Genomic DNA, 144,179 nt, shown 5'->3' with positions numbered 1-144,179 from the left:
TCCATTGCATCATTTCTCTTTTGCCTTTTGTGTCTCAGTAAATCAGAATCAGAATCAGAATCAGAATCAGAATCAGAATCATCTTTATTGCCAAGTATGTAGGACACACAAGGAATTTGTTTCCGGTAGAACACGCTGCACTAGTATCGTTGTCAAAAAAACTGCTAAGTGGCACTGTAAAGACTCTTATTGAATCCCTGTCTCCACCGTGTATTTCGGATCCGACGCTTACTACTTCCCCTCGTCCCTCGAGTACTGTCACCACTCCTCGAGCGGACGTGAACACGAAACAGACTTCTTAGGCAACATAGGCTTAGTTATGCTGTTGAGGTGATACCAGAGCAAATGGGGCAATCAGGCCGGTCGTATACCCCATACTCATGCAGGACAATAGAAGTAATCAGTCAGGACAATAGAAGTGATCAATGTAGCCTCAGGAAATAGTCCTCTGCTCCCCCCCAACCTGAGAGCAGGGACCTATCATAGCAGAGTCTGGCACCGCCACCTCTGGACAATAGGGATATATACACACACACACATCTATATATATATATATATATATATATATATTTATATATATATATATATATATATATATATATATACACACACACAGAGAGATAGATGGATGGATGGATAGACCATCCATCTATCCATTCATCTATCCATCTGTGTGTGTGTATGTGTATATATATCCCGATAGATAGATAGATAGATAGATAGATAGATAGATAGATAGATAGATAGATAGATAGATAGATAGATAGATAGATAGATAGATAGATAGATAGATAGATAGATAGATAGATAGATAGATAGATAGACCTTCAAAGAAGTACAGATGACGCCTGAAGAAACCTCATCAATGGACCACTCCTGTACGACTGAGAGCTTACACAGACAGAAATACAACAAAACTCTGATTGCAAGCTGAAAAATTGAGACATCTGAATACTAACTTCCAGTGATGGAGGTCAAGAGCCACAGGAGGTTAAAGGTGACCTGCTTCTTTGTTGCGACAAAGACTTTTTGTAAAAATGAGACTGATGGGATTCTAGGGGTGCAATGTACACAAACAGATAAAATATTTGCAGTTCAGAATCTTCAGATTTACCCGTTCCGAGATTAGGCAATATTATTTTACATACATTTTAAATAATAATAATAATAATAATAATAGTAATAATAATAATAATGGCTTATGATGACTTGTATGCTAGGCTAGACTGCAAGGAAGGTGAGACTGATCTTCACAGGCTGGCGAGACAGAGAGACAAAGATGGTCAGGACTTGCAGCAGGTTCTGGTAATTAAGGATAGAGATGGCAATGTATTAACAGGTGCCAGTAGTGTGATGGCAAGATGGAAAGAGTACTTTGAAGAATTGATGAATGAGGAAAATGAGAAGGAACAAAGAGTCGAAGACGGGACTGTTGTGGACCAAGCCGTAGCAAACATTAGCAAGGATGAAGTGAGGAGGGCGCTGAAGAGGATGAAGGGGGGAAAGGCACTCGGGCCTGATGATTTACCAATCGAGGTATGGAAGTGTCTTGGAGAGGTGGCAGCGGTGTTCCTGACTGGGTTATTCAACAAGATCTTACATAGTGAACAGATGCCTGAAGAATGGAGACAAAGTGTGCTCGTGCCCATTTTTAAGAACAAGGGAGATGTGCAGAGTTTTAATAACTACAGAGGAATAAAGTTGATGAACCATACAATGAAACTATACGGGAAAGAGTAGTTGAAGCTAGTCTAAGAGCAGAAGTGAACATTTGTGAGCAGCAGTATGGCTTCATGCCAAAAAAAGAGTACGACAGATGCAGTGTTTGCTTTAAGAATGCTGATAGAGAAGTACAGAGAAGTTCAGAAGGAATTGCATTGTGTCTTTGATCTGGAGAAAGCGTACGACAGGATGCCCAGAGAAGAGCTGTAGTATTGCATGAGGAAGTCTGGAGTGACAGAAAAGTATGTCAGAGCGGAGCAAGACATTTATCATGACTGTAAGACAGTTGTGAGGTGTGCTGTCGGTGTGTCCTTGGACCATGATGTTTGCAGATGACGTTGTGATCTGCACTGAGAATAGGGAACAGGTGGCGGAGAAACTAGAGATGTGGAGGTATGCGCTGAAAAGGAGAGGAATGAAGATTAATAAATTGTAAGGTGTCCTTGGGTGTTTTGAAAGGTGCTTGAAATAAAAAGTATTATTATTATTAGCCGCAGCAAGACGGAATATATGCGTGTGAATGAGAGGGATCCAAATGCAAGAGTGATGCTACAGGGAGAATAGCTAGCTAGCTTTCTATCTCTTAAAGTTACTTCCGGGTTGTTCGGGTTTAGTGATTATTAGCTAACTCTTAGCTAGGTAGCTAGCGTTTTATCTATTAATGTTACTTCCAGGTTGAGTGATTTTTAGTGAACTCTTAGTTAGCTAGTTAGCTTTCTATCAATTAAAGTTACTTCCGTGTTGAGTGATTATTAGCTAACTCTGAGCTAGCTAGCTTTCTCGCTATTTGAGTTACTTCCGCGTTGAGTGATTATTAGCTAACTCTTAGCTAGATAGCTAGGTTTCTATCTATTTGAGTTACTTCCGGGTTGTTTGGGTTAGTGATTATTCGCTAACTCTTAGCTAGCTAGCTTTCTATGTAATTTAGTTACTTCCCGGTTGAGTGATTATTAACTAACTCTTAGCTAGCTTTCTATCTTTTAAAGTTACTTCCGGGTTGAGTGATTATTAGCCAACTCTTAGCTAGCTAGCTCTCTATCTATTTGAGTTACTTCCGTGTTGTTCGGGTTTAGTGATTATTAGCTAACCCTTAGCTAGCTAGCTTTCTATCTATTTGAGTTACTTCCGGGTTGTTTCGCTTTAGCGATTATTAGCTAACCCTTAGCTAGCTAGCTTACTATCTATTTGCGTTACTCCCAGGTTGAGTGATTATTAGCTAACTCTGAGCTAGCTAGCTTTCTCGCTATTTGAGTTACTTCCGCGTTGAGTGATTATTAGCTAACTCTTAGCTAGATAGCTTTCTATCTATTTGAGTTACTTCCGGGTTGTTTCGCTTTAGCGATTATTAGCTAACCCTTAGCTAGCTAGCTTACTATCTATTTGCGTTACTCCCAGGTTGAGTGATTATTAGCTAACTCTGAGCTAGTTTCATATTTAAGCATTTAAGCAATCACATTTAAGCCATCATTTGTTGTTACCGAGGTCAGACGTGTACCTATACGCCTCTGCAATCAGTTCTGCTGGTCCTGGAGCATATAAACCAATGTTGATGAAACTGTTGCTTTAACCAATCAGAGTTCGAGTTGGCAACCCAATGCCTGCTGGAAGGCGCTGGAAACGTCAGAATTTTCGCAAACAACGATTGGCTAGTCACATGAATGGCTACTCATTAGCCAATCAGAGAATCACTAGCCACTAGTGATAATAGCATACTGGGCAGAGCTAGCACGCTATATCTGTAGCGAGCTGCATAAGCAAATGTATTGATTTAATAGCGGTTTTGTCAACCCGCAATGGCTGAAGGAGAAGAAATTGATTTGGTTGGAGATATACTCTTAAAGCCATATTCAAGACAGACTTTTCAAGAATAGATGGACATCTCTGAAGCTAGCAAGAATAGCAAATAATATTGCAATTTTATGAGGTTATCACGAATCTCCATGTTCATTGTAAAAATGCAAGCAGTTTAATGAATATTTCTTCATGGTCTTCAAGTCACAAGTTATTTAATGGCCAATGGCCCCCTCTAGTGGACGAGTACTAATAACACACCACACTCGCAGCTGATTGATTCAGATGTCGCACTACTGATGGCATAAGAGCTGACCGGAAAAACAACCTCTGAATGAAAAAAATAAAACTAACAATACAACGAAAAAGAAAAAAGATGGTTTGAAAGGGGAGTAAAAGATGCTATTTTCATAAAACAACAAAACCCTTCACTAAATCGCCATGGTGGGGTGAGGTTTAATTTGGATTGTTCTTACAACTGTAACATCCTCGTCTGCTCCAGGAGTGTGCCCCTCCCCTCCTGTCTCATCCTCCTCTGTGCCTTGAGCAGACCCCTCCCCTCCCTACTCTCCAGACTCACTCACCTGTTTCTCATTCCGTTAATTGTGCCTTCTGGCTATAAAAGCCACCCATACCGTTTGGTCTGTGCTGGTGTATTTCCTGATGCCCTCCGTCACCCAGCCGCACGCAGGTCTGTCTCATTTGCTCACCTCCATTGCATCATTTCTCCTTTGTCTTTTGTGTCTCAGTAAAGACTCTTATTGAATCCCTGTCTCCACCGTGTATTTCGGATCCGACGCTTACTACTTCCCCTCGTCCCTCGAGGACTGTCACCACTTCTCGAGCGGACGTGAACACAAAACAGACTTCTTAGGCAACATAGGCTTAGTTATGCTGTTGAGGTGATACCAGAGCAAATGGGGCAATCAGGCCGGTCGTATACCCCATACTCATGCAGGACAATAGAAGTAATCAGTCAGGACAATAGAAGTAATCAATGTAGCCTCAGGAAATAGTCCTCTGCTCCCCCCCAACCTGAGAGCAGGGACCTATCATAGCAGAGTCTGGCACCGCCACCTCTGGACAATAGGGATATATACACACACACACATCTATATATATATATATATATATATATATATATATATATATATATATATATATATATATATATATATATATATATATATATACACACACACAGAGAGATCGATGGATGGATGGATAGACCATCCATCTATCCATTCATCTATCCATCTGTGTGTGTGTATGTGTATATATATCCCAATAGATAGATAGATAGATAGATAGATAGATAGATAGATAGATAGATAGATAGATAGATAGATAGATAGACCTTCAAAGAAGTACAGATGACGCCTGAAGAAACCTTATCAATGGACCACTCCTGTACGACTGAGAGCTTACACAGACAGAAATACAACAAAACTCTGATTGCAAGCTGAAAAATTGAGACATCTGAATACTAACTTCCAGTGATGGAGGTCAAGAGCCACAGGAGGTTAAAGGTGACCTGCTTCTTTGTTGCTACAAAGACTTTTTGTAAAAATGAGACTGATGGGATTCTAGGGGTGCAATGTACACAAACAGATAAAATATTTGCAGTTCAGAATCTTCAGATTTACCCGTTCCGAGATTAGGCAATATTATTTTACATACATTTTAAATAATAATAATAATAATAATAGTAATAATAATAATAATGGCTTATGATGACTTGTATGCTAGGCTAGACTGCAAGGAAGGTGAGACTGATCTTCACAGGCTGGCGAGACAGAGAGACAAAGATGGTCAGGACTTGCAGCAGGTTCTGGTAATTAAGGATAGAGATGGCAATGTATTAACAGGTGCCAGTAGTGTGATGGCAAGATGGAAAGAGTACTTTGAAGAATTGATGAATGAGGAAAATGAGAAGGAACAAAGAGTCGAAGACGGGACTGTTGTGGACCAAGACGTAGCAAACATTAGCAAGGATGAAGTGAGGAGGGCGCTGAAGAGGATGAAGGGGTTAAAGGCACTTGGGCCTGATGATTTACCAATCGAGTTATGGAAGTGTCTTGGAGAGGTGGCGGTGGTGTTCCTGACTGGGTTATTCAACAAGATCTTAGATGGTGAACAGCTGCCTGAAGAAGGGAGACGAAGTGTGCTCGTGCCCATTTTTAAGAACAAGGGAGATGTGCAGAGTTTTAATAACTACAGAGGAATAAAGTTGATGAACCATACAATGAAACTACGGGAAAGAGTAGTTGAAGCTAGTCTAAGAGCAGAAGTGAACATTTGTGAGCAGCAGTATGGCTTCATGCCAAAAAAAGAGTACGACAGATGCAGTGTTTGCTTTAAGAATGCTGATAGAGAAGTACAGAGAAGTTCAGAAGGAATTGCATTGTGTCTTTGATCTGGAGAAAGCGTACGACAGGATGCCCAGAGAAGAGCTGTAGTATTTCATGAGGAAGTCTGGAGTGACAGAAAAGTATGTCAGAGCGGAGCAAGACATTTATCATGACTGTAAGACAGTTGTGAGGTGTGCTGTTGGTGTGTCCTTGGACCATGATGTTTGCAGATGACGTTGTGATCTGCACTGAGAATAGGGAACAGGTGGCGGAGAAACTAGAGATGTGGAGGTATGCGCTGAAAAGGAGAGGAATGAAGATTAATAAATTGTAAGGTGTCCTTGGGTGTTTTGAAAGGTGCTTGAAATAAAAAGTATTATTATTATTAGCCGCAGCAAGACGGAATATATGCGTGTGAATGAGAGGGATCCAAATGCAAGAGTGATGCTACAGGGAGAAGAGATAAAGAAGGTGGAGGATTTTAAGTACTTGGGTTCAACTGTCCAGAGCAATGCAGAGTGTGGAAAAGAGGTGAAGAAACGTGTCCAGGCAGGTTGGAGCGGCTGGAGAAAAATGTCAGTTGTGATGTGTGATATAAAGGTTTTAGCTAGGATGAAAGGAAAAGTGTATAAAACCAGCCATGATGTTTGGACTGCACACAGTGCCACTGAAGAAAAGACAGGAAGCAGAGCTAGAGGTAGCAGAGCTGAAGATGTTGAGGTTTTCTTTGGGAGTCAGCAGGTTGGATAGGATCAGGATTAGAGGGACAACTCATATTTGAGGCTTTGGAGAGAAAGTCAGAAAGGCCAGACTGAGATGGTTTGGACATGTCCAGAGGAGAAAGAGTGACTATATTGGCAGAAGGATCCTGAGCCTTGAACTGCCAGGCAGGAGACCGAGAGGAAGACCAAAGAAGAGGTTTATGGATGTTGTCAAAGAGGAAATGAAGGTAGCTGGTTTGTGAGAAGAGGATGCACGAGACCAGGTTTGATGGAGGACATTGATTTGCTGTGGTGACCCCTGAAGGGAAACGCTGAAAGGAAAATAATAATAATAATAATAATTTGCATTCATAAGCGCCTGTAGCCCCAAAGGGACATAAGTCTTCTTGTGCTGGTCCCAAGCCCGTAAAAATACAGAGGGTTGTGCCAGGAAGGGCATCAGACGTAAAAGCTTGGCCAAAACAAACATGCGGATCAAACCTCTAAAGATGGAGGACACTGATTTGCTGTGGCGACCTCGTCAAGGGAAAAGCCGAAAGGAAAAGAATAAGATAAGCGCCTTTCAAAACTCTCAAGGACACTTTACAGGCATAGGATAAGAACATCTTTCTGTGGGTGAGCAGCGGCAGCCAGACGGGCCAGTTTACTCAACCCGGAAGTGTACACCACTAACTCAAATATAAAATGCTCATTGTCACAATAACATTCAAATAAAATAAAAGTACTCACCATTTAATGTCAATGCTCTGATCTTGCCATGAAATGGGCATCCTTTTTCTTTCATTTCTAAACGGTAGCTAGCGAGCTTTATGCGTACAAAATGGAAGTTCAAAATGGAGGTGAATACACGTGAAAACACACTTATTCAAAGCGTTTTCCCCGAGTCTGCTTGTTCTTTTTACCAGAACGTGGTTTATGGCAGAAATCCAGAAATGATGTGTCACTCGCTGCTTTGCTGCCCCCTAGTATTCACCAGAAGAACAGCTTTAGTCCCAAAAAATTCACAAGTAGTCAAATTTCCTAGCGTTTCCAACGCATCACTATTAAAACTATGCTTGAACAGAAATGAGACGATATGCCACTGAGTAAAAGGCACAATTGTCATAAAGGACAACCAACACCATTTTTTTCCCTAACGGACACCAGAAAAACGTTTGATAGCATCTAAAATACCCAAAACACGCAGGCTGATATTTTTAGTCAAATGCAAAATACCAATAGAAATGAGTTCAAGTGTCCAAAAACTACTTTAAAATGAAACTGGAAATGGCCAGTTTCAGAAGGTCCCGCCCCCTTATTCGTGACGTCACGCCAATACGTCTTGCCTTGCTCGAGAATCACAACAATGGCTTCAGATTCGGAGAAGATGCTTTCTTGTTACTCATCCAGTTATGAATATGATTCAAATAGTTGTGAAGAGGAAAGCATAAATGTTTGCAATCGATTAAAGACGTCTTTCCGTCTCAATTTGAGCTGTCAGGACTCCAATGTGGCGCCCCAGAAAATGCACAAGATGGCGCCCAAGCTCCGTTGGAAATGGGCTGATTTGTCTGCTGGGAATTTATGTCAGCTCATATCAAATAGTTGTCTTGGTGCAACACAACGATTCACCATCGCGTTATTTATGTGTTTTCCTTCTAATTTTGCCGTCAACATGGATCAACACGAAGTTTTCAGACCAAACAAAGAAATGCATTGTGTGTCACATTCTCGGTTACTGACAATACATATCGTGACGTCACGGTAGGTATCTTCACCAACTCAAAAACAAGACTTCCTGAATATTCAGCGCGAGTCTTAAAACGTAAAATATAGCTATATGCGGTGGAATATGTGTACAATACGCTCAGTAGAAGTCATTGAAGTGATTTTACAAATTATGGACACGACTTGTCCGGAGGCGTCGGTCGTCCTTTAATGCAGGGGTCTCCAACCCCCGGGCATTTGGTACCGGGCCGCGAAGAAAGAATAAATAATTTACATAATTTCCATTTTATTTATGAGTCCGACCAATGTTTTATTTTGAAAAATAAAGTCACCGCTTGCAGCGCATTTTCGTGACGAGAAATCGCTCGCAAAGCTCGCTGACTTGTGAGACATATCCAACCTGCTCAACGAACACAATCTGTCACTTCAGGGGAAAATGACAACTGTCTTCAAGTTGGCTGATAAAGTAGCGGCATTTAAAGCCAAACTGGATTTGTGGGGACGGCGCGTGAATAGCAGTGTATTTGACATGTTTCAAACATTGGCGGGGTTTTTGAAAGAGACTGAGCCGAGCCTTCATTTCCCCCAGCTGATGCACGAGCACCCGTCTTTGCTATTAAGAGTTCGAGCGCTACTTCCCAGCCACAAAAGACCCACGAAATGACAAGGAATGGATCCGCATCCAGGTGAATCCAGCATGCCTGTGAGAGATGAAGAACGACTGCTGGAGTTCGCAAATGATGGCGGATTTAAAAGTATATTTGAGACAACAACTCTGCTGGTGATCTGGATTAAAGTGATGACAGAATACCCCGAGATCGCCAATACAGCACTGAAAACCCCGTTGCCTTTTCCGACATCTTATTTGTGTGAAGCGGGGTTTTCTACAGTGACAGCAACCAAAACAAAACTACGGAGTAGACTGGACATAAGCAAGACACTTTGGGTGTCATTGTCTCCCATTTTCCCTAGATGGGACCGTCTCGTTGCAGAGAAACACGCTCAGGGGTCCCACTGATTCAGTTGTAGTGAGTTTTGCGCTTTGCACTTGTTTTTGTGGTGTATCTTATTTTGAAGATACGTTTAAACCTTACCATGGTGACCATAGAGCGTTAAGGGGCAGAGACGATGTTCCATATGTTGTTGTTGCCGCGATGTTACCAGGACTCTGCTAATAAAGTTGGATAAAAATACACAATGGATTCACATTTATTATTATATTTAAAAGAAAGAAAAAACATGCTTGTCGTATCATTTTATTTTGTTGTATTTATCCGCCAGTCCGTGAAAATATTGTCTGACATTAAACCGGTCCGTGGCGCACAAAAGGGTGGGGACCCCTGCTTTAGAGGACAACCGACATCACTTTTTTGTTTCCTAACTGACATCAGAAAAAACTTTGATAGCATCTAAAATACCCACGGGCTGATTAATTCCTTACAGAGCTTTGTCGCCATCTTCTGCTTCTTTTTGGTCCTACATGAAGTTTTCAGACCAAACAAAGTACAGCAAAATGCAGTGATGTGGTGGAAGGACTGCTATAATGTGTCCTTTTTTCGGTCAGGGGCGTTCCTTCAGTGACGTAACGTGAGGACAAGTCACCAACTCAAAAACAGGATTCCCGGAATATTCAGCGCGAGTCTAGAAAACGTAAAATATAGCTATATGCGGTGGAATCTTTGTAAAATACGCTCAGTAGAACTCATTTGAAGCGATTTTACAAATTATGGACACGACTTCTCCAGAGACGTCGGTTGTCCTTTAAGTGAACCATGTTGTAACGTCAGTTTTGAGATTAATGAGGAAAAAAAGCAATATACACAAACAATAAACAATATAGTAAATGGACATTGCGTTGTATATCCCCGAAAATGAGTCATTTTTGAGTTAGCAATCTCTGAAAAGGCAGCGCTTGTGTATTTTACTGTAAAACTATGGCTAACATTAGCGTTCAGTGACCGTTCAACATTTTGACAAGGTATTTTGAAAGAAAGTACAGCAATCCGCATAATCTAATCCAGTTTATTTCCTCATCAGAAAACGCAACACAATAAAATTAAAAAGGAGAAAATAAGGACAGAATTCTGTTTTTGTAATACATTGAAACGATGCCACTCTATGCTAGGGTGTAAGTCACTCAAACTGATATAGGGTTAAATAATTATTTGCTTTAAAAAGGTACACAGATATTTTCTTGTTCTTCTTTTTCTCATCATCACTCAAAACCAAACAAATTCCCAAAAAAAAGAGCCGCACTGTTTCCTTTCTTCTAACTTTCACGCCATTGCGCATCACACCTCCGTTTATGGAGAAAGGGCTTCAAGAAGCTCGGCTTTCCTGTCGAATCTTCATTGAGTTGCAACATTGATGAAAATGTGATCTTGTTTGCCAATCCAGAGCAAGGACACTACAAAGTTTTTACAATTTTTTTTCAAACGGTCGAGTGTCAATTTGTTATGAGGAATTCTTCACAAGAGTTCCTCAAACATTTAGAAATATTGTCTGATAGCAAATATCGATTGCATATAGTAGACGCAAAGACAACTCCAACTGTGTAAAAAAAAAGGGACATCTTGTCATTACTTTGATGTCTAGCTTTGAAAAACCTGTTTTTTTTAATGAGCAACGCCAAAATCACAATGTCAAGAAACGACAGGAAGTCAGCCTTTTTGCTTTCCAAGAGCAATTTTGTGCTCCGACTCCTTCAAGACTGTTTCACCTCGCAACATTTGGTAGAGCCGTGAATCACAACCAATGCTTGCCCGCAAAGACACAGGAAGAGGCCAGTGTTAGCTTTAGTCCATGTCACGAGCATCAATTTAGGAAGAAAAGACTCAGTTCACACTCCAAAACAAGCAAACACTCCCATAATCAAAAAAAAAAAGTACAAACCACACCCCATTGATTAATTATAACCATGAAACACAACCCCATGAATCAAATAAATTAACAGAAACCTTCGGGGGAGGTCACGTAATGACTTCAGATACTCGGCAGCCATGTTTTGATGAACAACTTCCCCTCCCAAAGGAGAAAAAAAAACCTTTTCAGTCGTACTTCCTCACTCCAAGCATCATGAGGAAGAAGAAGCTCACACATGTGCACGCACACAACTTACGACACAAATGGGGTTGCGTTCTCTTGGGAGTCCATGAGATCAGAAGTCCAATTCAAAAAGGGCGGCGAACATGGCGCTCCCCACACAAGTGAAGAAGAAAAGGAGGAGGACGAGCGGGAGGAGGAAGGCGGGTTCAACCTGAGAGAGAAGACGGAGAAAACTTCAGCGCAACTTCTTGTGGGTGAAGGAAAAACTTGTGCAAGTGGACCAAAGAGCAACAGGGGTGGCTGGGACAGGTGGGAATTATGTCTGAGCGGCATCCAGGTCCAAAAGTGTCTCTGACTCCTCCTCCTCTTTCTCCTTTTCCCTTCTTGTCTGCGTTGGTAGGCGGGTACGGCCGATCAGGAACACTCTTCGCCAATGCGCTGGCACGAGCGGCCCACCTTGCGGTCCAGCTTGACCATCTTGAGGACGGCCTCTTGCCGCCCGCGCCCTAAATGGTCGAAGAGGCAGTCGTGCTGCTCGGGGAGCCGATGTAGCATGCAGAATACGTAGCCTGCAAAACAGTGGAGTAACATTGAAATAAGAACACCATGCCCGTCATCAGTTTAGCTCCCCCCCCAAAAAAAAATCCAAAGTAGACACACCCCCAAGTCAATTTGACTGAGCAACATGAAATTTGCGACCCGGTGGCGAGTGATTAGCACGTCGACTTCAGGAGTCGTAGCTTCCCACAGTCCAAAAAACACGTATGGCAGGCTAATAGAACCATCAAAATTGTCCCATGATGTGATTGTTCACGTGAATACAGACGCTCCCCACCTTACGAACGAGATACGTTCCAAGCGGTCGTTCATAAGGTGAATTGCTTCAGTGCTATATTTTGTTTGGAATGTATGTTTAAGTCAAACACTGAATGGGGAAGTAGAAATACACAGACACTCTAAAAGTTGTCAAAGAAATTCACACCTACTGCACCACCCTGTTATTTTGGGATAAAATTGATTGTTTACATTTTTGACAACTCAAATTATAAAATATACATTTTAGTAAGAAGTCTGCCCTCCCTTGTTCTTGATCACCTCAGGGATGCGTTTTGGCATGGAATCGAACAGATTTTGACAGCTGTTGATGATGGAAGGGTCCCTCTACCAGGTCTTAATTATAGCACAAATTAGGGCTTTTTTGTTGTGCAATCTTTCTCACGCAGACGAATCTTGATTATTGACCAAAAATGTTGCAGATTTCTTGATTCGATTTGTTGGTGTGTTACTTTAGTGTTCTAATTGCAGCTCGTTTCCGTGGTCTTGTAACCATCTTGTTGAAGAACTGATTTACAAGCCAAAAACCCTTCTTTTTATACCCGACGGAAAGGGGTTTAGGACATGGTCATCAGAGGCTTGGCAAACAAGTAACTAGGAATGTGGTTGGTCAAGTACAGTAAAGTCTCGTTATATCGATATTGGTTATATTGATAGTACTGCTTATTACGATACTATTTCTATGAACGCAAGGAGAAAATTTACATGCCGCAGGATCGGATATATCGATAGTCCGGTTATATCGATATTTTTTCCGACTCCCGAGAATATCGATATAGCGAGACTTTACTGTATATCAGACAGACTCCACCCCTATCGTGGCAAACATTGTCCTGAACACTGCAAAATGAAATGTGGTAAACATACTGTATCTATTCTGAACAGACCCACGCCAAAAGACTCAAGGGACCACAAGGAGACTTTTCTGGCGCAAAAATGTTGCCGAATGTGATGTGTGCACCAACCACAGCGACAGGAGCCCAGTTCCTGCTGCACAAGCTCCAGTTTGCTTTGGCAGCTGAAGCAGCGCCGGCGGTTCTTCTGCTTGGGCGTGCCGCCCTCCGCCTTCTCTCCATCTTCTTGTTCTTCTTCTTCTTCTTTCTCCTCAGCCCGCGGCCGCTTCTCCGGCGTGGCCTCACTTTCCGAAGTGGAGTCTGTGAACGTAGCGGAGGAGAGTTTTACCATGGATTGGGCTATAGAGGGGTTAGCAGATAGTAGAACAGAGCGTACCCGACTGTCGAGGTCGCTTTGCAGCCACCCGCATTGTACCTTGCGCCGTCACACCTGAAAGCGGCAGACAAGACACATTTAATGTACAGTGATACCTTGGCTTACGAACTTCATTGGTTACCAGACAGTGTGTAAGGCGAAAAGTGTGTATTCCAAAAAATTAATTTCCCATAGGACAACATTAAAATAAGGATAAACCGTTCCCAGGTCCCCATAAAACATAATTTTCTACTTTCTAATTTTCTAAGCCTTAAAACTACACAAAATATACCTTATTTTACGTAGAATAAATGTGCTATGGTATTATAATTAAAGAAATAAACTGTACTAAAGTCCTTTTATTTACCTTTGTGATGGTCATTGATGGCTTGATGGAATGGAGTGGCCGGTTTCATCAGAGTCCAAATTTCACTTTTTTTTATCCATTTTCTCACTCTCTCATTGTCGTCTGCCTGTCTCTTTAATGTTTAAAGCCCACGTCCCTCACTGCTGCATTCTTGACCAATCATGTGGCTTTAACCGAAGACTGGGGGTGGGGAATACAGGACAAAAACAGTCGGCTGCCATTTTGTTGTTAGGAGAACGACACATCACTCATTGTGGCGCTCCGTGTGTATCCCGAAAAAAGTTTGTATGCCAAGGTAAAATTTTCATAAATTTAACGTTCGCAAACCGAAACGTTCGTAGGGCAAGGGGGTTGTAAACCGAGGTATCAGTACAGTGTACACTGTACAGTGGGGGCCTTGGCTTACGAACTTTATTGGTTCCCAGACAGAGTGTGTAAGGCGAAAAGTGTGCATCCCAAAAAATAATTTGCCATAGGAAACCATTAAAATGAGAATAATCCGTTCCCAGGTCTCCATAAAATATAATTTTCAACTAAATAAGCCTCAAAACTACACACAACATACCTTATTCTATGTATAATAAATGTGCTAATTGTATTGTAATGAAAAAACTACACTGCACAATAGTCACTTTATTTACATTTGTGATGGTCGTTGATGGCTTTTAATTGACACCTGTTGCTTTCTGACTTGTAAGGTCTTACGAAAACTGAGGCATCACATTATCTTTCACATGCCACTCAGCAGTTTTTTTGACAACGATACTAGTGCAGCGTGTTCTACCGGAAACAAATTCCTTGTGTGTCCTACATACTTGGCGATAAAAATGATTCTGATTCTGATTCTGATCATGTTGATGATTCTCATAGCCACAGTCTTTTCTGGATTGAACTGTTCAATAAAAGCCTGCATATCACAAATTCTTCCATGCTGCTTTCAAGGATCGAAGGGTAACAAATACCAAGCCAAGCCTTTTCTATCAGCTGAACACAATGATACTGTCACGTTCCGAGCGTGACAGGGATAGCTGACTCGTCGGAACGTTAATAAAAGGGGTTGGATCCTGAAGCAGGCGGCAGAGACGTAGGTGCTGGCAGAGATTTTATTCCAACAAAAGGCGCGAGTCCGATGATTCCACGTACCCAGAATGACGCGAGAAAAGAAGGTGGGCGGGGGTGATCTTTCCAGCCGATCAAGCGAGGCAAAAAAAAATAGCACGTGGGGGTGAAAAAAACTTGAGATCCCGGAAAGCAACCTACATACACGATCGCGGCTAACAATCACCTCGGGCGAAGCAAACTCTTGTGCTGGCAAGTCCAAGACACTGGCGAGGCGCGAGGCGTCGTAATCATGTCAGTGGTGAGGTGACAGCGATTCGTTGAAATGTCCCAGTATCGGTGATCAGGGGATTGGCAGCAGCTGGCGGAGGTCAGGAGTGGCGACCCCACCCCAGCTGTCAACTCGTACGTGAAAGCATCGAGTAAATAACACCTTTATATGTAGAATGGTAGTAGAAAGTTACTCTCAGCGTGGGAAATGTGTCAGGCTGAGATTCACATGAAAGCCGCGGTGCGAACCTGTGACGCCACAAACGCACAACTCGTTTGTATTTCTCAATGATCTTCTTCTTCTCCTTGACTGTAATTTTGTTTTGTGTCTTCTTCGGCTGAACACGAGCCTGTGGTGGGGTCTTTTTCGGTCCCATAATGGCAAAAGTATCGTTGAAGACGATCGACGTGTGCACTCATAGAAAGGGGGTGTGGAAAGGTAGGCCGGCTGGGTTGCTGTTCGGTCGTGTGCTTTGGTGTTCTTCTGCCGAAGATTACTCCGCCAGCCGTGGTGGGGGTGTGTATCGCGAAAAGTAGTGCTTAATCCAAGGTTCAATTTTCATAAATTTAACTTTCGTAAACCGAAAAGTTCGTAAGGCAAGGTGTTCGTAAACCGAGGCCCCACTGCAGAAAGTGTCAGATTTGCTTCGTCCTGCGCACTTACTCTCAGCGAACAACGGCGAGGCTTCTTCAGTGGCCGGCGGCGTCATGGCGGTGGGCGAGGACAAAGGTGGCGATGTTGACGATGATATTGATGAAGCCTTGGTGGCAGTGGTTGCCGCGGTCTCGCCACTACCGCTGGTGAAGACGGACGATTGGCTGTCCTCGCCCGGTTGCTTCTTCTTAATATCTGCACAGTGCAATCCAAGAAGATTGAAAGTTATTGCTGCCATTTTAACTAATTCACTGCCAGATGTGCAAAAATGTGCCCACTCCAGTGCCAGGGTTTTTGTCATTGTCACTCGAATTCCAGGGCCCACAGAATATTGAGTCTTAGGACTATCTAAACATTCAGTCCAGTGTAAGAAACCTTAGACTCTCTTCTTTCATCAGAAAAAAAGAGTTAATTCCTAAATTATATGGGCCTGGGGTTATATGAGCTTGAAATGAGGGCGTCTGTCCAAAATGCAATTCTATTCATACATTGATTTATATAGTGCTTCAACAATAGCTGAAACTGGAACAAAGCGCTAACATGGAAAAAAGGGAAATGCTGACCACCTTGGAAAGGGAAAAACATTGCCAGAGGCGATGGCTAGCGCTTTATCGGAACCCAATCAAGAAAAAAACAAAACCCGAATAAATTCGGGAATGGCGCTCTATGTCATATTTTCAATTCCCGAATACATTTGTGAATGGCAGGGAATGAGTTAGTTTCGGGAAACAAGAGTTGGTATGATGCTGCTGATCTAATATTGAAAGTTTTAAACATTTTCAAGTTACCCTTTTGTCTTCACTTAACTTGCGTTCTGAAGAACGCTGTACAAGTGGTTAGCACACCACCCAGTCCCAGTTAATAGCTTTCTATCTTTTTATGTTATTGGAGGTTGAGTGACAAAACCACAGTGTGTCCAAATTGATTCACACAATATTAGTTTCCATTTCCAGCAGTTAAGTTGGCTCATTTTTTTACCCCACCCACCCTGGTCATTGCTCTGAAGTAACTGATGCGTGTGGGAAAAGTGTGCTCGACACTTATTATTGATCTAGCTGGTTACCTAGCTAGCTAGATATTTGCTATCTATCGTCCTCTATTGCGCTTCTCTCTCTACATGAACGACTGCACCTCAACGCACCCAGCTGTCAAATTCATAAAGTTCGCAGACGACACCACGGTCATCGGTCTCATCAAAGACGGCGACGAGTCTGCGTACCGACAACAAGTGGAGAAGCTGGAGCGCTGGTGCAGCCGTCACAACCTGGAGCTGAACATGCTCAAGACAGTTGAGATGATCGTGGACTTCAGGAAACATCCATCACCACAGCTACCCCTCACACTATCCAACTGCCTTGTGTCAACCGTTGAGACCTTCAAGTTCCTGGGAATCACAGTCTCCCAGGACATGAAGTGGGAGGTCAACACCAACTCTGTCTTGAGAAAGGCCCAACAGAGAATGTACTTCCTGAGGCTGCTAAAGAAGCATGGCCTGCCACAGGAGGTGCAGCAACATTTCTACACGGCTGTCATCGAATCCATCCTCCACAGCCGCTACAAAAATGGACAAAATCCGACTTCAACGGACAGTTAGGACGGCGGAAAAAAAAATCATTGGCACCGCCCTACCCACTCTCGAGGACTTGCACACTGCAAGAATCCAAACTAGGGCGCGGAAAATCCTACTGAACCCTCCGCACCCTGCCCACCACCTTTTCCAGCTACTCCCCTCAGGCAGGCGCGACCGATCCATGCGCACCAAATCCAGCAGACATTTAAACAGCTTCTTCCCCCAAGCCATTAACTCTTTGAACTCTTTCAACAGTAGCCAAAGTGGAACTGTATAGTGCCACTTAGCAGTTTTTTTGACGACGATACTAGTGCAGCGTGTTCTACCGGAAACAAATTCCTTGTGTGTTCTACATACTTGGCAATAAAGACGATTCTGATTCTGATTAGCTATCTAGCTGGCTATCTTTTTGAATTATTATGGGTTGAGTGACAAAACCACAGCGTGTCTCCAAATGGATTCACACAATACCGTGAAACCTCGGTTTACGAACCCCTTGGCTTACAAAATTTTTACCTTGGCATACGAATTATTTTTCGGGATACACACGGAGCTGCCACAATGAGTGATGTGTTGTTCGTGAACAAGCCCGTTCTGCTAACAGGAAAATGGTGGCCACTGTTTTGTCCTCTATTCCCCGCCCCCAGTCTTCAGTTAAAGCCACATGATTGGTCAACAACGCAGCAGTGGGGGATGGGGTTACAGACAGAGAGAGAGTGAGGCCGTTCTCCAAAAAACAAACTGGCGTCTTCGGCTAAAGCCACGTGATTGGTCAAGAACCCAGCAGTGGGGGTTGGGGTGATTAAACATTAAAGAGACAGGCAGACAGAGAGAGAGAGTGAGAAAACACACACACGAAATGGAGATGAAAGAGCTTGAAACAAAAAAAAACTAAAGTGTGAGAATAGTGAGAACATTGATAGAAAACAGTTAAAATATCCCATCAATCAGGCTCCACAAATAACCCGCACAAGTCATCTGTACACTTGATGCAAAAATCTATCAACCCAGCTAAACAGAACACAATTGATGAAGAACTAGATACAATTATCACAGAGAAAGCACCTACAATTGATCATTCCTAAAGATGGTGAAAGAAGCCTATGTTCCTCATCAAGTGTTTAATTAATGCTGAGGAAACCGGGACACTCCATTCCATCAAGCCATTAACGACCATCACAAAGGTCAATAAAATGACTTTATTGTACAGTTCAGTTTATATCTTTAATCATAATACTACAGCACATTTATTATACATAAAATAAGGTATATTTTGTGCAGTTCTAAGGGTTAGAAAATTAGAAAGTAGAAAATTATGTTTTATGGGGACTTGGGAACGGATTATTCTCATTTTAATGGTTTCCTATGGGAAATTATTTTTGGGGATACACACTTTTTGCCTTATACACTCTGTATGGGAACCAATTAAGTTCGTAAGCCAAAGTCCCACTCTATTTGTTTCCATTTTCAGCAGTTAAGTGGCCCCTTTTTTCCCCACCCACCCTGGTCATTTCTGTGAAGTAACTGATGCGTGTGGGAAAAGTTTTCTCTACACTTATTATTGATCTAGTTGGCTACCTAGCTAGCTATCTATTTGCTATCTAGCTAAATAGCTATTAGCTAGCTATTTGCTATATAGTGGCTATCTAGATAGCTCGCTATTAGCTAGCTGGCCTTCTATCTTTTTGAGTTATTCCAGGTTGAGTGAACGTTGGCGCGTGTAGCTGCCGCTGCTCACCCACACAAAACCTTCTGTGACTGTAAAGTGACCTTGAGAGTTTTGAAAGGCGCTTAGACATGAAATTGATTAGAATAATTATTTTTTTTTGTTCTTTACGCGATTGAGGGGATTTCCACTGGCTTCCTCTGTCAGATTAACTCATTCGCTGTCATTCCAGAATTTATTCGGGAATTGAAAAGTGTGACGTGACGCACCATTTCCGAATTTCTTTGGGTTGTTTTTTCTTGGGGGGGGGGGGAGATAAAGCGCTGGTCAGACCTCTGCCAATGTTTTTCCCATCCATGAGTGGGCAGCATTTGCCTTTTTTTTTTTACATTTTAGGACTTTGTTACAGCTTCAGCTGTTGTTAAGGCGCGATATAAACCAATGTGTATGCATTGTATTGTATTGTATTTTGTACAGCCGCCCCCATTTTATGCTGATATAACTCCAGACCCATATAACTTAGGAATTTTTTTTCCAAAGAAAGAAGAACGTCTAAGGTTTCTTACGCTGCATTGAATGTTGATGTAGTCCTAAAACTTCTGTGGAGCCTGCAATTTGAGTGAAAATGACAAAAACCCGGGTACCAGAGTGGACACATTTTTGCACATCATCTGACAGTGAATGAGTTAACATGCTGGGTCACTAACAATTTTAAATCATCCAAGTGTAAAGGGCACTGTGAATGGCTCTCTATTTGTCACTGCGTATTGATTGACCTGCAAATTATTCATCCTCAAGCCAAAGTGCCATTTTTGTGCCAGGGAACTATGTCGAAGTGAAGCTTTAACACACTACAGTTGGCATGTAGATTTTTGAAACATCTTCGACATGGCTCCCTACTATATGATTTTCTACATAACATGAGTTTGAATGAACTTACCAGCAAAACACTTGGAACACAAATTCATGGTCTTGCTGGACCTACAAAAAAAAAAACATTCATGGTTACTGTCGACTTACGTCAACGTTTTATAGTCTCACTCAAATCTTTTTGGTGATTTGTCATTTCAGAGAATGATTCAACTATGTCAGTTTTTTTATGTTGCTGTGCCGATGACCATTTTGTCTATGGGAGCCTTTTACTGAGCGAGTTGCTTGTTCGGTAGCCACAAAGGGACAGAAGTCTTCTTGTGTCGGTCCCAAGCCCAGATTAATACAGAGGGTTGTGTCAGGAAGGGCATCCGACGTAAAAGCTTGTCCAAAACAAACATGCGGATCAAACCTCTAAAGATGGAGGACACTGATTTGCTGTGGCGACCCCGTGAAGGGGAAAGCCGAAAGGAAAAGAAGAAGTATTAACATGCCTGCCAATATATTTTCTATTTTAGGGGCACCTTTAAAAACAAAATAAAATCAGCAATTGGCATGCAAGTTGGATGGATCTGTCTAAATGTCTAAAAGACCCAAAACACAACACAATGTCAGCCATTTTGGTTTGAAACAGCCATTTAAAGGACAACCAACACCATTTTTTTGTTTCCTAACTGACATCAGAAAAACGTTTTATAGCATCTAAAATACCCAAAACGCGCAGGCTGATATTTTTAGTCAAATGCAAAACATCAATAAAATGACTTCAAGTGTCCCAAAACTGCCACAAAATGAGATCAAAACTGGCGAAATTCAGAAAGTCCGGTCCTCTTGATCGGGACGTCACGCCAGGATACTTCACAAACTATCTTGCTCCAGAATCAAAACAATGGCTTCAGAGAGTTTAGATTCGGAGAAGATCCTTTCTTGTTACTCATCCAATTATGAAAATGATTCAAATAGTTCTGAAGAGGAAAGCATAAATGTTTGCAATCGATTAAAGTCCTTCCGTATCAATTCGAGCCGTCTGCAAGCGATGAAACCGGTGAAGATCTGGACTCCAATGTAGCGCACAGAAAATGCACAAGATGGCGCACAAGCTGCGTTTCGTCCAGTAGATAAAGCCACTTATCAAAGCCGCCCGTGATTGGTTAAAATATGTGGTAGAAGACAAAGGAAGGGGTTTTACGCGCACACACACAAAGGTGACCGCCACACGAACATCAGATGTTGAGACGAGAGAGAAAGCTCCGACAGCGCTCCAGAGTAAAAAATGACACGGTGGAAAGTCAAAAGAACAAAAAAATAACTTTAATTTGCACATAATCGTACTTCTGCCAATTGAGGCTCAAAAATAAGACAAATATCTGACAAAGCAAAGATCATTCCACCATGATGTGCCTGATGTAAATTTCTCCACTGTGAGACTAATAAATGCATATCCAATCCAATCCTCTCCTCTTTCATCTAGAACAAAGAAGGTACAGCAGGTGCTGAAGAAAAATAATAAATAATAATACATTTAATTTCCGAGCGCCTTTCTGAATACTCAAGGACACTGAAGAATTAATGACTCTCCGTGTCTTTGTGTTGTGATATTATTTGTTATTTAGGTTGTTTTGTTCTTTTGATTTCAAGAGTGGCTGCCATTCCAGCAGCTCCTGTATTTTGTTTTTCTACTTCTTTCTTTCCTCTTCCTTTCATAACTTTGCTGCTGTGAAATGTAAATTTCTCCACTGCGAGACGAATAAAGGTACATCCAACCCAATCCTCGACCCACTGACAGCAGGGACCTGAATATGACATCTATCTATCACCTCAATACAAAGTCGATTCCTGACTTATTTTTGCACTGTTGTCTAATATGGACGGCATATTGGAAAACAGGCAGATGTTCTACATGAAAGGGTCCAAAAAGTAAGTCATTTAATTCAGCATTTTTTAATCACATTTGATGTTGTTTTCCGTCACCTATTGGAACTGTAGTCAGGCTGTAATAATCATTTGATATTTGTGCATTTTTGTAGTGTCAGTTTGAAGTCATCCCCATTAAAGATTGATATTTAGAAAGTTTGTTTTCCAAAAATATGTATTTAAAAAGAACACCAGTTGCAACTATAATTTACATTGTTTTCCCCCCTTTTGTCCATATGAAGAGAACTGTTGGCTTGCTCGCTATCTTTCTGTCTATTTGTCTTACTATTCTATCTGAGTTACTTCCGGGTTGAGTGAACGCTGCCGCGTATGGCTGCCTCTGCTCACCCACAGAAAAAACTTATCCTGTGACTGTAAAGTGACCTTGAGAGTTTTGAAAGAGGCTTATAAATTAAATGTATTATTATTACCGTATTAGGGTACATCAAACTTAATGTTCCCCATGCAGTCACTAGGGGGCCCACTTGCGAGCTGTCCCTGGAGGAATCTTCGTTATGAATTTAGTGTTTCGTTGTTTGTTGTTGATGTTTGATAAATTTTGCTTCGTGTACATCAATTTGTGTAAGCGGGTGTTTGTTTTAAAGTACTCGATGAATATAGCCGAGTTGAGAAAAACTCTAAACTACTCCTTGGTGACGTAGCATACTGTGAATCATATCCGGTAAGCAACAAATCGCACCGTACCGTTCATCCACTTTGATGTGACACATAAAACATGAAATTAGAATATAGATCAGAGAACTCCTTTCGAAGCTCAACCCGAAGACAAGAGAGCATTTTGCTCCCAATTGTAAAAGTACAAGTTGTCATTGTGAGAGCAGCAACAGGCCAAGCTGCCTTCACAAGTAACCAGCTCAAACTGCTGTCAATCATTCATACTGGACGTGTTCACGCCAGGTCCCAAAATTTCATCGAACGCCACTAAAAGCCGTCATGACACCGACCGGGTCCCCAAAGTTCAGCAACAGCTGTCACTGGCATGCAGGAGGTTGATTTCTTACTTCCCAACCCCCCACCGTCGGCCTGCTCAACGTAACAACAACAATGGACGACTTGGGTCCGTTGGAAACATTTCGTCCACGCACTTTGGTCTCACTGCGAGGCGGACGAGTGGACTAAACATACCCCCAAAAGCCGCATGGACACCGGGGAGGGAGGCCGGGCGGCTTGCTTCTCTCACTGGTGTCGCCCATGGCAGCCGGCCGCAGGCGACGCGAAGCCGGGGATGATTCTGAGGCCTGCTCCCTCGCTGGAGCCTCCCCCTCAAAAAGAAATAAAAAAATGGAAAATGCGACACGGACGAGAACAAAACGTCCTCGTCCGGTTGAACAATCCTCAGGGAAAATAAGTAAAAAGGCGAGACGCTAAAGTGTCCAAGCCACGTTTGAAGAGCAATAATTGAAAGGCTCTCAATGCAATCAGCTGTACACGTTAAGACACAACCAGCAAGCGTGAGTTGAGGGGGCACCCACGTTCAACTACAATCCGTGGAAAAAAAAACTCAAAAGTATTCCACCGAGGTCCAAAAACAATGACTTAAAGAGATGTTGAAGCTGTACGACGGTGTTAACGAAAGCAGATCGACCGAATCCGCGAGGGCGTCCCAGGCGAGCGTCCGGGGACTACCCCTCCCGTCACACGTTAATGGACTGAACCCAGCTCGGCCGGAAATGCGTCCAGCAACACCAAATATGTCAACAGTGGCAGCAAAATCGACGGGGCAACTTCAAGTGAGCTCATGCCAGCCAAAAATACGACATATGTTGCCACCATTGACGAGAAATGCTAAAGTTGCTGCTCTTGTACGTCTACTAGTTTACTTTGAGCATTCGAAACACCTCAAACTCCATACCATAGTGACAACCTGCGCATACGTTAAAAACGTGTTTAAAAAGTCGATTCAAATTGATACCCGACAACATTGCTGCATTTTCAGATAACGTATTGGAAAATTGCAGTGAAATAATCGATTCAGTTGTTTTTAACGCCAACTGTTGTAGGTAACGTACTGACAGTGCCAAAAATGCGCAATTTAGATGGCATTCGACTAAATATTTTTCACTTGTCGTTCGCTTTCTTTCTCTAAAAACATCTATCTTAACGGTGGTAGACTGCTTGGCGTGTCAGCCTTACAGTGGATAGGAACAAGGTTCGATTCCATCTTCTGTCTCATCGTATGGAATTTGCATGTTTTCCACGTGCTTGCGTGTTTCCTCCGGTTACGAGGTTTCCTCCCACGTTCCAAAAACGTGCGTGGCAAGTTCATGGAACTTTTAAAATTGTCCGAGGTGTGACTGTGAATAATTGTTTGTGTGTGCACTACGATTAGTTAACCAGTTCTGGGTGTCCCCCGCCGATGACGACGGGGTCAAGCTTCATCATGCCCCCGCGACTCTTGTGAGGTAAAATTGATCAGAAAATAGATGGCCTTTACATAACGAAAATTCACCTTTTTTACATGTTTTGGTAAAAAAAAAAATCTGACAACTGTCGATAAGCAAAGCCTGCCTGAATTGATTTTTACTTGCTGCTCCTTCAGCAGAGCAACATGCGCGCGTGCGTGTGCGCGCGCGCACACGCACACTCCTGTTTCTATGGGTTAGTGAGGTCCGGATAACTCCAGATAAGCAACCAACGTTGCTGACAATTTACAGAACTAGTGTTACATTCGAACACTAAATGTCACCCCGTTTCCCACTTCAACTTCTTTAAAAACAAAGAAATAAAAAGTGGAATTGAAACTGAAATAACAGCAGGAGCGAGGTTTATGAATGGGTACATTCAACGACGTCACCACTGTAGTGAATATGGTTAATATATGGTTTGACTTTTTGTGGTATGAACTTTTTCCTCTCATTAACCACGCACACACACACACATAAACACACACAGTGAGTAAAAAGTGTGTGTATCCAAGTGAAATGAAAAAAACACACCAAAAAAATAATTTTGGGTGAATTTGTGAGGACCTCTCTGAAACTTTAATCGCTACATATATATATATATATATATATATATATATATATATATATATATATATATATATATATATATATATATATATAGTAAAGTCTCGTTATATCGACATCTGATATATCGATAGTCCAGGTTATATCGATATTTTTTCGGACTCCCTTGAATATCGATATAACGAGACTTTACTGTATATATATATATATTCAGAGAGGTCCTCACAAATTCACCCAAAATTATTTTTTTGGTGTGTTTTTTCATTTCACTTGGATACACACACTTTTTACTCACTGTGTGTGTTTATGTGTGTGTGTGTGTGTGTGTGTGTGTGTGCGTGGTTAATGAGAGGTTAATGAGAGGATATATATATATATATATATATCCTTGAGAAGCCCGTAGAATGAAAAACTTGTGAGGTCCGGCCAAAAAGTCCTCACTTGTCGAAAATGTCCTCACTATGAACGGTATAAAATGTTCGTGGTCCTCGCAAGACTAGTCATTCAAACAAACACACACACACAAACTTAAACATATTAGGAGCTTGATTACTTTCTCAGTCAAAAGACTCAAGGCGCAAACTTTATTTCCACAACTTGAGTCTTATAAAGTGCCAATAGCAGCTGCTCACGTTATGTCAAGTTTTATGTTTGCGCAAATAACTTGTTTTGGGCCCCTCAGCCTCAATTGGCATCAACTTATTGCTTTCCTTGGTAGAAGGTGGGTAGATTTAGTCGATGGGAGACATGTTGATATCAGTTCGGTTTCTGTTGTGGTATGGGTGAGGGGGTTCACTGAACATTTAAAGGACAACCGACATCACTTTTTTGTTCCAAACAAGTACAGCAAAATGCACTGACCTGATGGAAGGACTGTTACAATGTGTCCTTTTTTCGGTCAGTGACGTAGGGTGAGGACTTGTCACCATCTCAAAAACAAGACTTCCGGAATATTCAGTGTGAGTCTTAAAACGTAAAATATAACTATATGCGGTGGAATCTTTGTAAAAATTATGGACACAACTTGTCCGGTGACGTCGGTTGTCCTTTAAGTGGAGGCTGATTGGACATGCAAACACATCTTCATGCGATGAAGTTCCATTTGCATACAAACGCATTGCAAAAATGGTTGCCCGATTTCTTCAAAATATATCACATTTGTCAGGAACTCAAAACCGAGCCGGCGTCTAGCACGTCACAAAAAAACATATCAAATGAGTCAGGACGACAGCAGGCTAGAAAAGACGCGTGAAGACGACAAAAGAGCAGCACATGTTATGACGGCAAGACGGCGACGGCTGTGCAAAAACGGCAGTCCTCCCAACAACCTCCGATAGGGGTTGCGGGGGCGTGGCTGCGGCAGTGTTAGCGATTGTTGGCCTGTGAAGAAGCTGAAGAGAAGTTGGAGGGCAGTAGGCTGTGCGTGCGCGACGGCCGTTGAGGTCGCGGCGGCTGCGAGGAGGACGGTGCCGAATCCGAGGCATCTAGGCCTGAGGCGCTTTCTTTTGCATCTGTGTCCGACTGGGACGGACACTCAAAGTGGACGCAGTGAAAGACCTGCAAGGATGACATTGTGTGAGGGAGATCACGGTGAATAGGAATACACAACCACAGGTGCAATTTCAATGGCTTTTACTGAGCAAATGCTAAAAACAATCCAGAAAAAAGCGCACAAACATATGCTATACTAGCGAATCACGCTAATTGGTTAGCCAGTAACAACCTGTCAAAGGCTGACGCCTACATCACTCCCCAGGTCCAATACCACCTTTTCCAGCTATACACACAGTTATTCTGTGAAATACAGCATAAGAAACCTTAGATTCTCTTCTTTCATCAGAAAAAAAGAGTTAATTCCGAAACTATATGGGTCGGGAGTGATATGAGCTTGAAATGAGGGTGACCTTCCAAAATACAAGGCAATACATACGTATTGGTTTATATAGCGTTCTAACAACAGTTGAAGCTGGACATGGAATAAAGTGAAATGCTGCCCCCTTGTGGGTAAGAAAAACATTGCCAGAGACCATGGCTAACGTTTTATAATAATAATAATAATAAATAATAATAATAATAAATTTCATTTAGAAGCGCCTTTCAAATCTCTCAAGGTCACTTTACAGTCACAGGATCAGTTTTCCTGTGCTGCAGCGGCAGCCACATGCGCCAGCGTTCACTCAACCCGGAAGTAACTCAAATAAATAGAAAGCTAGCTAATAGATAGCTACTACTACTAATATTCGATGAAAAGGTTCCTTCAGCCGTCATCTGTACTTCTTTGAAGGTGTCGGACGTTTCGCTTTTATCCATTTAGGCCCTATATATATATATATATATATATATATATATATATATATATATATATATATATATATATATATATATATATTAGTGCATCTTTTGGATGCACTAATTTTTGCCTTCAAAACTCCTGCAATGTAAGGTACTGCTACTCCTCTCCTTTTTGTATCTTCAGAATTTTTGGTTTCTTTCCCTATTCTTTCTTTCTGACATTTGTTAAATGTCCACTAAGGGTACCCACAGTTTGTGAGTGCTCTGCTGATATGTTTTGACTGCTTTTCTCTACCCTTGACGCTTGTTGGTATTAGTTTAGCCCTATGCTCGAGGGTTTTGATAACTCCTAGTTTGTGTTGTAAAGGGTGGTTAGAATCGAAACGCAAGTATTGGTCAGTGTGCGTAGCCTTCCTAAAGACTTCTGTTTTTAGCGCTCTGTCCTCTTTTATAATTACTTTACAATCCAAAAAGGCTAATTGGTTCTCTTTAATGTCCTCGCAAGTAAATTTACTTTTATCATAGCAGAGTCTGGCACCTCCATGTCTGGACAGTAGGGAGATATATATATATATATATATATAGGGCCTAAACTAGGAGTAAGACTTTAGTTTGCTGATGAAGTGTCTTGGATAAGAAGCGAAACGTCCGACACCTTCAAAGAAGTACAGATGACAGCTGAAGAAACCTTTTCATCGATGGACCACTCCTGTATGACTGAGAGCTTACCCAGACGTACTACTAATATTAATACATTGTATTAATTAGCACCTTTCAAAACTCTCAAGGACATATCTAATAGCTTTACATTATACTACTTAGCACATTCAACTAGATAGCTAATAGATAGGTACTAATAATAATACATTGTATTTATAAGCACCATTCAGAACTTTCAAGCACATAGCTAATAGATGGCTAGCTAACTAGATAGCTATATAGCTAATAGTCAGCTCGCTTTACATTATACTACCTAGCATATTCAACTAGCTAGCTAATAGATAGCTACTAATAAAACATTGTATTTATAAGCGCCTTTCAAAACTCTCAAGGACAAAGCTAATAGCATCAGCAACATTGTAGAGAAAATAAAAACAAAAAAGCCTAAATAAGTAAATAAGAGAGACTAAATAAGAGAGATTATGACTAAATAAAAGACTAAATAAGAGAGATTATGATGATGATGATGATCATGATGATGATGATGACAAGAGCGTGCAGTCTCCGCCCAAATGAAGATGGAAGCAAAGGTTCTCATCATCTTCCCTTTTTTATCGGCACCCAAGCATGAAAAAACAAAACCCGAACAAATTCGGGAATGGCGCTCTACGTCATATTTTCAACTCCCTAATAAATTTGTGAATGGCAGTGAATGAGTTAACTCTCCCAAAAGTGGCTTTTGATTTCCAGTCTCTTGACTGGGATTCAGGCTGGTGTGGATGCTTGAGAGTACTTTGATCTCATCCTGAGTGCACAGGTGGGTGACGTCAGACAGCGTGTGAACTGGCTACTTTAGAGTGAGTGCCTCGTTGTTGTGGCATGAAAGAGCAGCAAAAGGACATCTTCCCATTGAAGGCTTGAAAGGACAACCGACGCCTCCGTTGTGTCCATAATTTGTCAAATCACTTAAAATGACTTCTACTGAGTGCATTTTACAAAGATTCTACCGCATATAGCTATACTTTATGTTTTAAGACTCGCGTTGAATATTCAGGAAGTCTTGCTTTCGAGTTGATGACGATGCCTGACGTGACGTCACGTCTGTAACGCCCCTGATCGAGAAAGCGACACACAAAGCATTTTGGGTACTTTGTTTGGTCTGAAAACATCGTGTTGATCCGTGTTGATAGCGAAATTAGAAGTAAAACACATAAAGCGATGGTGACGTGTCGTTGTGTGTTGCACCAAGACAACTACAGTAAAGTCTCGTTATATCGATATTCAAGGGAGTCCGAAAAAATATCGATATAACCGGGACTATCGATATATCCGACCCTGTTTGCATGTAATTTTCTTCGTGCGTGCATAGAAATAGTATCGATATAACCGGGTCTATCGATATATCCGATATCGATATAACGAGACTTTACTGTATTTGATACGAGTTGACACAAATTCCCAGCAGACAAATCAGCCCACATTGGAGTCCTGACAGCTCAAATTGACACGGAAAGACTTCTTTAATCGATTGCAAACATTTATGCTTTCCTCTTCAGAACTACTTGAATCATATTCATAACTGGATGAGTAACAAGAAAGCATCTTCAACGAATCTGAAGCCATTGTTTTGATTCTCGAGCAAGGCACGACATACTGGGAGGGGATGGAAAATGGAAATTCTGAGGTCATTTTGAAGTAGTTTTGGGAACTTTAAGTCATTTTTATTTGTGTTTTTCATTTGACTAAAAATATCAGCCTGCATGTTTTGGGTATTTTAGATGCTATAAAACGTTTTTCTGACGTCAGTTAGGAAACAAAAAAATGGTGTTGGTTGTCCTTTAAGAGATGATATTTGATACTCCATACCAACACGGCAAGTACTTTTGATGCACAACATTTCAATGAACAAAACAGATAACTTGGGACTTCCCCTTTTTTTTAGATTTTTAGACGCACATAATAGTTCGCCGACAGGTCAAAATCTATGTATTTTAGCGACTCAAGCATCCAAGTTATGTGTAAATAAAATGAAGACGATAGACAAAGTTGGATTCACTTTCCATGTGGTGGTTGTCATATTTGATTGACGGCAGACAGTTGAACAGGACGTGCCTTTGATGTCCCAATTTGATGTCGTACAGTGATACTTTGGCTTACAAACTCAATTGGTTCCCAGAAAATGTGTGTAAGGTGGTGGTGTATTCCAAACATTAATTTCCCAAAGGAAAACATTAAAATGAGAATAATCTGTTCCCAGGTGCCCATAAAACATAATTTTCAACTAAATAAGCCTTAAACTACACAAAATATACCTTATTTTATGGATAATAAATGTACTATGGTATTGTAATTAAAGAAATAAACTGTACAGTATAATAAAGTTGTTTTATTTACCTTTGTGATGGTCATTGATGACTTGATAGAATGGATAGCTTTTTGCAGAAAGTGACTCAAGGAGCTCTTGGTTGTACATCTTAGAAGTTGTGATATTGCAACAGCAACAGATGCAAGCAAACACACTAGAAACTTCATTAAAAGCTGGTTCCCTTGCTTGTAGGTTCTCTTCAAATTGTACGGATGGCTTGTGCGGGTTATTTGTGGAGCCTGATTGATGGGATATTTTAACCTTACACTCTACACTCTGCCTTTGAACTATCAATAAAGTTGAAACGAGTTCAAATTTGTTTGTGTTTTCTATCCATTTTCTCACCATTTCACTTTTGTTTTTTTTCACTTTTGTTTTAAGATCTGTCATCTCCCTTCCGTGTGTGTGTTTCTGTTTCTGTAACCCCACCCCCCACTCACTGCTGCGTGTGTCCCCTACCTCCTCTATCACGGATCTTGACCAATCACGTGCGGCTTTAACCGGAGACTGGGGGCGGTGAATAGAGGGAAAAAAAGTCGCCTGCCATTTCCAGCTCTTTGTTAGGAGCCTGCTCTCTTCGTTCACTTGAGCTCGTTCGTGAACGACACATCACTCATTGTGTGTTTCCCCAAAAAATCGTTCGTATGCCAAGATTATACTCTGGTGAAAAGTTCGTTAGCTAAAGCGTTCGTAAACCTAGGTATCACTGTACTTGTAAACAAATGTCTGTAGTGTGAAATGATTGCACTTCTTAAGTTCCGCTACCTCCCAATTTGTGTGCACTGTTTGACGCGAATGCAGCGTTGCCGAGACGGCCAAGGTATAGGGGCGTCAATGGCGGCATAGATTCACCTCATTGGCTGTGTTGTGCGTGCCCACTATGCGGATGAATGAAGCCGGCTGCTTGTCAAACTTGAGGCTCTGCCAGGACCTGCCGCACAAGGTCACATGGACAGCGTTAGCACACATGAAGCAACGCTGTCCATCTTTCTATATCGTCGCTCATCCGTCCGTCGCTTTCGCTGGCCTCACCGGCACGTCACTCGCGTGCGGTCCACCACCTTGGTCCACTGCTGCTGGTTGGTCGAGACCTCAATGTAGTAACTGTATGAGCGCTCATCGCAGTCCCACAGCAGGAGTCTGCGCACAAAGTTAAAAAAAGTGAGTACACGCTCCCCAACTTACGAACATTCGAGTTACGGTACATACGAACATTTTTGCAGGTAGAGTATGTGGAAAAATGTTCGTACAGAGATGCTGCAAATTAGATTTTGTATTGCGCGCCTTTTTCCTTGCCAAGCTCGCTTGTGATTGGCTGCATACTGTTGCTTCACGCACACGCACAGACACTTTGGAGGTTTCAAGGGCTGGATGTTTACGTGACGGACACCAGGGCTGACCAATCAACACACTGCTTAAGTTTTGCCAACGAGTTCAGGCCCCAATCCGCCGAGCCCGCTTAGGATTGGCTGCGTCGAGTATGTGGGCGGGAAGGAAATCCCTTTTAACAGTTGATGCTCTGAGGAGGAGGCGATGCATAACAAAAAGTAATTGCTGCTGGCACGTAATTCAGTAATTATGTCCCAGCAGCTTCAGTAATGGCTTACTGAAGACCCGAGGATATATCTCGTCATACTACAGTAGGTATCAATTTATTTGACGACTGTTAGAGCGTCTGTGTTTTATACTTCCCCGTTCAGTGTTTGACTGAAACATACATTCCATACAAAGTATAGCACTGAAACAACTTACGAACAAATTCACCAATCGAACGACGGCCCGGAATGTATCATGTTCGTAAGGTGGGGAGTGTCTGTACAGTCAAAGGAAATTTTCAATTTTCAAACAATATTTTGGGATGGAATACCTGTATTTACTGCACTATAAGGTGCATTTAATTTTCTCAACATACAACAAAGAGATATATACTTTCACCTTTTACTGTAATCAATAAGCTCGTCCATTTATTGATTTGTGGGTTACCTTAAAGAGCCGATGCAGTAAGGCTGAGCCAGCTGGATGACGATGGCGCCCGAGCCTAGTTGGTGGCAGGTATAGCCCGAGTCCCAATCATAGTTGCGCGTGTCGCCGTTGAGCAAAGCATTGCGGCTGCGACTGACGCCTTCGATCACGCTGGCGCACGCCGCCACCGTGGCCACGTTGTCGCTGGGCACTATGGACATTGCACGTGGCACGGTGAATGGTAGGTAGGTGGCCAAGACGTATGTATGAGGAAGGAAAAGTGAGACGTATAACAGGGAGAGAGCGCTCCGTTCCCAGAACTCACCCAGCAGTCCTTGCTCCAGGGTGAAGGTGCGGTTGGTGAACATGCACTCAAAAGCCACCAGATGGAAGACCTTGTTGACCGTGTTGTGCGTTCCCACGATGCGAACGTACCTGCCACGCACAAGAAAAACCGGCACCGCTGTGTCAACAAGAACAGAAACAAATCGAGCGGCAGCAGGAGAGGCGGAAACGGGGCTTGCCTGCACACTCTGGGCGTGAAGAAGAGATTCTGCCAAGAGCGGCACAAAAACTTGGAATGGTCCACCACGCGAACCCAGTCCAGTTCATCCATGGAAACTTCGATGTAGTAAGAATACGAGCTGCCATGACGATAAGACAACTCGGATGAGATCACATTGGAACTCCGCTGCACTTGATTACCATATTTTCCAGTGTATAAGGCCCACTCCATTCCATCAAGCCATCAACGACCGTCACAAATGTAAATAAAATGACTTTATTATACAGTGCAGTGTATTTCTTTCATTGCAACACAATAGCACATTGAATATACACAAAATAAGTCTGTAAGCTCTCAGTCGTACAGGAGTGGTCCATCGATGAGAAGGTTTCTTCAGCCGTCATCTGTACAAAAGCCTCTTGGATAGGAGGCGAAACGTCCGAAACCTTCACTTTTGTACAGATGACGGCTGAAGAAACCTTCTCATCGATATACAAAATAAGGTATATTTTGTGTAGTTTTATGGCTTATTTAGTAGAAAATCATGTTTTATGGGGACCTGGGAACTGATTATTCTCATTTTAATGGTTTCCGATGGGAGATTAATTTTTGGGATACATACTTTTCGCCTTACACACTGTCTGGGAACCAATTAACTTCGTAAGCCAAGGTATCACTGTACAAGGTGCAACCCCAAAGAATGGTGTATTTTCAAACTTTTTCCATCCATAAGGCGCACAGGAGTATAAGGCGCACCCCAAATGATGGTGCATTTTCAAACGTTTTCCATATATAAGGCACACCGGAGTACAAGGCGCGTCCCCAATGACTGGTGCATTTTTTAAACGTTTTCCGTTTTCAACAGTAGCCAAAATGGAACTGTATAGTGCCACTTAGCAGTTTTTTTTGACGACGATACTAGTGCAGCGTGTTCTACCGGAAACAAATTCCTCGTGTGTTCTACATACTTGGCAATAAAGATGATTCTGATTCTGATAAGGTGCACAGGAGTATAAAGGGAACCCCCAACGAATGGTGTATTTTCAAACGTTTTCCATATATGAGGTGCACGGGTCTATAAGGCCCACGTTCAATAAATGAAAAATGTTTTCCAAATATAAGGCACACCACTTTATAAGGCGCTACAGTAGACGCTGGGATGAGAAGGTTTCTTCAGCCGTCATCTGTACAATTTTGAAGGTTTCGGACGTTTCGCCTCCTATCCAAGAGGCTTCGTCAGCGAACTAAAGTCTGACTGGTCGTATCGGCCCTATTTATATATCCCTAATGTCCAGGCATGGCGGCGCCGGACACAGCTATGATAGGTCACTACTCTCAGGTTGGGGGAAGCAGAGGACCCCTCCCTGTTGCCCCACTGATTGTTCCTACATTCCTGACTAACGACTGGCCTATTTCCCCCACTCCCACCGGTATCACCTCATCAGCATAACGAATGTTGCCTAACCTGTTTGCCTAAGCAGGCTATTGTATGAACGATCCAAATTAGACCTCACCCCACCAGACCGGTTTAAAGAAGGATTTTGTTGTTTTATAAGAATCGCTTCTTTTACCCCCCTTTTAAACCATCTATGTTCTTTCGCTAAGATTTTAACCTCATTGTCGTCAAATGAGTGGTTGCTAGCTTTTAGGTGCAAATGTACTGCCGATTGAGGCCCACTTATATTATCCCTGCGATGTTGATAAAGTCTTTTTTTGACAATTTGTTGAGTCTCCCCAATGTACTGCTCTTTGCAATTTTCATTCTTACAATGTATGGAATAAACTACATTACTTTGTTTTTTCATTTGGTACCTTCTCTTTTGGATGCACTAATTTTTGCCTTATCGTGTTTATCGGTTTGAAATAAGTTGGAAATTTATGTTGCCAAAGGACTCTTTGTAATTTTTCAGAAACTCCTGCAATATAAGGTACTGGTACTCCTCTCCTTTTTGTATCTTGAGAAGAACCTGAGAGTAGTGACCTATCATAGCTGTGTCCGGCGCCGCCATGCCTAGACATTAGGGATATATAAATAGGGCCGATACGACCAGTCAGACTTTAGTTTGCTGACGAAGCCTCTTGGATAGGAGGCGAAACGTCCGAAACCTTCAAAATTGTACAGATGACGGCTGAAGAAACCTTCTCATCGATGGACCACTCCTGTACGACTGAGAGCTTACACAGAAGTAGAGGCTGGGGTTACGCACTACTTCATCTACTGGGGTAAATTGAGTCAGTGGCTGCTGACAGTAGTTGCGAGACCTGTTGTGACTCAATATGACTTCCCATATAAGGTGCACCTGTGTATAAGGCACAGGGTCATCTTTGGAAGAAAATGAAGGCTTTTGGGTGCGCCTTTTACACTGGAAAAAAAAAGACTTATTCCTGCCAAGAACAAAAATTATTTACTTTTATGGCGGCGTGAGTGATACTGTCATTCATTTATCTTTGACTCCAAAACTATCCTAAGCTGAAAACCAAAATGATGCAACACCCCACCGGGATGGAGCGGTTTGTCATCACATCTTAAATTTCAGACAAGGTCACACAAATAATGACATGAAGATCAATCTGGCGAGTACAATAGGACTCAATGGCTGCGAGGAGGAAAGCGAGGTGCCTTCGTAAGATATGACATGGCGCTCGCGAAGGGGGGGGGGGGGGGGCGTCCTTACCGGCTGTCTCTGTCCCACAGCAGCAGTCGCACGTGGTTGATGATGGACGGCTGTCCCAGTTTGACCTGGATGCCGGCCCGGCCGTCGTCCTCAATGGGGTGCCGGGAGAAGCCATGATCCAGGTCGTAGTTCTGAGTGTCCCCGTCCAGGAGTGCCGATTTTAGTTCGCCTTTGGTCACCTGAGCGCCGTGCTTCATGGTGGCGATGTTTTCTTCTGGTACTGAAAGACAACAAGAGCATAGATGACTAGGTGGCCTTCTACTGGGAAGAAATAAAAGCAACATGCAGAGCACATTTCAACAAAAACAACTAGTGTCCAGGAGTGCTTTGGGGTGTATTTAAAAATGCTCAATGGTGGATTTAAAAATAACATATACCCTTGTGCAAATTAATTGTACCACCCTGTTATTTTGGCATAAAATTGATTGTTTACATTTTTTGACAACTCAAATGATTAAAATGTAATTTTTAGTAAGAACTGTGTTCTCCCTTGTTCTTTATCACCTCAGTGATGCGTTTTGGCATGGAATCGACCAGATTTTGACAGTTGTTGATAATGGAAGGGTCCCTGTACCAGATTTCAATTACAGTGGGACCTTGGCTTACGAACTTAATTGGTTTCCAGACAGAGTGTGTAAGGCGAAAAGTGTGTATTCCAAAAAATAATTTCCCATAGGAAACCATTAAAATGAGAATAATCCGTTCCCATGTACCCATAAAACATAATTTTCTACTTTCTAATGCGAACTGATTTACAAGCCAAAAACCCCTTCTTTTTATACCCGACGGAAAAGGGATTAGGACATGGTAATCCATTAATTATCCAATCGAAGGCCTGGCAAACAAGTAATTAGGGAATGTGGTTGGTCAAGTATGTCAGACAGACTCCACCCCTATTGTGGCAAACATTGTTCTTAACTTTGGAATGAGCAAGCTTTCGAATGACCTAAACCAGCAAACAGTCAAGATCACAGGGTGGTGCAATTAATTTGCACAAGGGTGTCGGTCCTCTGATGCATGCAGGATATCTCTGTCATATTTTTTTCATGCACCAAGTCATGCCACATCAAATTTCATATCTCACGCAATCCATACACGCAAATAAGATTAAGGGCACTGACTGAGCATGCCGCGGAAGTTGAGGTCCATGTTACGGCTCTCCGAGCGCAGCTTGATGGCGTCCAGCAGGTGGTCGGGGCTGAGCAGGCCAGAAGGCCGCACCACATTCAGCATTTCCGTCAGCGTCATGAGCGGCAGCCGCACGGCCGTCATCACTTCCTGCGTCTCGCCACTATCGCCGCGCTGCCGGCACCAGCGGCACAACGCCTGGAAGATCTCCCGTTCGCTGGCGGCGAACGAATTGCGCCGCACCACCGACAGCAGCGCCATCTGTTAATGCAGAACCATATATACAGTAGCTATATTTTACTTTAAAAAAGTCACGCTGAATATTCAGAAAGTCTTGTTTTCGAGTTGACGACAATGCCAGTAGTGACATCACATTCGTAACGCCCCTGACCGAGAAAGCAACACACAATGCATTTTGGGTACTTTTTTTTCGCCTGAAAACACAGTTTTGATCGCGAAATTAGAAGCCAAACTACATAAATAACATGATGGTGAATCGTTGTGTGGCAGCCAATTGCGGTAACACGCATAAAGAAGGTGTAAGTTTACACAAATTCCCAGCGGACAAAGCAGCCATTTCCAAAGGAACCGGAGCAGTCGAGGACCAGCGGAGGCAAACGAGGAAGCTAACCAGACTTAGCGATTCAGCGCTTGGATAGCGGAGGTTTGATGCATGTTTACTCATTTAGTGACACTGCATGCTAACTGTGAGCTCACCTGGTGAAAGAGAGCAATCGCCATATTAGTGGAGCAAACCGATCAGACAAACATCCACTTTCCACCGTGTCATTTGTTACTCTGTTGCGCTGTCGAGCTCTCTCTCGTCTCAACATCTCTGATGTTCGTGTGCAGCTCAAATTGTGCCGCTGTCTCTTTTGTGTGTGTGCGTAAAACCCACCCCTCTTTCTTCTACCACGGATTTTAACGAATCATGGGCGGCTTTAACCGAAGTTCGCTCTTAGTAGCGGCTCCATATACTGGATGAAACGCCGCTTGTGCGCCATCTTGTGCATTTTCTGGGCTGCTACATCAGAGTCCAGATCTCCTTCACCGGTTTCATCGCTTGCAGACGTCTCGTATTGATATGGAAGCACTTCTTTAATTGAGTGCAAACATTTATGCTTTCCTCTTCAGAACGATTTGAATCATATTCATAACTGGATGAGTAACAAGAAAGCATCTTCTCCGAATCTGAACTCTCTGAAGCCATTGTTTTGATTCTGGAGCAAGACAGTGTGTGACCCATAGTGACTTCACGAACAAGGGGGCGGGACTTTCTGAATTTCCCCAGTTTCATTAATGGCAGTTTTTGGAAACTAAGTAATTTTTATTGGTGTTAAAAATATCAGCCAGCGTGTTTTGGGTATTTTAGATGCTATAAAACCTTTTTCTGATGTCATTTAGGAAACAAAAAATGGTGTCGGTTGCCCTTTAAAGTCCTCACTTTGGAGAGTGCCAGAAAGCCGTCTGAGTTGAGGACCTCGGGAGCATGCTTGTCCATGTAAGAGCAGCAGGCGGTGCCCAGCGCACTCAGCGAGTACAGGCTGGCCACATCGAAGACCAGGCACACGTTTCCCGTGTGCAGGACGGTGCGTAGAAAGTCAGAGGTGGAGTCCTCTAGCGGCTGGAGGCCATAGCGGTGGGCCAGGCCCAAGAAGTCCAGAAGCACCTCCTCGCGGGCCGAGCTGAGGCTGGCGCGGCCGGTGTACAAGTAGCGCAGCAGCATGGAGAAGGCCTCTGCCCGCGTCTCCTCCAGGCTCACCTCTGCCTGCGGCTGGGACTCCTTCATCCCACCGTACAGCAGAGCCCTGCCGGATGCGCATAAACATGTAAGAGTCTATTTAAACAAATATTTCACCAGTGGGGGACAGTCAAGGCTTGTAAATCCTTCTCAGCTGACCTAAAAATAGCGGACTGATCTTAATTATATTTTGTCCATGAATTCTTGTTAAATAATTCCAAATTGTCTTTCAGGTTCCTTTCTTTACGTTTACCCACAATTGCGCTGCGTCCAGACATGTGTTTTTGCATTCAAGCATTTAACGAGTCACATTTCAGCCATCATTTGTTACCAGTGCAGGCCCTGCAGCATAAAAATCAATTTCAATGAAACAGTTGCTTTAAAATCAGAGTTCGAGTTAGCAACCCAAGGCCTGCTCGAAGGCGCTGGCAACGTCAGAGATTTCGCAAATTATGATTGGCTAGTGACTAGCCAATCATAGTTTGAGAAAACTGCTCTAATCACAAGCCACTCGTGAAAAGAGCCTACTGGCCAGAGCTAGCACACTATATTGGCAGCGAGCTGCAGAAGCAAATATATTGTGTTAATTAACTCTTTCCTCCCTAGCAGGCATTTTGCATTTCTTCCCCCATAGCCGACAGAGCCTGCAGCCTAGCTTTGTAGTGTGCTCCCTGAGTGGCTTCAGCAGGAAACTTCTTTATTTGTTGTTCAATATTTATGAAACTTTCAGTACACTTTCATAACATTTAGAAAATTATTGAAATGTTAATGAAGATTTTTTTTTTTCAAAAACCTGCAAATTACAACAAAAGGCATTCACAACAACTCACATACGCATGAAATAAACATAGAATGCATTAAAAATAATTTAGGATGTTTTTATTTGAGGTATGGTTTCAAACATGGAATGCATAGGTTCACCTTGCATTGCTCACAACCTGTTGTTGGCTCGCGACGAATTTTCTTCTTTGCACACTCTTGACATGTTCTCTTTTTATCCAATTGTACTGGCAAATGAAGGAGGGCAACAGTGTCATTCTCCTTCATGCATTCTCTTTTTCTTTTCCGTCTGTAATTGCCAAACAACTGATGAGCTAAGTTTGTCCTGAATTCTAACTGAGTCCTTTTTCGGAGGCGACCTGTTCTGGTTTTCACTTGATGGTTTGGAGAGAGTTTCATCAGTATAAATCCATTGCAAATACAAATATCCACTAGAAACAAGAACAGGTATTTCCACCATTTGAGTGATTTCCTGGAGATAGCGTATTAAGCACGTAGTTGATCAGCCCGAAAGTATTTGTATGGTGATAGAAGTCACGACTGTGTCAGATGCCAAAATGTCTTCAACAACATGGTCATCTATTTCATTCTCATCAGGATCTGGAAAGATATACAGTACATGGGTATTTTAGAAAAAAAACATATGGACCTCCGTTTCAATAATCACATTGAGAATGCAAAGCTATGAGGTACAGCTATTTGTGGAAAATGCACCGTTCACTTACAATTATTCGCATCGGGTACCAAGTCAGGATCAACAATATCATCGTGAAAATAGCATTAGAATGTTCCGAATTCGGGACACTCCTTATTTTTAATATTTCTCTGTAAATAAACAAGTTAGGGTTAGATTATGCATTTCAGTATCAAGGTAAACCTCTTCTGAATAGCTCATGAAATAGTTACAACATATACTTACATGGTATTTCATCCATGACGAAAAATAGAAGGCGCTTTGAAGATAGAGGAGAGCACATTGTCTTGCGCATGAAGGAGATGACGCTCTTAAAGGCAAAGCTGCATATAATCTGTTTTAAAGGGACATGTAACTTGTGTCGCATCAGTTTCAATCGGCACTTGAACTGCTACCTTTCATTTTCTCGATCTAGAAGCACAATTGTCCGGACCACCTGTAGTCGGCATCCGGCATTATTTGCTATTGCTTCAGCCCGACTGGAGGCGTGACTCGGTATACACGGAAGTAAAAACACAACGACAGTAGTCGTTTGCCGGGAGGAATGAGTTAAATAGTGGTTTTGTCAACCCACAATGGCTGAAAGAGGAGAAGAAATAGATTTGGTGGATGATTTACTGTTTAAGCCATTTTCAAGACGGACTTTTCAAGACAAAATGGACATCATTAACTCATTCACTGCCATCCCCGAATTTATTCGGAAATGAAAATATAACGTAGGCCGCCATTCCCGTATTTGTTCAGGTTTTGTTTTTTTCTTATTTGGCCGCCGATAAAGTGCAGACCATGGCCTTTGGCAGTGTTTTTTTCCTCTCCACAAGGGGGCAGCATTTCCCTTTTCCATGTTCGCACTTTGTTCCAGCCCTATATAAACTACAGTAAAGTCTCGTTATATCGATATCGTTTATATTGATAATACTGCTTATTACGACACTACTTTCATTTCCCGTGCACATTTCTAGTCTTTTTATGTATAATTAGTTCCGTTTAGTACGATTCATGGTTTTTACGATAATCCGGTTACTACGGTGCTCTTTTTCATCTCCCGCCGGCCATTTTGCTATGTTTATATCGATACACGCCATCGGTCGCGCCATCGGCCTCGCCATTGGTCGACTTGGTCACGTGACTTGGTCACGTGAGTTTGTTATGTGACCAGCTCCCGTGTAGCAGAGCCATTTCCATTTTCAGACGCTAGATCGTGTGTAGCAGACGAGATTGAAGTGTTTGTGTTAAAAGGTAAAAATGGGAAGCAGAAGATTGATGACTTTTTTAAATTGCATACATAATACAGTAAGATGTAAGCGTTGCAGTTTCCCTATTGTGTTATGTACATGCCCACTGTACTGTATATGAATGCAATCGTTTTTTGCAACAATGTTTCTTGTTTTGTCTGCTGAAGCGTGATTTTGAAAATTACCATACATTCCATACTGTGTATTAAAGGACAACCGATGTCACTTTTTATTCAAATGCAAAACACCAATAAAAATGACTTCATGCCAAGACGTCTTGCATTGCTTGTGAATCCAAACAATGGCTTCAGATTCGGATAATATGCTTTCTTGTTACACATCCAGTTATGAATATGATTCAAATACACTAGAGCACAGGTGTCAAAGTCAAGGCCCACGGGCCAAATCCAGCCCGCCACATCATTTTTTTCGGCCCGCGAAAGCAAATCAAACATGTTAAATTCCATGATGATTGCTAAAATTTCATATTTTTGGATGTCAACCACAATAAAAGTCATTATCCTTGACTTCAGATTTGAAAACGAGTTATTCATTAATTTGCTGTGTGCTCTATATGTAATATTTGAAGGGATTTAAACATTCTAATGTGTTCCCCAAATTCATAACGGCCCTCGAGCGGAAACCATAACTACAATGTGGCCCGCGGCAAAAAAATGACTTTCACACCCCTGCTGTAGAGGAAAGCACTGAAGAGGAAAGCATACATGTTTGCAAACGATTAAAGAATTATATGTGCCATTTTGAGGCAACATTCGGGGAACATCTCTCACCCCCCCAAAAAAAGAGGCACAAAATCGCGAGCTCATGGCCAACTCCGTTTCTTATATGGCGCTTGGATGTCCTCTTTTGGCGGCTTTTGTTAATGCAGTTCGGCACAGGACGGATATATCGACAGTACGGCTATATCGACATTTTTTCTAACTCCCGAGAATATCGATATAACGAGACTTTACTGCAATATATATGTATTGCATTGTATTTTGGACAGCCGACGGCATTTCAAGATCATATAACTCCAGACCCATGTAAATTAGAAATTAACTCTTTTTTTCTAATGAAAGAAGAGAATCTAATGAATCTTCCGCTGCATTGAATGTTTATATAGTCCTAAAACTCAATATTCCGTGGGTCCTGCAATTCAAATGACAATGACAAAAGACCTGGCACTGGAGTGGACACATTTTTGCACACTGTCTGGAAGTGAATGGGTTAAGAAAGGTCAGTCAGTTATTTCCTGGCTAATGGTCCCCTCTAGTGGACTTGTAGTAAATCACACCATACTTTTTTAAGTCTGGATTGATTCAGGCTAGCATTACTGAAGGCCTACCGATGAAATCCACGGCCGCCATTAGATTTAACATGTAATTTTTTCAACAATCATTGACTTGAAAGCAACTTCAGCACAAATTAGAGAAGCACTGTGACATCTTTTCTTTTCATGACACAAGTGTTTCCCACATTGTCTTCGATGACAAGCTAGCACAACAACCCATAAAGAAAAAAACACATTGGATCACCAGAAAAATTGTTTTGTAAAAATGTGTTTTATGACTGCAAATGTCCCCATTGTGGGACGAATAAAAGTTTTATGATTCTGATCACATGTTTAGAACTTTTGTCTACAACTAATCAATAATCAAATGAACCTAAAATTGCCCCTCAACTATTTTTGCGTAACGGTTCATACCGTTCATATCAAAACCTTGTTGAAATTAAAATTGTTCATCAGATTTTCAGATTCTCAACAAAGAATACTATTTTGATTTCTGTAATTTTCCATGAAAGTCGACTGATCTATCGTTGCACCGAATCAAAACAGATCGTTATGTATGTATTTATTTGTTTATTTTTGGCGGGCAGGTGACTACTTCTATTTTTGAGATTAAGAATCAATTTGACTAATTTCTGATGATGTCATGGAAGAAAGCTGGAAGTGAGACCCTGTTAGTATATGATGCATTTGCTACACTTTCAATTTGTGTTATACAATAGTTTGACAAAATGCAGGCTGCTCCTTCCTACACTCCAAAAACACCTGCAGATGATTGAAAGGAGTCTCGTAGATTACTTAGTAGATATTTTTTAGTTGTTTCACTCTTCTTTTTAACTAAAAGGAAAACTCATTAGTTGCAAGCATTTTTCACTTAAAGAAAAGCCTACCTGAAGTAGTGGCACCGCGCGGCCAGGATTACTCGATGCGCAGGGAACCGTTTACCCTCCACAATGAAGGTAACGTCGCTGTAGTCCTCGCCCAGCGCCAGTGTGCCCAGCTGCTCTGACAGCAGGTGGATGTGGTCAATCTCCGACACAGAGGCCGGCTGCCGCAGGGGGTGGCTGTTATTGCTCATGCCGGTGTCGGGGCCCACCTGCCAACAGATAAATAAACAGTGTAAGTGAATGGTAAGATACAGAATAAGCTGGCCAGGTTACTTTATTTGAATCATGCATTTGAGGTGCCGGAAAAATCTGTTTAATACCTCTGTAGTTCAAAATGGAGCCCCAGTGACCCACACTGCCGGTACTCACAAGAAGGTTGTAAACAAAGGGGTGCAATGATTAATTCATAATTATAAAATTAGTCTACAAATGATTCATTTTTAGAGCACCGTCGTTCACCTTATTGATGGATATCTGCAAATGTCTACGGGAGACTATTGTCTATGGTTGTTATGATTCTTATTATTTTTAATTAATTTGCTTTTATTACAAATAATAGTGAACAATTTTTATTTCCTGACTGACGTTACTGACAAAACCAGTAACTGAATCATAATCACTGTTGGCTATTGCATTTTCTGCACTGTGACTTTGAGTTGCATTGCATATAAATAAGCCGATGATTTTTTTTGAGGCGGCCCGGTAGCCGAGTGGTTAGCACACCGGCTTCACAGTGCGGAGGTCGCCGGTTCGCGTCCCAGTCCGACCTCCCTATGTGGAGTTTGCATGTTCTCCCCGGACCTGCGTGGGTTTTCTCCGGGTCCTCCAGTTTCCTCCCACACTCCAAAAACATGCATGGCAGGCAGATTGACCACTCCAAATTGTCCCTAGGTGTGAGTGTGAGAGTGACTGTTTGTATGCCCTGCGATTGGCTGGCAACCAATTCAGGGTGTCTCGTGCCCGAAGACAGCCGAGATAGGCTCCAGCAACCCCCGCGACCCTAATGAGGAATAAGCGGTACGGAAAATGAGATGAGATTATTTTTTTTTGTAGCCGATCCGTCGACGAAAAAAAAGAAATTACTTTTCGTTCAATTCTCAAAACAATCGTTGTTTGTTTGGTGTTCCATTTCTGCAGCATTACAATTTGGGGTGCGTTTACGTTTTGACAAACGAGACGTTTGAGAAACACCTTATATACACATTATCTGAAAAAACAACATTTATTTCGATTATTTTTGTGAAACTTAATTCTCACGTGCAGATAACCAGTAAATCCCTGAAGGGGAGGAAAATATTTAAACAATGTAGTCTCATCGATAATAGGCGATCAGAAATCAGACTTATTTTCAGGTTGGTGGGGGATAATTGGAAGCATTTATAAGTCAGCTTTGTGTTTAACAATAAATTGCAACATATATTATCGTTTCTTGAAGCAGCTGAAGAACCAGTCGGTGTGATTTATCGGCATCGATGTTGTTTGTCGGACAACGCGAGTTTCGCCAAATGCACTTTTTTCCCATTGCCGCGAGTTTTACTCACCAAGCAAGTAGCAGGCAAACTATTAGAATGCTCAAAGACGGTTCCAAAAAGACCAAAGAAACAAAAAACGTTGACCGATCCTCCGCGTTTAAAGGAAAAGCCCCGAAATGTCCAACATCACAGCGGAGCGAAGCACTTCCTGGTCTTGGGTAACTACTTCCGGTGTACGAGCGCATAACCCAATTGATTTTGACACGTCAACTCGCCAATTTGTGGTTTTGTTTGTATTCCTCAGAAGGCAAGACTCTTTTGTATATTATAGTAATTGCCCATTTAATGACATTGTAGCAGTTGAGGAAGGCGAACACACGACTGGCTGGAGCATGTCTTTATTCCAACTGCTAACAAGCAACTCAAACAGAAAATGCAGTGAAATGTATGTAACATAAACCCGCCCCTTCCGTGCACCTCCTGGGTGAGATGTCTCGTCCGAGTGCCCGCCATTACATACTAATTGTCTTCAAAAAATTATTGTCACATATATATATTTTTTTGGGGGGGGATTTAAATGTTTCAATGTCTTAAAGATGGACTTAGCATATCGGTACTGGGCTCTTTATTTGTAGAATGGTAGTAGAAAGTTACTCTCAGGGAAGTGACACACAGCGTGGGAGATGTGTCGGGCTGAGATTCACATGAAAGCCGCGGTGCGCAACTGTGGTGAGGTCTTTTTCAGTCCCATAAGAGCAAAAGTATCGTTGAAGACAATCGACATGTGCACTCGTAGTAAGGGGGTGTGGAAAGGTAGGCCGGCTGGGGCACTGTTCGGTCATGTGCTTTGGTGTTCTTCCGCCAAAGATTACTCCGCCAGCCGTGGTGGTGGTGGGGGGTATATCGCGAAATGTAGTGCTTAATCCAAGGTTTAATTTTCATAAATTTAACGTTCGTAAACCGAAAAGTTCGTAAGACTTTTTTCAAACATTTAAAGGAGTGCTGCTTGTGTTCTGAGTGGAATCATGTGGCTTGGAAGATAGCGGACATTTCAGGACTTTTTTTTTTTGCATCTGTGTATTCACGGTCATAGGAACACAATGAACATGAGCACATCTTCAACTATAACTTGTAGTTCTCTCAATATCTTCAAAGACATCTTTATTACACTTTTTGACATCAAAATAATTAGCAGAAATTGACAAGATGATGACAGTGAGAATGGGGGTCCCCAAAACGCTCACTTGTAGTGTCAGGCTAGTCGTAACGATAGGTTTTCTTCCTCCACAGGGTGGAAAAACTCTGTGACAAACTCGAACTATTCAAAAGGGTATACAGTACACAAATATTTTATGTACATTTAACCAGTCGGCGCATCACCGGAAGAGACAAATGGATCGAAGGCTTCTTGCTTTGTCATTGCATTCAAAGATGAGGCAAAATTCACGCAATTGTCAAAGTCCCATATTATCTAATTACAAGAAGGCGCTAAGCCACAAAATCTGCCTTCGGAGGAAATCACACTGTCAAATTTGCCGGCCGAATTAGCTGTTTTTTTCCACGTCATTTCAGAAGCAGAATGTTCCAAATTGCAGTAGACTAAGACGCAAAGCTGTTTTCATATTCCATACTATTATTTTGAGTTAATTAAAAAAAAAACCTGAGCCGAGACTGAAAACGTTCTACCAAAAGCTTCCAGCAAATTCATGTCATGTGACAATTTTCTGCAGTTATTCATCTGAACAAGATGAGCAAGATTGTACATATACATATATCAGTGATTCTCAGTATGGTATGATATCATCATAAATACGTGGGCCCCCAATAGTGGTACATGAAAGAATCCTTGCCTAAGTACAGTTCAACTGTATTTAACTATGGAGTAAATTGGAAATCCATCTTTAAGAAAATTGTTTTTAAAATTTCTGTATATTTTTTTTACCTTTCATGTGCCATTAATTTTAATGTAGACAATTTAAATATTTATTTTTCCTTCCTATATTTAAGTAAAATATTTTCAGTGTCAAGTAGATCAAATTATTGAAATTACTTCAACTAAATCCATTTGGACTGTATTTTTTTATTAAATTTTAGTTATGATGGTGCATGACTTGGTGCATGACTTGGAGAGCAAATTATTTAGTTGATATTTGGTATACTGGAAAAACTAATAGATTAGAAATGAAATGTATTATTATTATTATTATTATAAATATAGTATGTATAAATAATCAGATGTTTTTTTTGAAAATGTAAATTGATAAAATGTTCTAGTTAAGTTATTTAATGTATATTTGATGATAAAAGGTATTGAGATACACATAAAACCTTAACTTTGGTGTATCATCAAATTATCTATGGGCCGATAGCGGCGATGGCTGTCAGCAAGGAACACGCGGCCTCAACTAAACTCTAAACTTTGTGATTCAACTTTGCAGTCACACTTGACTTTCAACCTTCAGAAGGGACTTGGGTTCTTCCAGACCCAGTGGCTAGGGGGTTTGGGCAGGATGCTTGGCGAGGGCGGCTCGCTGAACCTGGCGCCGGCATATACTTTCTCGCAGTCGTGTTCTTTGAGGTGCTCGGCCACGTCCGTTCTGTTATTGTGCTCCAAACAAGGTTTGTTGGGAACAATGCTGCCCCTCTTCTTATGTGGGGCCTGGCCAGCATCAGGGCTGTGTCGCTGGGAATTGTTGAGTGGTTCGTGTTTCAGAAGTATGCGAGTTGGTTGCATAGGATCTCGCTCCAGCCAACCACATTTGGATCTCATCAGCTACCACAAAGAATAAGAAAAACAAATTTCTCTTTTAACAATTAGATTTTGTTTTATTTATTGAGATTACATTTCAATGACAAATCAGGTCTTGTTCACTAATGAGGGTGATGATGCTTCAAGAATCAGTGTGAGATATACAGATATCACCTACCTTCTTCCCCTTGGCAATATTATCTACAAATTTGGTATACAATTTCATTGCTTTGCGGATGACACCCAGCTCTATCTCCCCAGCAAACCTGACCCCTCTCTTCCACCTTCTTCCCTTTCACTCTGCCTCTCTGAAATTAAATTCTGGTTTACCCATAACTTCCTCAAACTGAACAGCGAAAAAACTGTATTTCTCCTCGTTGGTACCAAATCCACCTTGAGCAAAGCTAACAGTTTCTCTCTCACTATTGACAATTCAACCGTTTCTCCCTCCCATCAGGTGAAAAGCCTAGGTCTCATTCTTGACAGCACACTATCTTTCCACTCCCATATAAATAACTTAACCCAGTCTGCATACTTCCGCCTATGCAATATCAATCGTCTTCGCCCGTCTCTCACTCCGCACACCACTGCTATCTTCGTTCATAGTCCTGTCACCTCCCGGATTGACTATTGCAGTTCACTTCTCTTTGGTGTCCTTCCACAAACTTCAACTCGTCCAGAATTCTTCAGCCCGGATCATCACCAGAACCTCATCCTTTCGCCACATCACCCCCGTCCTCCAAGAGCTCCACTGGCTCCCGGTCAAATATAGAATCAACTTATACAATTCTTCTTTATACATTTAAGGCTATCGATAACCTTGCCCCCCCATACCTATCTGACTTTCTTTAAATTTCTATTCCCTCGATTCTATTCTATTATTATTATTATTATTATTACAGTAAAGTCTCGTTATATCGATATCGGATATATCGATAGTCCCGGTTATATCGATACTATTTCTATGCACGCACGGAGAAAATTACATGCAAACAGGGTCGGATATATCGATAGTCCCGGTTATATCGATATTTTTTCGGACTCCCTTGAATATCGATATAACGAGACTTTACTGTATTATTACAGTACATATATATTTTTTTATTATCAATGAGGCTTTGTTTTGGTTATGATAAAAAAAGTTCCCACTTAACGGGGACAGACTCCTCCTCATACTAACCATTAACATGGCCATAGATTTGGATATACAGTGAACCCTCGTTTATCGCGGAAGATACGTTCCAAAAATAGCCCATGGTAGGTGAAATCCGCAAAGTACTATGTAGTCAGCTTTTTTTTACACAATGCAAAACTGTACATACTGCAGAAGGAAAAAAAAAAATAAAACATTTTTTTAATAGTTTAAAGAACGGTGTTGTAAAACAATATTTTGCTGCTGCGCCTATTCGTCCTGACTCCGCTGCGCTGTAGCGTCTTTTTCGACTTAAGGAGTCTTTCTCTGAGAGAACAACATTGTTATCAGTAGTTGTTGGTATTTTCTTTTTTTAGCTAAAATATTTTTATAAACCGACATGGCCCGATTTCTAGAAGCAGAATACTCCATGAGCTGTTCAAAGCCAGTGTGTTTGATTTTATTCTGCTTTGTTTCCAGTGTTGTTTGCAGTGTTGTTTTTTTTACTTTGTTTGTTTGCACATTTGCATGCCATTAATTAAAACAAAATTTGGTTTTGGTCGAATACTCACAATAATTTGTAAGGTAAAAAAAAGAAAATTAAAAAACAAAATACATATTTAATTGAATGTATAAATAAACAATGATTTTTTTTTTATTGACTTCTAATTTTTCGTTATTTTAACACGCACCACAGAGTCGCGAGTGCGAAAACTCCCCGATTTATGATTTATGAAACTTAACATGTATGCAGGGTAGACTTGACGTTATCCGAGAACGACGTTCCATATGTGTTACCTCTTTCTTGCTAACGATGGCTGATTTCCGATCGGGCTGCCCCGATGCGGGTAGGTCGGTGCGCTGCTGCTGCAATTTGTTGTTATTGTGGTTGTGGTGGTGGGACGAGGGGGAGCTTCTCGAGGGGTTCTGATGGTGATGGTACCAAGACGGCGGCATCTTTGTCTTTTTTCTTCTTCTGGTCGCCGTTGTCTTTTTTTTCTTCTTGACGTTCGTCAGCTTCGTCGCACCATCCGTATCTTCTTCTCCGCTCGCCGCCGTCGTTGTGCTGTTGACGGCGACTATAGCCGGCACACTGCAGGTTGTCGAGTCCATCTTCGTCGGTAACTGTCGATAAACTTCAACGAACTGTGAGAGTAATTGAGCACTTCCGCGGTTTTCCTCCAATTCAGAGCGATCTTTCCCGCTCGCTTGCTTGACGTCACATGATATGGCAAGGTACCGGTTTGGAGGAGTATGGGAGAAGGGGTTTCGAATCCAGCTTGGGGCAATATGAAGAAGACTCTTCACGCAAATGCCTACCTCATACAGACAATAAAAAGACAACAGATGAAACAGATTAACAAGCCAACTCTCACATGACCCGACCAGACAAGGTATGCATCAGATGCTGGGGAATAGATCGCTTTGATGAAAAATGGGCGACTGCAGGTGTCAGGAACCGATGGCTGGCGAGACATATGCCGCTCTCTTGATGATTGCATCTGTCTTGCCGATAAAACTAAATACATAATCTTGCTTTTCACTGTTCATTTTCTGTTTGGGCTGCAGTTGGCGGAAAGCGCAATTTTGATTGCTTTTTAAATAAGCCCGACGAGTAAAAAAGGTGACTAGTATCGCACCTTTTAGGTTGAATGCAATGAAACAATACAATATATGAAACAGTCGAATGTCCGTGGCACTTTGACAAGCCCATGCTAACGTTAGCATCAATATACAGTACAGTGATACCTTGACTTACTCACTTAATTGGTTCCCTGACAGAGTGTGTAAGGCAGGGGTCCCCAAACTTTTTCCTGTGAGGACCACATAACTTTTCCCTTCTGTGATGGGGGGCCGGTGTCAGTTTGGAACCGAAAAAGTCTGAGATCGTAGGGGAGCTTTTTTTTCCAGAAAGCCACACATAACCAAATAACCCTTTCCAGGTTATTTACAGAAAAAAAAGTCAAGAAACAAATAACACTATTAATGAAATAAATAATAACTAAATAACCCTCTCTGAGTTCTTCACAGAAAAAAAATCAGGCAATAAATAACACTATTTATGAAATAAATAATAACTAAATAACTCTGGGTCCTTCATAGAAAAACAGGAAATAAATAACACTATGAAATAAATAATAACTAAATAACTCTCTCTGTGTTCTTCATGGAAAAAAAGCCATGGAACATTAACTTTCTGTTGTGCCATGCACAATCTTAACAGATAAAAGTTCAGCTCAGTTGTCAGAGCAGAATCTCTCTGACACATATGAGCAGTCTCTTAAAGTTCTTGTGTTCCTTCCTTATAATCCTTTTGTAGGTTCCAGTAGGCTTGTAGACACAGCTGTTTGCAGCTCTCTCATCAACGTCCCTGTGAAAACCACACAAAGGAAGCAGGTTGAGAAAGTGAACTAAGTGATACAGAACCCACAGCACAATACATTTCACTACCAGTATGGCTGTAAAGATGGAGTCGTCGTGGAGCAGGAGCAGCTCAGGGCCTACCCCGCCAAGACCAAAGCGGTGGTAGAGTGGCCCACCCCGAAGACGCGCAAGCAGCTCCAGCGGTTTCTGGGGTTTGCCAATTTCTACCGCCGCTTTATTCGCGGTTATAGTCAGAAGGCACTCCCCCTTACTAACCTCACGTCCACCAAGGTCCCCTTCAGGTGGACACCCGACGCGGAGGGGGCATTCAGCCGCCTCCGCCAAGCCTTGTCCAATCCCCCAGCTCATCGCCCAGCGGTTCTGGTGGCTGGAGTACAGGAGGGACGTAATGGAGTTCGTGAAGGCGTGCCCGGCGTGCGCTCGTGGGAAGTCCTCCCACCAACCCCGGCAGGACTCCTTCAGCCACTACCAGTACCCTCCCGACCCTGGTCCCACATCTCCGTCGACTTCGTTACAGGCCTCCCCCCTTCCCGTGGCAAGAGAGTTGTCCTCACCGTGGTGGACCGCTTCTCGAAGTCGGCCGACTTTGTCCCGTTAACCAGGTTGCCGTCAGCCATCGAGACGGCTCTACTCCTGGTTAACCACGTCGTCCGTCTCCACGGGATTCCGACGGACATCGTGTTGGACCGGCGACCGCAGTTCGTGTCCAAGGTATGGAATGTTTCTGTCTGTCCCTAGGGGCATCGGCGAGCCTGTGGTCTGGATACCATCCCCAAACCAACAGTCAGACGGAGAGGAAAAACCAGGACCTGGAGGCGGCCCTCCGGTGCGTGTGCCTCCACAGTCCTGCGTCGTGGGCCCTCCACTTACCTTTGGTGGAGTACGCCCACAACACACTGGTCTCTCCACAGCCACAGGTCGGTCCCCGTTCATGTCCCCCTGTGGCTATCAGCCACCTCTGTTCCCCACCCAGGAGGGCCAGGTGGAGGTCCCGTCCATTGAACACCACCTGAGACGGGCCCACCGAGTATGGAAGGAGACCAGGGGCGCCCTGTCGCGCACGGCTTCCCGGAACCAGCAAGTCGCGGACCGTCGTCGCCGACAGGCACCCAGTGACCAGGTCAGGCAGGAGGTGTGGCTGTCGATGAGGGATCTTCGGCTGGCCGGGACTTCGGCCAAACTGGGCCCACGCTTCACAGGTCCCTTCCCCATCGAGGCCATCCTCAGCCCGGTCTCGGTGAGGCTCCGGCTACCACCCACGATGCGGATCCATCCGGTCTTCCACGTTTCCCTCCTCAAGCCAGTGGAGACCAGCTCCCTTGCCCCCCCCCCCAAAAAAAAAATGCAGCCCAATTGTGCAGCCCAAAAATAAATTTCCCATAGTAAACCATTAAAATGAGAATAATCCGTTCCCAGGTCCCCATAAAACATAATTTTCTACTTTCTAATTTTTTAAGCCTTAAAACTACACAAAATATACCTTATTTTATGTATAATAACTGTGCTATGCTATTATAATTAAATAAATAAACTACTATATAATAAAGTAGTTTTATTTACCTTCGTGATGGTCGTTGATGGCTTGATGGAATGGAGTGGCCAGTTTCATCAGCATAAAACACTTGATGTGGAATGTAACCTTCTTCTTTCACCATCTTGAGGAATGATCCCTTGTATGTGCTTTCTCTGTGATAATTTTATCTAGTTCCTCATCAATTGTTTTCTGTTTAGCTGAGTTGACAGCTTTTTTCATCTAGTGTACAGATGGATTGAGCGGGTTGTTTGTGGAGCCTGATTGATGGGATATTTTAACCTTGCAATCTACACTCTGCCTTTCAACTATCAAAGTTGAAACTCTCTCACTTTCCTCTGTCTGTCTCTTAAATGTTTAACCCCCCTCACTTATTCACCGATCACGTGGATTTAACGGAAGACGGGGGGCGGGGAATAGAGGACAAAAACAGTCGGCTGCCATTTTGTTCTTAGAAGAACGGGCGTGTTCGCGAACGACACATCACTCATTGAGGTAGCCCTGTGTACGAAAAAAGTTCGTATGCCAAGCTAAAGTTCGTATGCCAAGGTAAAATTTTCATAAATGTAACGTTCGTAAACTGAAAAGTGCGTAAGCCAAGGGGTTCGCAGAAATACAGTGATGCCTTGCACTGTACTTCTGCGAGAGACAGCAGAAAGCAAGTGTGGAAGCTAATGAGCCGTGTGCAGGCTAGCTAGCAGTAACTTCGCATATGGACCCGGCAAGCTGACATTCATTCCGATTGTTTGGCTGGATTTTTACCAATCATGAGGAACGAAAAACCATTCATGCTAATGGCGAGTACTATCACAAAGTTATTTTAAATAATACATTCTGACATTTTGTTGAGAATTGGCCGAGCATGCATGCGGTTTTATGTGTGTGTGTGCGTGCGTGAGTGTGTGGCTGGGCAACCTGGAAACCGATTACAATGACTACGTGAAGTAATAATAATAATAATAATACATTTAATTTACAAGCGCCTTTCTGAACACTCAAGGACACTTTACAACAAAGACAACACACAAAACAGTAAAATCATGCATAAAACAATAAACAATAAAACAGCAGAATAAATTAGACCAAGAAAGCAAGTTTAAACAGGTGGGTTTTCAGGTGTGATTTGAAAATAGGAAGGGAGTCAATGTTGCAGATGTTGGGTGGAAGTGAGTTCCAGAGTTTAGGAGCGGAGTGGCTGATAGCTCTGCACCCCATCGTTGTGAGACGGGCAGAGGGCATGTAGAGGTGGAGGGAGGAAGAGGATCTGAGGGCCCGAGAAGGAACGGAGAGTTGAATTAGGTCAGACAGATAGGGGGGGGGGGGGCAAGGTTATGGATGGCTTTAAATGTAAACAGAAGTATCTTGAATTCAATACGGAGTTTAACAGGGAGCCAGTGGAGCTGTTGGAGGACAGGAGTGATATGGTGAAATGAGGGGGTTTTTGTGATGATCCGGGCTGAGGAATTTTGGACTAGTTGGAGTTTATGGAGACATTTTTGATTGACCCCGAAAAGAAGTGAATTACAGTAATCGATACGGGAGGTGACGAGACTGTGGACGAGGATAGCAGTGGTGTGAGGGGTGAGAGAGGGACGGAGACGATTGATATTGCAGAGGTGAAAATATGCAGACCGGGTTATGTTATTTATATGGGAGTGAAAAGATAGTAAGCTATCAAGGATGACACCCAGGCTCTTAACCTGAAGGGCGGGGGACATGGTAGAACTTTCAATGGTAAGAGAGAAACTGTTTGCTTTGTGAAGGGTGGATTTTGTACCGACAAGGAAAAGTTCAGTTTTTTCGCTGTTTAGTTTGAGAAAGTTATGAGAAAACCAGGATTTGATTTCTGAGAGGCAAAGTGTAAGGGATGCAGGTGGAAGAGAGGCGTCGGGTTTACTGGAGAGGTAGAGCTGGGTGTCATCCGCAAAGCAGTGAAAATGAATTCCAAATTTGCGGAAGATATCACCAAGGGGAAGAAGGTATATAATAAAGAGAAGGGGCCCCAGAACAGACCCTTGGGGCACACCAGAAGACACAGGGGAGGACCGTGAAGTGAATGAGGTAATTTGGATAAACTGTGAGCGGCCAGTGAGGTAGGAGTGAAACCAACTAAGTGGGGTGTGTGTCACGCCTAGAGTGGAGAGTCGATTGAGCAGGATGGGGTGAGAAATGGTGTCAAAGGCCGCAGATAAATCAAGAAGGATGACAATAGAGAGGGAGCCGGTATCTGCTGCTATGAGAAGGTCATTCGTGATTTTTATGAGCGCTGATTTGGTGCTGTGGCCGGGACGGAAACCAGACTGGAATTGTTCGTAGAGGTTATTGTGAGTGAGGTGAGAGTGGAGTTGACAGGCGACGTTTTTTTCGAGAATTTTAGCGATAAATGGAAGATGCGAAATTGGACGTAGGTTATTGAAATCATTGGGATCTGAACCAAGTTTTTTTCAGGATTGGCGTTACAGCTGCGGTTTTGAGAGGGATAGGAACAATTCCAGTGGACAATGAGGAGTGAATAATAGCTGAAATAAAAGGGAGGAGAGCGGGTAGACAAGATTTGATGAGGACAGTAGGGAGGGGGTCAAGTTGACAGGTGGAATTCTTGGACTTGGTGATGAGTGCAGAAAGTAAGGAGGAATGAGGGAGTTCAAAAGACGACAGCAGTTGATACAGAAGAGCCGAGGTGCTGGTGGATCTTGTTGATCTTTTCAGTGAAAAACAGAAGTAGTGCGTTGCAGGTGTCTGAGGAGTGAAAGTGTGGGGGGCGAGAGATAGGGGGTTGAATGATTTTGGTGCACAGGGAAAACAGAGTCCGTGGATTCCCAGTGTTAGCGTCAATCAGTCCAGAATAGTATTGTGATTTTGCGCGTGTGATAAGAGTCCTTGTAGTGGGTGAGGTGAGCTGTGTACATGTCCTGGTGGGTGGTGAGGCCGGTCTTTCTGTAAAGTCTTTCCAGCTGCCGAGTTTTCGCCTTGGTGGAGCGGAGTTGGTCGGTGAACCAAGGGGCGGATCGAGTGAATTGAACTGTCCGGGATTTTACAGGAGCAAGGGTGTTGAGCATGTTTGCAAGGTCCATGTTGTATCGGGAAACAAGTTCATCAGGGGGGGAGTTGTAGTCCGGATTGAGGTTGGCAGCCATTGCAGTGAGGGTGACAGTGTCAATGTGTTTGATGTTCCGATAAGTGATGATGCGCGGTGGCTTGGGGAGAGAGAGTGTGATGGGAACGTTAAATGAGACAAGGAAATGGTCCGTTACAGGTAGTTTGTTTGCTGTGTAGTTGGCGGGGGTAAAACCACAGCAGCATATTAAGTCCAGGGTGTGCCCTTTTATATGCGTGGGGAAATCAGAGAATTGATGCAAGCCAAAACTCTCCAGTGAGGAAATAAAGTCTTTGGTGAGGGGATGGGTGGAATTGTCAATGTGTATGTTGAAGTCCCCAAGGATAATAATATTTGGTGACAGAGTGGAGAGGTGTGTGAGGACAGCTGAGAAGTCTTTTAAAAAGTCACAATGTGGTTTAGGGAGACGATATACAGTGGCTATAACTGTGGGAGATGGACCAGAAATTTGACACGCAAGGCATTCAAATGAGAGTTTCCGGGACTGGCACTTGAGTGACTTTCCAGATCTCGCGGTAAAATATCGCGAGACCGCCTCCACGGCCCGAGAGGCGGGGTTTTGAGAGGTAAACAAACCCAGGTGGCGTCGTGTCGTTCAACTCGGAAAAGTCCCCCGCCGTTTGCCAGGTCTCATTCAAGCAGAAGAAGTCCAACTTACGGTCACTAAGGATGTCTTGGATAAGACAACCCTTCCCCGTAAGCGAGCGGACGTTCAGGAGGCCGAAGGTGACGCTGGTGGTGTCATTTTGAGAGGCATTGGCCGACCTGGCCAGGCCGGCTAACACACGGTGTTGCATGGAGCGGCTGTAACCTCTGCGTGGCCGGTGGAAAGATGACCACAGGGAGGTGATATCCATGGAGTCGTCGAGGTGAAAGTCTCGACGTGATCCGCGGTGGATATACCTCCGGGAAGGGCGGCGAGCGATTTCCGGGAATCGAAAAATCGCCTGCGGCACGCTCGTCCACCGGGAGCGGAGTTCAAGCAGCTCTGACGCCGAATACTGCAGCTGTCCGACGGGTCGTTGGAGAAGTGACATGATAGCAACCAGCAACGTCCAGCAACAGGCAGCGTCCAGGTTAGCCCTCAACAGCGGGTACAGGTGGGTGGAGATGGTACGTGTTCTCGTCCGTGGTCCGGATAAATGACCGGAATCACGAGACGATCCGACAGCCAAAGCGGATTGGAATTCGACCATAAGTTCCCATGGTGACTGTCGAGTATTTCCAGTGGTTACAGGAATTGTAACAACTAAAAAGAAGCCAAAATGTTTGCGGGCGAATAGCGGCAGCCAAAAGCGCGCCAGCGTACACTCGACCCGGAAGTGTGAAGTACCTACCACCTGAAAGTTTCATTGAAACTATGAATGCAGCACTGAGGGTGATCCCTGCCATAACGATCACGGAAACCAATGAGCTGATATACTCTTCAGCATCAGTGAACCTAGTGACTTAGGACCATAGAGGTGAGATGAAAAGGCCAACACCTGAGATGTCCATACCTGAAGCACTCAAAACTGATTACTTCTGATTTAGAAGAAAACATGGTTTAAATCATTCACAATAACAACAGGTGTAAAAATTTTACTGGAAATAACCACATCTGTCTCTTCGTATTTGGTTTTCATTGACTCGGCAATGTGAGTTGTCCACTTATTTGTTTACTCTGTCAGAAGGAAAAACACAACATCTTACTTATTTTTTTTCTTCGCCATCATTTTTCTGACATTTACACATTTTACAATTCTGAAAGCCGAGTTCAACTAATATTCACTCACAGGTGTTTGTTCAAACCAAAAACTCCACTTGAAATGAATAAAGTCCATTTATTGTATATGTATCAAGTAACATTGATGAAAAGGTTTCTTCAACCGTCATCTGTACTTCTTTGAAGGTTTTGCTTCTTATCCAAGATGCTTCGTGAGTAAACTAAAGTCTTGCTGGTAGTTTCGGCCCGATCAGAATCAGAATCATCTTCATTGTAGAACACACAAGGAATTTGTTTCCGGTAGAACACGCTGCACTAGTATCATCATCAAAAAATTGCCATTTGGGCTACTGTTGAAAGAGTTCAATGAGTTAATGGCTTGGGGGAAGAAGCTGTTTAAATGTCTGCTGGATTTGGTGCGCATGGATCGGTAGCGCCTCCCTGAGGGGAGTAGCTGGAAGAGGTGTTGGGCAGGGTGCGGAGGGTCCAGTAGGATTTTAGTTTGGATTCTTGCAGTGTGCAAGTCCTCGAGAGTGGGTAGGGCGGTGCCAATGATTTTTTTCCGCCGTCCTAACTGTCCTTTGAAGTCGGATTTCGTCCATTTTTGTGGCGGGCCCGAATCAAGCGGTGATGGAATAACACAGGATGGATTCGATGACAGCCGTGTAGAAATGTTGCAGCACCTCCTGTGGCAGGCCATGCTTCTTTAGCAGCCTCAGGAAGTACATTCTTTGTTGGGCCTTTCTCAAGACAGAGTTGGTGTTGACCTCCCACTTCATGTCCTGGGAGACTGCGATTCCCAGGAACTTGAAGGTCTCAACGGTTGACACAAGGCAGTTGGATAGTGTGAGGGGTAGCTGTGGTGATGGATGTTTCCTGAAGTCCACGATCATCTCTACTGTCTTGAGCGTGTTCAGCTCCAGGTTGCACCAGAGCTCCAGCTGCTCCACTTGTTGTCGGTACGCAGACTCGTCGGCGTCTTTGATGAGACCGATGACCGTGGTGTCGTCTGCGAACTTTATGAATTTGACAGCTGGGTGCGTTGAGGTGCAGTCGTTCGTGTAGAGAGAGAAGAGCAATGGAGAGAGGACACATCCTTGCGGGACTCCAGTGCTCGTGGTTCGTGTTGAGGATGATATATTTCCCAGTCTGACCTGTTGTGTCCGTCCTGTCAGGAAGCTGAGGATCCACTGGCAGATCGTAGGGGACACACCAGCTTGGTGTGTCCCCTACGATCTGCCTATATATCCCTGCGGTCCAGATGTGGCGGTGCCGGACTCTGCTATAATTGGTCCCTGCTCTCAGGTTGGGGGGAGCAGAGGAATAGTCCCTGCGGCTCCACTGATTACTTCTGTTGTCCTGACTGATTACTTCTATTGTCCTGCCTGAGTATGAGGTCTACGACTGGCCTGATTGCCCCATTTGCACTGGTATCACCTCATCAGCATAACCAAGCCGATGTTGCCTAAGCAGTCCAAATTGAACCTCCCTCCACCATGGCGGTTTAGTGAAGGATTTTGCTGTTTTATGAAAATAGCTTCTTTTACTCCCCTTTCAAACCATTTATTTTCTTTCGCTAAGATTTTAACCTCATTGTCGTCAAATGAGTGGTTGCTAGCTTTTAGGTGCATATGTACTGCCAATTGAGGCCCACTCGTATTATGCCTGCCATGTTGATAAAGTTTTTTTTTTGAGAATTTGTTTAGTCTCCCCAATGTATTGCTCTTTACAATTTTCATTTTTACAATGTATTCAATAAACCCATCATAGCAGAGTCCGGCACCGCCACGTCTGAACAGTAGGGATATATATATATATAGGGCCGAAACTACCAGCAAGACTTTAGTTTGCTGACGAAACATCTTGGATAAGAAGCGAAACGTCCGACAATTTCAAAGTACAGATGACGGGTGAAGAAACCTTTTCATCGATGGACCACTCCTGTACGACTGAGAGCTTACGCAGACCTATGTATCAAGTGTTATGTCCATTTGTGGCAGTGAAGTAATTCAGGGTAGAAGTCATTGATCCCTACCACGCAGTTGTGTTTCAGCAGATGCTTTTACTTGAAAATATTGGGGGAAAAACACATCAGGCACCCACAAACAAATGGAATACAGTTCACGCACGTTTTGCAAGCCTGAACAGGATACGGTATCGAAAGAGCAAACAAGGAAGAAAAAGATACTATACCACATATGTACATTGCTTCATAATTTACATTCACCTCTGTAGCGGCTCGTCTTGAGCGACTCAATAACATTCCGTCTTTTTTAGTTACACATTCTGGTAGGTAGGACAAAACCGTTATTGGGGATCTGAAGCTTCTTGTTCATGTTGTTTATATACAGTGATACCTTGGCTTACGAATTTTATTGGTTCCCAGACAGAGTGTGTAAGGTGAAAAGTGTGTATCCCCCCAAAAAAATCCCAAAGGAAACCATTAAAATGAGAATAATCCATTCCCAGGTCCCCATAAAACATAATTTTCTACTTTCTAATTTTCTGAGCCTTAAAACAACACAAATTGTACCTTATTGTATGTATAATAAATGTGCTGTGGTATTATAATTAAAGAAATAAACTGTACTGTATAATAGAGTGGTTTTATTTACCTTTGTGATGGTCATTGATCGCTTGATGGAATGGAGTGGCCAGTTTCATCAGCATTAAACACTTGATGAGGAACGTAACCTTCTTCTTTCACCATCTTGAGGAATGATCCCTTGTAGGTGCTTTCTCTGTGATAATTTTATCTAATTGCTCATCAAGTGTGTTATGTTTAGTTGGGTTGATAGCTTTTTGCATCAAGTGTACAGATGGCTTGTGCGGGTTGTTTGTGGAGCCTGATTGATGGGATATTTTAACCTTGCAGTCTACACTCTGAGGACAAAAACAGTCATCTGCCATTTTGTTGTTAGAAGAACGGGCCCGTTCGCGAATGACACATCCGCATTGAAGAAGCTCCGTGTACGAAAAAGTTCGTAGGCCAAGGTAAAATTTTCATAAATTTAACGTTCGTAAACCGAAAAGTTCATAAGCCAAAGGATTCGTAAACTGAGGTATTACTGTACCCCATAAAATCAACACCTTGTCCAAACAGGAAGTTAATCACCCAGTTTTACATGACCATCAGAGACAGCTCTTTGGACACAACTATGGGCTTAAGCGTTCGCTTCCCACATGTCCACGTGTTGTCTCCAACAATCAACAATCTAATACCCCACGCTAAATGACACGCTAATTCGGTTCCTCCCCCAACTCATGGCCCGAGGTGGTATATGCTACAGACGGCTCCAAGACTCGCTGACTGGGCTGGAGGCTCTCACTGGGACGATGGTTGACTGTGTTCCTGAACTGCTTGTATACTCGAGGATCCTGAAGCATATAGGTGGATGAAGAGGAATAAACCACCAGGCCCAAGATAATCAGGATGAATGACAGTAAGTAGAGAGAAGAAAACTGCAATACATAAGCACAAACACATATTTTAGGTCAATCACTTTTTACCCAGAAACACAACATATTCAACAAAAGCTTTGGACCATCATAACCTCCCCATCCATTCATTCATTTTCTAATATGCTTATTCGAGGAAGGGTTGCAGGTGCGGTGAAGCCAATCTCAGCTGCCTTTGAGCAAATCGGGACAATTTCGAGCAGTGGTCTCAAACTCTCAAACTCATGGCCCGCAGGCCAACTGCGGACCCCAAAAGAATATTTTGCGGCCCGCCTTGACATGAAAGATTAATGTTAGTGCGGCCCGCATGATTGATATGAATGAAACTTGTGTGTGGAGCTGAACAAACCGCTGAACAAACCATGGAACAAACCACCATTTTGGAGCTACAGAGGGAATTTAATCACAGATTTGCAGACTTCAAGACGCACAAAGCCACATTTCAAATTTTTCCTGACCCATTCTCTTTTGATGTGCAAGATGCCCCTCCTGTGTTCCAAATGGAGCTCAGTGACCGACAGTGCCACTCTGCACTCAAAGCCAAGTTCAGGGATGTGAATGGAGAAGCAAACAAGCTTGGGCAATGTTTAAGAGAGTTAACCCCCAGCTTCCCTGAACTTTCCCGAATGTTCAGTGGACCATGTGTCTTTTTGGGAGCACATATTTATGTGAGAAGCTCTTTTCCACCTTGAACTTCAATAAGTCCAAGTACAGGTCCAGACTTACTGATGAGCATCTTCAAGCCCTACTCAGTGTCCACTGCCTCCTCCCTCAAGCCAAATGTGGCTCGGCTTTGTGAAAAGAAGCGCTGCCAGGTCTCGAGCAGCAAGAAGGAGGCAAGCGAAGCCATGTTTAGGACAGTTCATGTTCAATATTTTATTTATGTTCAGAAAGTTAAAGGTTAAAGAACTGTGAATACAGACATTTGAAAATGTTAAAATAATTTGTTTCCTGTGTTTTTCTTTCAGTCGCTGTATCTGCCTTTTGATCATTCTATTTATTTTATTTATTTATTACTGGTTAATTTATTTGTTATTCATTTTTCCATTTATTCATTTAATTCATTTTTTGTGTGTTAAAGATAAAGATTTTGAGAACATTGGAATGTTTTATCTTTGCTTTTCTTGTGAAAATCCTGATGCGGCCGAGCCTCACCCAGATTCTGCCTCCAGCGGCCCCCGGGTAAATTGAGTTTGAGACCCCTGATTTAGAGTGTTCAATCAGCCTGTCATACATGTTTTTTGGAATATGAGGACACTGGAGTACCTGGAGAAAATCCACACAGGTAAGGGGAGACCATGCAACATGAACATCTGAGGATGAAGGGGATTGGAAAATAAATGGATGGATGAATTCTTAACAGTCATTTTATGACTAACAAGATAATAAATAATAATAAATAAATAACAAAACACACACCCAGGGATGTGAAACAGGATATACAAAATGGGTGGGTGGACGGACAGACAGACATAGATAGATAGATAGATAGATAGATAGATAGATAGATAGATAGATAGATAGATAATCTACTGACAATGAAAACAAACCCAACACGTTACCTTATAATCAAAGAGTAAGTAGCCACACAAGACACTGTACAGGTCAGCCGTAAGCAGAGACAGATTGATCGAGGCGGCACTCGTCCACTTCATTACCAGCGGCATAAAGCTGTACAGGCAGAACAGGAACGCACTGAAGCCCACATAAAGAAGACCTGTGACACAAGCATAGATTTGTCTCACGTCCTTTACGCGTAGCATTTTGAAAAATCCAACAGAGCCAAAACTTGCCGATCTGCCAGTCCCAGGGAATCTTCAGCAGCTCCTTTTGTTCCATTATGGCCCTGCAAGGCAACAGACAAACTTCTGACATCCGCTTACATACGGCATGTATGCAAACCATATTTTGCCGCACAATTAAGCCCACCTAAAAGAATTACATGTTCTTAAAAACTTACAGTACACCCGATAATCGATGCGTGAAATATAAAGAGAATGTGTACATTATATTCCTCAGTGCGTTGTCTCTGGGTCGACTGATTTCGTCCCCCATTCCAAAAAACATACAAGCTGATAATCATTCCAAATTGCCCCTGAGAAAAAGAGGGAGCGTGACTCGATGTTCGTTTCTGTGCCCCCTGTGATTGGCTGGCAAGCGATTCAGGGTGTCCCCCGCCTACTGCCCGAGAACAGCTGGGATCGGCTCCAACGCCCCATGACCCTAGTGAGGTTAAGGCGTCTGTCTCAGCTCTCAGTCGTGCAGGAGTGGCTTATTCAGCCGTCATCTGTACTTCTTTGAAGGTGTCGGATGTTTCGCTTCTCATCCAAGGAACTTCGTCAGCGAACTAAAATTTGCTGGTAGTTTTGGCCATATATATATATATATATATATATATATATATATATTATTCCTCATTAGGGTCACGGGTTGCTGGAGCCTATCTCAGCTGTCTTCGGGCACGAGGCGGGGGACACCCTGAATTGGTTGCCAGCCAATTGCAGGGCACACAAAGACGTACAACAGTCACTCTCACACTCACACCTAGGGACAATTTGGAGTGGTCAATCTGCCTGCCATGCATGTTTTTGGAGTGTGGGAGGAAACCGAAGGACCCGGAGAAAACCCATGCGGGTCCGGGGAGAACATGCAAACTCCACACAGGGAGGCCGGACCGGGACGCGAACCGGCGACCTCTGCATTGTGAAGCCGGTGTGCTAACCACTCGACTACCAGGCCGCCCAGAACAGTTTCCAAAAAACAAACTAATTATGATGCCTGATGTAGTCGCAGAGGTGCTTTTGTCAATGATGTTTCTTTCTGGAAAATTCGAAATTTCACCAGCAATAAAGTACAAGAATAGTAAAAGAAAAATAAAAAGAAAGTTACATTGACTTAAATTTGAATTGGAATAAAATATATCAATAATCTGAGAATCACTTGGTCATACAAGGAGGTTTGAATCAATGCCTTATTCTCCAAAAGGAGATCAAAATGGTCCCAGATTAAACAAATTCTCAAAAAAAGACTATCAAAATCACAGGGATAATAGTGTCCCTCAATCGGGAGTACCTAAAAGCTAGCAACCACTCATTTGACGACAACGAGGTTAAAAGAAAGTAGCGGTTAAAAGAAAATAGATGGTTTGAAAGGGGAGAAAAAGAAGTGATTTTCATAAAACAGCAAAATCATTCACTAAATCGCCATGGTGGGGTGAGGTTTAATTTGGATCATTCGTAAACATACTTCTTAGGCAACATAGGCTTAGTTATACTGATGAGGTGATACCAGAGCAAATGAGGCAACCAGGCCAGTCGTAGGCCTCATACTCAGGCAGGACAATAGAAGTAATCAGTGTAGCCACAGGGAGTAGTCCTCTGCTCCCCCCAACCAGAGAGCAGGGACCAATCATAGCAGAGTCTGGCACCGCCACGTCTGGACAGTAGGGGTATATATTGGGCCGAAACTACCAGCAAATGACTTTAGTTTGCTGACGAAGCCTCTTGGAAAAGAAGTGAAACGTCTGACACCTTCAAAGAAGTACAGATGACGGCTGAAGAAACCTTTTCATCGATGGACCACTCCTGTACGAATGAGTGCTTACACAGATGTCCCACACGGCAGACAATTTGCGTTTATACGGAGCTTGCCTTAGGAACTAAGGTAAGCGAGCAAGGGTGAGATCTGGCGTGTGTCGGAAGGCAGCAGAAATTGGACTGTACTTATTCACTTACAGTTGGATGCCACTGAAAAATGACCCAAAGAGACCTATCATGCCCAGAAACTCCACACGGTTCAGGTTCTTCACAATGAACTCTTCACACACATTGGAGATCCCGTACAAAGTTGCTCCTCCCAAAACTAACAGATCACCAAACAGCTTCTGTTCACCTAGACAGAAGAGTATGAGAAAAAATTACTTATACATGTTACTTTTGCCATCAGCATTGATAGTTTTTTTTAAAAATGTATAGGTCTTTTGTTCAATATAATTGAGAACAGTGACCCCATCAGAAATCAAACACACTTTTTTTCCAGGAGGTACGTGTACATTTTGGAGTCAAATTTCCCCAGGATGAAATTTAATTAGATTATTCAAAGGCAGCCCCCTATTTGTCCCACGGAGCTGACATGCATATGTTGCCGCAGATATTTTCTGTGGCAAAATATCTCTCTGTCTGTCTAGCTATCTAGCCAGCCATCCATCCATCCATCCATCCACGTAAATTGTTAAAGCCAAGTAAATTGTTCATCCTTAAACATTAAGAGTGGCCATGATTTTATTCAATTTTACCATACGTGAAAGTCGGTTGTGCTAAAGTGCCATTATTCAACAACAATGTGATAACTGAAAATACTGAGTGGTTTGTAACCCTGGGAGACCACTCAGCGCTGTATGCAAAATACTGAATGTCAAAGCCTGCCGAGCAAAAATAACCCTTTCAGGTACAGAGGTTACTACAGTGGACAGCTTATCATGTTCATCATATCATTATTGGTGGGCAAAAGGGTGAAAGTTAAGCATTTTTTAAAATAGAAAATTACAGTCACAAATGGCTGTGCAGCGCGCACAGTTGCACAATAATAGGACATTAGCAGCAACTCAATGAAACAATAAATAAAATATTGATTGTGAAAATCAAACAAAGAAAATAAGTAAGTTGATACTGTGAGTTCACTCACCGAAAGCCTGCTGAGGGCCAAGTAAGATGTCAGCCCCCACCATGCACCCAATCCCCATAAGACACAGTAATGTGCCGACAACGTGGATCAACTTGTATCTCACCAATAGAAAGAACCAGGATAGCAGTAGCACCACTGGGATAACAAAGCAGTCTAATAACTGAGAGAAACAGAAGAACCAAAAAATAAAAAGAGTGAGAGTGAGTGAGAGGAATACGAAAAGCACTGATGATGTAAGCATCATTGATCTCCATCTGTGCGAATCTCACATTCCAATGGTAATGTGAATAAGCGGAACCGTGTTAATTAGGGGCAAATCAACTCAATTGCGTTCAAGGCCACGAAATGCTTATTTTTAACTGTGCTCAACTATGCACAACTGTGAGAAAAACAACAAAAACAAAACGGAGTCCAGGGGTCAACAGTCTAAAATGTGTAAAGATCCATATTGGACCAAAAATAAATACAATAAAATAAATAAAATAAAAAAAAAACAAGATGCATTGGAGCAGGCTACAGTGATACCTTGGCTTACGAACATAATTTGTTCCCAGACAGAGTGTGAATGGTGAAAAGTGTGTATCCCAAAAATAAATTTCCCATAGCAAACCATTAAAATGAGAATAATCCGTTCCCAGGTTTGTTATGATCTGGTTGGCGACCAACGGGGGGCGCTGTCGGCCCCGCCTGCACCTGCACAGGTGCTGGTCGTCCCGATCAGATTGGCGAACAGCGGGTAGCGACGTCAGCCCTGCCGGCAGCCTCGCAGGTGCTGGTCGTTATAATCAATGACACTTAAAAGGACACCTGGCACGATCATCCGGTGCCGATTCATTGTTTGTTTGCTGCTTGGTTGCTGCATGCATTGTGTACGTGTTTGTTTAACCTTGGCGGACTTTTACACTTGGTTTTCTTTTGCTACTTTGTATTTTTTCCATTCAGATCATTTTGATGTTTTACATTTTGTTACTGCTGACCTTTATTTTAATACAATTTGTCAAACAACCTCCTGCTCCCTCCTGCCTGCTTTTTGGGATCCGAACCCGCCATCACCACCTCGCAAAACCCTGACACCCCGTGCCTGACCATGCTACGTCCACGTTAGCGCAAGCCTCGTCGCGTTTGAATTGCGTCACTCGACGAGCCGCAACGTCCACGTAAACGTCCGGCCGAGACCTCCTTCCAGGTGGCCGTCCAGGGTGACACTGGGTGACTGGCATTGCACGCCCACGTCCAGCCACGCTGTCGTCGTGCATGACGAATTGAGTCTCATCCACGACGAGCCGTGCAACGTTCGCGTCAACGTCAGTCCGAGACCCCACTCACCGCTGGATCCCGGAGTGGCTCTGGACCCGTCTCGTTCCCCCGGAGCCGGGCAGTTCACGCCCACGTCGGCGTCCGGCCGAGACCTGGTCCCATACGGCCGTACGGGGTGCCATTCTGCGCCTGGCAGTCGACGTCCACGCAGAGCCATGCGCCGTCGCGTGAACGTGCGAGAAGGATCGCACTCACGCCCACGACGATCCGTGCCGCGTCTTCGTCCACCCCAGGCCGAGTCCCGTTCCCATCAGGCCGCCGCCCGTCGTATGCTGGAGAGGCAGCGGTTGCCCTCTCCACCGACCGTTCCCTGGCGAGTGGACCTTTTGGGAGACTGTTGGGACTTCTGGAAGCAGCCCCTTGAAGGGGGGGTACTGTTATGATCTGGTTGGCGACCAACGGGGGGCGCTGTCGGCCCCGCCTGCACCTGCACAGGTGCTGGTCGTCCCGATCAGATTGGCGAACAGCGGGTAGCGACGTCAGCCCTGCCGGCAGCCTCGCAGGTGCTGGTCGTTATAATCAATGACACTTAAAAGGACACCTGGCACGATCATCCGGTGCCGATTCATTGTTTGTTTGCTGCTTGGTTGCTGCATGCATTGTGTACGTGTTTGTTTAACCTTGGCGGACTTTTACACTTGGTTTTCTTTTGCTACTTTGTATTTTTTCCATTCAGATCATTTTGATGTTTTACATTTTGTTACTGCTGACCTTTATTTTAATACAATTTGTCAAACAACCTCCTGCTCCCTCCTGCCTGCTTTTTGGGATCCGAACCCACCATCACCACCTCGCAAAACCCTGACAAGGTTCCCATAAAACATTATTTTGTATTTTCTAAGCCTTAAAACTACACAAAATCTACCTTATTTTATGTATAATAAATGTGCTATGGTATTATAATTAAAGAAATAAACTGTACTATATAATAAAGTCGTTTTATTTACCTTTGTAATGGTTGTTGATGGCTTGAGTTTCATCAAATTAAACACTTGATGAGGAACGTAGCCTTCTTCTTTCACCATCTTGAGGAATGATCCCTCATAGGTGCTTTCTCTGCGATAACTTTACCTTGTTCCTCATCAATTGTGTTCTGTTTAGTTGGGTTGATAGCTTTTTGCATCGATTGTACAGATGGCTTGTGCGGGTTATTTGTAGAGCCTGATTGATGGGATATTTTAACCTTGCAGTCTACACTCCACTTTTGAACGATTAAAGTTGAAACAAGTCCAACTTTCACTGTTTTCTATCCATTTTGTCACTCTTTCTCTGTCGTCTGTCTGTCGGTTTAATTTTTGAACCACCTCCCCTCACTGCTGCGTTCTTGACCAATCACGTGGCTTTAACCAAAGACTGGGGCGGGAATAGAGGACAAAAAAAATGTAGGGAGCCATTTTCTTTTTTGGAGAATGGCTTCACTCTCTCTCTTTCTGTAAACACCCCCTCACTGCTGCGTTCTTCACCAATCACGTGGCTTTAACCGACAACTGGGGGCAGTGAATAGAGGACCAAAACAAGCTGGCTGCCATTTTCTTGTTAGGAGAACGGGCTCATTCGCGAACAACACATCACTCATTGTGGCGCTCCGTGTGTATCCCGAAAAATAGTTCGTATACCAATGTAAAACTTTGATAAATTTAACATTCATAGATCGAAAAGTTCGTAAACCAAGGGGTTTGTAAACCGAGGTATCACTGTATATTAGCTATATTAGTTTAACATCAAAATTACGTCAGCTATAATATCACAATAAGCCTTCATGATGAAATGTTTTTTTCTTTCCCTGTAGTGTACAGTGTTCTGAAGACTCAACTCTTTTTGTTTTGATGGAAGATCTACTTTTTGATCAACCAACCTCCCGCGATTGATCCAAGACCGCACGCCATCATGAGAAACAGCCAAATTGGCCACTAAGATGAACAAAACATGGGACACATGTTTGCAGAGGGTTAAACATCATAGCTCATGTGTACCGTATAAAAATGCTTCTCTCGGCCCTCCATATTTCCATTTTTTTGCCAGGATTATACAAGTAACGCTGTTTGTTTTTTACCAACGGCCCCTGCCCGGCATCACATCCTGCTAATGGAAACGTGTCGCAGGCTATGACAAAAATCTTCGTTGAAAGAAATGTGGAAATTTACTATTTATTCTATACATTTTTACAGCATTGGAAAATGGTGAGATTGTTTGTATCTTGTTGATCAAAAAGTAGATCTTCCACCAAAGAGACATCTTGTTTAATGTTGTCCAATATGGCTCTTTCAACATTTCAGCTTGTTGACTCCTGGACTAGTTTTTTTTTTCTCACAGATGTACATATTCGAGCACAGCGTCTGTGTAAGCTCTCAGTCGTACAGGAGTGGTCCATCGATGAGAAGGTTTCTTCAGCCGTCATATGTACAATTTTGAAATTTTCGGACGTTTCGCCTCCTATCCAAGAGGCTTCGTCAGCGAACTAAAGTCTGACTGGTCGTATCGGCCCTATTTATATATCCCTAATGTCCAGGCATGGCGGCGCCGGACACAGCTATGATAGGTCACTATTCTCAGGTTGGGGGGAACAGAGGACCCCTCCCCTGTGGCCCCACTGATTGTTGCTACATTCCCCCCAACCTGAGAGTTCGTAAGCCAAGGTATCACTGTACTGTTTTATTTTATTTTTTTAAAGAAAGCTTCAGGGGTCCACTAGGCCGAAGCTAACGAGCCACAAGTTGTCAACACTGTCCTTCGCCACACCTGATTCCATGCCTCTGCTAATTAGCGAGGTTTGTGATTCAAATTTGAATTTTAAATTCCTTTCCATTCATTATTTATATTTATCATATATGTATATATTAGTATTAATATATGATCTCATCTTCCGTACCGCTTATTCCTCATTAGGGTCGCGGGGAGTGCTGGAGCCTATCTCAGCTGTCTTCGGGCACGAGGCGGGGGACACCCTGAATTGGTTGCCAGCCAATCGCAGGGCACACAAAGACGTACAACTTGGAGTGGTCAATCTGCCTACCATGCATGTTTTTGGAGTGTGGGAGGAAACCGGAGGACCTGGAGAAAACCCACGCGGGCCCGGGGAGAACATGCAAACTCCGCACAGGGAGGCCGGACCGGGATGCGAACCGGCGACCTCTGCACTGTGAAGCCGGTGTGCTAACCACTCGACTACCGGGCCACCCTCATTTATTATTTATTTATTTATTTGTTTGTTTATTTATTTATTTATTTATTTATATTCCAGTATAACAATTTTAAATAGACAATTGACTGTCGGAATTTGGAGGTTCACATGTGGAAAATGTAAGAACCTACACAAGTGATGACAGTGGACAAGCTTATCATGTTATAAGGTTAAAGGGTGTATGAAAGGATGAAGGGTGATCTGGCCTATTTGTGTTCTTGGGCCTGTAAAAACGTCATGTATAGATGCAAATTGCTTCTGTATAATCAACGAACTGTACTATAGAGCAAAGCAACACACAAGTAGAGGTCACGTTTGTTCAAGCAACAACTTTATACAGCTCAAGAAAGACTGTGGCTTTTATCACACAGTTATAAATCACCTTATCACTAAACGGATGCTCCTCAGGAACTACAAGAGCACTATTGAATTATTGTTTTTGGCAATCAATCAACACAAATGCAAATACCTGTACACTGGACAGTGTGGTGTATTGGTAAGATTTTAGGATGAGGTAGTTGGCCTCGATGTCTATGAAACCTAAAATCATGTATTTCCACCAGCGCTGCTTCAAAATGGCCAACAAATTTCCTTCACCTGGTGAGACACACACACACACACACACACACAAGTGAGTGGGAAAAACGAAGCATCATAGATAGATCAATGAATAGGCATTCTATTTTATATTGAAGACTTTAAAGGACAACTGACGCCTCCACACAAGTTGTGTCCATAATTTGTAAAATCACTTGAAATGACTTGTACTGAGCGTATTTTACAAAGATTCCACCGCATATAGCTATATTTTACGTTTTAAGACGTGCGCTAAATATTCAGGAAGTCTTGTTTTCGAGTTGCTGACGATTCCTGACGTGACGTCACGTCTGGAACGCCCCTGACCGAAAAAGCGACACACAATGCATTTTGGGTACTCTGTTTGGTCTGAAAACTTCATGTGGTTGAGATGAAAACTGTGGCATTCTGTAAGAATCATAAACACGAAAAATGACACAAGAAACGTCCTATCTGACCTCAACACTCTATGGTTGCTATGGTAACGTTGTGAAACGTGCCTTCAAAATAAGATACACCACAGGGAAAAAAAGTGGATGAAAAATACTTGGTTGATAAGGGCTTGGTTGGAGCATTGGAGTGGACTTGTGTGAAAATCTCCCATTGAGATAAATCCATATTACAGGTAGGACCACCGATACTGTCTTTCAAAGGACAACCAACACCATTTTTTTTGTTTCCTAACTGACATCAGAAAAACGTTTTATAGCATCTAAAATATCCAAAACACGCAGGCTGATATTTTTAGTCAAATGCAAAACACCAATAAAAATGAGTTAAAGTGTCCCAAAAGTACTTCAAAATGACCCGGGAAATTGTGAGTGTCAGAAGGTCCCGCCGCCTTGTTCGTGACGTCGGGCCAAGACGTCTTGCCTTGCTCTAGAATCAAAACAATGGCTTCAAATTCTGAGAACATGCTTTCTTGTTACTCATCCAGTTATGAATATGATAGCCATAAAAGTAAAATATTTAGACATGTTTTCAATGAGAGCCACACACACACGCAAACAAGCACACACGCGCGGCCACTTTTCAACAAAATGTCAGAATGTATTATTTAATATAAGTGAAGCCAGGATCATTCAATCGAAATTGCACTTTCTGCCAACTGCAGCCCAAACAGGAAATGAACAGCGAAAAAGTGAGAATATGTATTTAGTTCGTTTTTAATCGGCGAGCCAGATGCAATCAGCAAAAGAGTCATATATGGCTCGTGAGCCATAGGTTCCCAACCCCTGCTTTATACGAATGTAAAAGAGAATCGGGTAATTTTTCAAAATTAAACATTTCACATCCCAAAATTAATAAAACAGAAGTAATGTGAGTTATGTATCCTTTATGTGTGGGCGGGGACCAAATCACCCACGGATGTTGGACATAATCTTGAGATTTTATTATCTCGTTTCACACTGTGGCTGCTCGTGTTGTAAACGTTTTTTGGAGCAGCTGTCACACCCAAAAAATATAAATAGGCACAAATATATTTTTTATTCCATTTGAAGTTTGTCATTTTTGGAGTGAGTGCAAAGTATACAAGTGTTGCAATGATATTTCAATCAACCATCGAAAGCATGTTCTGTGTGTACCTTGCCTGACCGCCAGTGTGGTGGTGTAGACCAGAAACAGCAGGATGTAGTTGAGAAAACTCTGGAACACCGGAGTGTTAGCATGGAAGTCATCGGCCAGGTATTTGCTCGTGAGGCCGATGGCACAGGTTAAACAGGACAGGATCTGACCAAAGGCCAATGTCACCAGCAGGTCCCTGCAGAATTAGAATCAGAAAACCTTTATTAGTCCCAGTGGGGAAATTTGCAGTCCACACCAGCAATTTGAAAGGGGATGGGGGCGGGGGGGGGTGAAAGGATAGAAAACCAAGGTATTCTAAGCATAGTAAAATAAAAATGTGAAAGGATAGAAAAAGAAGTGATTCTAAGCATAGTTGAACAGGTTTCTTCAGCCGTCATATGTACTTCTTTGAAGGTGTCGGACGTTTCGCCTCTTATCCAAGAAGCTTCATCAGCAAACTAAAGTCTTGCTGGTAGTTTCGGCCCTATATATATCCCTACTGTCCAGACGTGGCGGTGCCGGACTTTGCTATGATTGGTCCCTGCTCTCAGGTTGGGGGGAGCAGAGGACTAATCCCTGCAGCTCCACTGATTGCTTCTATTGTGCTGACTGACGACTGGCCTGATTGCCCAATTTGCCCTGGTATCACCTCATCAACATAACTAAGCCTATGTTGCCTAAGCAGTCTATTGTACGAACGATCCAAATTGAACCTCACCCTACCATTACGGTTAAGGGAAGGATTTTGCTGTCTTATGAAAATAGCTTCTTTTACTCCCCTTTCAAACCATCTTTTTTATTTTTCGCTAAGATTTTAACCTCATTGTCGTCAAATGAGTGGTTCTCTGCAAGAAAGAACCAAACTTAACCCGGACCACATCTGCCAATTATTGTAAATTTGCCTTAACACTACGTATTTTCAATTTGGGGAAACATTTTACAAACAAATTCATGGTTGTGCTATGGGCTCACCCCAATACTGACCAATACTTACTTTTCGATTCTAATCACCACATAGGGATATATATGGCCGAAACTACCAGTAAGACTTTAATTTGCTGACGAAACTTCTTGGATAAGAGGCGAAACGTCCGACACCTTCAAAGAAGTACAGATGACGGCTGAAGAAACCTTTTTATCGATGGACTATTCCTGTACGACTGAGAGCTTACACAGACGTTCTAAGCATAGTAAAATAAAAATGTCAGCAGACTGAGATGTATACTGGAAATGTGCAAAATCGTTTCATAAAAACTGTACAGTGCAAGTATCAAGAAAGGTATATTGATATATGTATCAGTATTGAATCAACCCGCCATCGCGGAGATCCGCTGCGACATCACCCGATTAGCCCAACGGGTAGACAGACTTGAGACCAGCGGCGCCTTCGCCGCGGGGGCCGTCCCTCCCCAAACTTTGAGCCGCGAACCCAACATCCCACATCCCGCCCGTTCCGGAGGGGAGCCCGGACGCTGTGCGCAATTCCTGCTGCAGTGCTCCATAGTTTTCGACCAGCAACCCTCCGTATACACCACTGACGCGGCCAAAGTGTCTTACGTTACCAGCCTGCTTGCCGGACCCGCAGCCGCTTGGGCGTTGGCCGTCTGGGAATCTCGGCCGGAGCTCCGAGCCTCCTTCCCGGACTTCATCACCCGGTGAGTGGGCGGGCAGCGGAGTCCCAGCTGTGGATCTGCCAGCAGGGTAACCGATCGGCGGCGGAATATTCCGTCGCCTTCCGCGTCCTGGCTGCCGCCAGCGGGTATGACGACCGCGCGCTGCGAGGGATGTTTCGGCGCGGGCTCAGCGCTGCGTTGAAGGACGAACTGGCTACCCGCGACGAGTGCTCCAGCCTTCGCGAGCTGATCTCCCTCACGCTGCAGCTGGACAACCGGATGCGAGACAGGGCCCGGGAGCGGGCCGCCCAGGCTAATCTCGAGCCGCCAGCAGGGACCCGAGGGGGTGCCCGGACCTTTCCGCGTGGGGGGCACGCGGCTGTGGAGCCGATGGAGATGGGGGGCGAAAGGGCCGCTGCGCGGGCGCCGGAGCGACGCAACACCGGCCCGGCATGCCAGCTCTGTGACAAGTTGGGTCATCAAGCCCCGGACTGTCCCAGTTGGGGGCTTCCCGGAAAGACCCCCAGTGACTGTAAGTTACCCCGTCCACACAAACAACGGGTCCCCTTAAGGTCCGCGGGGGGGTTCACGTCGCGGAGACTGGAGCTGGATGCCGTTATACACGGTCCCACCAGGACAATGTCCGTTCGGGCCTTAGTGGACTCGGGGGCCGACGGCTGTTTTATAGACCCGCGCGTCGTGTCGGCGTTGGGTTGTCGGGTTGTTCAGCTGGGGGCGAGTCGGAGCATACTTGATCTCGACGGTCGGTTACTCGCCGAGGTTACGCAAGAAACCGCGCCGCTTCGACTCGTACTCTCGGGCAATCACGTGGAATACCGGCGGTTTTTCGTGATGCATTCACGCTCGGTTCCCATCGTGCTCGGGTTACCTTGGCTGGGGACCCACAATCCGGCCATTTCGTGGGACGGACCTACCATTCAGGGGGTACCGCCCTGTTACCACGACCTACGACAGGCGTTCAGCAAGGACCGCGCCCTGTCCTTACCACCGCACCGTCCCTATGATTGCGGCATTGACATTCAGCCCAACGCTCCGTTTCCCAGTTCTCGTCTGTACAACGTCTCCCAACCCGAACAACAGGCTCTCCGGGACTACATTGACTCTTCGCTCGCGGCCGGGCTCATTCGGCCATCACGGTCACCCTTGGGAGCGGGGTTCTTTTTTATCGCCAAGAAGGATAAATCGTTGCGTCCGTGCGTGGACTATCGGGGACTCAACGAAATAACTATAAAGAACAAATACCCGCTCCCATTGATTGACTCCGCCTTCGCGTCCCTCCAGGCCGCGACCGTTTTCACTAGACTGGACCTCCGGAGCGCTTATCATCTTGTTCGGGGGGGGGGGGGGGGGGGGGGGGGGGGGGGGGGGGGGGGGGGGGGGGGGGGGGGGGGGGGGGGGGGGGGGGGGGGGGGGGGGGGGGGGGGGGGGGGGGGGGGGGGGGGGGGGGGGGGGGGGGGGGGGGGGGGGGGGGGGGGGGGGGGGGGGGGGGGGGGGGGGGGGGGGGGGGGGGGGGGGGGGGGGGGGGGGGGGGGGGGGGGGGGGGGGGGGGGGGGGGGGGGGGGGGGGGGGGGGGGGGGGGGGGGGGGGGGGGGGGGGGGGGGGGGGGGGGGGGGGGGGGGGGGGGGGGGGGGGGGGGGGGGGGGGGGGGGGGGGGGGGGGGGGGGGGGGGGGGGGGGGGAAAAAAAAAAAAAAAAAAAAAAAAAAAAAAAAAAAAAAAAAAAAAAAAAAAAAAAAAAAAAAAAAAAAAAAAAAAAAAAAAAAAAAAAAAAAAAAAAAAAAAAAAAAAAAAAAAAAAAAAAAAAAAAAAAAAAAAAAAAAAAAAAAAAAAAAAAAAAAAAAAAAAAAAAAAAAAAAAAAAAAAAAAAAAAAAAAAAAAAAAAAAAAAAAAAAAAAAAAAAAAAAAAAAAAAAAAAAAAAAAAAAAAAAAAAAAAAAAAGAAAACTCTGGAACACCGGAGTGTTAGCATGGAAGTCATCGGCCAGGTATTTGCTCGTGAGGCCGATGGCACAGGTTAAACAGGACAGGATCTGACCAAAGGCCAATGTCACCAGCAGGTCCCTGCAGAATTAGAATCAGAAAACCTTTATTAGTCCCAGTGGGGAAATTTGCAGTCCACACCAGCAATTTGAAAGGGGATGGGGGAGGGGGGGGGTGAAAGGATAGAAAACCAAGGTATTCTAAGCATAGTAAAATAAAAATGTGAAAGGATAGAAAAAGAAGTGATTCTAAGCATAGTTGAACAGGTTTCTTCAGCCGTCATATGTACTTCTTTGAAGGTGTCGGACGTTTCGCCTCTTATCCAAGAAGCTTCATCAGCAAACTAAAGTCTTGCTGGTAGTTTCGGCCCTATATATATCCCTACTGTCCAGACGTGGCGGTGCCGGACTTTGCTATGATTGGTCCCTGCTCTCAGGTTGGGGGGAGCAGAGGACTAATCCCTGCAGCTCCACTGATTGCTTCTATTGTGCTGACTGACGACTGGCCTGATTGCCCAATTTGCCCTGGTATCACCTCATCAACATAACTAAGCCTATGTTGCCTAAGCAGTCTATTGTACGAACGATCCAAATTGAACCTCACCCTACCATTACGGTTAAGGGAAGGATTTTGCTGTCTTATGAAAATAGCTTCTTTTACTCCCCTTTCAAACCATCTTTTTTATTTTTCGCTAAGATTTTAACCTCATTGTCGTCAAATGAGTGGTTCTCTGCAAGAAAGAACCAAACTTAACCCGGACCACATCTGCCAATTATTGTAAATTTGCCTTAACACTACGTATTTTCAATTTGGGGAAACATTTTACAAACAAATTCATGGTTGTGCTATGGGCTCACCCCAATACTGACCAATACTTACTTTTCGATTCTAATCACCACATAGGGATATATATGGCCGAAACTACCAGTAAGACTTTAATTTGCTGACGAAACTTCTTGGATAAGAGGCGAAACGTCCGACACCTTCAAAGAAGTACAGATGACGGCTGAAGAAACCTTTTTATCGATGGACTATTCCTGTACGACTGAGAGCTTACACAGACGTTCTAAGCATAGTAAAATAAAAATGTCAGCAGACTGAGATGTATACTGGAAATGTGCAAAATCGTTTCATAAAAACTGTACAGTGCAAGTATCAAGAAAGGTATATTGATATATGTATCAGTATTGAATCAACCCATCTGTACACTACAAGTGTCCAGTTTTTGTTTTTTTCACGTGTGATTATTGAGAATTGAGAAGCCTGACAGCAGTCGGTAGGAACGAGCGACGGTACTTCTCCTCCTTGCAGTGCGGGTGTGACAGTCTCTGGCTGAAGGAGCTACCCAGTGCTGTCAGGGTGGGCAGGAGCGAGTGGAAGACATAAAAACTCTGACCTCCTTGGTTTATGGTTGTATATTTGCTTTTTGGGAGGGTAATAAAAATAATTAATGAAATTAATTAAAACAATTTTTATTGTCTGTTTATTGTCAGTGTGATGTCTTCTTACAAATTAAGTGGGCTATAGACCCTGCGGCTTACATCGATGGACGCGTTATGTGGACATTTTATTCATTGTGTTAAAGGACAAGCGACGTCACTTTTTTGTTTCTTAACTGACATCAGAACAACTTTTTATAGCATCTAAAATACCCAAAACACGCAATATGATATTTTTAGTCAAATGCAAAACACCAATAAAAATGACTTAAAGTAACTAAAAAGTACTTCAATTTGAAACCGGAAGTGGCCAGTTTCAGAAGGTCCTGGCCCCATGTTCGTGGTGTCACGGCAAGACGTCTTGCCTTGCTCGTGTCACGTCCTGCTCGAGGAGTGGTGACAGGACTCGAGGGACGAAGAAAAATAGTAAGGGGTTGGATCCGAAATACACGGTGGAGACGGTAAGTTCAAGAAAAGGTTTTTACTGAGACACGCAGGGCAAAACAGGGAGTAAGACAACCGAGTGGACAAACGGGACCAACCTGCGTACTGCTGCGAAACAGGGTAACAACAGAGAATACACCGGCGCGGACCGAGCGGTAATGGGTGGCTTTTATAGCCAGAAGGCACAATCAAGGAAATGAGCAACAGGTGAGTGAGTCCGGAGAGCAGGGAGGGGAGGGGAACGCTCCTGGCGCTAAGAAGGATGTGAGAGCTCGAGAATCAAAACAATGGCTTCAGATTTGGAGAATATGCTTTCTTGTTACTCATCCAGTTATGAATATGATTCAAATAGTTCTGAAGAAGGCATCAGGGGTGGGAAATGTCACAACCAAAAAAGGCAGAAAATGGCTACAAAGCCGTGTATGGAATTAATCAGCCGGTTTCCACAGGCTGATGAATTCCTTACATTGAGCTTTGTCGCCCTCTTCTGCCTCTTTTTGGTCCTACACAACGTTTTCAGACCAAAGTACAGTGGTACCTCGGTTCTCGACCATAATTCGTTCCACGACCCTGTTCGAAAAGCGATTTTTTTCGAACACCGAAACCATCTCTTTGCTCCTGTCACTTGCGAGTTGACAGCCGGGGGGGCTGCCTCTCCCGGCTGTTCTCCACCCGCAGTCATTCTCTAATCACGGACACGGGGCATTTATACGGTTCGCGATCACCTCGCCAATGCCGGATAATTGACTCACCTCGCCACCGTACCTGGACTCTTCCTTTGATGCGCGAGTGTATCCGGTCCGAGGTATTTTCCCTGCATCCCGTAATTTATGTCATCTTCCGGGATTGTGTCATTTTGCACCCTCGTGTGCCATTTGCTTTTTGGCGTAGTAAGCGTGCCTTCTTACTTGCTGTGTTTTCTTTGATTTGTGAATAAACATCCTGCGTGTCTGCTTTGGGATCTCAAACATTCCACTACGTTCCGACGAGTCATCTGCCATCACTCTCGCTCGGAACGTGACAGCTATGGATGACTCGGCTCCAGGATGTTCTTTTCTCTTAAAATATCTATCCAATGAGACTTGCTCTCACTCCCACGGTCACATCACTCGATTTCACAGACTCCTTATTGTTTAAAATCGTACTGATCGTAGATTTCGCCATGCTGTATTCCCTCGCCAGATCAGACACTCGCACACCTCCTTCATATTTTGCGATTATTTCTTTCTTAAATGCAATAGTTGTACGCACTACTTTTCTTTTGTCACTTTAAGCAGCACTTACTTTCTTTCAGTGGCGGTCCGTGCATTTCACACCTAGGCCTTCAGTGAAGTCCTACTTAGTCCGACTTGAACAAATATCCCTCGTAATACCATAATGTATGACACAACGGCTGGAGATATCATTTACAAAAGCACATGCACGCAGTACTGGGCGTGGCATCACCTTAATCGTCTACAACACAGGCTATTTTCCGGAGCAATTACACATCAATAAATCTGCATCAGCAATTAGAACTTGTCACTATATGTGATACTGCAAACACTTAAAAATAAAAGGAAATGTAAAATAATTTGTCCACAAAGTTTTATGAAGTCCACCAAGAATATGCAATCTTTAACAAGATTTTATGCTAAATTACAAAATGTCAGTTTAATATAAGAAAAACAACAAGACGTTCACAAAACGAACTATTTGTTGAAAATAAAAGTAAACAAATCTTTTTCATTTGTTCTTGAGAATAGGCCTACATGCGACAGCGAGTTGTCCTCTCCTTCAGCCATTGTGGGTTAAAAAAAGCGAGTAGATATACTTGGTTTCCGGGTCTGATCTGTTGTAGCTTGGTTGATTTGCAAAGCGCTGCCTCCGCTGAGGGCTGAGGTAAAGTGAGTATCCAATCACAGGACGCGTACATGTCATGTTCAACGCGAGGCCCTCTAGCTGGCCTTACTGTGCCAACTCGTGATCTGATTGGCTATCGCAACTATATATCAACTACATGTGCCCGTTCATGTACAGCGCACAGACGCCCTCACTGTTGATTCTGAAGGTGTCGGTCAGATTTCATACAGCCTGGCGACACAAGCTAGCTGAATTCTGATTGGATTTAAAACTCTGACCTAAAACTACAACACTGAAAGGAGCATAACCAAATGGATATAATATAACATCAAGAAAACAGTATGTAGAATAATTTCTGCAGGTCCATGGGGGCGTCGGCCAGCTTCCGGTTTTCTCAAGCACGGTAGACCAGCTAGACTGTCTTTGCGCTTAGCGCTTATGCCTTCATCGTCCCTCGGCCTGGTCCATCCATCTCCCGTGGGTGGAATATGCCCACAACACCCTGGTCTCCTCAGCCACAGGTCGGTCACCGTTTATGTCGGCTTATGGCTACCAGCCGCCGCTCTTTCCCACACAGGAAGGGGAGGTGGAGGTCCCGTCGATACAACACCATCTTCGGCGGGCCCATCGTGTATGGAGGGAGACCAGGGCAGCCCTATCACGCACGGCAGTCCGGAACCAGAGGGTCACGGATCGCCGTCGCCGTTCCGCGCCAGCCTACCAGGTGGGCCAGAAGGTCTGGTTGTCCACAAGGGACCTACGGCTGGCCGGGACAACCCCTAAATTGGGTCCGCGATTCGCGGGCCCCTTCACTGTGGAGGCCATCATCAACCCGGTCGCGGTCCGACTTCGGCTGCCCGCCTCCATGAAGATCCACCCGGTTTTCCATGTCTCCCTCATCAAACCGGTGGAGTCCAGCCCCTTGGCCCCCCCTCTTGCCCAACCCCCCCCCCATGGATGGTGGACGGAGGACCGGCATACGCAGTGCGGGAGATCCTGGATTCACGCCGCAGGGGAAAGGGCATCCAGTACCTGGTCGACTGGGAGGGTTACGGACCGGAGGACCGTCAATGGGTTCCGCGAACCTGGATTCTGGACCCGTCGCTCCTGAGGGAATTCCACGAGGCTCACCCGTCGAAACCAGGTGGGCCGCCAGGAGGCGTCCGTTGAGGGGGGGGTACTGTCATGAGCCAGTTGACAGCTGGGCGGGGCCTCCGCTCCCGCCGCTCGCCAGCTGCTGTCAATTTCCTCCTCATTGACTGTGGACATTTAAACCCGACGCTGGCACTAACCCAGCGTCGGAAGATACTTCGCCTTGTGCCATGCCAGTACTTGGAACTTGTTGCCAGTACATAATTTGCTTCGCCCGAGGAATGATTTTAGCCACGAACGCGTTTGTTGATTGCACCGCGTCGTAGGTTATTTTGCACCCCCGTGTGCCACTTTATTTTTCTTGGTTAGTGTGGTTGGGTGGATTGCCGCCACTCACCCACTAACATTGTCAGTTTGTCGTTCTTGGTTTTGTCTCACGAGCTTTTTACCGGGTCCGCGTATTTTCGGACCCGCGCTTTATGTTAATAAATCCATTGCCGGTACCCACGCCTCTGTCCTGCTTAGCGATCCACCGCCAATACCACAGGTTCCTGCTCGCCAGCTGCCACTGTCGCCGCCGGAACGTGACATGTTGTGTACAGTATACAAGTGTTCCAATGATATTTCAATCAACCATATAAAGCATGTTCTGTGTGTACCTTGCCTGACCGCCAGTGTGGTGGTGTAGACCAGAAACAGCAGGATGTAGTTGAGAAAACTCTGGAACACCGGAGTGTTAGCATGGAAGTCATCAACCAGGTATTTGCTCGTGAGGCTGATGGCACAGGTTAAACAGGACAGGATCTGACCGAAGGCCAATGTCACCAGCAGGTCCCTGCAGAATCAGAGAACCTTTATTAGTCCCACAGTGGGGGAAATTTGCAGTCCACAGCAGCAATTTGAAAGGGGATGCAACGTTTACATAACTTACGTTGATGCCGCACGTCAAACTCTTTCACGATGAAGGATTTGCTTGTTAGATATCCTCCACAGCCACGATTGCTTTGTACGTTGTTCGGATATCACAATTCTTCTATTAAATCCATGGTTTAATTGGTGTCAAACAACAGTACTGTGTATAAGCAATGCTGCTAGGTTTTTTTTTTATGTGCTCGCGTCGACAGGATAAACACGGAAGCTGGTTATGTGACAGGGTCTTGGGAGGACCCGACAACAGGGTTCGAGAGAGTGCCTGAATAGAATGCCGGCACGCAGCTGTGACGTAACAACAGGTCTTATTTGTATCTGGATGTGATAACGGCTACGTTTTGTTATTAAAAAGACCGACCAGTAGTAATGAAAGCTGTGAGCTATCAACAGTCTCGGCCAATCGCTAGTTTTTTTTATTGTGCTTGCGTCGACAGGATAAACACGGAAGCTGGCTACGTGACTGGGGGATCTTTAATACAGTGTGGAATGAAAACTCAACATTGTTGCAAAAACGATTGCATCCATATACAGTAGTGGGCATGTACATACAGTAACACTGCAACGCTTACATCTTACTGTACATTATGTATGCATGTTTTGTCTGAGAACCGTGTTGCATCCGAAAGCTGCCAGTAGAGGGCAACCAGGATACAGGATCCATAGGATACAGTATACAGTACAGTAAATCTTTAATCGATTGTAAACATGTATGCTTTACTCTTTCTCTTCTGTATTTGAATCATATCCATGAATGGATGTGTAACAAGAAAGCATATTCTCCGAATCTGAAGCCATTGTTTGGATTCTCCAGCAATGCAAGACGTCTTGGCGTGACGTGAAGTCATTTTTATTGATGTTTTGTATTTATCATACTGCGTGTTTTGGGTATTGTAGATGCTATAAAACCTTTTTCTGATGTCAGTCAAGAAACAAACGTCTTTATTTTGTCCTTACTCTTCAACCACGTTGATAAAGTATTTTGCGGCACGTCGAATTCCTTTGCAATAGAGGATTTGCTCCGTGTTGGATTCTCCTCAACAGCCACGATTGCCATGTGCTTCGTTCCGAGATCACAATTCTTTAGTTTCGCCATTGTTGAAGACACACGAGCTGCCGTCTGATACACACGAGCTGACGTCTGAAAATGAAAATGGCGTCTGCTCCCGGGATCTGGTCATGTGACCAAGTCACGTGACCAAGTCGACCAATGGCGCGACCGATGGCGTGTATCGATTTAAACATAGCAAAATGGCCGGCGGGAGATGAAAAGGAGCACCGTAGTAAGCAGATTATCGTAATAACCATGAATCGTACGAAACGGAACTAATTATACATAAAAAGACTAGAAATGTGCACGGGAAATGAAAATAGTATTGTAATAAGCAGTATTATCAATATAACCGATATCGATATAACGAGACTTTACTGTAATAATAATAATAATAATAATAATAATAATAATTAATGTAGCCACAAGGGGGCACAAGCTAGTGTCTTATTGTGCCGGTCCCAAGCCCGGATAAATACAGAGGGTTGTGTTAGGAAGGGCATCCGACGTAAAACATTTTTGCCAAAACAAATATGCAAATCAAACCTTTGAATCCCATACCGGATCGGTCGAGGCCCGGGTTAACAACGGCCGCCATTGGTACTGTTGACCTTCAGGGTGCGGAAAATGCACTACTGTTGGTCGAAGAAGGAGAGGAGGGAGGTGTGCCCGAGGAAAAGAGAGAAATGGAATGCCAAGAGTATAGAACTAAGAGTAGGAACTTTGAATGAAGGAACAATGACAGGTAAAGGTCGAGAGCTGGTTGACATGATGCAGAGAAGGAAGGTAGACATACTGTGTGTCCAGGAGACCAGGTGGAAAGGGAGCAAGGCTAGAAGCTTAGGGTCAGGGTTTAAGTTGTTCTATCATGGTGAAGACAGGAAGAGAAATGGAGTTGGGGTTATCTTAAAAGAGGAGTTTGTTAGGTATGTCTTAGAAGTAAAAAGAGTATCAGATAGAATGATGAGTCTGAAGCTAGAAATTGAAGGCGTGATGTTGTTTGTGGGCATGCCCCACAAGTACGATGTGAGCTGGCGGAGAAGGAGACATTTTGGTTGGACTTTGATGAAGTCATACAGAACATCCCGAGAAGTGAGAGGGTTGTAATTGGTGGAGACTTCAATGGACATGCTGGCGCAGAAACAAAGATGATGAGGAGGTGTGGGCAAGTTTGGACTCCAGATGAGGAACGCTGAAGGACAGATGGTGGTTGACTTTGCTAAGAGAACGCAAATGGCTATTGTGAATACTTTCTTTCAGAAGAGACAGGAACATTGGGTGACCTATAAGAGTGGAGGCAGAAGTACAGAGGTAGTACATTTTGTGTCAACGGCACCATCTAAAGGAAATCAGTGACTGCAAAGTAGTGGTTGGTGAGAGTGTAGCCAGACAGCATAGGTTGGTGGTGTGTAGGATGACGCTGGAAGTGAGGAAGATAAAGAAACCAAAGGCTGAAGTGAGGACAAAATGGTGGAAGTTGAAAAAGGAAGAGTGTTGCATGACATTTAGGAAGGAGGTAAGACAAGCACTGGTGCCAGTAGTGTGATGGCAAGATGGAAAGAGTACTTTGAAGAATTGATGAATGAGGAAAAAGAGAAGGAACAAAGAGTAGAAGACGTGACTGTTGTGGACCAAGACGTAACAAGCATTAGCAAGGATGAAGTGAGGAGGACGCTGAAGAGGATGAAGGGGAGAAAGGCACTTGGGCCTGATGATTTACCAATCGAGGTATGGAAGTGTCTTGGAGAGGTAGCGGTGGTGATCCTGACTGGGTTATTCAACAAGATCTTAGATGGTGAACAGATGCCTGAAGAAGGGAGACGAAGTCTACTCGTGCCCATTTTTAAGAACAAAGGAGATGTGCTAATTACAGAGGAATAAAGTTGATGAGCCATACAATGAAACTCTGGGAAAGAGTAGTTGAAGCTAGACTAAGAGCAGAAGCGAACATTTGTGAGCAGCAGTAAGGCTTCATGCCAAAAAAGAGTACGACAGATGCAGTGTTTGCTTTAAGAATGCTGATAGAGAAGTACAGAGAAGGTCAGAAGGAATTCCATTGTGTCTTTGTAGATCTGGAGAAAGCGTATGACAGGGTGCCCAGAGAAGAGCTGTGGCATTGCATGAGGAAGTCTGGAGTGACGGAAAAGTATGTCAGAGCGGTGAAAGACATGTATCATGACTGTAAGACAGTTGTGAGGTGTGCTGTCGGTATGACTGAGGAATTCAAGGTGGAGGTGGGACTCCACCAGGGGTCAGCTCTGAGCCCCTTCTTGTTTGCTATAGTGATGGACAGGCTGACAGACGATGTTAGACAGGAATCTCCTTGGATCATGATGTTTGCAGAGGGCATCGTGATCTGTAGCGAGAACGGGGAACAGGTGGCGGAGAAACTAGAGATGTGGAGATATGCCCTGGAAAGGAGAGGAATGAAGATCAGTCGCAGCAAGACGGAATATATGGGTGTGAATGAGAGGGATCCAAGTGCAAGAGTGATGCTACAGGGTGAAGAGATAAAGAAAGTGGAGGATTTTAAGTACTTGGCGTCAACTGTCCAGAGCAATGGAGAGTGTGGAAAAGAGGTGAAGAAGCGTGTCCAGGCAGGCTGGAGCGGCTGGAGAAAAATGTCAGGTGTGGTGTGTGATAGAAGGGTTTCAGCTAGGATGAAAGGAAAAGTGTATAAAACCGTGGTCAGGAAATAGTACATTCGAGGGACAACTCATATTAGAGGCTTTGGAGAGAAAGTCAGAGAGGCCAGACTGAGATGGTTTGGACATGTCCAGAGGAGAGAGTGTGACTATATAGGGAGAAGGATGCGGAGTCTTGAACTGCCAGGCAGGAGACCGAGAGGAAGACCGGAGAGGAGGTTTATGGATGTGGTCAAAGAGGACATGAAGGTAGCTGGTGTGAGAGAAGAGGATGCACAAAACCGGGATAGATGGAGGACATTGATTCGCTGTGGCGACCCCTGAGGGGAAAAGCCGAAAGGAAAAAAAGAGGAGAATAATAATAAGAATTGAGTGGGGCCTCGATTTACGATCACCTTGCCTTATGAATTTTTCGGTATACGAACGTTAAATTCATGAAAATTACACCTTGGCATCGGCACTACTTTTCGGGATACACATGGAGCGCCGCCCCACCACGGCTGGCGGAGTAATCTTCGGCGGAAGAACACCAAAGCACACGACCGAACAGCGCCCCAGCCGGCTTACCTTTCCACACACCCTTTCTCTGAGTGCACACATCGATCGCCTTCAAGGATTTATAACGGGTACTGTCAAGTTACGTTGGTTTTTTGAGTTCTCCCCCTAACTTGAAAAGGGTTTTGACTGTGTTGACCGGGATTACACTGGGACTTCACTCTTTATCTCCAATGATGAGACAGATTTCTCCTTTCTTTTTCCTCTTTTATTTTGGACTTAATCGTCTCTTTTCTCATTGAAAAGACAATTGCAGATTGCAAGGTGAAAAACCTTTGAAGAAGGTACAAACACAAACAGCAATTAGGTTTACATTTGAAGGCTTAACAGGCTGGTTTTGACATTAAACCACCAAATCAAATCATCAAATAAACGGTCACAATTACAGGTTCTCTCACCGTTAGCCCCCCTGGTCTTTACACAGTTGAAATCCACTGTCTTGGTAAACTCCTAGAGCAGTACTTGAACCGAACCGAACGCTGAGCAGTCTAGCAACTGACTATTTTAAGGAGTGGTTTCTTCTGGTGAGAGCTGATAGTGTTTATGCACATTAGTAAACATATTACGTTATTTCATGTCCAGATTAGTAAACCTATGTTTTTTCATGTTTACCTTAGTATACATTATGATTAGTGCATGTTTAATTTCAGTCTAATTTAGTTAAATAAAATTATCAGTCTTATTAGTTCAATAGTCGTTGCAAAGAAGCAACAGCTCCAACGACAATCTAAGACCCTCCCAACACTGAGTTGTTCGTAACCGATTGGACGGGAAGATCGACTTGTCCGCAACTGATTGGACAACAGATCGCCACTGTGTATGTTTAAAAACTTGTCAGAGCGGGAGCTCGTTCTCTTTGCTCTTTGCTTCTTCTCTTTGTTCTATCTTTGTCCGTATGCTCATGTCTTCGTCCCACCGAGACGAGAAGTGCTTTTTCTGTCTCATTAGAATAAAGTAGTTTTTTGTTCACCATCTATCGTCGTTGCTGATATTTTTATCAAGTGAACTTCGGACAATACCGAACCAGGAAAGACGAACAAGAGTTTTAACCGAACATTAATTGGTGCCAAACCCGATGCCAGTCTCCCAGCCTGGACTTCTGAGTAGTGCCACCTGCCTGCGTTTTTCAATGGGAGACGGGTACTTCCCGGTGGTCTGCCCGTTAAGAGATTTGAACGGGCGAGAGTGGAGGAGAGTCGTTCCTTCACTGGACCTGCCTCTTGACTGACGCAGAAAGAGCGGAAGAGCGCAGAACCAATATTAAGATGCTACCTCCTCCTTCCATTTTATTCTCTTCTCCTTTCATATTACACGACTGATTCAAAACCTTCTGACTTTGAAGTCTATGCTGTCTTTGGGCATAATAACAATAATAACAACAACAACAACAATAATAATAATAATAATAATAATAATAATAATAATAATAATAATAATAATAATAATAATAATAATAATAATAATAATAATAATAATACAGTAAAGTCTTGTTATATCGATATTCTCGGGAGTCGGAAAAAATGTTGATATAACCGTACTATCGGGGGGGGGGGATACGTAAATGGGGGATCTTTGGTATGGCATGTAATTTTATCATTGGGTTCAGATTGCGTATCTAACATGTTTTTTGTACAGTAGTGAAGTGAAAAATAAAGTTGTTCATAAAATAAAAACGTCTTTACACTTTTTTAATGACGATTTCCTTTCAAAAATGCAACCAACCAATGCTAAATCCTGAAGTTCTATTCACACAAAGCCACGAACGCCAGCATGTACAATCATATGAAAAACAGTGATTGTTGCAAGCAATAAAGAGATCTGGATTCAACACAATTAAATACTGTACATGGATGAAAAACCAAAACTGCAACGTTTACATAACTTACGTTGATGCCGCACGTCAAACTCTTTCGCGATGAAGGATTTGCATGTTAGATAGTCCTCCACAGCCACGATTGCCTTGTACGTTGTTCGGATATCACAATTCTTCTATTAAATCCATGGTTTAATTGCTGTATATAAGCTATGCTGCTAGTTTTTTTTTATGTGCTCGCATCGACAGGATAAACACGGAAGCTGGTTACGTGACAGGGCCTTGGGAAGACCCGACAACAGAGTTCGAGAGAGTGCCTGAATAGAATGCCGGCGCGCAGCTGTGACGTAACAACAGCTCTTGTTTGTATCTGGATGTGATAACGGCTACGTTTTGTTATTAAAAAGACCGACCAGTAGTAATGAAAGCTGTGAGCTATCAACAGTCTCAGCTAATCGCTAGTTTTTTTATTGTGCTTGCGTCGACAGGATAAACACGGAAGCTGGCTACGTGACTGGGGGATCTTTAATACAGAATGGAATGAAAACTAAACATTGTTGCAAAAACGATTGCATCCATATACAGTAGTGGGCATGTACATACAGTAACACTGCAACAGGGAAACTGCAACGCTTACATCTTACTGTACATTATGTATGCATGTTTTGTCTGAGAACCATGTTGCATCCGAAAGCCGCCAGTAGAGGGCAACCAGGCTCCATAGGATACAGTATACAGTACAGTACATTAAATCTTTCATCGATTGCAAACATGTCTGCTTTACTCTTTCTGTTCTGTATTTGAATCATATCCATGAATGGATGTGTAACAAGAAAGCATATTCTCCGAATCTGAAGCCATTGTTTGGCTTCTCCAGCAATGCAAGACGTCTTGGCGTGACGTGAAGTCATTTTTATTGGTGTTTTGCATTTATCATACTGCGTGTTTTGGGTATTGTAGATGCTATAAAACCTTTTTCTGATGTCAGTCAAGAAACAAACGTCTTTATTTTATCCTTACTCTTCAACCATGTTAATAAAGTATTTTGCGGCACGTCGAATTCCTTTGCAATAGAGGATTTGCTCCGTGTTGGATTCTCCTCAACAGCCACGATTGCCATGTGCTTCGTTCCGAGATCATAATTCTTTCGTTTCGTCATTGTTGAAGACACACGAGCTGCCGTCTGCTACACACGAGCTGACGTCTGAAAAAGGTACTGTTGACCTTCAGGGTGCCAGTGGAAAATGGACTACTGTTGGTCGTAGAAGGAGAGGAGGGAGGTGTGCCCGGAGGAAAAGAGAAATGGAACGCCAAGAACTAAGAGTAGGAACTTTGAATGTAGGAACAATGACAGGTAAAGGTCGAGAGCTGGTTGACATGATGCAGAGAAGTAAGGTAGACATACTGTGTGTCCAGGAGACCAAGTGGAAAGGGAGCAAGGCTAGAAGCTTAGGGTCAGGGTTTAAGTTGTTCTATCATGGTGAAGACAGAAAGAGAAATGGAGTTGGGGTTATCTTAAAAGAGGAGTTTGTTAGGAATGTCTTAGAAGTAAAAAGAGTATCAGTATGTTCAATGTTGTTTGTGGGTATGCCCCACAAGTAGGATGTGAGCTGGCGGAGAAGGAGACATTTTGGTTGGACTTTGATGAAGTCATAAAGAACATCCCGAGAAGTGAGAGGGTTGTAATTGGTGGAGAATTCAATGGACATGTTGGCGCAGGAAACAAAGATGATGAGGACGTGTGGGCAGGTTTGGACTCCAGATGAGGAACGCTGAAGGACAGATGGTGGTTGACTTTGCTAAGAGAATGCAAATGGCTATTGTGAATACTTTCTTTCAGAAGAGACAGGAACATAGGGTGACCTATAAGAGTGGAGGCAGAAGTACACAGGTAGACTACATTTTGTGTCAACGGCGCCATCTAAAAGAAATCAGTGACTGCAAAGTAGTGGTTGGTGAGAGTGTAGCCAGACAGCATAGGTTGGTGGTGTGTAGGATGACGCTTTGCCCCAGGGTGGGGACGACAAGTATGCTACTGGGACAAGAACACCATCAAATTACAGCCTCCCAAGGAGTAATACCATTATTGGTACATGGAATGTCCGCATACTGTATGCCTGTGGGAAAGTGAAAGAGCTGACCCATGAACTACACAGATACAGGTGGGATGTCTTGGGACTGACGGAGGTCAGGTGGACCAGCTGTGGCGAGACAACCACAGACGAAGGCCACAAGATATGGTATAGTGGAGAAGAATCTAGACACCAACATGGAGTTGGCTTTATTGTCAACAAGAGCAAAATTAACTCAGTCATCAGCCGCACACCTATATCCAGCAGACTCATCAGCATCCGGATTGCTGCGCGGCCCATGAATATTACCAACATCCAAGTGTATGCCCCAACGACGGACTATGATGATGATGATGCAGTAGAAACATTCTATGAGGAGTTAGAAAATTCCATTAAGGCAACACCCAAGAAGGACTTTCTCATTGTCCAGGGAGACTGGAATGCCAAAATAGGCACAGATGCGTATGAGCACTGGGAAGGGACAGCAGGGCGTTTTGGGATAGGAGAAACAAATGATAGAGGCTTAAGACTTCTGGAATTTGCAAGGAGCCATAAGCTCATCGCAGCCAACACACTGTTTCCACATAAAACCTTCCGCAGAACGACATGGCATTCACCAAATGGTGCCATACACAATCAAATTGACTATATCTTGACCCCTCAAAGATTCAAGTCAAGCATAAACAAAGCCCAAACCAGGACGTTTCCTGGCGCAGACGTGGGAAGTGACCACGATATGGTGCTGCTAACACTCAAACTCAAACTCAAAAGCCAAAAGCAAAATGGTTCACCACGAATCAGTTTTAACTTAGAAAAACTGAAAGACCCACAAGTTGCAGGAATATTTGAGGCAAGCATAGGAGGAAAATTTGCCAGCCTTAACCTTCTACAAGACATTGACTCACTGACAGACGCTATGGAGAGCACATTTGTGGAAACAGCGACTGAAGTACTAGGGAAGTATAGGACGAAGAAGAAACCGTGGGTCACAGATGACATCCTTGATCTGTGTGACCACAGAAGGACACTAAAAAGGACCAAGAAGGATGACCCAGAGGCTGCGAAACAGCACACTATGGTGAACAAATATATTAGGAAGAGGATGAGGGAAACAAAGGAGAAGTGGATCACAGAGCAGTGTGGCAAAATAGACACAGGTATACGACAGGGCAACAGTAAAGCAGCATACGCCACATTGAAGGATTTGACAAAGACGCAGCAACACACTGCAACAATAATAGAAGATGGGGACGGTGCTCTGCTAACCGAAAAGTCAGCAGTAATCAGAAGATGGACAGAGTACTGCCAGGAATAAAACCCAACCAGAACGTAATCACTGACGCCGCAAAGGTCACCAGCGAAGATGATGACGTGCCGATAATCCAGGCAGAAGTGGAGGAGGCAGTAAGGAACCTGAAGATCAGCAAGTCACCTGGTATCGATAACATCCCGGCTGAACATTGGAAACATGGAGGACACGAGACAATTAAAGCACTCACACACATTTGTCAAGATATTTGGAGAACCAAGCAATGGCCCCAAAAATGGACACAATCTCTGGTTATCCCTATCCCGAAGAAGGGGAACTCAAGGCAGTGTCAGAACTACAGGACAATAAGCCTGATCTGCCACACAAGCAAAGTGCTGCTAAGGATCATCCTGAACAGACTAAAGAGTAGGGGAGAGGAAATTATCGCAGATGAGCAAGCAGGATTCCGACCAAAAAGGAGTACCACAGAGCAGATTTTTAACATCAGATTACTTATCGAAAAACACCTCCAGCATCAACATGACCTGTTCCACAACTTCATCGACTTTAAAAAAGCCTTTGACAGGGTGTGCCATGAGGGGATGTGGCAGGTGCTCCGAAACTACAACTTCAACAAGAATCTCATCCAGGTCATTCAGTCACTCTACATCAACTCAAGCAGTGCAGTTCTCATGAACAACACCATAGGGGAACTTTTCAAAACATGTATCGGTGTCCGACAAGGCTGTCTTCTGTCCCCCGTCCTATTCAACATCTTTCTGGAAAACATCATGGATGAGGCCCTGGAAGAGTTTCACACCTCCATATCCATCGGAGGAAGACCCATCTGTAACCTCCGGTTTGCTGATGACATAGATCTGATGGGAAAAAGCGAAGCCGAACTCCAGGAGCTTACCACCAGACTGGAAAAGGTAGCGAGGGGTTACGGTATGCAAATAAGCGCAGAGAAAAGCAAGATACTGGTCAATAGCTACAATAAAACAACACCGACAAAAATCACAATGAACGGGCAAACCCTAGAAGTGGTGAAGGATTTAAAATACCTTGGGTCCTTTGTGAGTGAGGATGGCAGCTCCACAAAGGATTAAATCACGAATTGCAATAGCAACATCAGCCATGACAAGACTGGCCAGAATTTGGAGGAGCAATACCATCGGCTTCGCAGTGAAGGTCAGGCTGTACAAGTCTTTAGTACTCTCCACCTTGTTATACGGCTGCTAGAGCTGGACACTTACAGCAGACACGGAGCGCAGGATCAAGGCGTTTGAGCATAAGAGCTACAGAAGGATGCTCAATATATCCTACAGGGAAGACCGCACAAATGACTACCTCAGACAGCTAGTCATCACCCTTTCTGGAGAACAAGAGCCTGTACTCTCAATGGTGAAACGTCGTAAAATGGCCTGGTTTGGCCACGCATACCTCACTATCCAAAACCATCCTGGAGGGGACAGTGGAAGGGAAGTGGAGAAGAGGAAGACAGAGGAAGTGCTGGATGGACAACATTAAGGAATGGACAGGCTGCAGCTTCCACACCCTGCTACGAACTGCTGAAGACCGAGAGCGCTGGAGATCTTTGACTGCCCAGACGTCCATCATGTCACCCCTACGGCCTTCTAGGCCATTGTCAGAAAGATAACTCGAGGGAACTGGTTAGGAACTGGAACTGGCACAATGACAGATATCCAACTCGTTATCGTAACCCTTGACTTGAGACTCTGTCCTGATTCTCGTGAACATCACACTGGTTTTCCCGTAACTATATGCATCTTGTCATCTTTGACAACACCAGTCGTGACATCGCCGTTCAAAAATAAACCGCACATCAGACTGACAGCCTATGTTGAAATACCTGACAAAAAAGCCCAAAATTCAGGTGTCATGGACGCATTATATCAACCGTTTGCAGGAGAAAAACATGACTGGAATCCATTGTTATCAAACACGTGGTATCGTTATGCTACATTAATTGCTAAACAAAATAGGAAAAGTAATTGCTTTGTTTGTTCTTTTATGCCACATTCTGTAACGCAACAAAGAGTGCATTCAAAGGTATTTGGAGATAAAATGGCTCGAGTTGCATATATGTTAATATCTTCGCATAAACCTGATCAACATTTTCCAGTTCTTCGCAATGCTTCGAGAGGAGAGATTGTTCCAAGTTTAGACACCATTTTGGAAACTGAAAATCAGGTTATGACCGAGAGCAGATTGCGATTACCAGTATGCGTTGCAATGTACGGTACAGGTCAAAATTTAGGTTTTATAGATGAGAATAGATGTTTATATGTGTTACCGTTAAACACCAATGTCACCATTTTACCTGGATCTTCACATCTTTGGTGGTTACGTGGTTGGAAAGTATATTCTTTTATTCCTCCGAGAGCCTACGGTATGTGCGCACCTGTTACTGTAACTGACAATACTTTCATCGTTACCAGTCGTCCAGCGCACCATCATGTGAAAAGAAGAGTGTCGTTTAAGCCCCATGATTCGATCTGGGGAACTGATGTTTCAGAACAATTCAAACACCGTAGCACAGGAAGTAAGGTAATGTTAGCTCTTTTTCCACAAATTGGAGTGGCTAAAAATATGCTACGAATTGAAACAATCGACTACAGGTTTCAAGTGTTTGTAAATGCCAGTTTGGAAGTAGATGAAATGCAAAACACTGAAATTGCAGCAATTAGACAAATGGTGCTGCAAAATAGAATGGTTTTGGACCCCACACGGGGGCGTCTGTGCTATGGTGGGTGACACTTGTTGTACATACCCGAAGAAGCGAATTCCATAAACATGACTGATGCTTTGTCTGTTGTCAGGGATCTCAGAGACGCCATGGCCAAAGATCGACGGACTGATCACCCGTGGATCTTTGACGGGCTCTTTGGGGGCTCTTGGTATAAGACTTTGCTCAGAATGTTTATCCCATTCGCAATTGTGATTGTACTTATTTTCTTAGTCATTGGTTGTATTATTCCATGCTTAAGAACAATGCTAATGAATATAATAACTAATTCTCAGGTGAATTACGCAAAGGTTTTGTATCAACAAATGCGTGAAGGGGACCCAGTGTTGTAGCTAGGGGTAGTACACCATGGCCAGAGAGTGGTTGCTCCAAAAGAACAAAAGCAAAAAAAAGGAAACGGAGAGCCGAGAAGGAGTTTTCCTCATTAAAAACCCTCAAAAATGGAGAGGTTATATATCACAGCAGCAAAATTGTGATAGAGGTTTTTCGCCTTCTCCATGGTTAGTTAAATAATATTAGACGTTGGATAGATGAGATTAGAATGGTTCCCTGTGCAATTAGTATGATGTGCATGCATGAAAACTTTTGGAAATGTATGAACTGATGTTTAAATGTACAACAGGAGGGAATGATAGAGTGTTTATGCACATTAGTAAACATATTACGTTATTTCATGTCCAGATTAGTAAACATATGTTTTTTCATGTTTACCTTAGTATACATTATGATTAGTGCACGTTTAATTTCAGTCTAATTTAGTTAAATACAATTATCAGTCTTATTAGTTCAATAGTCGTTGCAAAGAAGCAACAGCTCCAACGACAATCTAAGACCCTCCCAACACTGAGTTGTTCGTAACCGATTGGATGGGAAGATCGACTTGTCCGCAACTGATTGGACAACAGATCGCCACTGTGTATGTTTAAAAACTTGTCAGAGCGGGAGCTCGTTCTCTTTGCTCTTTGCTTCTTCTCTTTGTTCTATCTTTGTCCATGTTCTCATGTCTTCGTCCCACCGAGACGAGAAGTGCTTTTTCTGTCTCATTAGAATAAAGTAGTTTTTTGTTCACCATCTATCGTCGTTGCTGATATTTTTATCAAGTGAACTTCGGACAATACCGAACCAGGAAAGACGAACAAGAGTTTTAACCGAACAAGAGCCTTCCTGATTTCTGAATGGCTTTCAGCTGCTGGCACACCTGCCTTCATTCCAGCTCTCTCCTCTGGGGGAAAATGGTGCCACTCATCTTTGGACTACAGCTTCGGCCATATCTGTAGTTTGCCAAGACACTCATCTTTGGACTACAGCTTTGGACATATTTGACACGTACTTTGGCTGTTATGGGACCAAAAAAGACCCCACCACAGGCTTGTGTTCATCCGAAGAAGACACAAACCAAAATTACAGTCGAGGAGAAGAAGGAGATCATTGAGAGACACGAACAAGGTGTGCGTTTGTCTGATTTAACAGCCCAGTACCAATATGCTAAGTCCACCATTGCTACCATCCTTTGCAACAAAGAAGCCATGAAAGGTGCGTGTGTTGCTAAAGGTGTTTCCGTGCTGTTAAAGCAACGGTCTCGGGCAATAGAAGAGGTTGAAAAACTTCTGTTAATTTGGATTAACGAAAAACAGCTAGCCGGCGACAGCGTGAATAAAGCCATTATATCCGAGAAAGCACGGCTAATTCACTCTGATATCGTCATGCAGCAACCTGGAAGTTTGCGGTTTATTGAGACAAGGGATCATTACTCGAAATGGTGAAAGAAGGAGGCTGCGTTCCTCAGCAAGTATTTATTGCAGATGAGACCGACCTAAAAAGATGCCCAACCGGACTTTCATAACACAGGATTCCATCAAGCCATCAACGACCATCACAAAGGTAAATAAAACGACTTTATTATAGAGTACAGTTCATTTCTTTAATTACAGTCCTTATGGAATGTGAATCCTTCCAAACAGCAATTCTCTTCGACCTGCCACCCCATTCCATCAAGCCATCAATGACCATCACAAACGTAAATAAAACGACTTTATTATATAGTCCAGTGTATTTCTTTCATTACAATACAATAGTACATTTATTATACATAGAATAAGGTACAGTGGGACCTTGGCTTACGCACTTAATTGGTTCCCAGACAGAGTGTGCAGGCGAAAAGTGTATATTCCAAGAATTAATTTCCCATAGAAAACCATTAAAATGAGAATAATCAGTTCCCAGGTCTCCATGAAATTATTAAAACGATAAACAATATAGTACCTTATTCTAAAAAAATGTGAATGTGCAGTGCATTACTTCCGGGTCAAGCGTACCCTGGCGCGCTTTGGCTGCCGCTGCTTGCCCGCGAATGTTTTTAGCCACTTTTTAACCTCTTTTTATCTTTTTACGGTTCCCAAACCACTGGAAATACCAGACAGTCACCAGACGAACGTTGGCTATCGATTCATCTCATGATTCCGGTCGCTTATCCGGTTCACAGACGAAGCCGCGTTATTATCCCCATTCACCTGTTCCCGCTGTTGAGGGTTAACCTGGCCGCTGCCTCTCTCTGGATGTTGCTGGTGGATATCACGTCGATTCTCCATCGACCTGTTGGACGGCTGCAGTACTCGGCGGTCGGAGCTGCTCAAATTCCTATCCCAATGGACAAACCTGACACCGGCGATTATCCACTTCCCGGAAATCGCTCGTCGCCCTTTCCGGAGGTATATCCACCGCGGATCACGTCGAGACTTTCACCTCGATGGCTCCAGGGATATCACCTCCCTGTGGTCATACGTCCGCCAGCCGCACAGAAGGAGCAGCTGCTCCCTGGATCACCGTATGTTAGCCGGCCTGGCTAGGTCGGCTAATGTGCCTTGAAGTGGGGACGCCACCAGCGTCAACTTCGGCCTCATCAACGTCCGCTCGGGAAAGGGGTGTCCAGGACATCCTAAGTGACCGTAAATTGACTTTTTCTGTATTAATGAGACCTGGCAAACGTCGGGAGACTTTTCTCAGCTCAACAACGCGACTCCGCCAGGCTTTGTTTACATTTCTAAGACCCGCCTCTCAGGCCGCGGAGGTAGTCTCGCGATAATTAACCGCTTAAGTTTTACTCCCGGAAACCCTATCATTGGAATGCCTTGCATGTAAAATTTCCGGACCCTGTCCCACAATCATAGCCACTGTCTACTGTTGGGTTATTTCTTATCGTTCGCCCTTGGTTCATTGCTTCGACGGGTGTAGATGGAGATCGATGGTTAAATCATCAGGGAGCCAGGTCTTGAACAGAAAGTTGATTTAATTGGGAGAGCACGGGCATTGCGGTGTGGACAGAGGAGCGAGCGTGGAGAGAGAGAGACGAACGGGCTGCAGGAGTATTTATGCGGCGCATAGTAATGACGCGACAGGATGTGACGTAATGAAAACGCGACATCGTGTAAAGGAGGACAGGATATGACGTATGAGGAAGTTCAAAATGTAAACAAAGACGACAGAGCGATGTTTAGAGATGTTTGTATGGCGAATTACCCTAACATATACCGTGCACCGAAACCACATTGTGACTTTCTAAAAGAGTTCTCTGATGTCCTCACACACCTCTCCACCCTGTCACCAAATGTAATTATTCTCGGGGACTTCAACATTCACATGGACAATTCCACTCTTCCCCTCACCAAAGACTTCACCTCCTCACTTGACAGCTTTGGTCCGCATCAATTCTCGGGTTTCCCCACCCAAATAAAAGGCCATACTCTGGACCTCATTTGCATTTCTGGCCTTACCCCAACGAATTACACAGCAAATGAACTTTCTATGACAGACCATTTCTTGGTTTCATTCAACGTTTCCATTACCCTCACTCTCCTCAAACCATCACATATCTCCACAAGCATCATCACATATCGCAACATCAAGGACATCAACACTGCCACCCTCGCCGAGATGATTGCCACCCTGACACCGGACTACAACTCCTCCCCTGGTGAACTTGTTTCCCGGTACAACACGGACCTCACGAACACCCTCAATGCCCTTGCGCCTGTAAAGTCCCGGTCTGTCCAATTCACCGCCCATCTCCGCTCCTTCAAGACTAAAACTCAGCAACTGGAAAGACTTTATAGGAAGACCGTTCTCATTACTCGCAAGGACATGTACACAGCTCACCTCACCCATTACAAGGACTCTATCTCACGCGCAAAATCGCAATACTACTCTGGACTCATTGACTCAAATCCTGCAAACACACGGGTCCTCTTTTCCCTCTATAACAAAATCATACAACTTCCTATCTCGCTCCCCTCACACTTTTATTCCTCTGACACCTGCAATGCTCTGCTTATATTTTTTAGCGAAAAGGTCATCAAAATCCATCAACACCTCGGCTCCTCTATCCCCCTCTCCCAACCTTTCTACTCCTTCCCAACTGCTATCTGCTTTTAAACTCCCCCATCCCTCTATAATCTCAGACATAATCACCAAATCCAAGAATTCCTCTTTTCAGCTCGACCCCCGCTACTATCCTTATCCAGTCCTGCCTACCCTCTCTTCTCCCATTTATTTCAACCATTATCAACTGGAATTGTTCCGATCCCACTCAGAACCGCAGCTTTTACTCCAATCCTGAAAAAAACCTGCCTCAGATCCAAACAATTTCAATAACTCACGTCCAATTTCCCATCTTCCATTCATCACCAAAATCCTTGAAAAAACAGTTGCCTCCCAGCTTCACTCTCACCTGACTCACAATAACCTTTACGAACAATTTCAGTCTGGTTTCCGCCCCCGCCACAGTACTGAATCGGCTCTCATAAAAATCACGAATGATGTTTTCATGGCAGCCGATGCCGGTTCACTCTCCATCCTCATCCTTCTCGACCTAACCGCGGCTTTTGACACGATTTCCCACCCCATCCTGCTCGACAGACTTTCCACCCGAGGCATTACGCACACCTCACTTTGCTGGTTTCACTCCTGTCTCTCTGATCGCTCACAATTTATCCAAATCAACTCGTTCACCTCACGGTCCTCTCCTGTGTCCTCTGGTGTGCCCCAAGGGTTTGTCCTGGGGCCCCATTCTCTTTATTACCAACCTTCTTCCTCTTGGCAATATTTTCTGCAATTTTGGCATTCATTTTCACTGCTTCGCGAATGACACCCAACTCTACCTCTCCAGCAAACCCGACACCTCTCTTCCACCTTCATCCACCACATCACCCCTGTCCTCCAGCAGCTCCACTGGCTCCCTGTTAAACATCGGATCAAATTCAAAATGCTTCTGTTTACATTCAAAGCCATCGATAACCTTGCCCCTCCCTATCTGACTGAGCTGCTTGAAATCTCCGTTCCCTCTCGGTCGCTCAGATCCTCATTCTCCCTTCACCTCTATGTGCCCTCTGCCCGTCTCACCACGATGGGATGCAGAGCGTTCAGCCGCTCTGCTCCCAAACTCTGGAATTCACTTCCACCCAACATCCGTAGTATTGACTCCCTCCCTCTTTTCAAGTCCCACCTCAAAACCCATCTGTTTAAAATTGCTTTCAATGTCTAGTTCAATCTGCTCCATGATATAATTGCTTCATTCACGCTGTCGCCGGCTAGCTGATTTTCGTTATTCCAAATTAACAGAGCTTTTTCAACCTCTTCTTGTCACATGCGAGTTGACAGCTGGGGCGCGGCCGCCGCTCCCGACCTCTGCCAGCTGCTGTCAATCCCCTAATCACAGATACTGGCACATTTAAACTAGTCACTGTCACCTCACCAGCGCCGAATGATACGACGCCTCGCCCGTGTCTCGGACTTTTGCCATCTACGACGATTTGCCCCGCCCGAGGTGATTGTTGGCCGCGATCGCGTAAGCTAGTTGCTTTTCGCAATCGCAAGCTTTTGCACCCCGTGTGCCATTTTATTTTCCGAGCTTGTTAGGCTGTACGGATCGCCCCCGCCCATCGCCCCCATACTCACTGTACCCATTTTTGTCGTTTATTTTGTCACGTTATTCCGGGTCCATGGAATCATCGGACCCATGCTTTTTGTTGGAATAAAATCTCTGCCAGCATCTACGTCGGAACGTGACACTTCTATTGCCCCAGACCGTTGCTTTGACAGCACGGAAACACCTTTAGCAACACACGCAACTTAGCATATTGGTACTGTTAAATCATATGAACGCACACCTTGTTCGTGTTTCTCAATGATCTCCTTCTCCTCAACTGTAATTTTGTTTTGTGTCTTCTTCGGCTGAACACGAGCCTGTGGTGGGGTCTTTTTCGGTCCCATCACAGCAAAACTCTCCGTTATAAATCCTTGAATACGATCGATGTGTGCACTCAAGAGAAAGGGGGTGTGGAAAGGTAGGCCGGCTGTTCAGTCGTGTGCTTTGGTGTTCTTCCGCCGAAGATTACTCCGCCGGCCATGGTGGGGTGGTGGTCCATGTGTATCCCGAAAGGTTTAATTTTCATAAATTTAACGTTTGTACACCGAAAAATTCGGAAGGCAAGGTGTTCGTAAACCGAGGCCCCACTGTATATTGTTTGTAGTTTTAAGGCTTATTTAATTGAAAATTATATTTTATAGAGACCTGGGAACGGATTATTCTAATTTTAATGGTTTCCTATGGGAACATTTATTTGGGGTTACACACTTTTAGCCTTACACACTCTGGGAACCAATTAAGTGTGTAAGCCAAGGTCCCACTGTAATACATTTCATTTCTAAGCACCTTTCAAAACTTTCAAGGACACTTTACAGTCACGGCATAAGAACTTTTTTTTGTGTGCGAGTGAGCAGAGGCAGCTATTCGCGCCAGCTTTCCCTTTATCTGGAAGTAACACAGCAGCAAAGTTGTGTAAGGAAGAGGAAAGCAAAGAAAGAAGTAGAAAAACAAACTACAGGAGCTGCTGGAAAGGCAGCCACTCTCGCGGTGCCATCCTGAAGTAAAAACAAAGAACAATAAATAAATAAATAAATAAATAAATAAATAATATGGCAACACAAAGACACAGAGGCATTCATTCTTCAGAATTGAGTCACTTGGCGGACCGAATGGCGGCCAGGTTCTTGTGATCGGTGAAGACAGTGAAGTGGTGTTTGGCCCCTTCGAGCCAGTGTCTCCACTCTTGCAGCGCCAGGATTACCACCAACAATTCGCGGTGCCCCACATCGTAGTTGGCTTCCGCAGGGCTGAGATGGCGGGAGGAGAAGGCGCGTGGGTGGAGCTTCTGGTCAGCTGGGGAGCGCTGGGATAATACGGCTCAGATGCGTCGACCTCTACCGCGAACGCGCGGTCCGGGTCAGGGTGGCGTAAAGGGTCAGGGGGGGTTTTGAAGGCGCGACGGAGGCGGTTAAATGCCCCCTCCGCGTCGGGTGTCCACCTAAAGGGAACCTTGGTGGAAGTGAGACTGATTAGGGGAAGTGCCTTCTGACTATAACCGCGGATGAAGCGGCGGTAGAGGTTGGCAAACCCCAAAAATTGCTGGAGTTGTTTGCGCGTCTTGGGGGTTGGCCATTCTACCACCGCTTTGGTCTTGGCGGGTTCGGCCCAAAGTTGCCCCTGCTCCACGATGAACCCTAGGAAAGAGAGAGAGCGGATGTGGAACTCGCACTTCTCTGCCTTCACGTAGAGCCGGTTTTGCAGGAGCCGCGCTAGGACCCGTCGGACATGCTGCCGGTGTTCTTCTGCGGATTTAGAGAAGATGAGGATGTCGTCCAAATAGACAAAGACAAATACGTTGAGAAAATCCCTGAGCACATCATTGATAAGGCTTTGAAATACGGCGGAAGCGTTGGTAAGTCCGAACGGCATCACCATGTATTAAAAATGCCCCAAGGGCGTTTTGAATGCAGTCTTCCGCTCGTCCCCCTCGCTGATGCGAACCAGATGGTATGCGCTACGCAAATCCAGCTTAGTGAATATGGTGGCCGATTGGAGGGGCGCGAAGGCCGAATCCAAGAGGAGGAGAGGGTATTTTTGCGGATGGTGATGTCATTCAGACCCCGGTCATCAACACACGGACGCCGGGACTGATCTTTCTTTTCATTAAAGAAGAACCCCGCGCCGAGCGGAGAACGCGAGGGACGGATGAGTCCCGCCGCGAGGGAGGAGTCAATGTCTGTGCGCAGGGCTTCTTGTTCCAGGTGTGGTATAGTCGGGAGTGCGGTAGTGAAGCCCCTGGCTGCTGTTCTATGGTACAGTCATACGGTCGGTGGGGAGGCAGGGTGTTAGGGTAATTCGCCATACAAACATCTCTAAACATCGCTCTGTAATCTTTGTTTACATTTTGAACTTCCTCGTATGTCATATCCTGCCTTCCTTTACACGATGTCGCATTTTTATTGCGTCACATCCTGTCGCGTCATTACTATGCGCCGCATAAATACTCCTGCAGCCCGTTTGTCTCTCTCTCCATGCGCTCCCTCCTTATCGACACACAATGTCTCCAGCTCTCCCAAATTAAATCAACTTTCTGTTCAAGTCCTGGCTCCCTGATGATTTAACCGTCGATCTCCATCAACACCCGTCGAAGCAATGAACCAAGGGCGAACGATAAAAAATAACCCAACACAGGGATTGCGCGCTATCCTTGCTGAATGCCTCCCGTAGATCGTGGTAACGACGCGGCACGCCCTTGAGACATATCTCTTTGGGCGAGCCGCCACGGGAGGGGTCACGGCCTGCCGGAGCCGACTGCACACAGTTAGTATAACAGTAGGGCTCCAACCCTGTATGTTGGGGCCCTCCCACGATATGGAAGGTCCCAGCACGAGTGGCACGTTCCGGAAGGGCATGAGCAAAACCCGGCAAAGTTCGACGTGGTTGCCCGACAGTTTGAGTGACTCGTGTAACCCTGGCTAAAAGTCGGCTGTCAAGGTCGAGTATCTCCTTGGGGATTTTAAGTTCCTCGATGCCGCACCCTAATGATGCTGCCAGTTGGGGGTTGGTAAAGCACCCGTCCGCACGCGAATCCACTAACGCCCCTGTATCTTGGGAATTGGACGGGTCAATTGATTTGCCGTCCAACTCCAACCGTGTGACGGGCGCCGTCCTCGACACTTCCGACGCGCGCCGCGGTCGTCGTTTAGACAGGGACTTACAGGTGCTGGAGGTCTTTGGAGGAGGGCCTTGAGTGCGACGACCCCCGGGGTTGGCGCGATCGCTCCCGCTCCCCATCTGCATCGGATCTGGGGACCCCTCCTGGCGTCGCACCTGCTCGTTGCCGCCAGGTGTGGTCGTCCGCTGCTTGCTTCCGGGTTCGCCGGTCCGCTGGGTGCCTTGCTCCCGCTGCCTCTCCCGGAGACGATGGTCCAAGCAGATGACTACATCGATCATCTCGCTGAGGGTGGTGCCTGCATCGCGGGTGGTCAACTCGTCCTTGAGAGCAGCGCTCAGTCCACGACGAAACACTCCTCTCAGCGCCCGATCGTTGTAGCCGCTCCGGGCAGCCAGGATGCGGAAGGCGATGGAATACTTAGCGGCAGAACGTGTTCCTTGTGTGCAGTCCAGGAGCAGTCCCTCTACCTCGCACTCAGTGACCGGATGGTGGAACACCTGGCGAAACTCGGCCACGAAGTCCGGGTTGGATTCACATAGTCCGGGCTGGGACTCCCGGACGGCCAATACCCAGGACTCGGCCTGGCCCCTGAGCAGGCTGGTAATGAAGGCAACCTTAGCCTCATCGCTAACGTAGGTGGAGGGTTGTTGCTCGAAAACCAGCGAGCACTGCATCAAGAATTGAGCACAGCGCCCGGGCTCGCCTGTGTAGCATGAGGGGTGCAGTAGGGAGAGCTCGCGACTACTCACAGGGGGGGAGGAAGGGGCCATCAGGGTAGCGAGGCGTGTCTCAACCCCTTCAAAGCATTGAGCCAGCAAGTACACGGTATGGCGGATCTCCGCGACAGCTTATGCCAGCTGGCTCGAACGCTCCGCCTGATGGGCTAAAACAGACAAGAACTTGTCTCCATCGGCGGGTTCCATAGTTGGCCGGTGTATTATGTCACGTCCGCACGAGGGGAGGCACCAGAACTTGGCGGCCGAAAAAAAAGTGAAGGGAACTGGAACCACAATACTCGATGGAGACGGTATAGTTCAAAAAGGGTTTTTACTGAGACACGCAGGGCAAAACAGAATGTGAGGCAACCGAACTGAGAGCCACGACAGCCGAGCGGGACCAACCTGCGTACTGCTGGGTGACAGGGTCATGAATGGATGAATAAAGCGGCGAAAAACCGAGCGGAACCGGGTGGCTATAGCCAGAAGGCACAATCAATGGGATTGGAATCAGGTGAGTGAGCCCGGAGAGCAGGGAGGGGAGGGGCGCGCACCTGACGCCAATCAGGATGTGACAGTAGTAGGTTGTAGCGCGATTGCTAATCTTAGCTAAGTCACTGCCGCAATAATAAGTCACGCATGGTAGGATCTAATTATTCTAAGATAGCTCCAGGCAGGCAATTATTTCATCTTGCTGCTTGCCTCTGAAAAGCTAGCTTAAATTCAGTACCTTGTGGTCACTAATCTCACCTGTCGGCTGAGTAAAACCTGAACTGGTTGCCAGACACTCACAGGGAGGACACACAGACAAACAGCCTTTCACGCTCACACCTTGGGACAATGTAGATTGTTTTATCGATTTATAATGCATCTTTTAGGAATGTAGGAGGAAACCTACCTTGGCTGACGAAACCTTGGCTGACGAAACCTTGGCTGACGAACTTAATTGGTTCCCAGACAGAGTGTGAAAGGCAAAAAGTGTGTATCCCCAGTGTCTGAAACTCATGACAAAAAGTTCGTGGACATCCGGGCAGACAACCCCATTTTTCACAACTTGAAACATTTTATTATTATTATTATTATTATTATTATTATTATTATTATTGTCCGCCAAAAATTAAGAACATTATGATAACTGTAATAAAGAACTCTGTCGCAGATTTTTATTGTTTTAACTTTGTAATTCCAGGCAGAAAATCCCCTCATATGGTGGGACCTTGGCTTACGAACTTAATTGGTTCCCAGACAGAGTGTGGAAGGCAAAAAGTGTGTATCCCAAAAATTAATTTCCCATAGGAAACCATTAAAATGAGAATAATCCGTTCCCGGGTCCCCATAAAACATAATTTTCTACTTTCTAATTTTCTAAACCTTAAAACTACACAAAATATACCTTATTTTATGTATAATAAAACAGTGCTATAGTATTATGATTAAAGAAATAAACTGTACTATCCAATAAAGTCATGTTATTTACCTTTGTGATGGTCGTTAATGGCTTGATGGAATGGAGTGTCCGGTTTCCTCAGTATTAAACACTTGATGAGGAACATAGGCTTCTTTCACCATCTTGAGGAATGATACCTTGTAGGTGCTTTCTCTGTGATAATTTTATCTAGTTCGTCATCAATTGTGTTCTGTTTAGCTGAGTGTACAGATGACTTGTGCGGGTTATTTGTGGATATTTTAACTGTTTTCTATGCATTTTCTCACTATTCTCACACTCTCACACTTGTTTTTTGTTTCAAGCTCTGTCATCTCCCTTTCCCTGTGTTTTCTCACTCTCTCTCTGTCTGCCTGTCTCTTTAATGTTTAACCCCCCACCCCCCTACACTGCTGGGTTTTACCGAAGACACCATTTTGTTTTTTGGAGAATGGCCTCACTCTCTCTCTCTGTCTGTAACCAGTGTCTGAAACTCATGACAAAAAGTTAGTAGACACCCGGGCAGACAACTCTGAAAAGTTTCCGGCCCGGCCATAAAGTTGCCTGCCCCATTTTTCACAACTTGAAACACAATAAGACAACTAATCTGAAAAAAAAATTAGTGTGACGTATAAAGGAAACCTAGACACTGGTTTAGATATGTGGACGATACCATTGTCATAATTAAAAAACAAGAAATTCAATCCTTCACAGTTCACCTCAACTCGGTAGACATCAACATTAAATTTACTCGTGAGGACATTAAAGAGAACCAACTAGCCTTTTTGATTGTAAAGTAATTATAAAAGAGGACAGAGCACTAAAAACAGAAGTCTTTAGGAAGGCTACGGACACTGACCAATACTTACTTTTCGATTCTAACCACCCTTTACAACACAATCTAGGAGTTATCAGAACCCTCCAGCATAGGGCTAAACTCATACCAACAGGCGTTGAAGGTAGAGAAAATGAGTCAAAACATATCAGGAGAGCACTCCCAAACTGTGGGTACCCCCAGTAGTCATTTAACAAATGTCAGAAAGAAAGAATAGGGAATTAAACCAACAATTCTGAAGATACAAAAATGAGAGGAGTAGCAGTACCTTACATTGCAGGAGTTCCTGAAAAACTACAAAGAGTCCATTGATTCCTACTTATTTCAAACCGATAAACACTTTAAGGCAAAAATTAGTGCATCCAAATGATAGGCTGCCAAATGAAAAACAAAGTAATGTGGTTTATTCAATACATTGTAAGAATGAAAATTGAGAAGAAAGAATGAAAAAAGAGCAGTACATTGGGGAGACGAAACAAATTGTCAAAAAAAGACTATCAACATCGCAGGGATAATACTAGTGGGCCTCAATCGGCAGGACATATTGACCTAAAACCTAGCAACCACTCATTTGACGACAATGAGGTTAAAATCTTAGCGAAAGAACATAGATGGTTTGAAAGGGGAGTAAAAGAGGCGATTTTCATGAAACAACTGAATCCTTCATTAAACCGGTTTGGTGGGGTGAGGTTCAACTTGGATTGTTCATACAATAGCCTGCTTAGGCAACATAGGAGTAGTAATACTGATGAGGTGATACCAGTCGAAGTGGGGCAATCAGGCCAGTCGTTAGTCAGCACAATAGGAACTATCAGGGCAGCTGCAGGGAGTAGTCCTCTGCTCCCCCCAACCTGAGAGTAGGGACCTATCATAGCAGAGTCCGGCACCACCATGTCTGGACAATAGGGATATATATATATATATATATATATAGTAAATATATATATATATATATATATATATATATATATATATATATATATATATATATATATATATATAGTAAAGTCTCGTTATATCGATATCGGATATATCGATAGTCCCGGTTATATCGATACTATTTCTATGCACGCACGGAGAAAATTACATGCTATATATAGGGCCTAAACCACCAGTAAGACTTTAGTTTGCTGACGAAGTTTCTTGGATAAGAAGTGAAACGTCCGACACCTTCAAAGAAGTACAGATGACAGCTGAAGAAACCTTTTCATCGAAGTATAAAGGATTTGTTTTAATTCAGGAAGTCTTCTTTTCCTTTCGGCTTTTCCCTTCAAAGGGTCGCCACAGCCAATCAGTAACCTCCATCCTCAGAGGTATGATACGTATGTTTGTTTTGGCCCAGCTTTTACGTCGGATGCCCTTCCTGACACAACCCTCTGTATTTATCCGGGCTTGGGACCGGCACAAGAAGACTTATGTCCCTTTGTGGCTACAGAACAAGCAACTCGCTCAGTAAAAGGCTCCCAAACACAAAATGGTCATCAGCACAGCAACAATCAAAAAAGCAAAACTATACTCATAAGAAGTACATATATATATGTACTTCTACATATATATAGTAATAATATATATACTGTTGTATATACTGTTGTATAATAATAATATATATATATATAATACTAGGGCGACCCGGTAGTCAAGTGGTTAGCACACCGGCTTCACAGTGCAGAGGTCGCCGGTTCGCATCCCGGTCCGGCCTCCCTGTGTGGAGTTTGCATGTTCTCCCCGGACGCGCGTGGGTTCTCTCCGGGTCCTCCGGTTTCCTCCCACACTCCAAAAACATGCATGGCAGGCAGATTGACCACTCCAAAATGTCCCTAGATGTGAGTGTGAGAGTGACTGTTGTATGTCTTTGTGTGCCCTGCGATTGGCTGGCAACCAATTCAGAGTGCCCCCCCCCTCGTGCCCGAAGACAGCTGAGATAGGCTCCAGCAACCCCCGCAACCCTAATGAGGAATAAGCGGTACGGAAAATGAGATGAGATGAGATATTAATACTAATATATACATATATGTATATATTAAAAAGAAGAAACACTTGTCCTCAGACTTACCACTCCCAGATTTTTTATTATTATTATTATTATTATTATTATGACTATGATTATTATGATATTATTATTCTTGAGGTCAACAATTGATGTGCAAAGACAAATTGCTGGTTTGACAATTTGCTATTTTTAGCCCTCACTGCCAATTGACCCAGATTTTTTTCACTGGTCATCATGCCGACGAGCGTTTGAAATCCATTCGCATCCATGATATACGTTTAAAACGTGACGCACAAAAATGGACGGACGCATCCAAACATTTTTGACTCTGTTAGGTGTACTTGTTGCGCTCTCCACTATGGTAAGGGGGATACAGTGTTGTGGGATTCAGAAAAAAAACACAAGACAAGCGGTGATGTACGTCTTGACTCAACCGTGGTTTACTTCGAATGCCCATGGGTAATATAAACGTTATGCGCACAACAACTTCCTGTCCAACAATGTAAATCGGTCAGACACGAAACACTAAACGAAGCAGGCGTTCCTTGTTTAAATAAACATTTTAGATGTTTACCATTTGCGATTTGCTTTACCTGTTACCAAAATATTAAATAAGGTACTTTTTAACCTGTCACATACTTTCCGAGATGAAGTGAATCCATGTCAATGATGTACTTTGAAATTGTGTGTGATCAATCGCTATATTTCTTTTAGCTGCATTTGTGTGTACTTATAGACACCTACAGGAATGATTCAAAAGTCCTGCATTAATTCAGATCGACGGTATTCAATAGCGATGTGTGATGATAATATTGGACATGTGTATTTCTTTTGCTTTGATGTCTGCTTTCGGTTCTGACCGGTTGAGGTTTTATCGCCGCTGTTCAGGAAGTAACGACCAGAAATGCTCCCATGTTTAATTTATAGTAAATATCCCTGGCTTAAGATTTTGCTCCAGTTGTCATTTGTCATCATGGTGCACTATGCAACGTTTGCGTTGTGTTGTCTGCGCAAAGCTATGTGGACTCCACTTTCTCGGCGGCTTTCAAAACTCTCAACGTTCGTTTGTCAATTTGCATACTCGGCACCGGCAGCCAATCAGAAGCCTGCTTCTGACTACACCCTGACTGAAAAGTGTGCTTGAGAGTTTTGAAAGCCGCTGAGAAAGTGGAGGCCACGTGGCTCGTAGCGTTTTGTTTGTGGCTTTTGTGTTATTGAATAAAACAAACGTTTGATTTGAAAAAAAATCTCTTTTTTTCTCAAAGAAGTTGTCGGCCATCCGGGCCGAGATGTTTTGAAAGTTGTACGCCCGATATAAAAGTTGTACGTCCCGGGCCACCGGGCAGACGCTATTTCAAACACTGCTGTAACCCCTATCCCACTGCTGCGTTCTTGGCCAATCACGTAGCTTTAACCAAAGACTGGGGGGCAGGCAATAGAGGACAAAAACAGTGGCCACTATTTTCTTGTTAGAACGGGCTCGTTCGCAAACGACACATCACTCATTGTGGCAGCACCGTGTGTATCCCGAAAAGTAGTTTGTATGCCAAGGTACAATTTTCATCAATGTAACGTTCGTAAACCGAAGGGGTAAGCCAAAGGGTAAGCCAAGGGCTAAGCCAAGGGGTTCGTAAACTGAGGTTTCACTGTATTTCGAAAATTAAAAATTCCATTATTTGTCGTAGAACAATAATCTATACATCATTTGAAAGCTATTTAAAGTACAACAGACACCATTTTTTTGTTTCCTAAATGACATCGGAAAAACACTTTTATAGCATCTAAAATACCCAAAAAACACGCAGGCTGATATTTTTAGTCAAATGCAAAACACCAATAAACATGATTGAAAGTTTCCCAAAACTACTTCAAAATGACCTTGGAAGTGGCGATTTTCAGAGGGTCCCGCCCTCTTGTTTGTGACGTCACGCCAGGACGTCTTGCCTTGCTTGAAAATCAAAAGAATAGCCTCAGATTTGGAGAAGATGCTTTCTTGTTACTCATCCAGTATGAATATGATTAAAATAGTTCTGAAGAGGAAAGCATAAATGTTTGCAATTGATTAAAGAAGTCCTTCCGTATTATTTTGAGGCGTTTGGACTCATATGTAGCTCCCAAAAAATGAACAAGATGGCGCCCAATATCCATTGGAAATGGGCTGATTTGTCTGCTGGGAATTTGTGTCAACTAGTATCAATTAGTAATCTTGGTGCAACACACAACGATTCACCATTGCATTATTTGTGTTTTCCTTCTAAATTCGCCATCAACACGGATCAACACGAAGTTTTTAGACCAAACAAAGTGAAGTACTATATTGTAAAATGCATTGTGTGTTGCTTTCTCGGTCAGGGGCGTTCAAGACGTGACGTCATGTCATGAATCGTCACCAACTCGAAAACAAGACTTCCTGAATATTCAGTGTGATTCTTAAAACATGAAATGTAGCTATATGCGGTGGAATCTTTGTAAAATGCGCTCAGTAGAAGTCGTTTGAAGTGATTTTACAAATTATGGACACAACTTGTCCAGTGGTGTCGGTTGTCCTTTAAACGCACTTTAATATGGTATAAGAAAATGTGTGATGAATTATTATTGAAACATTTTGTCACATCCCAACTGTTGTGCTGATGTCAAACTCATCTTGCAGCCTCTCCAACAGCCCGAGGACAGACAAGAGCAGCCAGGGATAAAAGAGCAGATGGTAAGAAAGTGGAAAAGGTTGCGTGTGTCTTCGGGATATGCTTGTAGATCCGACATGCAGGCAAATGTTCTCAAACAAGTTTGCATGTCATTAAATGCACGAGTGAACAGAGGTGGGATTTTTTTCTCCCCTACAACCAAAAGGTACAGGTTGACGACCTGAACCAGGCGAAACCGCGTATCCGTGCGTGCGCGTGAAACACCCGAACCACACGCGCGTTATGTTACAGTACATGTTAACATCAGTTGCACCGGATGAACCTTTGCGATCGAAATAGCTCAAAAAGGTGATGTTACAGGTTGAAACAAAAGAGAAGCGTCCGCAGTGGGGAGCGGCTTATGTGCACCTCCACTCCCCTCGCTCTGATCAGCGTGGAGTGGAGTGGATGTGAAAGGATGCTAGTTCAGTCTTGTCTTACCTGTTCAAGATCTTCCTGATCCGCTGGTACACGCTCGGTGCCGGGGTCCCCGTGCCCCTTGGAAGGCTCTCCACAGTGGACACGACGGAAATCATCGTTGCTCGTGCGAGAGGAGCGATCAGCACATGTCTGCTTCGTGGAGAGAGGAAGGCGGGAGAAGACGGGCAGTGGCCTCGAGGAGGAGGATGAGGAAGAGAAGCCCCCCGTGCCCCGTGTTAAATGTTGAAGAGCTCAGTCGAATGATGTCCAAGTGGTCCACGCCGGTTTCCAAGATTGCAAGCGCCTGTTTTGAAGCCGCAAAACGAGCCAGTGTGTGGACAGTTGAAGATTGTCACCACTAGGGGCGCCCATTTACTTGGTGGGGCTCTTGAAGAGTAGTTATAATAATAATAATAATAATAATAATAATAATAATAATAATAATGAATTTTCCGTCCCGCTTATTCCTCATTAGGGTCGCGGGGGTTGCCGGAGCCTATCCCAGCTGTCTTCGGGCACGAGGCGGGGGACACCCTGAATTGGTTGTCAGCCAATCGCAGGGCACACAAAGACAAACAACAGTCACTCTCACACTCATACCTAGGGACAATTTGGAGTGTTCAAACTGCCTGCCATGCATGTTTTTGGAATGTGGAAGGAAACCGGAGGACCCGGAGAAAACCCATGCGGACAAGGGAGAACATGCAAACTCCACACAGGAGGATGGAGCGGGACACGAACCGACGACCTCTGCACTGTGAAGCCGACGTGCTAACCACTCGACTACCAGGGCGCCAATAATAATAATAATAATACATTTCATGTACAAGCACCTTTCAAAACTCTCATTGTCACTTTACAATCACACGATAAGTTTTTCTGTGGGTGAGCAGCGGCAGCCACACGCGCCAGTGTTCACTCAACCCGGAAGTAACTCAAATATATAGAAACTAGCTAATATATAGCCACTAGATAGCTAATAGACAGCTAGCTAGGTAGCCGTATAACTAATAGATAGCCAGTTTGATAGTTAGTGAGCCAGTCAGATAGCTAATAGATAGCGAATAATTGCTGTTGTGCATACAGACGCTTCCCGCCTTACGAACGAGATTCGTTCCGAGCGGTCGTTCGTAAGGTGAATTTATTCGTAAGTTGCTTCAGTGCTATATTTTGTATGGAATGTATGTTAAGTCAAACACTGAATGAGGAAGTATAAAACACAGATGCTCTTCTTCTTTTCCTTTTGGCTTTTCCCTTCAAGTGGTCGCCACAGCGAATCAGTTTCCTCCATCTTCAGAGGTTTGATTCGCATGTCTGTTCTGGCCAGGCTTTTACGTCGGATGCCCTTCCTGACACAATCCGCTGTATTTATTTGATTGAAAAAAACAGATGCAATATTCAAAACAAACAAACAAAAAAACAAATCAGTGCATTTCTTTATTTCAGCTGTCTGGTCAGTCAAGGTGGAGCCTTAAAGGACAACCGACGTCACTTTTTTGTTCCCTAACTGACATCAGAAAAACATTTTATAGCATCTAAAATACCCAAAACACGCAGTATATTTTTAGTCAAATGCAAAACACCAATAAAAATGACTTAAAGTATCTAAAAAGTACTTACATTTAAAACCGGAAGTGGCCAGTTTCAGAAGGTCCCGCCCCCATGTTCGTGGTGTCACGGCAAGACGTCTTGCCTTGCTCGAGAATCAAAACAATGGCTTCAGATTCGGAGAATATGCTTTCTTGTTACTCATCCAATTATTAATATGATTCAAATAGTTCTGAAGAAGAAAGCATACATGTTTGCAATCGATTAAATAATTTATTCCGTGTCATTTTGAGGCATCAGGGGTGGGAAATGTCGCATCCAAAAAAAGGCAGAAAATGGCGACAAAGCCGTGTAAGGAATTAATCAGCCCCTTTCCACAGGATGATTAATTCCTTACATGGAGCTTTGTCGCCCTCTTCTGCCTCGTTTTGGTCCTATACGACGTTTTCAGACCAAAGTACTGTAAAATGCATTGACGTGATGGAAGGACTGCTACAATGTGTCCTTTTTCGGTCAGAGGCGTTCCTTCAGTGACGTAGGGTGAGAATTCGTCACCAATTCAAAAACAAGACTTCCGGAATATTCAGCGCGAGTCTTAAAACGTAATATATAGCTATATGCGGTGGAATCTTTGTAAAATACCCTCAGTAGAAGTCATTTTACAAATTATGGACACAACTTGTCCGCAGACGTCGGTTGTCCTTTAAGTAAAAATGATTTGACACGATGACTTATAGGCAGAACACAGTCATATGAGCTTCTGAAAAATCACACAATGAATCACTCTGTCCCCTCACGACACTTCCTCTTATGTTTAGAATTTTATCGAAGGACTCTCTAAAATTAAGCTAAATTTCAGCAGTGAGGCACAAAGCCCGGTTTGATTCTGCTGTCGCTGCTCGGAGTCAAGTTCTCGGGGACAAACAGCAGCTGGAAATTGGATGCCAATACTGAGAAAGACACAGAGGACAGACGGTCCCTCTCATCATGTTGGTATGTGTCACGAAGGCCTATTTTCCCTTGGCTCAAAGAACATGCTGCAGAGGTCCTAATATTTCCATTTATTGTAGTACAAGAGCTGGTGGCAGGAAGTGAGCGATCGGCTCTGATTCCTGGCTTTGTTCACTGTCTCAGCAATCCAGGAGAACCCCCCGCGTGTTGGACAGAGCGGGTTCAAGTCATGACGGAGAGATGAATAGTCACAGTCTTACTCGAGCATCCCTCGTCTTGACAGTATGAACCCCCTGAACGTGTCTTTTGTGATTAACTCGAGGCCAGCATGCACGTCACTGGCCCAGGCGCTGCTGGCATTCGCAATAACGCTGCAGGGCGCCCCATAAGTCCTCATAAGAGATGTTTCTGTGCGACGGCAGGGAGCTGAAATCAAAGAAGGACACTTACAATATAACAGAATGTATGCAGTTTGCATAAGCATTTACGAGACTATATGCGAATGTAAAGCTTTACAAAGCTCAAAAATAGAGTTTCAATAAAAAGAGTCAAAGCATTAAATTATAGCTGAAAGGAGACTTTCAGTTATAATTCAAAGGACATCCGACACCGTTTTTTTGTTTCCTAACTGACATCTGAAAAACGCTTTATAGTATCTAAAATACCCAAAACACGCAGGCTGATATTTTTAGTCAAATGAAAAACAGCATTACAAATGACTTAACTTGTCCAAAAATTACTTCAAAATAAAACTGGAAATGGCCAGTTTCAGAAGGTCCCACCCCCTTGTTGGTGACATCACGCCAGGATGTCTTGCCTTGCTCGAGAATCAAAACAATGGCTTCAGATTCGCAGAGGATGGTTTCTTGTTACTCATCCAGTTATGAATATGATTCAAATAGTTCTGAAGAGGAAAGCATACATGGTTGCAATCGATTAAAGAATTTATTCTGTGTCATTTTGAGGCACCTGAAGAGAAATGTAGCACCCACAATATGGCGACAAAGGTCCGTGGAAAGGGGCTGATTTTTCTCCTGGGAATTTTTGTCAGCGAATATCAAATAGTTGTTCGGTACAACACACGATTCACCATCGCGTTATTTATGTGTTTTCCTTCTAATTTCGCCATCAACACGGATCAAATAAATAAAAAACTAGCTGGCTAGCTGATAGATAGCCTGCCAGCCAGCCAATAGATAGCCAGCCAACTAGCTAGATAGCCATAGATAGCTAATAGATAGCCAGCCAGCTAACTAGCCAGCCAGCCACCTGATAGCCAATAGACAGCCAGCCAGCTAGCTAATAGATAGCCAGCTAACCAGCCACCAGATAGCTAGCGAGCTAGCATATGCATATTATAAACACAAGCATAAACACACAAATGAATACATAAATTTAAGAAATAAATAAAGACATACATACATAAATACACATATATAACAAATAAATAAACATACACAAATAAATACACCAATAAATAAATATAAAATAAATAAATAAATAAATAGACAAGAGCATATCAAATAATCTACTCTCATGGGATGTGATTTACACACTTTACATCCCAGTACAATCAAAACAAATTTCTGTTGCTGTGATTTATTGCATTCACACCAGGTCAAATTGCATTAGAAAAAAAATGTAGTAGTAAATTACCTTGATTAGGAAGTAAAGCATTGCACTGACAGATACAGAGTAAACGTGATTGTAGCTGTGAAAAAGTACCGTAACCTCCACACAATAAGGCACTCCGGAGTAGTGGGGCCTCGGTTTACGAACACCTTGCCTTACGAACTTTTAGATTTACGAACGTTAAATTTATGAAAATTAAAACTTTGATTAAGCACTACCTTTCGCGATACACACCCCCCACCACGGCTGGCGGTGTAATCTTCAGCGGAAGAACACCAAAGCACACGACCGAACAGCGCCCCAGCCGGCCTACCTTTCCACACCCCCGTTCTATGAGTGAACACGTCGATCGTCAACGATCCTTTTGCTGTTATGGGACCGAAAAAGACTCCACCACAGGCTCGTGTTCAGCCGAAGAAGACAAAACAAAATTACAGTTGTGGAGAAGGAGATCATTGAGAAACACGAATGAGGTGTGCGTTTGTAGCGTTATAGGTGTGCACCGTGGCTTTCATGTGAATCTCAGCCTGACACATTTCTCACGCTGTGTGTCACTTCCCTGTGAGTAACTTTATACTACCATTCTACAAATAAAGAGCCCGGTACCGATATGCTAAGTCCACCATTTCTACACAAAAGCGTTATTTATTCGATGCTTTCACGTGACTAATGACACAGAACTTGTTACATGCGAGTTGACAGCTGGGGCGGGTCGTCGCTCCCGACCTCCGCCAGCTGCTGTCAATCCCCTGATCACCGATACTGGGACATTTCAATGAGTCGCTGTCACCTCACCAGTGACATGATTACGACGCCTCGCGCCTCGCCAGTGTCTTAGACTTGCCAGCACAAGAATTTTCTTCGCCCGAGGTGATTGTTAGCCGCGATCGCGCAAGTTTGTTGCTTTCCGGGATCGCGAGTTTTCTCACCACCGCATGGTGAGACGTGGTGGACGGATCGCCCCCGCCTGCCTTCTTTTGTCGCGTCATTCTGGGTCCGTGGAATCATCGGACTCGCGCCTTTTGTTGTAATAAAATCTCTGCCAGCACCTACGTCTCTGCCGCCTGCTTAGGGATCCAACCCCTTTTATTAACGTTCCGACAAGTCAGCTATCCCTGTCACGCTCGGAACATGACAGTATTGTTTTGTTCAGCTGATAGAAAAGGCTTGGCATGATGTTACCCTTCGATCCTTGAAAGCAGCATGGAAGAATTTCTGATGTGCAGGCTTTTATTGAACAGTTCCATCCAGAAAAGACTGTGGCTATGAGAATCCTCAACATGATGAATGATAATGTGATGCCTCAGTTTCGTAAGACCTTACAAGTGAAAAAGCAACAGGTGTCAATTAAGAGCCATCAACGACCATCACAAATGTAAATAAATTGACTATTATACAATGCAGTGTATTTCTTTCATTACAATAGCACATTTATTATACGGTATGTAATAATAAGGTATGTTGTGTGTAGATTTAAGGCTTATTTAGTTGAAAATGATATTGTATGGAGACCTGGGAACGGATTATTCTCATTTTAATGGTTTCCTATGGGAAATAAATTTTTGGGATACACACTTTTCGCCTTACACACTCTGTCTGGGAACCAATTCAGTTCGTAAGCCAAGGCCCCACTGTATATGGTATACATTCAATAACTGGACTATTTTAAAACGGTTTTCATACATAGGGCCCATAAAATACAAGCCACAATAGTGGCTGCAGTTGCACTATACATCCACTAGATTGTGCTATGCTAAGAGGAATACAATACAGCCTTATAACTATCGCACTTTCACAACTGTTGCACCTGTAACAAAAGGGAAATTTCAAATGCTACGTCCAAGAAATCAGAATTTTGATTCATATATAAGGTGCATCAGTTTATAAGGCATATTTGAGAAAACAGAATAATGTCGCCACAAGGGGAAACAAGCCTGTGTCTTATTGTGCCGGTCCCAAGCCCGGATAAATACAGAGGCTTGTGTCAGGAAGGGCATCCGACGTAAAATGTTTTTGCCAAAACAAATTTGCGAATCAAACCTCTGAATCCCATACCGGATCGGTCGAGGCCCTGGTTAACAACAGCCGCTATTGGTACTATTGACCTTCAGGGTGCCGGTGGAAAATGGTCGACTCTTGGTCGAAGAAGGAGAGGAGGAAGTTGTGACCGGAGGAAAAGAGAGAAATGGAACACCAAGAGTATAGAACTAAGAGTAGGAACTTTGAATGTAGGAACAATGACAGGTAAAGGTAGAGAGGTGGTTGACATGATGCAGACAAGGAAGGTAGACATACTGTGCGTCCAGGAGACCAGGTGGAAAGGGAGCAAAGCTAGAAGCTTAGAAATGGAGTTGGGGTTATCTTAAGAGAAGTTTGTTAGGAATGTCTTAGAAGTAAAAAGAGTATCAGATAAAACGATGAGTCTGAAGCTAAAAATTTAAGTGTGGTGTGAAATGTTGTTTGTGGGTATGCCCCACAAGTCGGATGTGAGCTGGCGGAGAAGGAGACATTTTGGTTGGACATTGATGAAGTCATACAGAACATCCCAAGAAGTGAGAGGGTTGTAATCAGTGGAGACTTCAATGGACATGATCGGCACAGGAAAAAAAGATGATGAGGAGGTGATGGGCAGGTTTGGACTCCAGATGAGGAACGCTGAAGGACAGATGGTGGTTGACTTTGCGAAGAGAATGGAAATGTCTATTGTGAATACTTTCTTTCAGAAGAGACAGGAACATAGGGTGACCTATACGAGTGGAGGCAGAGGTACACAGGTAGACTATATTTTGTGTCAACACCACCATCTGAAGGAAATCAATGATTGCAAAGTAGTGGTTGGTGAGAGGGTAGTCAGACTGCATAAGTTGGTGGTCTGTAGGATGACGCTGGTAGTGAGGGAGATGAAGAATCCAAAGGCAGAAGTGAGGACAAAATGGTGGAAGTTGAAAAAGGAAGAGTGTTGCATGACATTTAGGAAGGAGGTAATACAAGAACTGGGTGGGCAAGAGGTCCTTCCAGATGACTGGCAGACTACAGCGAACATAATCAGAGAGACAGGTCGGAAAGTACTTGGTGTATCGAGTGGAAGAAAGGTAGATAATGAGACTTGATGGTGGACTGGGGAGGTGCAGGAGTGAATACAGAGAAAGAGGTTAGCAAAGAAGAAGTGGGACACAGAGAACGAACGAGAGTAGACCGAAGAGGAGGTTTATGGATGTTGTCAAAGAGGACATGAAGGTAGCTGGTATGAGAGAAGAGGATGCACAAAACTGGGTTAGATGGAGGACACTGATTCTCTGTGGCAACCCCTGAAGGGAAAAGCCGAAAGGAAAAGAAGAAGTTTGAGAAAACAGAATGATTTTAGGTGCATCCTATACTGCGAGAAATACGGCAAATCCAATATCAAAAGAAAGTCAAGATGTTTCTTTCTGGACATGAGTGAAGTGTGGATTAAGGAGCCTCTTGATATATCTCTGAAGTAATCAGTTCTCAATGCTAAAAATTATATTGTCTTACATGAATTCCGTGAGTCTGATGTGCCAGGGGAGGAAGCCCAGAGTGCTGTCGACGAGCCCAAACTTAACCACCAGCTCCGGATCTGGAACATTGCTTGACTCTGGAAAAACAACAAAGCGGCGCTTGTCTTGATTAGAGGACAACCGACACCATTTTTTTTGTTTCCTAACTGACATCAGAAAAACGTTTTATAGCATCTAAAAACCCAAAAAACGCAGGCTGATATTTTTAATCAAATGGAAAACAACAATAAAAATGTATTAAAGTGTCCCAAAACTGCCACAAAATGAGCTCGGAACTGGGTAGATTCAGAAAGTCCCGCCCCCTTGTTCATGCCCTTCTCCTTCACAAACTGCCTTGCTCCAGAATCAAAACAATGGCTTCAGAGAGTTCAGATTTGGAGAAGATGCTTTCTTGTTACTCATCCAGTTCTGAAGAGGAAAGCATAAATGTTTACAATCGATTAAAGTCCTTCCGTATCAATTCCAGCCGTCTGGACTCCAATGTAGCGCCCGCCCAGAAAATGCACAAGATGGCGCACAAGCTTCGTTGGAAATGGGCTGATTTGTCCGCCCACAATTTGTGTAAACTTCCACCTTCTTTAAGCGCATTACCGCAATTGGCTGCGACACACAACAATTCACCATTGCGTTATTTATGTGTTTTCCTTCTAATTTCGCCATCAAAACGATGTTTTCAGATGAAAAAAAGTACGCAAAATGCATTGTGTGTCGCTTTCTCGGTCAGGGGCGTTCTGAATGTGACGTCACGTCAGGCATCGTCATCAACTCGACAAGACTTCCTGAATATTCAGCACAAGTCTTAAAAAGTAAAATATAGCTATATGCGGTGGAATCTTAGTAAAATGGGCTCAGTTGAAGTCATTTGAAGTCATTTTACAAATCATGAACCCAAATTGTCCGGAGATGTCAGTTGTCCTTCAAGCATCAAGGGATGCCATTTCACAAGGTTTTGAAAATTTGGGAGAAATTGCTCCAGGTAGTAGAAAGTAGAGGTAGTAGAGAGTAGAGAACATGTAAGTTCCCTCATCCCTGTTGATGGTCCTTGGTTACATGCTCTCTACTACCTGGAGCAGTATTCTGAAGGGACGAATGGACAGCGGGGGGCATGACTTGCCTGTCAGATCTGACAGGTAGGTCACACCCTCATAGCAACACCAGCTGAAAAAGGCGCGTCACAACAACATCCGTGAAACTCTGACGAAGGCGGAAGTAGACGCAGAAACATGTCAGGTATTTGAACACCGACAATACACTGTCTGTAAGATAAGAATCTATTTTAAATTAGATATCAAGTAGACAGGATGAACTCAATACAACTATTACGTATAAAAAGGTGTAAGTTTACACAAATTCCCAGCGGACAAATCAGCCCATTGCCAAGGGAGCAGAGCAGTCAACCAGCAGAGGCGAACGAGGAAGCTAACCAGAGTTAGCGATTCAGTGCTTGGCGTTTGATGCATGTTTACTCATTTAGTCAAATTGCATGCTAACTGTGAGCTCACCTGGTGAAAGAGAGCAATCGCCATATTAGTGGAGCAAATCGATCGTACCAACATCCACTTTCCACCGTGTCATTTTTTACTCTGGAGCGCTGTCAGAGTTTTCTCTCTGGTCTGGACATCTGATGTTCATGTGGCGGTCTCCTTTGTGTGTGTGTGCGTAAAACCCACCCCTCTGTCTTCTACCACAGATTTTAACCAATCACCGGCGGCTTTACGGCTATGATAAGCGGCTTTATATACTGGACGAAAGGCATCTTGTCCGCCATCTTGTGCATTTTCTGGGCGCTACATCGGAGTCCAGATCTTCACCGGTTTCATCGCTTGCAGACAGCTCGAATTGATACGGAAGGACTTCTTAAATCAATTGCAAACATTTATGCTTTGAGTAACAAGGAAGCATCTTCTCCGAATCTGAACTCTCTGAAGCCATTGTTTTGATTCTTGAGCAAGGCAGTTTGTGAAGTATCCTGACGTGACGTCACGAACAAGGGGGCAGGACTTTCTGAAGCTCCAAAGTTTTGAGCTCATTTGTGGCAGTTTTGGGACACTAAGTCATTTTTATTGGTGTTTTGCATTTGACCAAAAATATCAGCCTGCGTGTTTTGGGTATTTTAGAGGCTATAAAACGTTTTTCTGATGTCGGTTAGGAAACAAAAAAATGGTGTCAGTTGTCCCTTAAACAACCTCAATGGAATCGCAGTTCATATTTGCTGTGCTGCTTGTCATGAACACATACACGCACATGCACGCACACGCACACATACACCCACACAAATAAAAAAAATGGAGAACTAACAATTCAGAACATTATTCAGAACAGATTTCCAGAACGTGAACGAGATTGCCCCCCTTGACTCCTTCAACTTCCTGGTACTTTGCATCCTCTTCAGCATATCTTGTTGAGTAATGACATCGGATTTCTTGAGCACTGCAACGTCCTCTGTGCATTCCACACATGTCTGTGTACGGATGTGCTTGAAAAAAAAAGTCTCCCGTTTTTCTTGTTCATGGCTGTTCTCCTCACCAACCTCTCTCTTTAATGTGTGTGCGTGTGGAGGGGAAGACAACTAATGATCCGTGAGTTTTTGAGCCCCCAATGTAGAGTCGATATTCACACAATAAACTCCTGAATGTGGTAGTGGCAATTTATTCTTTCAACAACTGCTCTCTAAAATCACGAGTGCATTTCTTCAAATGTTCCTGGTACTTGTGCTGATTTTCACCAGAGCTCATTTTGAGTCCCATAAGCATTCTCTGCGGCGCAATTAATTATTTACACCTTGCTGCGAGGAAGCTAGGCGAAGGCAATGTTTTTTTTTTCACAGATGGAAGTAGATGGTCTGATTTAGAACTGGGAATGGATGAATAATATGTTTTAGAATGTATAAATAAAAAGACATGCTTTTCATTGATGTGGTGAAAAGGCAGAGACTGTGCCACTCATCGCTCAACTTCAATGGATTGTGCATTAAATCAACTTCCCCATTCCACTCTCTCCATCATAGGCGGAGGCATTGTCACGTGTCACAGGACATGGTAAATGCATGTTCCAGACACACGCTCACGACAACGAAGCGTTACCTCGGAGCATTGTGTCGAGCATAGACACGGTGATGTCTTTGGAGCTCCTCTCTTTGTTTTCCACAGAGCGACAGAGTTGCTGTGCAGCCTCAACGATCCTCTGCTTGCCATCTTCCGGGGACAGTACCTTCACCGAGGGTCTGCATGACAGCACTGAAATGCACAAATAGCTTCCAATTGAAGGGACGACTACATTCTGATATGCAAGTATAGTGATACCTTGGCTTACGAACTTAATTGGTTCCCAGACAGGGTGTGTAAGGCGAAGTGTGTATCCAAAAAATTAATTTCCCATAGGAAACCATTAAAATGAAAATAATCCGTTCCCAGGTCCCCATAAAACATAATTTTCTACTTTCTAATTTTATAACCCTTAAAACTACACAAAATCGACCTTATTTTATGTCTAATAAATGTGCTATGTTATTATAATTAAAGAAATAAACTGTACTATATAATAAAGTCATTTTATTTACCTTTGTGATGGTCGATGGCTTGATGGAATGGAGTGGCCGGTTTCATCAGTATTAAACACTTGATGAGGAACGTAGCCTTCTTTTTTTCACCATCTTGAGGAATGATCCTTTGTCGGTGCTTTCTCTGCGATAATTTTACCTTGTTCCTCATCAATTGTGTTCTGTTTAGCTGGGTAGATAGCTTTTTGCATCAAGTGTACAGATGGCTTGTGCGGGTTTTTTTGTGGAGCCTGACTGATGGGAATTTTAACCTTGCAATCTACACTCTGCCTTTGAACTATCAAAGTTGAAACAAGTCCAAATTTCACCTATCCATTTTCTCACTCTCTGTCTGTCGTCTGCCTGTCTCTTTAATGTTTACCCCCCCCCCCTCACTGCTGCGTTCTTGACCAATCACGTGGCTTTAACCGAAGACTGGGGGCGGGGAAGAGAGGACAAAAAAAAAGTCGGCTGACATTTTCTTTTTGGAGAACGGCCTCACTCTCTCTCTCTCTCTCTCTCTCTCTCTCTCTCTCTCTCTCTCTCTCTCTCTCTCTCTCTCTCTCTCTCTCTCTCTCTCTCTCTCTCTCTCTCTCTCTCTCTCTCCCTCTCTGTCTGTCTGTCTGGAACCAACCCCTCACAGCTGCGTTCTTGACCAATCACGTGGCTTTAACCGAAGACTGGGGGCAGAGAATAGAGAACAAAAATGAGTCGGCTGCCATTTTCTTGTTAGGAGAACAGGCTCGTTCGCAACGACACATCACTTATTGTAGTGCTCCGTTTGTATCCCGAAAAATAGTTTGTATGCCAAGGTAAACATTTCATAAATGTAGCGTATGTAAACCGAGAACTTTGTAAACCAAGGGGTTCGTAAACCGAAGTATCACTGTAAATGTAGTAAACAATTAGCTTCAGTCCCTGGAAATTTCACCAAGCCCCCCAAAATCCATTCCAATTTTCCGAATGAAACCATGTCCCAAGTTCCAAACACAAAAATATGGCCCGTAACAAAGAGTACAATCAGCGCTTTGTGTAGATAAACGCGATGAGTAAAATTAGCACTTTGCTGAACATTTTGAGGAAACCCCCACCCAAAAAACAATGCCATTTTTATGGACATGTTTATGAGGTTAATACTGAACATCCTCATTCATTCATTGTCTGAACTTATTTTATCACCACTAGGGTCATGGTGGGGTACTAGAGCCAATCCCTGCTGTCTTCGAACTGGTTGACAGCCAAACGTAGGACACACAGATAACAAACAATCATTCGTGGTCAATTGGAGTGTTCAATCAACCTACCAGCCATGTTTTTGGAATGCGGGAGGAAACCGGAGGACCAGGAGAAAATCCAGCAAAGTACGGGAAGAAGATGCAAATTCCACACAGATATGGCGGAAGCTGGAATTTGAACCTGGTACCCCTACACTGTGATGTCAACGCTAACCACTCGACTTCCAAGCTGTCACAATGGTGCATTTATACCTTTGGTGCAGCCGCCCCCACTTTCAAAGCAGATAACTTTACAACCAAGTAAGCTCGAAATAAACTTTTTTTCTGATGAAAGAAGAGAGTCTAGGGCAGGGGTGTCCAAAGTCAGTCCTCGAGGGCCGCTGTCCTGCCTGTTTTCCAGCTCTCCCAGGAGCACACACCTGATTCAAATCATCAGGACCATTTTGATGCTGCTTCAGAGCTGGCTGATGAGCTGATCATTTGAATCAGGTGTGTTGCTCCTGGGAGAGCTGGAAAACAGGCAGGACAGCGGCCCTCGAGGACCGACTTTGGACACCCCTGGTCTAAGGTGTCTACGCTGCATTGACTGTTTATGTAGTCCTAACATTCAATATTCTGTGGGTCCTGCAATTTAGTGACAATGACAAAAACCCTGACACTGGAGTGGACACATATTTGCACATCGTCTAGCAGTGAAGGAGTTAACAGTGTCTGAATCTTTTTTTTTGCCTTCTTAAGTCCACGCTGTCTCTCTTAAGTAATAAAAAAAACACAAATAAAATAAATACAAATACAAATAAAAGTACAAGTACAAATACAAATAAAAACAACAACAACAACAATAACAACAACACGTCTGTGTAAGCTCTCAGTCATACAGGAGTGGTCCATCGATGAAAAGATTTCTTCAGCCGTCATCTGTACTTCTTTGAAGGTGTCGGACGTTTCGCTTCTAATCCAAGATCTTCAGCGAACTAAAGTCTTACTGGTAGTATCGGCCCTATATATATATATATATATATATATATATATATATATATATATATATATATATATATATATATATATATATAGTACAGGTGACAGCTGAAGAAACCTTTTCATCAATAACAATAACAATAATAATTCCAATAATAATAATACAATGATACCTTGGCTTACGAACTTAATTGGTTCCCAGACAGAGTGTGTAAGGTGAAAAGTGTGTATCCCAAAAATTAATTTCCCATAGGAAACCATTAAAATGAGAATAATCTGTTCCCAGGTGCCCATAAAACATAATTTCCTACTTTCTAATTTTCTAAGCCTTAAAACTACACAAAATATACCTTATTTTATGTATAATAAACGTGCTATAGTATTATAATTAAAGAAACTGTACTGTGTAATTCATCGATGGACCACTCCTGTATGACAGAGCTTACAGACGTATGAAGAACTGTTCGTAAATTGAAGCATAACTGTATATAAACTATTTGTTGCTGTTTTTAAACGGTTACGTTGAATAATGAACGTGACATGAGAAATCAGACCAAAAATCTTAGTCTACCACTAGAAACAAGGGTCAACTGCCACTATTCTTCTAAATTTTGAGAATAGTCAGAATTCACACTTTAAAGTCAGAATCCTCACTTAAAAGTGAGAATTCCGACCTTATCCTCAGAACTCTGACTCAGTTTTGACTTTAAAGTCAGAGTTCTGAGGATAAGGTCGGAATTCTCACTTTAAAGTGAGAATTCTGAATTCAAAGTCAGAATTCTAAAGTCTTTGAAGTCAGAATTCCCAAGTCTTTAAAGTCAGAATTCTCAGTTTAAAGTCAGAATTCTCAGTTCTAATTCAGAATTCTCAGTTTAAAGTCAGAATTCTGACGTTGAAGTAAAAGTAAGGCGCTTAAAAATGAAATGTATTATTATTATTACCATTTGCTAACTATTTGCTATCTGGCTGGCTATCTACCCAAGTATCTGTTGACAATTGATTGGCTGGCTAGCCAGCTTTCTATCGATTTAAGTTACTTCCGGGTTGAGTGAACGCTGGCGCTTGTGGCTGGCGCTGCTCACCCACAGAAAAACTGATCCTGTGACTCTAAAGCGACCTTGGGAGTTTTGGAAGGCGCTTGTAGGTGAAATGTATTATTATTATTATAAATTTTACTTCATTGTTGTCAATGGCCATTTGATAAGTAGCACGAGTTGTGTGCTGATCAACATTGCAACCCTTAGCCCATACGGTCGAACTGAACAGGAACACAGGGACTTTGGCCAGCAAAAAGCAAACCCGACAAGTTGAATCATGTGAGAAGACTGACTGCAGCTACTCGGCACTCTCCTCCGTACAGATTTTCAATCAAGGTTAAAAAAAATGAATTTTTGACACATCAGTGAATTAGTGTGGAAATATTGAATAAAGAAACCAGCAATTCTCACCAGACTCGTCAAAACACTACAAAAAACTCTGGATATTTGCTCTGAACAGTCACACATTGGTGCTGTGCCAATTGATGCGGGTGTCCTATATCAAAGGTTGGACTGAGGACAAACAAAACAGGCAACCAAGATCACATTGTTGATACCAGTTACACTATTGCTCTTCCGTTGAATTAAATCCAGGCTAGATCAGAGCACAGATTCAAACCATCATTGGCAACCCGAACTGAGCTGAACTGAGTGGCTAGAATTTAAGTCACTGTATTTTCCACACTATAGCCACAAAGAGACATATTTCTTCTTGTGCCGGTCCCAAGCCCGGATAAATACAAAGGGTTGTGTCAGGAAGGGCATCCGACGTAAAAGCTTGGCCAAAACAAACATGCGGATCAAACCTCTAAAGATGGAGGCCACTGATTTGCTGTGGCGACCCCTTGAAGGGAAAAGCCAAAAGGAAAAGATGAGATTTTCCACACTAACAGGTGCTTCGGATTATAAAACACACCCTTGATATATGGACTATTTTATAACCGTTTTCATGTAGTGATACCTCATCTTACGAATGCTTTAGCTAATGAAATTTTCCCCTTACCAACATTAAATTCGCAAGAATATAATGTTGGCATACGAACTAGTTTTCGGAAAACACAAGGAGAACCACAATGTTCAATGAACATGTTGGCACAGGAAACAAAGATGATGATGAGGTGATGGGCAGGTTTGGACTCCAGATGAGGAACGCTGAAAGGCAGATGGTGGTTGACTTTGCTAAGAGAATGGAAATGGCTATTGTGAATACTTTCTTTCAGACGAGACAGGAACATAGGGTGAACTATAAGAGTGGAGGCAGAAGTACAGAGGCAGAAGTACACAGGTAGACTACATTTTGTGTCAACGGCGCCATCTAAAGTATATCAGTGACTGCAAAGTAGTGGTTGGTGAGAGTGTAGCCAGACAGCATAGGTTGGTGGTGTGTAGGATGACGCTGGCAGTGAGGAAGATGAAGAAACCAAAGGCTGAAGTGAGGACAAAATGGTGGAAGTTGAAACAGGAAGAGTGTTGCATAACATTTAGGAAGGAGGTAAGACAAGCACTGGGTGGGCAAGAGGTCCTTCCAGATGACTGGCAAACTACAGCGAACATAATCAGAGACACAGGTCGGAAAGTACTTGGTGTATCGAGTGGGAGAAAGGTAGATAAGGAGCCTTGGTGGTGGAATGGGGAGGTGCAGAAGTGTATACAGAGAAAGAGGTTAGCAAAGAAGAAGTGGGACACTGAGAGGACGGACGAGAGTAGACAGCAGTATAAACGGTTAAAGCATGGTTAAAGTGAAGTTGGCAAAGGCCAAACAAGAGGCCTATGATGACTTGTATGCTCGGCTGGACAGCAAGGAAGGCAAGACTGATCTTTACAGGTTGGCGAGACAGAGAGACAAAGATGGTAAGGACCTGCAGCAGGTTCGGGTGATTAAGGAGATGGCAATGTATTAACAGGTGCCAGTAGTGTGATGGCAAGATGGAAGGAGTACTTTGAAGAATTGATGAATGAGGAAAATGAGGAGGAACAAAGCGTAGAAGACCTGACTGTGTTGTGAGGTGTGCTGTCGGTGTGACGGAGGAATTTGAGGTGGAGGTGGGACTCCACCAGGGGTCAGGTCTGAGCCTCTTCTTATTTGCTATGGTGATTGACAGGCTGACAGACGATGTTAGCCAAGAATCTCCTTGGACCATGATGTTTGCAGATGACATTGTGATCTGTAGCGAGAACGGGGAGCAGGTGGCGGAGGGAGTAGACTGTGCTGAGCGGTTGCGCCTTTTCGGCAGCATGTATATGCCAGTACTGTTTTTGAATGGGAGGAATGTCTGTGCCATTCGACTGCCATCGCTGGACACCAAAGGGGCCATTGTGCTTTTTTGCGCCTGTAATAGGCAGCATCTTCACAGCCCCGCTTTGTTCAGCGGAAAGGTCAGTGCTGTTGGACAGTCTGCGGCTGGATGGATGCATGGCTTGAGGAACCCGCGATAAGAAGAAAGGAGCGTCAGCGCAGAGCGCCGATGCGTATGTGGAACTGTTGCGGCTTGGAATTGAAGCAGATTTATGTGGAACAGGAGATGTGAGACAATCTCTTTTCGTCAATGGATGCTACAGCTGCGTGTTTGCTTTCAACATTTAGCTTGTAGTCGACATGCACATTCCACCATGATGTCCCTGATCCACTGGTGGAAAGACGCTTTGATCCTCTCCTCTTCCATCTAGAACTGCTTCATGTCATCACAAAGAGGGTACAGCAAGTCCTGAAGAATGAATGTCTCTCTGTGTCTTTGTTTTGTCATATTGTCTCTATGCTGTCATATTATTTGTTATTTAGTTTTTTTTGTTCTTTTGACTTCAAGACAGCGCCGCGAGAGTGGCTGCCTTTCCAGCAGCTCATGTATTTTGTTTTTCTACTTTCATTCCTTTCATCACTTTCATCACAAGGTTAAAATTCCCACTGTGAGACTAATAAAGGCATATCCAATACCCAATCCAATATCAGTCGCAGCAAGACGGAATATACGTGTGTGAATGAGAGGGATCCAAGTGCAAGAGTGATGCTACAGGGGAAAGAGATAAAGAAGGTGGAGGATTTTAAGTACTTGGGGTCAACTGTCCAGAGCAATGGAGAGTGTGGAAAAGAGGTGAAGAAGCGTGTCCAGGCAGGCTAGAGCGGCTGGAGAAAAATGTCAGGTGTGATGTGTGATAGAAGGGTTTCAGCTAGGATGAAAGGAAAAGTGTATAAAACAGTGGTGAGACCAGCCATGATGTTTGGACTGGAGACAGTGCCACTGAAGAAAAGACAGGAAGCAGAGCCGGAGGGAGCAGAGCTGAAGATGTTGAGGTTTTCTTTGGGAGTGACCAGGTTGGATAGGATCAGGAATGAGTACATTAGAGGGACAACTCATATTAGAGGCTTTGGAGAGAAAGTCAGAGAGGCCAGACTGAGATGTTTTGGACATGTCCAGAGGAGAGAGTGACTATATAGGCAGAAGGATGCTGAACCTTGAACTGCCAGGCAGGAGACCGAGAGGAAGACCGATTAGGAGGTTTATGGATGTGGTCAAATAGTACATGAAGGTAGCTGGTGTGAGAGAAGAGGATGCACAAAACCGGGTTAGATGGAGGACATTGATTTTCTGCAAATTGGCGTTCTCGCGTTTATTATGTTAAAGTCATTAGAAGTGCCTTGGACGCTGGGTAAGAGAGGACAGGAATTTCATCTGTGCTGTATGTCACGCATATTAGCATACTTGACAATAAAGCTGACTGAGATTTTTTTTTCTTTATCAAGTGTATACTTACTTTTGCCGTTTTGGGACCGAAAAAGAACCCACCACAGGCTCGTGTAAAGCCGAAGAGGACACACAAGAAAATAACGGTCGAGCAGAAGGAGATCATCAAAAAACACGAACGAGGTGTGTGTTTGTGTGACTTAGCGTCCCAGTACCAGTTTGCTAAGTCGACCATTGCTATGTGTGGCTAAGAATGTTTCTGTGTTGTCTAAGCAATGGTCTCAGGCAATAGAAGAGGTTGAAAAACTTCTGTTGATTTGGATTCATGAAAAGCAGCTAGCAGGGGACAGTGTGAGTGAGGGTATTATCGCAGAGAAAGCACGGCAACTTCACTTGGATATCACCAAGACATCAATATCCATCACAAAGGTAAATAAAACGACTCTTATACAGTAGTGTGTATTTCTTTATTTACAATACAATAGCACATTTATTATACGTAAAATAAGGTATATTTTGTGTAGTTTTAAGGCTTATTTATTAGAAAATTATGTTTTATGGGGATCTGGAAACGGATTTTTCTGGTTTATTGTGGGAAATAAATGTTTGGCAGACAAACTGTTTGCCTTACACACACTTTCTGGGAACCAATTAAGTTCGTAAGCCGACGTATCACTGTATAGGTACATGCCTGCTTTATAAGGCACATAGTATAGAACAGGGGTCGGGAACCTATGGCTCGCGAGCCATATATGGCTCTTTTGATGATTGCATATGGCTCGCCGATAAATATTACATATTATAAAACATATTGTCATTTTTTTCGTCGTTCATTTCCCGTTGGGGCTGCAGTTGGCGGAAAGCGCAATTTTGATTGGATGACACTGACCTAGAATGGCCGAAAGCGCCATGTTGATTGGATGATAGTGGCCGTCATGTTGAAACAGGTAAACGCCCCTTTAAATGAGCCCAACTTGTGCACTTCAGCCTGAATGCACCGGAGTGTTAGAGGAGAGAAAATGTTCTGATTCTAATTTGCAATGAAACAATACCATCGATGAAACAGTCGAATGTCAGTGACATTTTAACAAGCCCCATGTTAACGTTAGCATTGACATACTTCTGCGAGAAGTAGATTGCAGATAGCAAGTGTGGAAGCTTATGAGCCGTGTGCAGGCTAGCTAGCAGTAACTTCGCCTCTGGAGCGGCAAATTGAATTTCATTCCGATCGTTTTCCTGGATTTTTACCAAACACGAGGAACGGAAAACCATCCATGTTAACCGTGAGTTCTATCACAAAGTTATTTTAAATAATACATTCTGATATTTTGTTGAAAAGTGGCCGCGCGTGTGTGTGCGCGTGAGCGTTTGTATGTGCGCGCGCGCGTGGCTCTCGGTGAAAAACATTTCTAAATATTTTACTTTTATGGCTCTCTTAGTCAAAAAGGTTCCCGACCCCTGGTATAGAAGCTACAAGAAAAATAATAGCACTATGCATCCACTAGGTGTGGCTAAAATAAAGGGATTAGAGCAGGTGTAACAATGGACAAGAAACAAACACAAATAGCATTACAAAACAATCAATGAAAGACAAAAGTTACGAACAAAATTGATCCACCAAACAGGCTCACATCCACAAAGGGATAAACATCCTTCGAAATCTTGCTGGTCTTCTTTCTTTGTTTGGTCACTAGTTAACTGCGCTTCTGGGATTACTGTATATTTATTTCATAATGGCTGCGCTGAATTCGGACAGTAGTGGTTTTTTTTTTTTTTTTTTTTAGTGTGATGGGGAATGCACATGTAAATTAGTGTCAGGCAGAACGCTGGAAGGTGACAACCGGTTCCTGCTTATAATCAATACGAGATGGCATTTGACCACTCACCACGAAACAATTTCAAGAGAGTTGCGCACTGTTGGCTTTTGAGAAAATTGAATGTGCCTTATTTTCTCATGAGCGCCTAGAAGCAGTCATTCATGCCTTAGTCACATCTGGCTCGATTACTGTAATGTGCTTTACTTTGGAGTCAGACAATCCTCCATGAAGCATCTCCAGCTGGTCCAGAATGCTGCTGCTCGCCTCTTGACTGGTACTCGTAAGAGGGAACACATAACACCTACTCTGGCTTCACTGTCTCCCTATACATTTTAGTGTTCTTTTCAATATCTTATTATTTGTTTTTAAATCTTTAAATGACCTCGCTTTTCCTTACATCTCCGAGCTTATTCATCCCTACGCATCTTCCCGGCGCCTCAGGTCTGCTGACCAGACATTAAACTAATCGGAGGCTCAGAAGGGCTCAAGTCTTTTCCGTTGCTGATCCCACTCTCTGGAATGACCTGCCATTAAACATTCGGTATTGTATTATAGTGCAGAAAATAGGGCACATGATCCCGAGTTTACAAGTGCATATACACAGAGAGAGATTTACAAAGTCACAGTGACCGAAATGACGAAACATCTCATTTCTCCTTTGACCTTTTGAGTTATTTAACTTTCCCCTCGAGTATGTGACGAAATAAAACTTGTGTACACCATTACATAATCCAGCATATCACCATCAGGTCACTGAAGCAGCTTGACAGATGCGTAGAGCGCTTACCATTGTTATGTGGTTTGTCGGCACAATCACTAAGAAACTCCACATTATATTTGGATCCCTCTGTACCGAGTAGGTGCTGTTGTTGTATCAAAATCACCTCAAGTAGACGGGAGTTGTTCTTCCTGAAAATACCTGAAACAAAAAAAAAACGGAAACAAAATACAGTAAAGTCTCGTTATATCGATATTCAAGGGAGTCCGAAAAAATATCGATATAACCGGGACTATCGATATATCCGACCCTATTTGCATGTAATTTTCTCCGTGCGTGCATAGAAATAGTATCGATATAACCGGGACTATCGATATATCCGATATCGATATAACGAGACTTTACTGTAAGTGCGACAATATGACAACAGTGTCACCACAACATTTAGAAAATACTGTATGAGTGATTGCATAATTCCGATGAAGGTATGACAACATCTTGTTTTCATAAACTAGGTTGATCCTCAATTTGCATATTCTAAAATAGTGTTCAATTCACATTATGGGATGCAACTTGTTTGTATGATGTCCAACCTCGGCAAACTGCAACATGAAGCATCGTAGCGATTTGAAAGAGTCAGCTTGGAGATGTGATGACTGAGTAACATCAGCAAGTCGAGTTAAAATAAACGAGTGTACTAACTTAGGTTGAGTTGTTGCAGTTCGCAAACCACACTCTAAACTGTGCTTAATTTCAGGTGGTTGATAACCAAATATAATGCATTTCAAATTGAAAATTGACATCTTACTGAATACAAAACAACTGATAGGGGGGGAAGCTAAAAATGTCATTACCTGTGTTTATTCAGTGTCTTTTTAGATTTTGAATGAAGCTACAAATCTCAGTGCCAGTGAGAATAATGTTTCAGTTTAAATACATTTACAGTGGAATTGCTGTTGGTTTGTATTGTATTCAATCAGAATAGAACCCATATATTGTTTATTTTCCACTGACTTGTATCAAAATCACTAATGACTAAAAAAAACTGACTAATAAAATGACTAATATAGATAATTTTGAATTAAAACTACCGCCCGAAGACAGCTAGAATAGGATCAACAACACCCACGACCCTCCTTAGGATAACCGGCTTGGATATAGAGGAAGAATTTGAAGTTAGGTGTTCTATCATCTCCTTGACTGATGTTTGGCGTTTTTGGTTTGTTATCTTTTCATTATTGTTATGCATCCAATCTCTGACAAGCCTACTCTCACTACATTAACTAGGCAGGTATAATACCGATTGTCGAATTCGGAATTTTGGTATTGCAATTGACTCAATAGAGCCCACTAACTGTACTGAGGCTCATTTATCTGACATAACTCTACACTCATTTTGACCTCATAGGAGAAACCAAGATTGGAGAAGATTAAATGTGGAGTTCACTACTGCATTACATCTTTGCAAAAGCAATCAGTCAGATAAAAATTACCACGGATTATATGAGTGTATCTTTGAAGATAGGATTAGAAATCTATGTGCATAGTAGTTCCGTTGAGTTAGGTGTATATTTACCGTGATTATCATAGATGCTGACATAGGATATACCAACAGCCATACACCAGACAACCAGGTTGGCAATGTCCGTGTAGCTTGGCTCCTCTTCTGCAACCAACAGGCCGATGTGGCTCGGCAACTTCTCCAGAGACCTGCCATCAGTCATCCACCGGTGTCGGCCATGAGAAAGGCTATTTTCATTTCCGGTCGTTCGCCGAGCGTCCAGGTTTAACTTTCCTCGGTGTTCCGGGAAGCCAGCAATGGACATCGGAAGGAGGAAAGTGGCAATCGCTCGCTCCCACAATCGTCCCTTCCAGTTCCGAAGCCAGGAGACGAGTGCTCTGTTGCTATGGAGGAGGAACAGCAAGAGCCGCCACAGTGAACTGTACAACAGTGCCATAAATGTCATTGACTAATTCTAAAACGGGTCGTGGTATTATGTGCGCGGTACACGTCAATTATGTCTCATGTAAATTGCCTATCAAATCCGTGTCGATGTCACCCGCCTGCCGCCATCTTGCTTTCTCTCAGACAACCCCTGACCTCTGAACCCTCGGCGTGATTACACGTAACTCGCGGATTGGTTAAAATGACTGTGACGTCGAACGCAAATGAGTGTTTCCTGCACTTTAAATTTCACGTTTCCCCCATTTGGATCAAATTAACGTTTGTTCACAGCTATACAGTATATTATACAATACAATAAACTGTACAGCATGTAGTAAGTACTGCATTAGATTCATAAGATTCCTTTTGTATTCCAAACATATGCATTTTGTGTTAATCGCCCAAGAGGAGGATTTTTCCCACCAATTTCCATCCATCCTTTCATCCATGCATGCATCAATATCTATTCCGAGGTCCAATCCCTCCTTAAAAGTACAGTTAAAGTTAAATACAGTGACAGTAACAATGTTAAAGACACACACGCACGACTGACTGTAAACACATCTTTTTTCCACAAGTGTCAAAAAGTGAATCTCAACAATTATAGTATCGTGCAAATATATCCACCAGAAAATAATAATAAAAATAATAACACAAAATTAAATTAAACTACTTAAATCTACGTAAATCTTTCAAGCGTCCAACTTTTTTGCTTCGGCGTTGGCGCTCGACTAAACAGGAGAGGGAGACAATGCGCAGTAAAAAAAAAGGCATATCAAGTTACTCGTAATAAGAAACGAAGAAGACGAGTGAGGCATTCGTCGTACATACTGTAGTTTTGTTTGCTGAAACTGGCAGAATTTTAAAATGGGATAAAAAGTATAATTACTAAACAAAAAAGGTAGCAATGGCGTCAAGAGTATTGAAGCGAGCCGGCATTTCTTCAGAATTATGCGAACGACTCAAACTACATAAAATAGAAAGCTGTATGGTAAGATTCTTTTGATCCAAATAAATGTAACGGAGTTGTGCACATAGATTATTAAATTATGAAGGAAGTGACGCAACGGCGCACAGTGTGGCACCATGTCCCGCCCATAGTTAACAGAACAATCTCGAGGAGATTCAGGGTGAGTCACAATTTTCTGTTGGTCTCGATTAACGCGCATTTTCATGACACTATCTTTTTTGTTTCCCCTTTTGTACTGTCAAGTGTTATCTAATTAGTTCCCTTATTCATTTCGAGTCCAGATTACTTTTTGTGTCATTATTTACTTCACGTTTTGTCGAGTGGAACTTTGAAGCACATGTGCTTCATAGTGCTTTTCTATTGCGCAGTTAATCACAAGACGAAACCCATGCGACTTCACCCATCCCTTCTGCCATACTGTGTTGCAGGTAATAATTGTTTCATTTCGTTTTATTGTACAATATTTAGTTTCTTGTGTCGTGTTTCATTTGTCCGTGAATGTTCGTGGCGGGTTGAACTGTGCGTCCTTGCAAGCGCACCTTATGTTCTGCCGAGTCTGCGCGTATGATGCGTTCAGGGACATCATGAACATTGAACTTGTGTTGTATTCTCTTTTTCTGTAAATAACCACTATACGATCACACATTGTTAATTCTGTTTTATTATCTATAATGTTTTTCATTTGAGAACAATCTCGAGGAGATTCAGGTTAATCACAAGACGAAACCCATGCGACTTCACCCATCCCTTCTGCCACTTTTATTTCTGCACTGTGTTGCAGAAATAAAAGAAATAAAAAGACACATCCACGCGTCTGGTCTCATTAATACGGCAGCATCGTGGAGATGAAGACAGTCACTGTTGTGACACCCGTCACATAAATACGAAACTAATTAAAGAAAGACCCAACAGAAGACCCAACAGAAGAAAAGAAAAACAAACTTAAAGCACTACTCAAACCCCTATTAAACGAAAATAAAATAAACAAAGAGTCGTACAACCACCTGGTACCTACAGCAAACATCATCCCCAGGATTTACGGCACGCCAAAAATACATAAACCCGATGCACCCCTCCGCCCCATAGTAGACAGCATCGGATCAGTCACATACAACCTCTCCAAAGCACTATCGGAAATAATAAAACCGCTACTGGGACACACGGACCAACACTGCGAGAACTCAAAGCAACTCGCCACAGAACTCGCCACCATAAAATTACAGAAAGACGAAATGTTCATATCACATGACGTCACCTCACTTTTCACAAAAACACCCACCTAAGCCACCATTCAGATAGTACAGGACAGACTCAAAACAGACAGGACACTCAAAAAAAGCACAAATCTTACAGCACAAGACATAACCCAGCTACTTCAATTCATAGCCACATCCACATATTTCCAATACAAATACACCATATACAGACAAAAAGAAGGGTTCACCATGGGGGACCCACTCTCTGCCATCATGTGTGGATTCTTCATGGAGGACCTGGAACAGAAAGCACTTTCAACAGCCCCGGAAATATACAAACCAACACTATGGAAACGGTATGTGGACAACATCTTGGAAAAAATCAAAACAGGACATACGCAACAGCTTACTGAACACCTCAACTCCATAGACACCACAGGCAGTATCAAGTTCACCCATGAAGAAGAAACAAACCACTCCATCGCCTTCTTGGACTTGAACATACACCACACGGACAACGGGGACATCAAAATAAAAGTACACAGGAAACCTACACATACTAACCAATATCTCCTTTGGACATCTGAACACCCCACCATTCATAAGTTGTCAGTCGTCAGAACATTACATGAACGCACCACAATAATCACGGACCCGGAAGACAAAACAAAGGAGGAAAAACATATACAACACGCACTGAAAAAATGCCAATATCCCCAGTGGGCAATAACTAAAGGGGCAGAGCAGGTCAAAAACAAAAACAACACAAGACAGGGAAGAAAGAAAAAGCAAACAAACAAACAAGAACACAGAGCAATGGTAACACTACCGTACATAAGAGGAATCACAGAACGCATACAAAGGGCACTGAGGAAACACAACATAAACACACCGGTCAAACCACACACAACTCTCCGTCAAATCTTGGTACACCCAAAGGACAAAATACTCCCGGAAAACAAATGTAACTCAATATATGAAATCCCATGCAAGTCATGCAATAAATCATACATCGGGGAGACAGGAAGGAGTTTCAATACAAGAAAGAAAGAGCACAAGAACGAGTGCGAGAAGGAGACGGCAACAATCCAAACAAGAGCAATAAAAGAACAAGCACAACAGGAGCACCATAAATCAGCCATCACGGACCACTGCAAAAGAGAGAACCACATCATGGACTGGGAGAAGGCCAGAGTCATCCGCACCGAAGACAACAAACATCAGCGCTGGATCAGGGAGGCCATTGAAATCCGAAAGCGAGGACCAAGGACCATCAACAGGGATGAGGGAGCTTACATGCTCTCTACTACCTGGAGCAGCATCCTGGAGGGACGAGCGGACAGCGGGGGGCGTGGCTTGCCTGTCAGTTCTGACAGGTAGGTCACGCCCTCATAGCAACACCAGCTGAAAATGGCGCGTCACAGCAACATCCGTGACACTCTGACGAAGGCGGAAGTAGTCGCCGAAACATGTCAGGTATTTGAACACCGACAATACACTGTCTGTAAGTAAGGAATCTGCTTAACATTAAATACGATACTGTCATTGTTGGACGCGTACAGTACTCTGTTTGACCAAAACCACACTCTTTGTTTATTTTGGAGCAGTTTAGCAGTTAGTACTAGTAGTAGTAGTAGTAGTAAGTGTTGTCAACACAGATAAGCATGTCCTATTCAGCATGTCATTCCTTTACAGGATTTGTTGTCACACACTGCTTTTGACGTGATGCATGCCGCAGGATTGAGTTATGAGAAAACACTGGAGCTGTTGGAATCTGTGAGCAAGGTTATTGCTCCTTCACTCACCACGGTTTGTGCAAATGCCTCACTATCTGGTTAGCGTTAGTCAGCATCAAGGGAGTGTTTTGACATTCACAATCTTGGGAATTATCATTGACAGCATGCTTTTTCCAGGTAGGAGGGGATTTCTTTATTAATCTTAGTTTACGGTATAGAGACTGGACTTCATGCGCTATGTTGCACCAGCTCTTCTGTAGTTTGAATAAAAAACTGTGCCAATCATTGAGAATGTTGATGTAATTGCATTCACAGTGGTAATCAGATCAACTGTAATTAATTCTAAGGACACAATTCATCAGCCGTCGTTTAATCAGTGATGGTAGCAATGACAGCAAAGCAACTTGGGTCAAAACTAATTTAATATCACCGTAATACTTTTAACTGCTATTTCTGGTAGGCCTTAGATTTGTGGAAGAATCACTCAGATTCTTGCATCTCTACAAAAGTAGCTGCTCTGGACAAAGTGCTGCGAGGAGGTATTACCTGTGGAATGATAACAGAGGTACACCAGAGAAATAAACTGCATTTGATTATTTCATCTTGAATACTTACTGGCATATATTTGGCACAAATGCAACAGTCCCCTGCATTGATGTTTCTAAACCAAGACTTTCTTTTGTCATGACTCATGAATTCATGATAACAGTGGGACAGTAATTGTCCAGCTTTCATTTGTGTGTAAGTATTGTGGTGCGCACGCAGGTCGTCAGTCACATGTAGCACTGATGCGTCTGCTCTTTAAAGCGTCGATACACTCTAAATTATACACTTGATGAAAACGAACGAAATTTAGTGTTCATCCTTTACCTAACACAAGTGAGAAAATAAACGTAATGGAAAGAAAAAAAAACAAGGGAAGCCACCTTTTAATACAGTCTTGCTGACAACAAAGTGTCAGCAGTTGTCAGCAAATGAGCTTGTCACATAATGCGCTAAAGCACATTTAAGACAACCCAAATTCCCAAAGCATTTCAAGAAAATATATTTCAGCTGTGCAGCACAGTCTAAAACAACTTTGGCAAAATGTTCTCATTCATAACACATAGTCAATGAATTTCATCTCTGTCATAATATGAGCAGGGACAGCAAGAAATATTTCAATCTACAATAATAATAATAATACATTGTACAGTAAAGTCTCGTTATATCGATATTCTCGGGAGTCTGAAAAAATATCAATATAACCGGACTATCGATATATCCGATCCTGCGGCATGTAAATTTTCTCATAGAAATAGTATCGTAATCAGCAGTACTATCGATATAACCGATATCGATATAACGATACTTTACTGTATTTATAAGCGCCTTTCAAAACACTCAAGGTCACTTTACAGTAACAGGATGAGTTTGTCTGTGAGTGAGCAGTGCTGCCACACACGCCAGCAAGTGCTGAAGAATGAATGACTCTCTGTGTCTTTGTGTTGTCATATTACTGTATTTGTTATTTTGGGTTTTATTCCCAAGATGGCGGCGCGTGAACACGCAGTGGCTCCTCCCCCGGCAAATTGGTGTTTTCATGTTTATTATGTTTGCCAAAGTCATTATAAGTGCCTTGCACGCTGGGTCCGAGAAGACAGTAATTTCATCTGTGCTGTATGTCATGCATATTACCATATTTGACAATAAAGCTGACTTTGACTTCACTCAACCCGAAAGTAACTGAAATGGAAAGAAAGCTAGCTAGCTAATTGTTGGGGTAATTCGCTATACGAACACCTTTAAACATCTTTTTGCATCGTTTTGTTTTTCTTGGATCCTGATACGTCATATCCTGCCTGCCTTTGCATGATGTCACATCCTATTATGTCACATGCTGTCCATCTTATTTAAATGCTCTCCCAGCGCGTCTATCTTCCTCTTCCTCTCTGCCTCTCCTCAACCGACCTCACAATGTCCCTGCTGTCTACAAGATTAAAATAACTTATTTTGTTCAACACCTGGCTTCCTGCTGATTTCATCATCCCACTTCAAACACCCTGAGGAGCCATGAACCAGGAACAAATGATCACTTTTAACCCATCGTTATTGGTGCCGAAAAAACTCTGGGGCCTCGCGGATCGGCATCGAGTAAATGTTGTACCCTCCAAAGAAATAAATTTAAAAAAGAATAAGGCGGATGTGTTAACATTGTGCAAAAACATTGTTCCTGCCTGCATGTAATCTGCCGCACAGTTCTCTCTTCTTTAAAGGACGAGAGACTGCCCTGCGGAAAGAGCCATGTCATCGTGGGGGCCATCCAGATGACTATCCCGTCACATCGAAACACCTGCCCAACCATGCCACATCCCGCGGCCAGGTTGCCAGCGGATGCAGCAAGGAGACTTTCTTCTCCGCTCGACGTCCTCATGAATGACATAACACTAATTTTCATCACTCTTTGATGAATACCGTCCCGTTGAAACAAAAACTAAGTACATTAAATAGGAAGGCAAATTGGACTGATTAATGAACATCCATATCAAACTGGAATAAATTTACATGGTAAATGTTGCTAGATTCGCTGGTGATTAATTACTTAATAGACATTCACCAGTTGAAATCGTGGGACTTTTTACTCGAGAAAAGTTTTAGACTTATTAAAATAATGAGACACACACACACACACACACACACACACACACACACACACACACACACACACACACACACACATATATATTATATATATATATATATATATATATATATATATATATATATATATATATATATATATATATATATATATATATATATATATATATATATATATATATAAATCCTCGTCTCACCCACCATGGGTGGTGTCTGTCCCCCATTCTGAGGGTTCTGCTCAGTATCCGTGCTGTTCCCAGCACTGTGCTTTTCTGGACCGAGATATCCGATGTTGTTCCCGGGATCTGCTGCAACCACTCGTCGAGTTTGGGGGTCACTGCCCCGAGTGCTCCGACCACCACAGGCACGACTGTCACCTTTACCTTCCAGGCTCTCTCCAGCTCCTCTCTGAGCCCTTGGTATTTCTTCATTTTCTCATGTTCCTTCTTTCTGATGTTTCCATCACTCTGGACCGCTACATCCACGACAACGGCTTTCCTTTCCCCTTAATCTATGAGCATGATATCTGGTTGGTTGGCCATTACCATCTTGTCAGTCTGTATCTGGAAGTCCCACAGGATCTTTTCTCGGTCATTCTCCACTACCTTGGGAGGTGTTTCCCATTTTGACCCCGGGGTTTCCAGTCCATACTCCGCACAGATGTTTCGATAGAATATGCCAGCCACCTGGTTATGGCGCTCCATTTAGGCTTTCCCTGCCACCATCTTACACCCTGCAGTTATGTGTTGGATTGTCTCAGGTGCCTCTTTGCACAGCCTACACCTTGGGTCTTGTCTGGTGTGGTATATCCCTGCCTGGATGGCTCTGGTGTTCAGGGCCTGCTCTTGGGCAGCCAGGATGAGTGCCTCTGTGCTGTCCTTTAGGCCAGCCCTCTCTAGCCACTGATGGACGATATATATATATATAAATATATATATATATATATATATATATATATATATATATATATATATATATATATATATATATATAAATAACAAAACCAAAAGAGTGACAAAAGGGTAAATTTAAAAAATTACTTTTACTGAAACAATCTCAGCTCCTGGTAAACACGCGAAAAATTAGGAATGAGCAGATTTCAAGGTAGAATTGGATCAAAAATGTGTCAGAGATCTCTCAGAGACAGAAGAGGCTGTACTAACCAAAGGTTTAAATCTCACAGTAACTCCTAAAGCAATACCTACAATAAATTACATCGCAGCTACTGAATCGGCTATTAAAAATAACAAACTTTCGTATGCAGAGGCAGATGATCTACGCATTAAAATATCAGCCCTTCTCAGTAGTGCCAAACATTAGAAGAGAGAAAGGCGTTAACTACTCTACAAAAATATTACTATTTTGCCACCAGACAAGAGCAGATGCACAGTGCTTCTCAACACATTGGATTATGAAGACAAAATAAATAGGTTAATCAGTGATTCTAACAACTAAAAAGTGATCCTTCCAATAGATACAAGAAATAAATGATAGACTGTCTCCAAAGGTTAGAGAAAGGAAAACATATAGACAAACAGATGTATTTTAGATGACCCGGGAGAGGCCACGCCATGTATCTATGGCCTGCCAAAAATACATGAAGAAGGGTTCCCCCTCATACCCATTGTTTGTAGCATTGACTCCTCTACATTCAATAATAATAATAATACATTTCATTTCTAAGCAATGCAGCCAAATATTTAAAAACTATCTTAGCTCCATTGGTTGGTAACACAGAATATCACCTAGAGAACACCACAGGGTTTTTAGAGAGGATCAAAGACCTTATATTGGAACCTGAGGAAACTTTGGCATCTTTCGATGTGACTTCTCTCTTTACATCTGTCCCAACCCCCCAGCATCAGTCTCAGTGGTGAGGACGAGACTGCTGTCAGACGTTTCTCTGCATGAAAGAACCAAACTTAAACCGGATCACATCTGCCAATTATTGGAAATCTGCCTTAATACTATGTATTTTCAATTTAGGGAGAAATTTTACAAACAAATTCATGGTTGTGCTATGGCTCACCAGTTTCACCCATAGTGGCTAATCTGTACATGGAAGAGATGGAGAAACAGGCCCTCACATCCTTCCCGGGGACAAAACGTAGATACGTGGACGATACTTTTGTCACAATTAAAAAACAAGAAATTCAATCCTTCACAGATCACCTCAACTCGGTAAACATCAACATTAAATTTACTCGTGAGGACATTAAAGAGAACCAACTAGCCTTCTTGGATTATAAAGTACAGTAAAGTCTTGTTATATCGATATTCTCGGGAGTCGGAAAAAATATCGATATAACCGGACTATCGATATATCCGATCCTGCACGCATGTAATTTTCTCCTTGCGTTCATAGAAATAGTATCGTAATAAGCGGTACTATCGATATAACAAGACTTTACTGTAATTATAAAAGAGGACAGAGCGCTAAAAACATAAGTCTTTAGTAAGGCTACGCACACTGACCAATACTTACTTTTTGATTCTAACCACCCTTTACAACACAAACTCGGAGTTATCAGAACCCTCCAGCATAGGGCTAAACTAATACCAACAAGCATTGAAGGAAGAGAAAAGGAGTAGGGTGCTGGTCTCCACTGGCTTGAGGAGGGAAACGTGGAAGACCAGGTGGATCCTTATCGTAGGTGGCAGCCGGAGCTTCACCGAGACCGGGCTGAAGATGGCCTCGATGGGGAAGGGACCTGTGAAGCGTGGGCCCAGTTTGGCCGAAGTCTCGGCCAACCGGAAGTCCCTTGTGGACAGCCACACCTCCTGCCCGACCCGGTATTTGGGTGCCTGGCGGCGACGACGATCCGCGACCAGTTGGTTCCGGGACGCCATGCGCCCCAAGGCGGCCCTGGTCTCCTTCCACACTCGATGGGCCCGTCTCAGGTGGTGTTCGATGGACAGGACTTCCATCTGGCCCTCCTGGGTGGGGTACAGAGGTGGCTGATAACCACAGGCGGACATGAACGGGGACTGACCTGTGGCTGTGGAGACCAGGGTGTTGTGGGCGTACTCCACCAAAGGTAAGTGGAGGGCCTACGACACAGGACTGTGAAGGCACACACACCGGAGGGCCGCCTCCAGGTCCTGGTTCTTCCTCTCCGTCTGGCCGTTGGTCTGGGGATGGTAGCCAGACGACAGGCTCGCCGACGCCCCTAGGGACTGACAGAAACGTTTCCATACCTTGGACACGAACTGCGGTCCCCGGTCCAACACGATGTCTGTCGGAATCCCGTGGAGACGAACGACGTGGTTAACCAGGAGTTGAGCCGTCTTGATGGCTGACGGCAACCTGGTTAACAGGACGAAGTGGGCCGACTTCGAGAAGCGGTCCACAACGGTGAGGACGACCGTCTTGCCACGGCACGGGGGGAGACCTGTGACAAAGTCGACGGAGATGTGGGACCAGGTTCGGGAGGGGACAGGTAGTGGCTGGAGAAGTCCTGCTGCAGGTTGGTGGGAGGCCTTCCCACGAGCGCAGGCAGGGCACGCCTTCACGAATTCCATGACGTCCTTCCTGTACTCCGGCCACCAGAAACGCTGGGCGATGAGCTGGATCATCCTGTCGACCCCAGGGTGACAGGCGACCCTGGAGGTGTGTCCCCAGAGTAGCACCTCGGTGCGTAGCGTGGGGGGGACGAACAGGTGATCCACCGGGCAACCCCTGGGGATGGGGTTACCTCCCAGGGCTTCCTGGCCTTTCCTCTCAACCTCCCACCGCAGGGCGCCCAGGATGTGTTGAGCCGGCAGGATGTTGGCTATCGTCTCCTCCCTCCTTCTCTGCCGGCTTGTGGATGCGAGATAGGGCATCAGGCTTGGTGTTCTGTGACTCTGGGTGAGATAATAAGGTGAGAGTAAAGTTAAACCGCGTGAGGAACAGTGCCCACCGGGCCTGCCGCAAGTTGAGTCTCTTGGCGGACCGGATGGCGGCCAGGTTCTTGTGGTCGGTATATACAGTGAAGGGGTGTTTGGCCCCCTCAAGCCAGTGTCTCCACTCCTGTAGCGCCAGGATGACCGCCAACAGTTCCCGGTTCCCTACATCATAATTGGCTTCTGCGGGGCTGAGCCGGCGGGAGAAGAAGGCGCATGGGTGAAGTTTCTGGTCAACCGGGAAGCGCTGACACAGGACCGCCCCCACTCCGGACTCGGATGCGTCAACCTCAACCGTTAACGCGAGGTCCGGGTCAGGATGACGAAGCACTGGGGGGTTGGAAAAGGCTTGCCGGAGGCAGTTGAACACCCCCTCAGTGTCAGGTGACCACCTGAAGGGGACTTTGGTGGAAGTGAGGTTAGTGAGGGGGAGTGCCTTCTGACTATAACTGCGAATAAAGCGGCGGTAGAAATTGGCAAACCCCAGAAACCGTTGGAGCTGCTTGCGCGTCTTCGGGGTTGGCCACTCTACCACCACTTTGGTTTTGGCGGGATCGGCCCGGATCTGCTCCACCACGAACCCCAGAAAAGACAGAGAGCGGACATGGAACTCGCACTTCTCTGCCTTCACGTAGAGCCGGGCCAGGACCCGTCGGACGTGCTGCCGGTGTTGTTCTGTAGATTTAGAGAAAA

General features: G+C 43.7%; 5 protein-coding genes and 2 long non-coding RNA genes across 7 annotated transcripts; 2 read left to right on the top strand and 5 right to left on the bottom strand.

Annotated features, from left to right (window-relative positions):
- Window positions 1-10,295: 10,295 nt before the first annotated feature.
- LOC148884041 (AN1-type zinc finger protein 3-like) lies at window positions 10,296-23,427 on the bottom strand. The gene is made up of 6 exons (XM_089022297.1): window positions 22,899-23,427; window positions 19,909-19,949; window positions 15,742-15,927; window positions 13,403-13,456; window positions 13,138-13,326; window positions 10,296-11,907 (listed from the first exon to the last, which is right to left on the bottom strand). The coding sequence occupies exons 1-6, from the start codon at window positions 22,964-22,966 to the stop codon at window positions 11,753-11,755; spliced, it is 693 nt and encodes a 230-aa protein (XP_088878423.1). The 5' UTR covers window positions 22,967-23,427; the 3' UTR covers window positions 10,296-11,752.
- A 1,852-nt stretch (window positions 23,428-25,279) lies between these two features.
- On the bottom strand, window positions 25,280-44,631 carry btbd9 (BTB domain containing 9). The gene is made up of 11 exons (XM_089022298.1): window positions 44,499-44,631; window positions 42,961-43,166; window positions 37,774-38,137; window positions 36,323-36,590; window positions 35,202-35,421; window positions 32,546-32,665; window positions 32,347-32,456; window positions 32,043-32,232; window positions 31,092-31,199; window positions 30,912-30,990; window positions 25,280-26,299 (listed from the first exon to the last, which is right to left on the bottom strand). The coding sequence occupies exons 2-11, from the start codon at window positions 43,146-43,148 to the stop codon at window positions 26,108-26,110; spliced, it is 1,839 nt and encodes a 612-aa protein (XP_088878424.1). The 5' UTR covers window positions 43,149-43,166; window positions 44,499-44,631; the 3' UTR covers window positions 25,280-26,107.
- Window positions 44,632-45,009: 378 nt separating this feature from the next.
- LOC148884039 (proline-rich nuclear receptor coactivator 2-like) lies at window positions 45,010-49,862 on the bottom strand. The gene is made up of 2 exons (XM_089021975.1): window positions 49,109-49,862; window positions 45,010-47,202 (listed from the first exon to the last, which is right to left on the bottom strand). Exons 1-2 carry the CDS (start codon window positions 49,421-49,423, stop codon window positions 46,888-46,890), a joined length of 630 nt encoding a protein of 209 aa, XP_088878101.1. The 5' UTR covers window positions 49,424-49,862; the 3' UTR covers window positions 45,010-46,887.
- Window positions 49,579-52,182, top strand: LOC148884038 (uncharacterized). Its single transcript, XR_016118457.1, has 3 exons — window positions 49,579-49,704; window positions 50,631-51,521; window positions 51,648-52,182. It is a non-coding gene; the product is annotated as an uncharacterized LOC148884038 (long non-coding RNA).
- An 8,095-nt stretch (window positions 52,183-60,277) lies between these two features.
- slc35f1 (solute carrier family 35 member F1) lies at window positions 60,278-110,783 on the bottom strand. Its single transcript, XM_089021928.1, is given in 8 exon segments — window positions 60,278-60,511; window positions 62,071-62,225; window positions 62,302-62,354; window positions 64,243-64,399; window positions 65,192-65,351; window positions 70,159-70,286; window positions 80,919-81,094; window positions 110,463-110,783. Coding segments are annotated over 8 exon segments (1,158 nt in total). The 5' UTR covers window positions 110,558-110,783.
- Window positions 110,784-111,865: 1,082 nt separating this feature from the next.
- nus1 (NUS1 dehydrodolichyl diphosphate synthase subunit) lies at window positions 111,866-133,205 on the bottom strand. The gene is made up of 5 exons (XM_089021927.1): window positions 132,691-133,205; window positions 131,184-131,315; window positions 121,195-121,347; window positions 118,089-118,188; window positions 111,866-113,366 (listed from the first exon to the last, which is right to left on the bottom strand). Exons 1-5 carry the CDS (start codon window positions 133,079-133,081, stop codon window positions 113,276-113,278), a joined length of 867 nt encoding a protein of 288 aa, XP_088878053.1. The 5' UTR covers window positions 133,082-133,205; the 3' UTR covers window positions 111,866-113,275.
- Window positions 133,206-136,759: 3,554 nt separating this feature from the next.
- LOC148884035 (uncharacterized) lies at window positions 136,760-139,625 on the top strand. Its single transcript, XR_016118466.1, has 3 exons — window positions 136,760-137,034; window positions 137,422-137,526; window positions 139,217-139,625. It is a non-coding gene; the product is annotated as an uncharacterized LOC148884035 (long non-coding RNA).
- The last annotated feature ends 4,554 nt before the right edge of the window (window positions 139,626-144,179 follow it).

The sequence above is a fragment of the Hippocampus bargibanti genome, linkage group LG19 (genome assembly GCF_051943395.1).
Source record: "Hippocampus bargibanti isolate YZ-2025 linkage group LG19, ASM5194339v1, whole genome shotgun sequence".
NCBI classification, from domain to species: domain Eukaryota; kingdom Metazoa; phylum Chordata; class Actinopteri; order Syngnathiformes; family Syngnathidae; genus Hippocampus; species Hippocampus bargibanti.
Note: the sequence above shows the minus strand (reverse complement) of the source record. Positions and strands in the feature narration are given on the sequence as shown.

Excerpts from the sequence above, each read along its gene's own strand:
- LOC148884041 (XM_089022297.1), bottom strand. The coding sequence starts at position 22,966 with ATGGGCGACACCAGTGAGAGAAGCAAGCCGCCCGGCCTCCCTCCCCGG. Across the intron at positions 19,950-22,898 it reads TGTCCATGCGGCTTTTGGGG|GTCCAGCAAGACCATGAATT; the intron begins GTATGTTTAGTC and ends TTTTTTTTGTAG. Across the intron at positions 13,327-13,402 it reads AAAGCGACCTCGACAGTCGG|ACTCCACTTCGGAAAGTGAG; the intron begins GTACGCTCTGTT and ends CTACGTTCACAG.
- btbd9 (XM_089022298.1), bottom strand. The coding sequence starts at position 43,148 with ATGAGCAATAACAGCCACCCCCTGCGGCAGCCGGCCTCTGTGTCGGAG. Across the intron at positions 35,422-36,322 it reads CAACTTCCGCGGCATGCTCA|TACCAGAAGAAAACATCGCC; the intron begins GTCAGTGCCCTT and ends GTTGTCTTTCAG. Across the intron at positions 31,200-32,042 it reads TACTGCATCGGCTCTTTAAG|ACTCCTGCTGTGGGACTGCG; the intron begins GTAACCCACAAA and ends CTTTGTGCGCAG.
- LOC148884039 (XM_089021975.1), bottom strand. The coding sequence starts at position 49,423 with ATGGACTCGACAACCTGCAGTGTGCCGGCTATAGTCGCCGTCAACAGC. Across the intron at positions 47,203-49,108 it reads CCATCGTTAGCAAGAAAGAG|CTGATGAGATCCAAATGTGG; the intron begins GTAACACATATG and ends TCTTTGTGGTAG.
- nus1 (XM_089021927.1), bottom strand. The coding sequence starts at position 133,081 with ATGACATTTATGGCACTGTTGTACAGTTCACTGTGGCGGCTCTTGCTG. Across the intron at positions 131,316-132,690 it reads CAGCATCTATGATAATCACG|GTATTTTCAGGAAGAACAAC; the intron begins GTAAATATACAC and ends TTTTTGTTTCAG. Across the intron at positions 118,189-121,194 it reads GCTCGACACAATGCTCCGAG|AGTCAAGCAATGTTCCAGAT; the intron begins GTAACGCTTCGT and ends TTGTTTTTCCAG.